The sequence below is a fragment of the Amblyomma mixtum genome, chromosome 1 (assembly GCF_055824585.1).
Source record: "Amblyomma mixtum isolate Tamu chromosome 1, ASM5582458v1, whole genome shotgun sequence".
Taxonomy (NCBI): domain Eukaryota; kingdom Metazoa; phylum Arthropoda; class Arachnida; order Ixodida; family Ixodidae; genus Amblyomma; species Amblyomma mixtum.
In genome coordinates, this window is record NC_143012.1 from 291102885 (window position 1) to 291247063 (window position 144179).

Genomic DNA, 144179 nt, shown 5'->3' on the forward strand with positions numbered 1-144179 from the left:
AAATGTTGTTCGCCCAAGCGACGACAACGGCTGCGCGAAAGCAAAGCGCATTCCGGATGCTGTTGCGGCGTGCGCTGGCGTGGCTGCGTAACGGCTTCACATTTACCGGAATAGAACGAGTTTGCACTTGACGTACCACTTGTAGCTAACGCTGTAATACATCGCATTTGGCACTTCAGTCGCCATGAACCTACCGTTCTTTTATTCACAGGCCCCTGGTCAAACACATTTTAAGACCTGAAAAAAATAAACGGCCGAAAACACTCTTTTCGTTCCTTCGCGCTGCAGCCGAGCTGTCTTGCTTCACTGTCTCTGAAAGGGAAATGAAAAGTTTTTATTACAATTGATGCAGAGCGATGACCTTGAACAAAGGAAACAGTGTGAGTTGAGAGAATTTCTCGCGCCAAACGAATTTCCAGCATATTTCTTGCTTTTACCGCCTTTTTTTACTTCCATACACCCAAACAGACGCTGCGTAGGTGATTGCTGCTGGCAAAAGCTATGAAATGAACTTGCGTTTAGGAATTTCGCAAATGACATGGTTCCACTGGCTAATCACCACAGGTCAGCATTGACGCTTATTCGATGATAATGTTAACGCGAGTCTTCAGTTGGCCGAGTTCCAACCACTAGTCGTGCCAGACGCTAGGTACACAATGGTGTACTTTGGTGTAGATTTTTGTCTACATAGCGCAGGCAATACTGTATATCGGTCGGAAAAGTAAATGGACCACCGCTCAGGGCAGCGGAGCGGCTGCGGGACCGCACCGCGGCGCTGTTATCTTGCGCTTCTCGCTTGCAGCCAGCGTGTCCCGAGTGACGATAAACTTCGCCCTCGCTTTCGCGCGGGGGCTTGTCACGCTTGATAAATATCTAGTGTTGCGTTCAGCTGCTCTGCTTTTGACAGTCTCAACGAAGGGGAGCGCGCATCGCCTATTTATCGAGCACTACGAGCTATGGCAGACCAACAGCCACAGTCCGTCAAAGGGCGGCAGTGTGAAGAAGAAAGTCGCGGTTTGGGTTTGGTTGTCCTTTTATATTGCTCTTATGTTAGATATTACCGCCTATATCTGCCTCCACTGGCGGCTATTTAGGAAACGCAGTCCAAGACGAGACCCGCCGCGGTGGCTAAGGGGTTAGGGCGCTCGTCTATGGATCCGCAGTACCCGGGTGTATCACTAATTACGACATAGGCGCCCATGGCGACTAGCTGTACGTCAGCCTCCGAGTCTTAGATTCTCGACAAAGATGTACGGATGCAGCGAGGAAGCTAGAGCAACGCACGTCCGAAGAGAACGTATCAGTTGTACTGCTTGTTGCACGGGTGCCGTTTCTGCCTGCAGGAGCGTAGGAGTTGGAGAAGCGAATGGGGAACACTCTACGTAAATGGTTGTGCCAGCCAGGCATACCACGCGACTTGCAGTCAGTGTTCTCGTTTAGATGCCGTTGCTTTTTATCAACTCTCGCCCTCTTTCGCGCACACCGCGCTTCAGCTTGATCTTGTGACCAATATGCGCAATAGCACGCATCGACTGACCGCGCAGCCCGACGAGGCGGGCTTGACCGACAGTTTAAAAACCGAAGTTTTTATTGCTTGTTTGTGGTTGACGTGTTGTCTTCACGCTGGCCGGAAGCGCGTGTTTTTCGACTGCGGGGCTGAATTTACGGCCCCTCTTTGCTCGCTCCAACCGATTTTTTCTGTTGCGGTCGTTCGCTGTACACGAGGCGCAAACGCAACTGCTTTAATACATAATTTGACGGTAGCACCAACCTCGTTCGTAATAAAGGAGCGTTCGTTTGCAGCCGTTATAAGCGGGCTAGACTGCGCTCATTAATGTAGTCTTATATGCCTACAGGCAGGCTTCACCTGCGCTGCTTTTAGACATTTCTGTTTTGTTTTGCTGCAAATGAACCTGTGCAGTAGAGTTTCAGTGTTTAGTGAGGTTGCTGCCGATTGCTGTTCTGAAGGGGTGAATTTAGGGCCGTTTGCAATGAAGCTAATTTTGCGATTAAATGGCTCGACCTGCAATATGCACGCGATTAGAATTTTCCCCTTAGGCAGTTTTGTTGTCTCATATAAGCATGGAAAGGAATAAGATTCAGAATAGGCTATGAAAAAAAGTAAAAAGTGATGATTAATCGTTTACTTATCTGGTGTATGAGGAGGGCATTTGGATTGCTTCGCCAGGATTGAAAAACTTGTTTCAACCGCAATGCCTGTCTGCAAGCTTTTTTCAATTTCATTCAAATTAGCTAAAAAATTTCTATTTGGCACCTTTTTTCTTTAGAGGAGCGGCACGCAGTTAACGAAAAAACATAATAATAAACATGGACATCGCTAAGGTACACACGCACCTTCGCTATAGCGCTAATATCTTGCCACAATATCAGCCATGCAATCAACATTGCGCTATCATTTACCGTTATTCTCACCACGCTTGGATTCGACGTCACGGTGCTGCTGTAGCGTTAGGTTTCATGGTCATCGTCCTCGGAATGCCCGTGTCGTCGCTTTTCATTGTCGTGTTCGCCGTTGTTTCGCTGGACTTCTCGGTGAGCATGCTCGTCATTGTCGTGCTCGCCATTGTCGTGCTCAATATTGTCGGGCTCGTCATTGTTGCGTTAGCCATCGTTTCTCTGGACTCGGTGGGCATGCTCGAACCCAACGTCGCGTTCTTCGTCTCGGTCACTCCCGTCGTCATCTCCGAGTTGCTTTCAGGCATGTCGCTGTGTGTCGTTTCCGCAATCTCAGTGGTCGTGGAAAGGGTTGTGCTTCTCCGAGTGCTTATGGTGGGGGGCTTAGTGGGCTTGCGGGTTGTCGTCGCCACGCTGACGCTAGGAGGCGTAGAACGAGGCATTGGTGGCGCAGGAGCCTTGCGGGCGGCGTCCGGATTATAATGCTGGCGCTGGTGGTGTACTGCAGGGAAGGTTGACGCGTGCGACCGTGCTAGTTTAATGCGGCAATCGTTACCATCGATCATCGTTACCAAATCCACTACCTAAGACCTACCCCCGCAGCCCTTGTCTCTCTAATCCCGTTTGCTCTTAAATCCCCGCAACGACCCTCTTTCCACAAGTTTCACATTTATAAAGCATCTTTCGGTGCGGTCGCAGTGGTTGATGGCCATGCAATTTCACCACTATTCATCGATTGCGCTACTAAAAGCTGGTGGCTGTGACGGCTAATGCCCCGATGAGAATGCAGTATTGTAAACAACGAGAGACCTAAGCCTGAAACGAACCAGCCATGCTGAAGCGTGCTACGTAAGGGGGTCAGCAGCGCTCGGTACTCGACTGCATCTATGGTTGGGCGGTTGCCGGCGTCCACCGTTGCACACTGCCAAAAACAACGAATGAATGAAGGCCAAGCGAGCATCTCTAAGGGTCTCTGGAGTTCCATCGCGAAAGTGGCGAAGTCGGACGTTCTTCGCCAGTACAGTTCATTGCATCGCTAGTGACGAGTTACGGGTACTATGCTAGAACAAGGAGGGGGGGGGGGGGGGGGGGGGCACTTATTCCAGCACAAATAGAGCTTGGCTTTTAAATAAAGAAGAAAACAGAGCCATGCTACCTCGGGGGAAATGGGGTTCGCTATCGCACGTTTCGCATTTAAACTTGGCGCTTTTTATTCATTAAAGCCACAAAGACATACGCTGTATTTCTGGGGCCTTACCCGTTCCGGCGAAGAAGAAGAGGATTGAGAGAGTGCACATGGCCAGGATGCCAACGATGCCGAGCGTGAAGTCGCGGCCAGTGATGAGCGGCGGATGGCCCCGTTTCCTGCGAGATTATAATAAGGAAATCGTTCAACACGTTTCTGAGCCGCATTGCTTCCAGCCAGAAGTGCGTTAATGATAAGGCGAAATGAATTATTAGGAATAGTAGGAAGAAGGATAAGCACGTGAAAGAAGATAGTGATTTGGCTGTCACTGGGAGAACGAGGTAAAGAGTGAAGAAGGAAGAGAAAACGAGTGAAGGAAACAGAGAACGAAAGAAAGAACTAAAAGAAATTGATGTTGCTCTTACGTGGTCCTCTTGGGAGGCACTGCCAAAAAAGTATTATGTTTAAATAAAATGCCAGAGCGATCAGCCACAAATGTACATCGACTTGCTTGGAATGTACAGCCCTGAGGATTATGAGAGAAAAACTTTTTGCGAAATATTTGCGAATTTTCTGGTTATATCTTCAGTAAATTTGGGATTTAAATTTGGATATCATAGGCCAAGAGAAAAACTAGGTGGGAAACAGAAAAACTACGCTTGCGACATGCAGTTATGGAGAAATCAGTATATGAATGCTGAAACTTGGTTCAGTCTTATATTGCTCGCGACTGTACAAATGCAATTCCAAAAGACAATAGCGAAGAAGTCTCCTGATCTACACTTACATTTATTTCTATTTGAAAGTTGTAGATGTCCGGCATGTAGCATCGATATTTATTAAGCAGTGCGACCAGTAAATGTGTTAAAACCCCGTTTTTCGTAACTGCTTATCACCGAGAAACAAACCTGAGGTCAAAGGCTTAAAAAGGAGCTCGAAAAAATGAAAAGTCGACCAGTAACTGCCCTTAGTAAATTTGAAACGCTATCCTTTCGTTGTACAGTTGCTTTCTAAGTCGATCAAAAATGAAATATTGAGAAATGGACGCCTCTTTTGCCTATGAAATGTCCCGAACATAAGACTGCCCTTTAGTTAGATTGCGATCTCAGTTAGAGTGCGCCATATTTATTTCATTTCAGAGAGCTCTTAGCCTTTTTTTCTGAGGCTCCTTGATAAGGCGGAGGCTCGAGCTGGCACTTTAAACGAAAACTAACACTCACTTGTTTCATCGTTAAGACACAAAGCAACGCTCGGGGGTAGAGGCAAAGCAAAAATGTTTTGAAAGGCTGGCAGTGCGTCCACCACAGTCAAACATTTCATCATTTTAATATTTTGGAACGACTATTAGGCCCGCTGAGAGTGTGTTAAGACACAACACGATACGCTGCAAAGATATTATTTTGCTCTAAAAAAACGTTTCCGGCATTGATTCATGCGGCTTATGGACATTACGCAAAACGTTCCGTGTGCTCATCCAAGCGGCGGAGTAGCTTACCATCCCCTTCGTCCTCTTCTTCTGACGCTGCCGAGAAAAAAAATGGTGTGCGTTAGGCGAGTAGACGAAACGCTGAGAAAACAGCCCCGTACAAACGCGCGCATTGTCACCGCACTTATTAAATGCACGCTTGAGTGGTGCGTCGGATTTCCTCCCGGCGAGAAGTATGTTCAAAGACCGGTTTCCATAGGCTTTACGAACAGCTTTCTTTCTTTCTTTCTTTCTTTCTTTCTTTCTTTCTTTCTTTCTTTCTTTCTTTCTTTCTTTCTTTCTTTCTTTCTTTCTTTCTTTCTTTCTTTCTTTCTTTCTTTCTTTCTTTCTTTCTTTCTTTCTTTCTTTCTTTCTTTCTTTCTTTCTTTCTTTCTTTCTTTCTTTCTTTCTTTCTTTCTTTCTTTCTTTCTTTCTTTCCTTCTTCCTTTCTTTCCTTCTTCCTTTCTTTCTTTCCTTCTTTCTTCCTTTCTTTCTTTCCTTCTTTCTTTCTTTCCTTCGTTCTTCCTTTCTTTCTTCCTTTCTTTCCTTCTTTCTTTCTTTCTTTCTTTCTTTCTTTCTTTACTTCCTTCTTTCTTTCTTTCTTTCCTACTTCCTTCCTTTCTTTATCTGTAGCTATTATAAACACATACAAGGATTCTTAGACAATCAATGGCTAGTCATTCATCCGGTATCGGATAAGACTTGCCAAACGAAAATTGCAATCAACAAAAAAAATATTAGAAAAGGCCACATGGGCAGGCTAGCAATGAGACTTCTGAAAAAAAGAAGAAAAAGTTGCTTAACTGCTTTAGTAGTGCGAGTTGAAAGGAGGACTGAAGGGGGGATACTACTGCAGGTCTTCACACAGCTAAAACCAAGTTGTCACACACCGCAGTGGTTGAAAGAAATTTTGTGTCGTGAAGTGTGGAGGTGGTGCGGACGAAGTTGAAATGAAGTCGGTCCAATAGCTGGTAATTACAGCGTGAGCTTTTTATATAAGCCTCGGCGGGATGGTGCCTCACTGAAGCCAGTAACAGAAGAGCTTGCACACCGCGCCACAACTTACCTTGTGTTTAACTGGGCTCTTTAGTATGGCTCTAGTTTGGAGCGGAATCTAAAGCTAGAGCTCAGCTAGGGCCTTATTAAAGCTAGACAGCCGGTGCTCAGTTTAGCCAAGCTTTTTTTTGTTACCAATAACAGCTATACTGTAATCGCGTAGCTTCAAAAACAGCCTAATTTTGCTTATCGCAAAGAGAGGCTCTGAGAAATTTTATCACACGAAGAGCATTTTCTGTTGCACTGTTGAACATACAACGTACAGAGGACAAATGGAGCCTTTGGTATCGGCCCGATACGCAAGCTATGACTTACGAAACATAAGGTTCAAAGACGGCGATCCAGTATGATGCTACATCGTTCGCACTGCACATGCAAACTGCACTCAAGGAGGTTCAGAGGAGATAAATGTGGCATGTCTCTCGCAGTAAGAATACAAGCACCTTCGTGGAGTATACCGCAATGGCACTGCTTTCGGAGGGTTGAGGAATATTGCTGATATTTACTCAAAAATCATTGCCAAAGCTTACCGCACTCTTTAGTGGCTTCTTGGATGAAGCAAAACGGTTACATATCCAAACAACTTACTCAAAGTTCTCAAGTATATCGCAGGACTTGCACACTAGAGCCCTCGATGGTCCCATTTTAAATGAGGAAAATCGTGCTAAGGTCTGTCGGAAGCTTAAGCATTGGGGCCGGACGCAGTCCCCGGGGAATTTCATGACAGCGAAAGGTGACAGAGATAGCTGATACACGCTTAAACTTCATTTAAACTTCCTGTTGGGCGAGTTGGTAGTTCATCTTGAAGTAGAAATGTTATAGCGCAAACAAAGACACGGACAAGAGAGACGAAACTTGCGCTTGTAGCGCTTGTGTGTGTGTTTCGTCTCTCTTGTCCGCGTCTTTGTTTGCGCTATAACATTTCTACTTCAACACGCTTAAAGTACCGAGGAAAAGGAAAATCGGCTTTGTCCTAATTTTTATGTTCTGCACATCGGGACTGTCGGGGCACAAATTTCTCCGGTATGTGGAAGACGCGAGCTGAAGCAAGCCAAGCGCTGATTAGTAGCTCAAGGAAGCAACTCGCTGTATTCGGAGGGCACCACTACCCGAGCCAGGGTTTACATTGTCAGTTCGTGGGCAAGTAAAAACTTCGATCGTTACACGAAGTAGGTACAAACGGATGGTATTAAAATGATTAGAACAGCGTGCTTACGCATGGTGCCTTGGTCTTGACCTTTTTTTTTTTTCACCTTGTGGTGACCTCTGGTGGGAATGCTCAGCCAGTGGACGAAAAAAAAGGAAAATGTTTTTTTTTTGTTTTGCCCGAAAGAAATTAACGTTGTTCACGTGCAATACTTCTCACTGCCCCAATATTCTTTCGTTTTAATTTTTGCTTTTTGAACGGTATTTTTTTCCATCGCTTGGCTTGAGCCGAGGATTCAGCAGAGTGGCTGTCACTTGGGACATGGTGCGAGGCTCAAGGCACAACGTTAGGCCGTAGGGTCTAAAGTCAGTGTATCAAATTCCTGCCTCGTGGTTTTGTAATTTGACGCAGGCGAAATGCTAAAAACAAGCGGCAGCTGTTCGATATAAGTTTATGTTTAACGTGCGCGCCTGGTTGTCTTAATCCGGAACTCTGACTGCGGCGTCCCTCATTGCCCACGTGCTATACATAGGGGGGCTAAGCCCTCCGTTACAGCTTCACTGCCATTTGCTTCGAGGACAATCTGATTGCATGAGTGAAGATTCTGAATTTCCTCTTATGCAACTTTTTCTTCTTTATGTAGGACAGCGGGGCACACGTGTCCCCCTTGGTTCAATTCAAGTGCCTGCGAATGAAAAACTGTGCACATACGTTCCATAGTTTTGTGTGCTGTACATTACTTAAATGTCGAATAAACCATTCAGTGCGTCTTTTTATTTCGCCAATAGGCCACCTTGGTGTTCTGCCTGTTTTTACAAGCGCGGGCGTGCAGTTCGGCGAGGCCCATCCTGGCGGCAAAAAATCAACAGTTGTTCTTAATTTCAGCCTTTCAGCCTTTTCCATCAGTAAACTGCCTCATAATACTTCTTGAAACCATTTGCAAGTTTAATGCAAGTTGTCTTATACGTCCAGAAGACTGAGGTACGGATACTTGCCACTCATGATGTTTTTTTACGAATACATTGGTACAGCTGTGTACCCTTCTTTTTTTCTACAAAAAGAGCAGTCCTAAAGGCTTGAGAGTGATGTTATTCAATTCCTAGAGTGCAATTTCACAATTTTTATATATGCGAGAAAGGCGTAGAGCTTTCGCATCGTAAAGTTTTGAAGCTATGCCACTGTTTGCCAAGAGGCCAGTGTAACGAGAGAGAGAGAGAGACAGAGAGAGGAAGAGAGAGAAATAGAGAGAAACCCTTCCCTGATAAACTAAGATAAGCTAAGATTTCAGCCGGTATGAAAAATTCTCTGATATTATCCTGTGCGTGGCGCAGGGTGAACCTTATGGCTGATGGATGGATGGAAAAAACTTTATTGTTAATAAATTGGTGTTCTTGACCCTTACGGGTCACTGGGCGCCGTGGTCGATCCTTGGTCCAGGATGCCGCACTTGACTGCTGCCATCGTGGCTCGGCGCACAAGGAATCGTTGCGCTTCCTCGTCCTCGCTGGCCAGCAAGTGCTCCCACTGCATCACACTCGGGTTTATTCTTGGCTCTAAGTCTGCCTTAGGGCAGGTCCATGTGACATGTTCTAGTGTAGGTTTACCCTGGCACCACGGACATTCGTCTGCATATTGTGTAGGGTAAATCCTGTGTAGTGAATATCTAAAAGTCGCGTATCCAAGATGGCACCATAAGCCCTCTTGTGGACCCATCGCGGCAGCCTTTTCAGAGTTTGAACTGTTTGTGTAAGTAATGATGCACTATAACACCTAGCTCTCGCAGAACGAGACCTGCAAACCTCGGTTTGCGGTCTATAATCTTACGCGTATTCGCCTGCGAAATATAAAGCAATCTACGTCTAGTGATTATAGAAACCTAAACCATACGCGGTTGCTGTTTTAACGTGACATCGTCAACGATCCCGTTCTGCAGAAAATTCGGCATCGGCGGCGGCGCGAGCGAAAAATGCCCGGATAAGCAGCCTATATCACCTAGCAGCCTAGGATAGCCTAGGGCTATCTAGGTCACGTGACCTTGTGCCGTCATCGCAGCCTGTCCACCGTATTGTGAGCAAACTGACCACCGTGGCAGGTGGTAGTCAAGTTAATGACTGGTCACGAGAGGTTGCCCGGCAAAAGGAACCTGAGCCGCACAAGCCCAACCGGCGGAAGCTCTGCCATTGCAAGGCTGTGGCGCATCGCTGAACCGCTGCACCTCTGCGCCAGAAGTGTTATGAAGCATCCGGGGGATCTATGAATGTAAAGTAGAGAATAAACCATTAAATCATTGAAATATCATGTCCTACCCTTAAGGCAGCTTTAGTGTCCCCTCTAATTTCTTTTGTGACACCTGTTACTTGCCAGTTGTGTCTGCGGGAACTGGCATGAATGACAGCAGCTGATGAATCCTGTGTCCCCGGCCTGTGACTTGGGGCTAATCGCGTCGTTACGCCTGGAACCGACGTTGAAGTGACGTTGCGAATAACTCGCTCGCTATTGTCATGACAGAAGAAAGCACATTTATTCGGGTGGAGTGCACTTTAGAGAGGAATTTGTCTGCGTGGTGCCGCCTTTGATGTCTTGGATGACCTTTCTTGCCGCGCGGATGAGCGGGAACCTGCTCGCCGTATCGTTGGTTCTGGACCAGTCGTCGTACTCCGCGTCGAACAACGCTAGGCCGAAGGGAACTCTGCCTTGGCTCATGTAGGACAGGCACATCTGCGAAAAGTAAACACGTGTATATGCAAATAATAAGAATGAGCAGTACAAACTGAAGCGGCAGTAGTCGCTCTATTTTGCAAAAAGCGTCCAGAAGCCCCGTATGGGAGTAGCCCGAAAGATTAAAGCCTCGTAAATATTAGAACACACCCCCAACCCCGCCTTTTCCCTTCTAGATTTCAGATCCTTTGCGTTCGCGCTTTTCAATAAGCATGCTTCTCGAAAAACGTAAAAATGCAAGATATTGAAAACCAACTATGCCAGTTTGAAACGCCATGTTTCTGTCTTCTGCCTAGAACACGGTAATCGTATCAGAGCTAATACTATTGCGTAGACAGTGCGGCGCTTTTGGGTTGCTAGATAAATAAAAGGCCGGTTTCAGTATAACTGTTATCAGGGGAGTGGGGAGGGGAAGTAGAGATTTTTTTAACATGATATTTTGAGGAGCGCGTGCTGATCAGTGCGTTATTATACGACCTACGAGCTCTGCACCTATACTTCGTCTCACAAGATGTTTGCAGCACTACGGAAGGTAGAGCTCTCTCGTCCAATCAGGGCTGCAGAAACGTAGAAAATAGTCCTTCGAATATTTGAGGAGTGTATGACTATTAATCAAAACAATAAGCATTGCAACTAAAAACATGATTTGGACAGGTATATTTAAATGGTAGGGAGTGTTTCAATCACTGGTGAAATTACCAGACAAAGCCCGTACGGACACAGCTCTGCGGAGGCCTGCTGCGAGGTAGTGATGCGTCGCCACTTTCCAACATGCCGTCGGTCGAGTCTGTTGTGTCTCCTGTGTGCTCTACACCGACAGTGCGCTGGTTCCCCAAGCAGGCGAAGCAGGTGGCTTTAAATGTTCTTGAAGCGCTTCGCGTCGAGTGCGGGGGCAGTTGGAGTACAAATGCGCTCATCAAGAGGACGGCAAAACTCACGCAGGTGAGCGAGCGAACGCTTTACAAGTGGACAACGGAGACGTTGAACGCTGGCCGAGTGTTGTTGAACGCGGGCCGTTTAACGTGCGTTGCCTCTCGCGCAGCACATGGGCTTGTTTTGCATTTCGCCACCATCGACACTCGGCTGCCTCGGCACGCTGGAGTAAATAAATTTATATGCACATGACACGATTACTGAAATTTACTGCGACGCGACAACAGAGGAACTGATGAGAACAGGTTGCGACAAAAAAAAAAAGTGGGGCTAGTCCCTTTGGAACGGGCGTCCGCCTGTCCAAAAACAAACAAAAAAAAGAATAAAAAGACATCAAGCGCCACCTGCTATAGGTAGAAAGAAGCCACCTGGACATCAGGTGGATCGAACCACAGGCGCGTAGGAACACACTAATGTAGTGCGCGCCATCCTGATTGGACGAGAGAGCTGTACCTTTCGTAGTGCTGCAAACAGCTTGTGAGACGGAGTATAATTAAAGAACAGTGACTGGCTTTCTTAAAGGAACAACATGTTGTAGAGATTTACAAACCAGTTTAGGAGTTTGCGTGAAGACAAATGCGGCCGGGAAGCAGTAAAACTAGGTCAAGAACTACTGCCAAAGACAGGGTGCCTTGTCTAAAGGCTTGATGGTCAAAGGTGAGGGTGGCGTTGAACATTCAATTGTTGCACCCAAAAATTAGGTAGACTAGGCACTAGCTCAGCATTCCAGAATTCTTAAGTGAGAAATACAATAATCGAAACGGTACGGCACATTACGCCAAGTGGTTTTCATGCACATACCTGCCTATTACCGCCTTTGCGTTCTGTAGGTTTTCAGTTGGCCCACATAGACTTTGAGCACCCAGTTAGGCTGGCTGCACGATATTCTGATAAACTACACCGTAAACTAGTTATTGCCCGCCATGCAACATAATGAGCACCCTTGCACCTAGCAAGCACGCGAAACGGAAGTAGTAGCTGCTGCCTGTGCTTACCTTCATGTAGATTGTGGCTGGAGAGTCAAACAGCAGGGCTAAACTTTTATCCGGGCTGTACGAGACCATCACCCAGCGCCTCTCGTCGAGGAAAGTGTTCCTTGGGCCGAAGGCTGGGTTTTCCTCGGTCTGCAAAATTTCCAGCGCAAATAGGAAACGCAAGATCAGATTGCATCAGACTTCTATACCAGAAACTGTTAATGGCACAAGAGCGAGATCTCGGTAGTGGCGATGCTTGCATCACGCGCAGCCGAGAGAGGAGGCGCGCACCTGTGATGGCCTTTGCACGGGCGATTTCATTCACCATTTTTGCGTCGGGCCGAGTCCAACAAGAATCAGACAGGACGAGCGCTCGTCCTGTCTGATTCTTATTCTATGTCCACGCCTTAAGCGCTAGTCTTACGTTTAAAATAAATTACAACCACCAGCTATTCCAGATAAGTTCGGGAGGCTGTGACCTCATGGCTTGTTGTACTCACGTAAGTGAAGTGCTGTAGCTCGTAGAGATATTCCTTGCTTTCGTACGGCTCACATTTGGCACCGACCATGTAAGCAGACCTGTTTTTGCCGCCACTCTTGGATCTGTACCACCGGCCTGCCAGGGACATCGATACCGTGGTCCTCGCATCCTCGAAAGTTTCTTGGTTTTCACTCATGTACAGCAGCGTATAGTTCTGGCATTAAATAAAACAAAAAGGGAAAAAAAAACGAAGGTACGGTCTCATACTACGTTAGCTTGCTTGAAAGCGATTCTGCTTATTTTTATTTTTAGCTGCCAACAGCGACCCCAGGTGAACACACCCGAGAAGGTCATACTGATTCATTAACAACTCTTAGTGGTATTGATGACCTTTCCTGCACACAAGACGAGAAACGTACAGGGTCGGTCAAAAGTTGCCAGGCCACAGGGTTTGCTTTTGAGCAGTGTAGTGAGGCAGTTCGACCCTCGAAGGTCGAAATATTTATAGAGGGTAGAAGAAGTATCATTCTAACCTCTGAGAAGCTTGATAGCTGTATCGGCATCCTAAGTGCGAGGGTATACGATGAAAAGCAGAACATGTGGCCTGGGAACTTTTGAGCAACCCTGTATGTACTAAGGAAGTGTGTGCAGGTTTCGATACCTGTCGTCTGAGCAGAAAGGATACGAGAAGAAATCAGCCGCGATCATAGCACAGCGATGCAGTACTCTGCACTGACTGCAAGTGCATAACGAGCAAAAATATGTTTTTCAGCTGTGCAATCAGCTCGGACAAACTAGTAGTCAGCTTATCTTTTCGCGCTACTGTTGCCACTTTAGGCTTCTCTGGCCTTCCAATACCGAGTAGCAAACACCGCAGAAATGCTGAACCATCTGAGGTTTTTATTTCCAACTGCCTCATTTCCGCTCACTTCTAATTACCGCTCATGGACAGAAAATGAACAGTGTGAATGACCACTAGCGTCGCCTTTCTCTTCCGGCTGAAGTATCGTACTTTCAGTAATCTCTGATGCTTGTCGTCTGTTCAAGCTATTTGTTGTGTCAACACTTTCACTAAAGGAAGCGGGAAATTTTCACTCCGTAGTTCTTCGTCTAATTCTTTCAGCTTTTTAGAGCCTTCTGCTACACTTCCAGCGTTCACTAACAATGCACCGGCTGGTCTCTCCGCCGGCTAGCACATCTGTTAGTGGGCTGCTCGTAGACTGGCCCGGACGCGTATCTCGAGACTATTGTCTGAAAGGGATCTTTCCTGAAATCATAAAATTGTAATATTTTTGTCTTGTGAGCATCTCGGGGGACGACATAAAAAGAAAAAAACGTTACGAAAAAGGTGCAATTTGCAAGGAAGAATAGGGCTGTCCAGAAAGTCGCTAAGGCGCGTGCTAAGTAAACAAACTCTCTGAACATACAGATATCGGGCTGTTATTATTATTACGCCCTTTTTGATTCCACCGCAGTCTGTCAACCCTTTCAATCCAATGAGTTTAAAATGGTCTACTTAAACAGGCCTTTACGTAACACCTGCAAATTTCTAATACGCGGAACATATACACGATATGGTTGAGTGGCCCGCGAATTCAATGTGTTCAAAAACATATTACAAATATGTATAAATAAATTAATAATGTGTATTAATGATGAATATATGTATTAATATCTATTAATAATATGCATAAAAGATATGTATAAATAATATTATAAAGTGGCAACAGTAGCGCGAAAAGATAAACTGACTACTAGTTTGTCCAAGCTGATTTCACAGCTGCAAAGAATATTTTTGCTCGTTATGCAGTAGTGCAGAGTACTGCATCGCTGTGCTATGATCGCGGCTGATTTCTTCTCGTTGTTCAAATTGTTCAAAATGCTTTCGATAACCTTTCAAACGATGCTTGTGCCAGAATGCTTGAACAGGTCTCAAAAAGGCGATCAAAAGCTCAAGTGCGCATGAAATATAAATGCCCTGTCTTGTCTCCTCCATGTACGAACATTTTTAATTGTGAAGAATATTTTTAACTGTACGGTTTTGCTCCCCGAAGTGACCCATCGGCTATGAGGGACACCGCAGGGGAGTGCTCTGGATTAATTTAGGACTCCTGGTGTACGTTAGCATGCGCTGACATCGAAGACCACATGAGCGCCTTTTGTGTTTCGTCTCAACCAGTATCCTCTGGCGCAGTAACCAATCACCCTAACCTGTGAGCCAGCCGCCGCGGTGGCTCAGTGGCTATGGTGCTCGGCTGCTGGCCCGAAAGACGCGGGTTCGATCCCGGCCGCGGCGGCTGAATTTCTTTGGAGGAGAAATTCGAGGCCCGTGTACTGTGCGATATCAGTGCACGTTAAAGAACCCCAGGTGGTCGAAATTTCCGGAGCCCTCCACTACGGCGTCTCTCATAGCCTTAGTCGCTTTGGGACGTTAGACCCCAATAAACCAAACCAAACCAAACCTGTGAGCCACCGCGGTGAGGCTGTAAAACATTCCGTTTTCAATAATATATAATTTGTTCCTTTCAAATACGTTCATAGAAGAGCCTTGCTCACAAGTTCCTTGTGCGACTTCGGCAGCCTTGGCCTTGACTGTGTGCAAAAATGGCAATGAAATATATTTTTATGATTGGTTGATGTCGTTAGAGAGCAGGACAATTAAGATATTACTTCGAATCGGAAATATTTCTACACAAGCGAAAAAAAAAATGCAACTGCAGACAAAGATGAAGAGACAACTGGCAACATGGTGGCAGCTGAGCTCATGACCTCCTCATGTCTCATGCGTTCAAGGGTACCCTGAGTGCTTCGGGGAAAGCTGAAAGCTGAGTATTTCGTAGTTAACGCACTTTCATCTTGTGGAACGATAACTGCAGAGTCTACTGAACTCGCACTGGGACCGCAGGGGTTGGCTAGTGGTTTGAGCATCCGCCTATCATGCGGGAGGTGCGAGGTTTGACGTCCAGTGCCGCTGGGTGCGCACCGGTGATACAATGGGCACAAAATTTCCTCTGGCCTGGTGCTAGGCTTATTTAGGATGAAATGCTTTAGAAATGATGTCTTTTACGCCACCTTGAGTAGACGAACATAGCTTGTGCCACGGCGCTCTTTGGCCACATATGTCCATTCGCCATAAACATTCATCATCATAATCATGAATTCGCACTGTCTTATATAGTTGTAATAACAATATCCCAAGGAACGCTATCATCAAGGGACACCGAGTGCGTGTCATGCTGCTCTCGCCCTCTTTATCCTCGGCCCATGCAAGCGACGGCGCGCCGGTGGGGATAGTGCCGCCAGAGTGCAGCTGGCATTGTCCCATTCCCAGCGGTCGGTAGCTGTTTGACCACGACTGTACATACAGAAATGTCGCGACCGATAGAACGAAGTGGCTTAGAACTGTGTACATTCGTGCTGCGCAAGGTCTGCAAAGACCTACAGCTTTGAGCACGCTATGGATTCAGCGAGGAGAGCGAAAACCTCGCAGGTAAACTGGGCACCATCGGTGAAGGGTGCGCTGAACTCGGAAACTGATACTGACCAGGCTCGGGTGGTACTTGGTGAGGGAGCCCTTCCAGTAGGTGGAGCCCTGTATCGTGCAGTCCGGGCGTGTGTCGTCTCGCCCACTGAAGTGAGTCCGAAGTATCACCACATCCACGGTGTCCTCACTGGAAGGAGGCAAATATATGACAAACAGTGCGCGTTTTGACTCATGTCAGACTGGTAGTATAAATCTTTTTTCACCTTGGTTCTGCTTAAAGGAGATCTGACCCCGTTTTTCTTAATTGGATAGGAAAAGAGCTGGCGGTTTCTGTAACGTAAGATGGACTTCACCTAAATGCTTACAAATTACTGCTATTTGTGCATACGAACAGTAGAAGCAAATAATCCACATGGAGACAAAAACTTTTATGTCCTTGCATTCAAGGTGATCGCTGAATGAGCTTGATGAGAGCGAAAGCGAAGAATTGCAGAAATTCTGTACGAGACATTAGTTTATGCTTCTTATCCGCGTGCGATCTTACATTCCAATAAAGAAAGCAAACTAACAAGGCTACAGCCGGTTACAATTCAAGAGCGAAACGACTTTCTCTCGTCAAGGGACCCCTCCCAGCCAATGGTGTCGGCCGATTCTCATCAGCCTGCTATTGTGACAAATCAGGGAGTGGTAGATGAGAGGGGATAGCTCCATCCCTCCGTGCTAGTCCCCTCCTTTCATCGTCGCGCTAGCAGGGTCAAGAGAATCGGCCTATGCCATTGGCTGCAAGGGGGTCCTTTGACGGGGAAAAGCCGCTTCGTTCTTGAGCAGCATTCAAGTATAGCGCCCATTGATACTGCTCCTCGACTAGCACATTCTTGACATGACGGCCAGGGCGGGTTCAAATTTTTTGGCTAAAATACACCCCAACACCTGAAGAAACTGCTAAGATAAAACTAAGCTATTTGTGCGGGTGGGAATAATAAAGTGAGCGTACACCACCCGTAGCTTCAACGCAGGGCAGATATATTTATTCAAGTTACTCACAGGCTCCTTTACATTGGAGCATTGTGTGAGTGGGCAGTACCTAGAAGTTAGAGAACAGCGCAAAAAAAAAACAACGACAGAAGAGAAACGTTCTACAATAGTTAGCAAGAGGCACTCAGTAGAATACAAATAAAGTAATACAATACACAATAACTACATAAGTTTCAAAATGTGGCAACATGAAAATGGAACACGATTTGACAGTGAGGCTAAAAAGTGCACAAGTTAGTTCACACTAAGCAGCAATAAAAGAGATTTTTCGCAAGAACACAGAGAACTGAGACACTAGGCGAGGAGACACTACTAAAAACGAGGACAACCAGATATTGCTTTCGACACATTGCACATATAGTAGATTTCTGCTCTCGCGATAAGCATCGAAAATCGAAGCGAGAATGAATCAAATTTTATTTATGTAGTTAGCTATGGAAGATGGACTACCCTTTAGTAGCGACAAGCCCCCACCATGCGGGGCCTGACTGCTATAGTGGGAAGATGGCCGCGGCAATGATCAGTGGGCGAATGACAAGAACGGTATGAGATAAAGAGATGAAAACAACCAGCTATTCGCACGTACAGTCTTTGCACGTACAGTCTTTGTCAAGAGTATACAGTCGAAGGCGTTTGCTTCTGAGCCTTGCAGCGCGGCTCCTCCTGCACACTCAGGGACCCTAATATCACGAAGTCGAGAGGAACTTGCGTCCTCAACCCTGCCAAGCTTAGGACTAAATTGTGCTTAAGAGCCCCGCTACTCGGCTTAGAAGCAAACGCCCTGGGCTGTATACTTTTGACAAAGACTGCGCATTTAAAGTAGCCTGGTGCATTTTACAGCGCCACTGCTTTATTTCGCGCCTAATTTTTGAACAGTTGCTTATCATAATACATCACCTCATTTCTACAGTGAAGGCTTCGTAAATGTTGTCGTAGCCCTTGAACAGCGTAATTCCAAGCACGACGTATGCTTTCAGTCCTCTCTTTTTCAGGATCAACCCTTGAAGGCGTTTGCATTCCTGGTAAAAAGAAACAATCAAGATATACCACCAAGCTCAACTAGAATTTTGTAAAGTTAAGTGTTGAAGCTGCACATGCTTGCCACACGTGCTAGACCTAACTAGCCGAAGGGAAGATAACTTGGAAGTATTAGATAACCTTGGTGTGGTATAGAAAGTGTTCTGCCTAGATTGCGATATTTCACTTCAGAAGTAGTCTGAAAACTTCAAGGGAGTACTGTGGGAAGGCAAAAAAAGCTGTGGCCAGGCTGGCATACTCGTTCCCTCCCCAGTCGGATGATCGTCAAAGCACTCGTCGAAACAGAGATTTACATTCGGCCTTCTGCTTGTACCATTCTAAGGAGCTAAGGAGTCATGACTAACTACTCATTAACCAGTCATCAACTAATTAGTCATGTCTAGTCAGTCATTGACCCAATCATGACTAGTTGGTGATGACTAGCCAATCAAAGTCACCCCATAGCCGCCTCGTGTGTGCCTATGGCCGTCGTATCGTTGGTGGCTTACTGCGCAGACGCTAAGGTGGCGCCACTGTCGCGCGCACTGCTCTCTCTCGCCAGACGCGTTGCAGCAGTCGGATGCGACGGATGCCTCCCAAGAGCTCTCCTGATTCTCCGGCGGAGCGTGACTGCTACAGTCAGCGCCAAAGTAGTTCAGTCAAATAAACACTCAAAGATTCACAAACATAATTCTTCATCTTTAATACACAGATGCATCAACAGTAACAGCTAAAGTTGCGTGGAAAGGTTTTCACCTCGCGCACTTTAGATCGTCAAAGCGCCCCTGAATTTTTTTTTCGTTACTGGTAGGCTGCTGATATTTTATCAGGCGCAGTTACGTCAGTTAGAAATTAGTTCCAAGGAAAATAAAGTAGAGTTCCTTAAAAAATATTGTGCGCCTCAGTCTAATCAGCCAGACAACAAACGAGACGAGAACTGAGCGGAGTGGCAATTCATCAGATTTACTGGTATGGTGCTGGGCAGAATATCCGCTGACGTACCGCAGCCCAGCCCTCTGATTATTTTATGCTCATAGCAAGAGTCGCTGCGTGAAAAGTAAGGAATCAGATCCGACTTGCTTTGAAAAGTATATGAAGTGAATGAATGCGGAGGGAAGTAAACAAACATGTGATTAAAAAAACAAAAGAAAATTGCCGACCAGACTGATTGCAGTTGTACATGTGCTAAGAAAAGAGCAAACAAAAAGAAAGGGGCTTCTGTATAGCCAGACATCTTGATTTAATTCTACAGAACTTAAAGCCGCATCACATTTTTAGACCTTGTCCAAGTATGCTATAAAGTTTGACGAAGATCAATATGTAACAAGGTCACCACTGTGAATTGAAATTTCCGCCTTGCTGTGCATTGAATGGTTTTCTTCGAGACATCATCGTCTAAGTTGCGAACAAGACTTATTATCTTCAGATAACCTTGAAGATGACCTTGCCTCGACGGCGTGTGGAGTAAACCGGGGAGCAGTAACGCACGTACCTTGAGAAAATCGAAGATACGTTGGGCTTGCTCCTCGTTCGTGTTCTCGTCAGGCACGAAATCGAGAACTCCGAGGTCGTACACGTGGTTGCTCCACAAGTACGGCAGGTAGTGTTTCTCAGCTGTGTTGGACGAGAACTCGGCCTTAGCGATTTCTGTCGCCCTAAACAGAAAAAAAGAACACAGAAAAAGGATAGTCTCTATTGATCAAACGGTAAGAGCTGGACCATCGCGTGACCACTTAGGCGAATAAAAACTGCTTGAAATAAACGTGAGACACAAAGAAAAATAGCACTGCAGCAAGGGCAGCTAAATATCTGATACTCACTACAGTCGGATACAATTCAAGAACGAAGCTGCAGAACGAAGCGGCAGGCCCTCCAGCCAGTGAAGTCGACCGGTTTTCATGACGCCGTAGCATAATCCGATTATGGCGTGGGTATTATTCCCCATTCATCTACCATCCCCTGTGATTTCACGCTATCAAGCCTGAAGGGATCAGCTAGGGGTGAGATGGGGAGAACGGGTCAAAGGGAAGAATCGGCCGACGCCATTGGCTGGAGCGGCTCCTTTGAGGGACATTTTCTGCTTCCTTCTTGAGTAGTATCTGACTATAGCAAGGCATAGCGCAGAGTTACTGGCGCAGTGCAACCCGCAGCGATGCCCAGCGTCAAGAAACACACTGCGAGCAAGACCGCTGTACAAGACCGCTGTCTCGGAGGCGCGACGACGCCAGCACTAAGCATGCTCCTACAACTGTTTTCTGAGATAGCTAATCCATCCTCTTGACCCCACAGCCTTTACACGCATTTCGCTAGTCGTGTCAAGCAGTAGCCCAGTTCCTGCCCTTTTGTTGACTGGACCACACTCCTCAAACCGACTGGACGGCGTTGACATGGGCGAATCAGATTTGTCAGACCGACTCGACCCGACCTCGTCGGGTTTGTGTAAGCGCCGAGTCGATGAAGTCCGTGGTTGATCATCTGACGCGCACTCACCCTGCGGTAACGCCGATGCCGAATCGAGTGAGCTGGTAGTCTTTGGCGTGTCGTAGGAAGCGCTGCAGGTGCACCAGGTTCTGGTCGTGCACGGTGGAGAGCGCGTAGCCGGGGTACTTGTAGAGCGAGTCGAACAGCGCGGCGTCGCACAGGCCGTCCTCGGGGAACGGCGCCGAGGCGAGGCTGCCGTTGCCGTAGACGCACACCAGTGGCCGAGGACCGAGCTCTGCGCGAACAGTGCACGGCGGGAGAGGTACGAACGTTGAAGTAGCGTAGCTCTCATCTGACTGACTCTACATTACCTGTGGCAACATTTGCTTACGCTCACTAAGCAAATGCTACAAAGGCAGTGCAAAGCTTACACGTGAATTGAAATTTAAGCGTAATTTTGAGTAACAGCACAAAGTAGATAGAACTTAAAGAAGAGAACGCGCCCTATTGTCACTGGTCCGAAAATATGCTGAGAAATATTCTATGCTACGCTGAAAGGTCACCAACTCGCTCAACTTGCAACCACTCTGCGCATGCGCGGCTCTTCTCCTCCAACTTCGCTTGTTAAGAACAAATTCGTCAGCTCCAGCCACCGCGGTGGCTGAATGATTATGGCTCTCGACTCCTGACCCGAAAGACGCGGGTTCGATCCCGGTCGCGGCGGCTGAATTTCGATGGAGGCGAAATTCTAGAGGCCCCTGTGCTGTGCGATGTCAGTGCGCGCTAAAGAACCCCAGGTGGTCGAAATTTCCGGAGCCCTTCACTACGGCGTGCCTTTCAGCCTGAGTCCCTAAACCAAACCGTCAGCTCCTGCTACGCATGCGCTGTTCATGTTAGCGACAGGCGCATGCGACAGATGGCGGCAGCTGTCAAATACGCACCTGCCACTTCGCAGGTGCAGTTGGCGCTTCGTGGAACCGGATCGGGCCTGCGTCTAACATGTGCTTTGGTTTACAACCAGTTTTCGCCCACTACCCAGAGGGCGCCTCATTTTACGAAAATCTAAGGTTGAATTTTATCTTACATCGTCCTTCTATAGCTGATAGTTCACATGTTTTAAGTAAATATATCGACAAACCAGCTACAGCTTTCTCTATTGTTTTCCAGCCTCATGTTCTTTTTTAAAGAAATTTTCGCAACCTCTCGTCTGTGGCCGACATTTTTTCCGCAGTCAAACAGGAGCTATGTTCAATGGCATTTGCCGCGGTTTCTAATGGTGGATAATAGGGGTCATACTACGCGTGGCCAGACCGAGACCGAGACCGGTGGCCACTGTGCGAGCTAGCACTTTACATGTCCTGCGCTATCGAATACTAAATGCCTAAAAGGAATGACGAGAGCTTAACTAAGCAGCTGCTCAAACCACATGCACAACTTGCAGGCGTTAGCAGGACCGCTTTGTTTTCTCTTTTCTCATCTTCATGCGCCCTTTACTGAATAAGCATAATACAACGAAAGGTTGCTAAGAAGTAAAAACGGCCTCGACAGGCTCTCGGTTACAACCGTTCAAGGTGGTGCTAATAAAGATCGTAGATTTTTATGTCGCAAGAGCTGCTGTGGCCAAAGAGCGCCAAGAACGATGAATTGCCACAATACTTTTTGTAGGCAGAACTGGAGCCAAGAGAACAAAAATCTGTTCGTTGAGTCGTATGAGTACAAGCACCAGTGCATTAAGAACCAAATTTGAAATGCTCAGAGTAGTTGCATGGGCTCCGCCTGTCGAAGTATTCATGCTATGTTCCAGTCGCATTCCATTTTTTTTAGTTTTAGCCTTTTCTCATCGGCTCGAACGATGCCAGGCACCCTCTATCGCCAGCCTCTGCTAGTCAACGCGTCGTACAAGTGTGGAAAGTAAAGAAAGGAAAGCATGGCTGTATCAACTGAATAACTACCGCTAAATAGGCGAGGTAGTAGGCGTACATTCCCCAGCACAGCGCAAAAACACACAACATGAGACTTAAAGACAGAAACGAACGAACCGCATCCAAACTAAGCTTAAAAAGAAATAAGTACCTGAACAGCTCTGATTTCTGCAATTTACTGACGTCTTGTGTCTATTTGCGCTGTGCTGGGAAATGCATTGCTATATATGCCAGCACAAGTTTAATAGCACAAGTATGTTAGGGCTGATGGCTCATTCAAATCGTTGGTAGCACCCACCGGGAGGTAGTTCCTTCGTTGACGGCGTCTTTTTAATTTTGTCGGGCGACTGAGTGACCCTCTCAGTTTTCTGAGTAGTAGTTGCCGGATGATTGCTGACGCTGCTGCTAACTCCCATAGTTGTAGTTGTCGACGGCTTGGTGACTTCTGGAGTCTTCTTCACTGTGGAAGCAGACGGCTTGGTGGAAGTGACTAACTTGGTGGTGGTGGTGGTGATAGTGGTTGCAGATGGTTCGGCAACACTGGAGAGTTCTTCTTCGGTGGTCACTGTCTCCGCGGTGGCGCTGGTAGGCTTCTTAGTTGTAAATTTCGAAGGCTTGGTTTTCGGGGGCGGCGTCTCGGTCTTTCTTGTTCGGAGGTTCTCGGCGGAACCGCGGGGGGTCGCGGGCTTGTGCTTTTTAGTAGCTTGCCTCCGCACGAAAATGTAATTCGTAGCCGCAACGGTCTCCGACGCCTCCTCCTGGAATTTTCTTTGGTCTGAAGGGCCTGAAATCGCGGTTATTAATTCAAAGCTGCAGTCAGGCGACACGAGCATTAAGCTACGCTATAACACTGAGTTACATTAAGCAATTAAACCAGCCCAAAAGACGCACACAGGAAAACTGAGAAGAAGAAGGAGTAGATAGAAAAGATAGAAGTAGTTATCAGTCAGTCAGAGGGAACTAGAGGAAAGATATATATAGAGAGAGGATAAACAATGCCTGATGCAGCCTTACCTCTGCCAGCGACGAAGAAGAGAACAAGCATGCCGATGATTAGAATAAATATTACTGCGGCCAACAGGCTGTGATTCCTAATTGCTTTGCCATCCTGCCGGGTCTCCGTCCTGCAAAGCGCATTTACACGAGCGTTGCACCAACTCTCACCCAGACTCGGGTTTTCTGCATGGTGTTTAACGCCAAACAGCCGAGGGGTATTGTTATCGTGAAATACTTACAATAACTCGCTCTTGTCTGGAGAGAAAAGAAAACGGCATGTGCTGAAAACTTGAAAAGTGTCCATAAGACCATAAGTGCCGTAAGACCGATCAAAAAACTGCTGGTGCCTCCCAGCCTTCGATGCAGGAACTTCGGACATGATAAAAAGAAAAAAAAATATTGAAGCTCAGCTTTGTCGACATTGAGAAGCTCAAATTCTCGCAGCAAATACATTTGCGTTAGGAAACATGCTGCTCAAACTTAACAATCCAGTGAATAACCCAGCTAACAAAGAAGCCTTTATCTTCGGTGTTGGTGGTGTTACTTCAAGTGCAGCATAAGCAAAATGAATACTTGGGCGCATTTATTAAAGAGGCCCTACGTGTCATAAGGAGCACGACTGTGTTTGCAGTCGATTATATAGTCTGCAGAGCCGAATTAAAAATGGGCAAAAATACATACGCACCTGAAAGCGCAGTGGTGAAAAGTGTCGATTCATCTAACGAGAAGTCAGAAAGAAGAAATCGCTGTTTTATTTCACCGAGGAAGAAAAAAAAAATTCTCTGCCTCTCCCGTAACCGAGAGTAGAGTAAGCATGAAATGTTTACGGGCCTAATGTCATCTCGGTGGACACCCGAACCGCACCGTACAGGAAGGGAGGAACGCCACCACCCGTTCAGCGCGATGCCTTGCCATTTGAACGCAAGGTTTTTTGAGGAAAGGAAATGGCGCAGTAATTCTCTGCCATCTCGGTGGACACCCGAACCGCGCCGTAATGGAAGGGAGGAACGCCACCACCCGTTCGGCGCGATGCCTTGCCCTTTGAACGCAGCGCTTCTCCCCCGGATCACGTATGACAACGAAGTGTAACGTGGCATTTATGTGCTTTTTGCACGCGTTATTAGAAATCGGAAATTATAATTCCGTGCATTATCAAACCCACAGCTCCACTGATATCTTGATAAACATTGAGAAGGCACTGGCAGCAGTTATTTTTTGTCTCGTTTGGAGACCAACCGGCGCTTGCATGCCGGTCGCGTAGGAGGGCTTAGAGAGAGAGTCGTTAAATCTCGTTGTCTCGTACGGTGCCCGGATGTTCTCGTTTCAGAGCCCGGATGACTGGAATTCAGTGCCCGGATGAGTGGATTTCAGTGCCCGGATAACTGGAATTCAGTGCCCGGATGACTGGAATTCAGTGCCCGGATGAGTGGATTTCAGTGCCCGGATAACTGGAATTCAGTGCCCGGATAACTGGAATTCAGTGCCCGGGTGAGTGGATCTCGGTCTCGGCGTGACGTCACCACACTGCCGACAACGGGAGCTAAAAGCATTTCATGCTTAAAAAAAAAAATCTCTGCCTCTCCCGTAACCGAGAGTAGAGTAAGCATGAAATGTTTACGGGCCTAATGTCATCTCGGTGGACACCCGAACCGCACCGTACAGGAAGGGAGGAACGCCACCACCCGTTCAGCGCGATGCCTTGCCATTTGGTTTTTTGAGGAAAGGAAATGGCGCAGTAATTCTCTGCCATCTCGGTGGACACCCGAACCGCACCGTAAAGCAAGGGAGGAACGCCACCACCCGTTCGGCGCGATGCCTTGCCCTTTGAACGCAGCGCTTCTCCCCCGGGCCCCTGTCCGCCTGCGCGGCTTTGCTTCGATGCGCGAAGCCCCTAAGAGATCACGTACGACAACGAAGTGTATCGTGGCATTTATGTGCTTTTTGCAGGTGTTATTAGAAATCGGAAATTATAATTCCGTGCATTATCAAACGCACAGCGCGACTGATATCTTGATAAACATTGAGAAGGCACTGGCAGCAGTTATTTTTTGTGACTCGTTTGGAGACCAACCGTTGCTTGCATGCCGGTCGCGTAGGAGGGCTTAGAGAGAGTCGTTAAATCTCGTTAAGTCTCGTACGGTGCCCGGATGTTCTCGTTTCAGAGCCCGGATGACTCGATTTCAGTGCCCGGATGACTCGATTTCAGTGCCCGGATGACTCGATTTCAGTGCCCGGATGACTCGATTTCAGTGCCCGGATGAGTGGATTTCAATGCCCGGATGAGTGGCTCTCGGTCTCGGCGTGACGTCACCACACTGCCGACAACGGGGGCTAAAAGCATTTCATGCTTAATACGCAATGCAAAGCTCTTCTGTAACACTCAATGTCTGGCACACGTCCCCTGCTCATTGACTTCGTCGCGCAGCTAGTAGACGTGCAACGTTACATGCCTACGTTCGACGCGACGCCGCTTGCAATGACATGCTGCTCACTCATCACGGTGTAGGCAGTTGTCTAACCGCTCCAGTAACTGCTCCAGAAACTGGGACGCACAGCTTGCCAATTTTAATAATATCACTGGAGCGTCGGCTAGACGATCGACCGGGACCGCAGTGACGAAAGAGACGAGAGTATGCGCATCCGCGATATTAAGAAGAAATTGCAGAGCTGTACGGCGCCGCGCATAAATGGAGCTTGACCATACGCCACGGTATGCCGATTCACGATGATGGGTGTGTGCGTTCGTTAGCTTGCCTCGGAGCGGACAACCACGACGCTGACCTCGAGATTCCTCGGTATGCCCACGAATGCCAAGACGCGTCGCTGCGCAATTACGAACTGCGCGTAACTATTCTTTCTCATTGCCCAGCATTTTTGCCAAGCGCTGACGAAGCAAACGAGAGAAAGACATCTCTCGCCCTCCTCAGAAGCGAAAAAGGGATGTCGAAAGCTATCCTACATCTCTTCCCCCGCACATATAGAAGCGTCCTCTGCAAAGCCAAGGCTGGTCTTCGGCAGTGGCCCTTAAGGCGTATTTACAAATCGTGTTCGGCTTAGCACGCGGCCTCTTATTAGACGGTTTGTGCTTGGAGCTAACCCGGCGTGTAATAGGCATTATAGAATGCCCGTGAAGAAGATTAGAGATAGCGTCATAATTTTTCTTTCTTTTTTTTTCAAAATTTAAGGCAATGAAAGGAGTCTGATAACTGCAAAAAAGAAAACGATAGAAGCATTCAACACCGAAAAGCTGGGGAACTAAGCAAGCCAGTTTCGCCGTCATACGCAGCTGCTTTGACGCTAAGGTGAGAACGGTTTCACATGCGTATTATACCCTGTCGTGTCGCTACCGCGAGTGGCGCTGCGATCGCGAGCTGTACTGGCCAGAATTTGTAAATAGGCGCCAAGGACCAGTAGGATAGCATGATTACAGAGCGCACACCAAAGAGAGCTGCCTTTCTCCTGCCAAGCCGGATAACATTCCCATTGGCGAACAAATGAACGTTTGCACATATCAGGTGCCTTTAGAATAGCGCGTACCGCTACCGCAACCACTTTGCGCGTAGCTCTAGCAACCAATGCGCATGCGCAGATCGCTCTGGGGGCGCCAGGTTCCCGTTAACAGAAAGCGCGACTTCAGCGTCCGGGCCAATCAGCGCGTGCGTAGTGGTGGGCAGCGGTACACGGTAGGCGGTAGCGGTAGCGATGAACGCTATGCTAAAAGTATCGATTGAGACGGCGACGCAGCTCACTATGTATATAGCTAGCTTCATTACTGTCTCTCGCAAAAGTATACCGCCACAGAAATAATGAAATGACGTATCGACACTGAACGTAGCAATTTTGCGCCATCGATCAGAATTCGTTTGCTAAATTTGCTTGCTGAATAAAACGTTCGGATGAATGTCAGAGCGCATTCAGGTAGGTGTGTGAGGAACATTGGTAAATCCCATCTATGAGCTTGTGCACGTCACACGCACCGTTCACTCTATCTATAGTGCCGATACTGATTTATTTGTTAAGCCCACTTGGAAGGGCGTCCTGTACATCACCGAAATCGACAAGATTTTCCGGAGGCTACTATAGAGTCTCCGCTGGACAATGTTATGACGATAAGCATAAAAAGGTGTGCTTGACATCTTAAAAATTTATATCAGCATGTGTTCTCTCCAAACATGTTGATTTTTGATAGATTTATTGTAAGGAATGTTAGATTTTACCGAAATTTACATTTTGTATTTGACGGCAGTCCTTCAATGCCCTCGCACGATATTGTCTCAGCTCGTGGGCCTTTGGAACGCATAACGACGAGCGAAAAAGCGGTCACATTCAATGCCAGTTCAGAATGTGCGTCTTCCTACTCTGAGGAGGAATGTTCGCAGCATTTTGGATTCCACGAGTTAAGAACTAATGGAGAAGCGTACAGTGACGATGTTTCCTGTACTGCTCGTTTACGACGTCTGAAAGGTGGAACGCGATAGTAAGTCTTGTGATTGATATCAAAGTCGATGCTCAAGTGTGACACACCATGAGTTAAAGTCTGCAAATGCATAGTAGACGCTACTAGTGTGCCAGTGCTTGATCTTTTTCATGTTTTCGTTCGCACAAGGTATCACAGGCACTTTTGGACAAGGTCGATGCTAATGAGTAATTGCAACCTTATTACAAGGCTCCGAGAAAGTTTTACCGATTAAATGAAGTATGAATCGACGGAAAATTGGATGAAAAGAAAACAGTCTCAACGTACCCATAACGGCCGTCTCTTTGGGATCTCTTCTTCTTCCTCGCTTTTGGCTCAGAAAAGAACGTCTAAATAGAAGGCGATGGCGCTTTCAAGAAGATGAAGTACTGAACACATGCCCTAACTTTTAATTTATTATTATTATTATTATTATTCTTTCTGTCTCTCTTTCAGTCAATACAAAATTGAACCATTCCATATGTTGCATTCAAATTTGCACATAATGCCGTCCTCCCATCTTCGATCTCCCTGCTAACAGGTCCCCTTTCGTTGCGTCGTCCAATCTGTCAGCCTATACCCTATTACTACTCCTTTTCCTCTAAAGCTCCTAATCATTCCAACAGTTCACCGCCTGTGTCTTGGCCACTACCCCGTAGTGGGTATGTGCCATTCTACTTGAGGCCAACCAACCAACCAAATGTTTCCACGCCGGCCGCTGAGGGTAATGTTCGCCGCCTGCTGCGGAACACAGGCTTCAAGAAGAGGATGAATTAAAGAAAGTTGGGCTAAAGGCTGTACAAGGGAGGGAGGCCTCTCAATGTGGCTAACGGACAGTGCTGAGAGCCGAAGTCTGCTCAGGTTCCTGGAATATAATAGCCTCCACGACCTACTGCAGCATGAAGGCAGCCTAACCTTGCGCCACGCGGCATGTCCTCGAAAACAAATATTGAAAAACGCCATAGAACATCGCTTCAGTCAGTGCCATATCCTTCGTGCTACGTTCTTGTATTATTTTGCTTTCTTCAAGGGCCACACTATCATATATAAAGCACTGCAATAAAATTAAGGATAAGTTAGTTGCTGAAACAGAAGTGAATAAAGCAACAGTCGACTGTGCAATGACAAAGATGACGGCCATCATCATCATCATGTACAGTACGGTGGCTAGAAGGCCAAATGACTCTAACTTGTTTTCTTTTTTTTCTGTTCGCTCTGCAACTCCCAACGCTTGAGCGATCAAATTACGTCAGGGATGCCAGATAGCGTAACAAATCATCATCATCATCATCATCATCATCACCACCACCACCACCACCACCATCATCATCATCATCATCATCATCATCGTCGGCCTGAATACGTCCACTGCACGGCAAAGAGCTCTCCCATATCTCTCTCATTAACCCTTTCCTGTGCCAGCTGCGGCCATCCTATTAGCTCAAACCTCTTTATCTTATCCACCCACCTAACTTTCCACGCACACATGCAGGTAAAGATAATCATTGGATAACGGAAGATGTTGAAAAATGACAGAAATTTGTGTTTTAATCGAGATGTTGCTCAAAGCAAAAGAAAAAATTGCCGATAACACCAAGCCAACTTTTCTCCGCATGACCTACGAGGATGAAGGGGCACTAGCTCTGACCCCATTTTTTTCTTTCGCTTTGTTGGCAAAATAGCGAGCGTCCCAGTCCACGCACGCTGCCTCCACCTGACTCTCGTCATTTATTGAAATGCCCCCGAGGGAATGCTCCCGTGTTGGCGCAGGCTAGCGGACCGCGAGCCAAAACGCACAATGCCGATGGCCGAGTTCAATAACCGGACGGCGCTACTGCTAGCGTTGCCGCAACGAAGAAGTTTAAAACTCCCCTTCCATGTGTCGTCAGGGAGTCCAAACACCGCCGCCCTCGGTTCATTAGCCACCGCTCTGCGCCTGGGCCCTGTGGCATAACCAGTAAGAAGAGTCGTGGAAAAGAAAAAGGAATGCGTAATAAAACCGAGCTCGCGTAAATGGGGAGCGCTCCAAGCGACCTCGAACCGCAGTGCGAGGCAGGGTCGAACCACGCGCCTGAGGCCCCCGGCCCACCGACCCACTTGCTGGGAGCTGCGGCGGCTCCTGAACCGCTGCCAAGTGGGTTCGCCTTGGCCGCGAGCGCCGCGTCTTAAAGGGAAAGGCGCGCGCCGCCGGCGACACCCAAAGCGAGCCGCGAAAAGCGGGACAGCTGCCGGCACCAGAAGACGCTGCACGTCGCTACCACTGCGCACGGCTTCCCCCCTTCTCTCCCTTCTACTCTTTCTCTTCTCTCCCTGAGAAAGCGGCTCATCGCCTCAGGACCGGCTGTGCGACGGCCACAGTGGACCGCCACCGTTGGTCCGTTGCTACTGCGTGCCGCAAACAGGCTTAATGTGATGGGAGGTGGAGGGAATCACCTGATCGTCAGCATAAATTAAGGACCTCCGATTATTACCTTTAGGGCGTGGTGCATCGGGGCTAATTGACCTTCCCGACGATGCAACGGAAACCGAGGGCCATAAGAGAGCTTTTACTGCAGGAGGCAGATTTAGGGTTGCTTGGAGGCGGAAAGAATCACTGGCCCGTCAACGGAGCGGTTCGGTCCAAGATCCTTGCCTCAAGCAGTTCACTCCAGAAGAGCCGACCACCAGGCCGGGGGAAATCTTGTGCCCATTAGAAAACCGGTTGGTACCTGGCGGCACTGGGGATCGAACCCAGCACATCCAGCATGCGAGGCGGATGTTCTACACCAGAGTCACCGCTTCGGTCCACGCGAGGTGGGGATGACGGGAGATTCAAGTAACGATGTGCTATAGCTTGAGAAGACAGAGCCATGAGAAGAGGACCCACAAGCGCCAAGCACCTGGTTCATATGTGCAACCAACTGGCGCAAGTATCATAGGTTGAAGGTTATCGGGACAAACGTTTGACTACGGTCCAAAGCAGGAAGTCAAGGCAGGGAGGTAATAAAAGCCATCCCATAGAACGAATAAAAGCACCCGCCCGACAAAGGGCTTCAGGCTCACTGCATAACTTCTACATTGTGAGGGAGGAGTGATAGGACAGTCGCAAGAAAATAAATTCAAAGGAATACGCAATAAAAACCACTAGAACAATAAGCACATGAAATGTGATGGCGCTGCTGCGGTTTCACTCTGAGTTTTAAAATTCTTATAAAATGTTCACAGTTTAAGAAAGTATAAGGAATAAATAAAAGCCGGGAAATATAACATCATGTTTCAGAGAAAAAAAATACAGTTGGAACACCGACAGTGCTGTCAAAATATCTTAAAACAACACAGAGCAGACAAGGGAAGGGAAAAGAGGGGCTCCTTATGACATACATGGCGGAAGGCAGCAGTCACCGAAACCTAGAAGCATAGGTTATTTTTTTTTGAAATTGTGGTCTTCATCAATGGGAGAGTAATAGAGCAATCATTTTTATTTATATGTAACTTATTAGAAAGCAGAACAAAAAAACAACCACATGCTGGCGGTGGGATCCAAACTCAAGATCCAGAACCACATAATGAAATGAACATGAACGTTTGAAGTGTTTTCGCATACGAGCATAAAAATGAGAAACACAAAACAAAAAGAAGATTTCGTGGGGGCATTACTTAAAATATCATAATAAAAACGAGAAACACAACTACAATATAATACCTCACGGGGCAGTGCGATTCTTTTTGGGACTGCTTGTAATATGCGTCTACATTGAACTGTGGCGGCCTTCAAAACTCGTTCTTCGCTTCGCAATTTTGTCACTTGCAAACGCGTCCTACTGCCTGCGAATATAATGATGAAAGTATGGAGGAAGCCCAACTCAATTCCAGCGCCGCAATAGTGGATTAAGTGCGCATCCGAGCTCCTTATTATCTCCTCAAGCTCTTCAGAGGCGGAAAGATCCTTCCTCTGAGACATTAACGTCTGGCACAGAAATAACCTCAAGGAACCTGACTAGGTCTCGGCAGTTGAAATTGGTGTTTTTGTTGGATGCGCATACAATGCTGTCTGATTATTCAAGAACCTCACGGGACTTGAATTCGAGACAAATGCCCATCCCGACCAGAGCAAGGCATGTCCACAGAGGCAAAACTGGTCACAGACGGACGTTGAGAAGACTACAAATGACGTTTCTTTATTCGTATCGATCCCTTCTTCACTATATCGGGCACAGAGGATCCGTAATCGTCTGTAGCCTGTAACCATCTGAGAACGTTAATAATGTGGATTGTTGAGCTAGTTGGCGCATTATCACTTAAATCCAGCAGCTGAGAAGAAACAGACACAATAAAGAAACACACAGCCCAGTTCACGTCTGTGCGTTTCTTCCTTGTGTATGTTTCTCTTCTGCTTCTTGTTTTAAGTGACCATCTGGGAACTTTCTGGCACCTGTCTTTGATCTGTTTCCTTACTGCAAGCGCTTTTACCTGCCCTGGCTTCTTTGAATGAACGCTCAGATAGCGGGTTTATTTAGCTGCTCAAAACACCAACACGACGGTAAGGACGCGGCCAAGTTCTATCTTTGTGTTCTCTTTATTGTGCATAGCGCCATTTCTGTAGGGGGTACAGACTCCGTCAAGCCGTATTCATTTGGCTTTTTGTCTGCACTCCCGTCATCTGTACATGTATAGATGAAAATAAACTTGAATTGAATTGAAATTGGTGATCAATGACGAGGCATTGCAGCGCAGCACATAAAAAATGACACTCAAAGACAATACAAACACGAAATAGCCGCCACAAAAAAGGATAGCATATAGGTGCAATCTCAATACCGTTGTAAAAAAAAAATGCCGAATAATGTTACAGAAAAATCAGTGTCGTTAATATGAACGCGCCAATCTGTGTCATTAAGTACTATGATGTTTCAGAAGACGTAGGGAGCAATCGTTATGTCACTGTTTCGCAAAGCTGCGCCATGAAATGAGCTGCTATTTGTATGTTTCTATAGACTTAAGTTTTTTTACATCCGTTCGCTCTATGCTCTGCCTGCACTACAGTTATAAAAGATTATTTCGTCGCACTGTTACTGCTTCAAAAGCCCATACAGTCAAATTAAAACATTCGTAGGGCTTACCTTATGATAAGAACCCCATGTACAACGGCAAACAATTCTATATGCTCTTCACAGTAAGTTTGCTAACGACAGCATAGTTAAAGTGTTGCAAGTTGTGGGTCATCCGAAATGTCGAGTTTGGACGAGAAATATTAGGCATTGGTAATGTCAAGGCAACCTTTGGGTGGATCAAGCTCTCAGAAACTAACTACATTCGTGCCAATTCTGACATGCCTCCTTCTCATCTATTGGAACTATCTGCCTAATAATAATGTGCAAGGAAATGAGGGAGTAACTGCTCAATAGCATCCACCCAAACGCAGCCATACGGCTACAAGGGCTAATTAGTAAGAATTAATTATTACCTTACTACAAGTCTGCTCGAGCTAGGGATATTCCCTTCAATGTCGAAAAAATACGCAGGGTATCCGTTTTAAGGAGCCAATAGCCGACTGGAATCGAACGTGCATGACTGTCACTAACCGCGGCATTGTCCCTGCCTCTAAGAGACCGCTGTGAAGGAACCCTCCAAATTATTTGCTCTTTATCAGATGGCTCCGTTCGTTGTCTCTGCAGAGACAGCGAAGTGGTGTCGAAAACGAGCCGTTTTTGTGAGATAATCGCCACTGAGCAATGCAGTGGGAAGAGTCACTTTAATTCTGGATATATTTTGTGCTCTATTTTGTAGCTTTATCATATACAAAAAAAAAACCAGAAAAAGCCTACTGCTGAGCTTCTAGCTTTAGGGGAGAAACTTGCGAATGATACAATAATAACCGGTCGATAAGAAACTGGAAGAGGAAATGACGGTAACATGTTTAAAGCACGCGTGACAAACTTGCTCGTTGCGATGCCCGAAAATCTAAGCTTAACCGCATCCATTCGAAGCTAGCCCACAAGAAAGACGCGACCACGATGCAGTCGGCTTCGACGAAAAAAAAAAAAAAGAAAAAATCAAAATGTGAAATATCAAGGCCTGCAGCGCTAACGCGCCGCGCCGCTCTGTTTAATTTTGTGCGGTGGCGCCCTCCGTTGGCGATCTCAGCAACTCGGCGGCGCTCGCGGTTCGTCGAGGGGAGAGGGTTCCCCGAGGAGGTCCGCGCGCGTGCCGGTGCGCACCGCGGGACGCCTGGGATTCGCAGCTTGCTGTTGGCCGTGCCTCCCACCGTGCGCCTGCGAAGAAGCGTGACTGCTGTCGCCGCACTGGATACGCACGCTGGCGAGGGAACCCCGCCGGGTACGTCGGTGTCACCGTCGCCGCTGCTCGCCTTCGTAGTTGTCGCCCGTGCCAGCGTCCAACGTGAGTTGCTCATGTTTCGACTCTTGTTGACGGTCGCTGGGCTGCAGGCGCGAACTCGCGCCGCACAGCGCGGCGAAACCAGCGCCGCTAGCGTTCTCTTGAAGCTGGTGATCACGTCGTCACTAATGTCCTGTGTGCCTGCTTCGTTTCATACTTTTATTTTCTGGGACATTATAGCAGTGATAAGCCTCCATTTTTTTTTTTGTGATTGGCAATATTTATTCTCACTAGCGTACGCCTCTGACGCATGAAACGTGAGGTTTGTTAGAGCATGTTATGAGACAAGGAAAGGCGCGGTAACTTCAATTCTCGGTGCGCGCATGTACCGCACCAGACATGAGTTTAACAGGCCCATCGGCTAATCTTTGTCTCATGGCCACAAGGCCAGTTGAATGGCTCCCTCATGAATCAAACGGCATTATATAAACGTAGAGTACTTAAAAAAAAAAATGGTTCATTTCTTCAGTCAAATGATACTTGTTATTCGATCAATTGTTTCCGAACCAGACTACCTAGTTACTTACATTGCTTTTGAGGTACATAACCTGCTAAAGCCATCATCCAATGCGTAGCCTCCGCGGTGGCTCAGTGCTTATGGCGCTCGGCTCCTGACCCAAAAGACACGGGTTCGATCACAGTCACGACGGTCGAGTTTCGATGGAGGCGAAATTCTAGAGGCGCGTGCACTGTGCGATGTTAGTGCACGTTAAAGAACCCCAGGTGGTCGAAATTTTCTGAGCCCTCCACTACGGCGTCCCTCATAGCCTTAGTCACTTTGGGACGTTAAACCACTGTAAACAAAACCGTCATGCAATACAGGAATAAATGCGAGCCTTCTTTTAGATTCAACCAGTTTTATAATATCATGTGTTATATTCAGAAGCCCTGTGTATTTCACAGACTCCAAAGCAAGCCTTTACAGATACATCTTCACTAAGAAGCAAGTGCAGCCTAGTGCTCGAACGTGTGGTGATTTTTTGTGAGTTCAGAACTGTCAGTTTTACCGATTTACGTGTTTGCTGGCTGCAGAGCGTAGTAACTTCGTTGATGATGGAGCAGCTTTCAAACTCTTTTTAAAGTTCATGCCACATGAAGATGGAGCATCAGTCGCTTAGTCGCAGCAGAAGATTACATTTGATGTTATCATTTTTCATTCTGGACAAAGCGTCGCTCGGTTCTATAAAAGATAGATAATCTTTGGTCATAGGTGATCTCCGTTGCGCTTACTTCACGCAGTACGTTCCAGTCATCGGAATGCGAGTTCAAACGCTCTCCTAGAGGATAGTGAAACGCGGCCGAAAATTGCTGCCGCTCAAACACGCCCAGAGTTGTTCTTCCTATTCCGAATGCCTATCTAGCAACAGGCCCAATCAGCGACAGAGTCCATCAAATGCGTGATCTCAGAGGTGCCTCAAAGAGAAGGGAACGCAGCGCCGAACCTGTCAAGTTAAGCTAGTTGCTGTCCTAGTAAGGCATGAAGTTCAGATTTGCTAGCATCGAGGGTGGTTTTCTTAGTAGCCGTTTGTGAGCGGTCGACAGGCTGCCGACAGCGGCGTGCTTGCAGCTATGGGCGCCGGATGGATTTCGAACTATTTGGCTTTTTTATCCCACCACAAGAGACGGCGTTTCGTGTCCTTAGCTTCAATATATCAGTCCACCGCTGGATGCCCCTGAATTCTGCTTGCAACGCTTATAGAGCGGCACCTAGCGGTCTTTTCATTCGCTAAGGACAAATTAACATTTTTGTGGTAAATTGTTGCGTAAGATTCTCAATTTTACCGGCTCGGTGACCTGAGCTCGCGGCCTCGTGAAGCAAAATCTCGCATACGTGCGCCGAGAGTTGCAGCTCGATCTCTCATTAATTTTATATTTCATTTGCAATGTTGTTCAGTCTATCGTCCCAGTCTGTTCCTGAATTTCTGAAATACGAGTGCTGCCTTTTGTCGCACTGCGTAGAAATTGTGCTTGTATTTAAATGGAGAGTTGATAGGATTATTAAACGCTAGTTCCAAGTTTTGAATGCTTGACGATAAAACGCTAACCGAAATACCTAAACGACGAAAAAAAAAAACGCAAACAGAGTTTGCCCTAACTGACCACTCAATATATGCTTTCACTGGCTCTGAAACCGTACTTATCGGACCTGTTCGCTGACTGACTTTCTTAGCGATCAAATATGTATCATCGTAGTTCACTTTCCCTTCTGAAATTACAAGTAGTGTCAGACGTTTATGGGTTGCTTGTTAATCGCCGCCACAGTAGTCTGGTGACTACAGGTGAAGGCTAAATTTCGCGGGAAAATTTTTTCTGTGGAAATTAAATTTGCTTGTTGTGTTTTTGTGTAGCGGTTAGCACTTTGAGGGCTGCTTTCAGGAGAGCGAGTTGAGAGCCCCGACGACCTTAGCCTGCATACCAGGCTCTTGCTTTCCTGCCAACAAAGATGCAAGCATGCAAATAAGAAAAGAAAGATGCGACAGCGTTTAGAGTCCCATGTTGCCGTCGCCTTTCCCAGTGCATAGTTTATTTACTGATTCAGAAAAAACAAACATATTCCACTCTCTTCCCAGTGAACTTTAGTGCCGCTTCTTGGCTATAAAAATTACTATGCTGGTGGCCTAATTTTCTTAGAAAATATTTACTCACACTGTGAGTAAAATGCCCCCTGGAAGTGACTGTCACAGCGTACCATGTTTGGGACGAGAATAAGAAAATACTCGCAGATCCAGGCGGAGATTTTTCAAGCAGTGTTGATTAGTCATTCGCACTCTCCAGTCGACGTCTAGTCGATTACAGTTTGATGCTGCGAACAATTTTTTTACATATTAATTTTCTTTCGCCTCTTATCAGCGACGCTCGGCAAGTCTGGCTGTAACGCTCAACTCGAGGTTCTACTGCAATGAGTACGGGGTTGGTTCAGGTAATGCGACTTAAAGAACTATAAAAAAAAAACTCATTTTAGCGTTACACTGGCAAAGCGCTGCTGGGAACTACTGCACGAATGCATTCCTGCGGATCGGTCACAGATGTCCATGTCGTTGTTGTTGTCGTGCCCTTGGTGTCTGGTAGGCACGGACGAGGGGATTATTTACACAAGGAAGAAATCAAAGCCTGATGTTACCGGGCAGCATGTGGGCAGAGGAAGAAAACAATTACGAAAGGAACAGTGATTCCGTTACAAGTAAATAGACAGAAACCAACGTAACCTGAGCTCTCAGATTGAATTGAAAAGGGTGGGTACAAGAGCGTAGATGCAAAAAAAAAAAAAAAAGAAAACCAGCACAGCAGACCAAGAAATGATCTCATGGAGAGGGGAGTGAACTATCGCGGCTATGATTTCTTTTTCTACAACTGCTTCTTTTTCTCGTTGCTTTTCTGATACCACTGTCACACCGACGCGTTAGAAGGCAATGAACGTCGAGAACCTTCGAGATTCTCAACCGCTATCGAACTTGTGCCGCTGCTGCATGGCAAACTCGATCGCCGTCGTGAGATTCCATTATCTCACACCAAGCTGTTGTGGCGCCACTATCACCGGTAACAATTTTTTAGGCATGCAAGCAATCAGCCTACATGTTTAAAATTAAAAGGTTAAAATGATAATGTTTATTCGTTACGATAATAGTAAAGACTCTTGAAATTAAAATCCTTTTTTTTAAAAGATCTGTATAGCATTCATTCATCTTTGATTAAGTTGGTTATTTTTGTATCGCTGGCAACAATGGTATCATGCTCTGTTGCAGTGTTTTTTTAGCTCGGCCTGTCTCTTTTTTTTTCCTGAAAAATTCCACATTTTACACTGATGATACCACTCTCACTGGATTCCCCAGCGCACCGCTACGGATCCTCCGTGTCCGAGAGTATACGAAGCCGCCACTGCAAAACCCTCGAGATATCGATAGAGTTCCGCGTTGCACTGCTCACTCGATAGGCTATTGACTCGATGGCCATCGGAGCCGCCCATGTAGCAGCACTCAATTGTCCTTTGAGTCGATAGGCTATCTGTCCGAGAGCGTTCGAAACAACCGTGTGACAGCCGTATTGTTCTTCCAAGCTCGCTTGATAACGTGGACAACGCTAGAATCTATATACGCGGCCACGTACGAGGCAGTGCACAGCTGTCCAATTTTTTGGTATTATTGCGGCAGCGTTGAGAAGACTGTCTTTCAGTGTCCCACGAAGGTCAGCAGTGCATAGAAATTCTCAGTATCACCTAGAGGAAAAATCAGCGCCATCTTCTTATAGGTGGCGCCAGTTTCTGAGAGCACTCCATTCACCACGGGAATGCCGGGAAAAACAGGGTTTCAGTACAATTTAATTCTTATTCGGAATCGCTAGGGGCGCTGCGGTGCTGTCCTCTGCGTCTGTGTGCAGATTAAATTGCTTCCGTAATGATGTTTTCACTCAATTTAACGCAACTTTTTAAAGCTTTTACAACATATCTGCAAGGTTTTCCTCGAGTAGAGTCTTATTGTTGCGGCCGAATCCTCGTTTCATGTCCAAAAGTAGTCAAAACAAGTACGAAACCTCGTGATGAATGAAGCATATTACAGCGTCAGCTTTCCCTGTAGATAAGAGAAACTCTATGGCACAAAGGAGAGGCAGTGGTGAAATGGACGAGATTACGCGCATGCGCACAGAGCGCTTGCCAGTTGTCTCGTCGTCAGCTAGGTTATTCTGCTGACGGGACAGTGACACAACCCCCGCGGCTTATGTGCGTGCAGCGTGTTGCGAGCCGTTATTTTACCAAAAATGAGAGCTTTACGCTGTACATTGCCATGTGTGAATTGCACGCTTTTAAAGGCGGCGCTTTTAGTCTTATTACACACTTGAGCTGTACAGTAGTAGCGTAAAAGAGAGCCCCCTCTATGTGCACTCTTGTTTGATGGGCTATCTGAAGCAATGGAGTACCGCTTATAGTCCACGCCCTTACGTTAGGCGACCGCAGCACGTTAAGGAACTTGAACGACGCTTCCTGTTGATTGAGCGGACGAACGACCCACTTTCTAGGCATTAGTGTATGAGTTAGTGTATGAGTTATATTGGCGCGGTGCATGCTTATTTTGCCTCGCGTCAAACGCAGTGCCGTGGAATAAACCGGTTATGAATGATCGCGCGTTGTTTGACTTTTGGAGTGGAAGGATCTTTGAACAACTTCCGGAGATGAGCACAAGACAAAGACACTCTCTGTCGGGAGGCCGTCTTACATCAAGCGATCCTCGTCCTGTAGAGCGGTCTATCCTTTACCGCCGAGCAAAAACTACTTGCTTGCGGAATTCACCTTAACGGCAGGAATTGTGTCATCAAAATTCCCTGCAGTGCAGCTCGTTAATCTAGGTGCTGGACGCGGCGTCTTTGCTAATGCGATTAACAATTTTTATTGTCAAATGATGTTGCATACATACTATATAGATGCACCTGAAGCGACACGAAGGGAAGTGCGTGGGTATTTTAAAACTGTGCAGCTGTAATTTGGGATTCAAGTCGTACATAGAGCCAACTCACGAACGGATCGCGTTCTGCCGTGTTCACGCTTTCAAATGGTCTATCCGCACAATATGTCCGTAGATTAAGGTTACACTTTTCAGTCGCTGTGAAGGGTGGCGAGTGCAGGCTGGTTTGTGAAATGTGTGATTAGGTTAGGTGTGGTTTGTGAAAATAAACTGAAAGGAAACGACGCTCGCACACTGACCTCAGTCTCTTTTCTTTTCCTGTGCGGCTTTTGGTTCGTCCGTGATGCCATTGTTCTCAACTACTGTGAAAGAAACAACAGATTTGTCTCGTTTTCTAAAGTCATCACGACGTAGACAAGCTTTGGGAGCTGCGGCTAAGCTGTGAGCTTAGGCGTTTGGGTTGGCCGTTCCACATCGGAGCGGGTAAACCTACTCTTAAGTTCTATAGGCTTGGCCATCGGCTGTAGGTCTTTCTTACAGTGCTATTGTAAGCAGTGAGTGGGTTTTCAGGCTGACTCATCCGCAGCTAGTAGTGTTTAACAGAAATTAAACCTCCGGGTAGCTGATATATAAACATCTCTGCTTGGATATTGCGGCTGTTTCTTTTCTAGGTCAAACATTTGGTGAGGTTTTTTTCTTTTAGGGAAAAGCTCGTCGGTTCCCGTTGACAAGTTCACGATAGCCAGGCCTACAAAAAGGGCATTTGACCTATGTGACACGCTTGATCGCACACATAGGAGGACATCCTGTCGGCACGGTTAGAGAGGGCAACGCTATGCAGTTTTGTTTGGACAAAAGAAGCACTCGCGTGCATACCGATTACACACACGCACACACGCATCAGATAGAAGCGCACGGGGACACACGAACACGATATTCACTAACAGAGATAGAGGCATAGGGGCGCCCAAAGGAGCACCCACAGAGGAAATATACGTTTAGGTTATGTTTTGTGATTTGTGCTGTGATCACCGCACAAGTACGAACATAATATGAACGTATGTTTCCTGTGTGGGTGCTCCTTCCGGCGTCCCTATGCATGTATCGCTGTTTGTGAATATTCTTGTGATCGTTTGTCTCCGTATGCTTCTGTTTGATGTATGTGTGTATTCGGCGTGCGCGTGCATGCATTTTTTGAACACACAAGACTGTTGTGCAGCTTTGGCTTTTCTAACCGTGCCGACAGGATGTACTCCTATACGTGCGGCTGAGACTGCAAACTTCTCACAGGAAAAGCATGCCACATAGATCAAATTCGCTTAAAAAAATTGGCACATATATACATGTTTGTTTTTTTTTAGTTTCCAGCAGTTCTAAAGGACGTTACCTAGTGTCAGGAGCTGCGTACCAATACCTACGTAAAAACAAAAATATCACTTTTACTTTTAATCGTAATTTCGACTGCTCATTTGGGAGCGCTCTTCTAGCCTACAACTTACTTTTTGTTTGAAGAAAACTTTTCACTACATCACTCATGCGATTCGAACTAACCATCAGCAAGCCATTTTGCTATTCACACCTAAAGGCCGCCGCCTTCCATGGTCACAGCAGCTGTTTTATATTGTCCCCGCGTTTGAAACTGCGCACGCCGTTACAGTGATGGACATGAGCAACCAGCTGTTGCTTTCGCCAGCCTAACTGACCGCAATTGTGTGCACAGGCGGTGAAGAGGCTTTGCGATCGGTGACCGGCGAAGCAGCTAGTATCGCACAAGCGAAGGTACAGTACCGCACTATTGAACTCGTACTCTAACTTCTTGTAACATTTTATCAACTGATACGTAGCCAGTGTGATGGGTGGAGAAGGAAAAAGAGGCGCTAACATTGATTGCACAGGTAGCAGCAGCCAGAAACACACCTGCCACAGCGAGGCGATGAGGTGTCGTTTGCTCTGCCGCGCTACCTCGTAGGGTACTGTCCGTCATCTTACCACCGCTATGAACGGTGCCGTTTCAAAAGTACGAGAATTTCTGCGGAATGTTAGACTCAAGTCAAAACAGTACGTGAAAACAAAACGAAATGCTGTCCGGGCCACAATAACAGTTAGCCGTTTTACACAATTTACACAGTAATCTAAAATCTTTCAGAAGAGTTGAAGAGAGTAATGAGCCGTACCTAACTGCACCAACCTTTTTCGACGCGAAACTTGGAGAGCGCATTACTTTGGATACATTATTATGGTGAAATTATGATATTCAATGGCATCTTAAGTTTTTTTTTAAATGATTGAATTTGCCGGAGTCCCTAGCTTCATTCCGTGTTTAATGTTTTTGTAGGCAAATTTTTTTGACCATTAATACTAAATGGTGATTTATGTCGGGCGTCTTCAGTGGTGGCTAGTGAACATTCTAAGAATTAAACACGTGGAGTGAGTGATCTCGACAGAAAGCGGGAAATAGTGGCTATAGCTGTGAGGAGCTTCCAGTTCTCTGAAGCACTCTTCATAAAGACATCCAACGGAAGAAATTTATTCGATCTTTCTTGCGTAACCCGCAAAAGAGGTGTGGAGGCTGAGGCCGAGGTTCTTGCAGTCAAGGTCTGGAAGAAAAGTCCTGCCTTCGCTATTTTATTAGCATGATTTTAACTGGCTGATTTTTAATTAATGAATCTATAAGTGGACTAAGGAAACACCATAAGGTAGGACTGACGATAAATTCCAATGGAACTCACAATATGCAAGCGTCAATATGCAGCCACCGCGGCCATGATTGAGCTTGCGATCGCAAGCTCAGTTGCAGACGGCATCGCGTAGACGAACGCAGCACTGGACAGAGGTATTTCATCCCTCGTTCCATACAAAACAGTCGACTGCATTACTCATTGCAGCAGGCGCGTCTTTACACACTGTTGGCAGTTCAGGAGGTGCATCAGTGAGAGGATCGTAAATTATGCTCGCAAGACGGAGGTGCTATAGCTTTTCTGGCGACGGCAACTCACATTTTGTACAACCCCTCTGCAGAGTGGCGCTCTCAAGCAGTTCCGGGAGGCGCATCATGTTTAACATCAGAGAGCGGTTAGTTTAATCATCGAAAGCTTATCAAAGGGTAATCAGCGAAAGCTGATTAAACTGCTGAACCCGCTAAAAGACACATTTGTTTTTGAAAATAGCCATTTATTATACGTGCTTCCATCTGTCGCCAAACTTAAAAAATGCTATCGACGAGCACTGCTCACCTTAAAGCCGACAGAGAGTGCCGGGAAACACATGACAAGCTGAACTACTAGTTTTTACGAGTTACGCCACCATATGCTAAGCTAGCAGAGATCGCAAATTGCCCGTGACTTCAATGTATCCTGTTTTCGAATTCCCGGTGCCGTTACCCGCACAGCCTTCTAAGGTTACGCAACAGGTATCTCTGTCGGGATCACCTCGCCAGAGCTGCTCTCAGCTTTCCAGAATTTGGGCTGCGGTAAACAATAGAGAAAGCGAGCAGGGCTGTGGTGTGGTCTTCCGTCTTTCGCAACGGTCGCGCCTCAGACATGGGGTTGGTCGGAGCACGGGGGAGAGGTGAGCGAACAAAGGACGCAAAGGAGGGAGGAGGAGAGGTAGGCCGGGGAGGAGGAAAAAGAAGGCTCGCGCGAAGGAGCGCATCAACAACTCGTGGCGCCGCGGGAACGTGTCCAAGAAGTCTCAGCTCCTCATTTATCAGCTGTGTTTTGCAGCAGCAAGACCGCATTCTTTGTCCCTTCTTTTCTTTCATCCCTCCTCCACCGACAAAACAACGATCCGCTGTCGCCGCTGATGCTGGTAGAGGTTCGCTACTTCTGCCTCTGACGAGCACAGTATCTAGTGTGCGTTTCTGGCTGAGGTGAGGTGCGGGGTGAGAGGGATTCAAACTGGCAGCGCTGTCAGCGCTTGCGATTCTTGCTCTCTGGAGCTTCGAAGTTTCTTTACCCTTGTTTCAACTATACATAAGAGCCCAGCCATGTCGTAGGGTAACAAATGTGCACCGTACATATTAGCCTTTTCGTGGCAGCGGACGTATGAGATTAATCGCTGCACGTCGGTTTAAACTAGTTGCGTACGTGCAGCTCTGCGAAATATAGTTAGATGCCGAATATTATTTAAATCACTGAAATTAGTAATTACGATTTGTGTGCCCTGGGGGCCCTTTTAGGGACCATGAAATGATATTTGCTGAGGTTAGGAAAAGCGCGGGAGTGATCGGTATCCCATCAGGTGTCACCGCACCGCAAAAATTCTAAAGCCATCTTCATCGACAACGAAGATATCGACAATAAAAAATAATGCTCCTCCTTGCCCTCTCAAATCACGCACGCCGACACGCCAGAAAAAAAAAAAAAAGAAAACAGGTCGGGACTGCGCGCGCTGCGCGCCCCCATCTAGTCCCGTCCCGCGCACGTCACATTTGCACGTCCAATGAAAAGGCTCGCACACACTGCTCACTGTCGTCATTGGGGTAGGGGCGGCTAAGAACGCGTGGTGAGGTGTCGCCGTAATCGGTGAGGAGCTACTGTGAGCAGCGATTAAAAAAAAAGATCTTCGTAAATTATAGGGTCAACGCAGAGAGAGGGAGAGAGAGGGAGAGAGAGAATAGACATTTATTTGTAAAAAAAAAAGAGATCGGAGAACCTTATGGAGATGGATGATGTGGTGAGGTGGAGTCCTCAGTCCAGGACTGCAGTGGCTTCCGCCGACGCTTTGGCGATGGTGACTGGCATCTCCTCTACCATCACCACCACCTCTGTACCTCTACCACACCTTCCTCCTCTTCGGATCTGTTGCACTAAAATATGATCATCAAAATGATTTCAGGGTCCCTTTGATGTAATAAACTGAATTGAACTAAACCTTCACGTTCTTGCTCTTATCGGTTCAAACGTCCGTCGAATCTCAGAGGCTCACTTAGTAAAGGCTGCTCTCCCAACGCAGAATATGTTGAGAAGATGGAAGAACTGTAATAGAAAAAGCGCTGTTCGCCGGCTTGAGGTTTACATAATTTCCTGTCCTCCAAATTTTTACATTGCCACTATCGATGAATTAGACGCCGAATGTTGGGTCTATTCAGAGCTTCTCGTAATGCACATGTGCAGGAGCTGCCGTAACTTAAACAGCTGCAGGTTGCCGCGTTTTTCAGTTGAGCCGCAGCTGGGCAAGTAAGAGTAGGTGGTGAATAAAACGGAACATCGGCAATGGTAGAGTGATCTCTGAGCTTTCGTATGTCTCGTTAGCAGTCTCGAGGAATTCGCGACTGGTACTGTCCGAGACTAGCGCAGACACAGCTTACCTCGGTTATTGAAAGTTGCTGAGATGACTGGACAGGGCGTGGGCTCATGTGTTGAGCTTGCTGCAGCTTAAAAGCAACCGAGCTCAGCTCTTTCTTGAAGTGAACTTTTTATAGTCTGCTTTTCAGACTTGAGAAGATAACCTGAACGGGGTTAGCCGCAATTATTTAATGAAGCTGTTTCATTTACGGCATACGTTTGGTCTCTAGCATGTAACGGTCTCTAGCATGTAGCATGTAACGGTTCTAGCTTCTATTCTCGGCAAATTAAGGCGAACATTGTCCGGAAATCGTGAAAACCTGGTGCAGAACATGATGGTGAGCATAAAGCCGGGCTAACCCGAAATATGCCGATACTTTCCGTCCGATTAGTATCGAGCAGAAAATAACTGCAGCCTCGAGTGCGATTCGAAGTAGCGGTGGTGCGAACAGAGCATGGGCCACTCGGCCATCGCCAGAGCTTCTCCTGCTGCGCGTTCGAACTAGTGAAGGGAAGGCTCGGGAAAAAAAAAACAACCGTGAATTTAAAAAAAAAAGTGGAAAACAGGAAGAAGAAATCGGACGTGGTCCAGAGGGCTCATAAATGATGTACTGAACAGTCAAAACTCTGATACATGGCTGCAGAAAAAAAAAAAAAATTGAAAGCTAGCTTCATTCAGCATGATGTCTCTGTTCGAAAATATGTTCGCGGTTGAGTTACATCAACAGCGCGAAACCAGGCCGGCGCAGGAAAGGGCACACAGCAACAGGAGCGCTGGCTTCAAACTGTTTACTTCTTTCTGAGGCATGACTTATGTATACAAAACATACGCAAGTCTGCACATAAATCCTACCTCAGCACGAAGCAAGCAGTTTCATATTGCTGTGTGCCATTTCTTGTGCCGCCCTCGTTTCCCGCTGTTTATGTGGTATGATCAACCAACTCGTCCAACAAGCTTCAGTTTTTGGGTTAACCCATTGCATAATGCTTACCTGCCAGTTGTTAAAGAAGGTCTAAACGATAAATGTTGCACTGTTCTGCTCTGCATGAGAATGCGGCCGCTTGTGGTGAACATTCTAAAGGTGTATTTTTAATGAGCTGCTATTTCTTCGCTGCTCACATATTTATGCCTACAAAAAATTTGCGTCCTCAAAAAAAAAAAAAACTTGTAGTGCTTTCCGGTCTCGACAGCATTCCAGCAATTCTTATTTCTCATTCCTGAAAAAAAAAGTAATAGATACGAAGTCCCAAGCGTGATTTTGATACAGAAACAAAACATGGTTACATATGAATACCCTCCTGCTTTGCAACTTGTGCAGACACCAGGGGAGAGTTCTTTATATCTTTTTCAAGATTTTTTTCTAGTGTTAACCATGTCGTCCTGTCATACTCAACTGCCGAGAGCCGGTGCAATCCATGGCCGCTCGAGTGCGATCCTGAAGCTCGACAGCTTCAATCCAGTATCGGTTCTTAGCAACAAAGCTGTCCCAGATGCAAATCGTTTCTGCCAGTGCATCAGGCATCTTCTGGCACTCTGGGGAAATCTTGTCAACACACGTTTCTAAAACGACCACTGATCGGCTTGTCTGTGAGCTTCCTTCTTTTCTTTGCTACAGTCAGCTTTCGGCTCCGTACTTCCGGATCTCACAACTTCACTATAGAGTGGCTTTTCTAGATACTGTAACCAGACAATTGAAACACTGTCGTGCAGCGACCGAACAAATGCTCCTCCTGCGAACACTGCAAACACCTTTCAATGCTGCTCCGCATGTGCCTCTTTTGACTCACCGTGGTTGTGAGTGCAGATAAAAGCGTACACCCTCTAACACACTCCAGAAAGTGGCAGTCTTTGGGGCATCAAAACACCCAGAAATATTGGCTATATGTGAACAAGAAGCAATAAAAAAAACTGGCTCCCTATTTACCTGGTTAGTTGCGGTAAATACTACTTAGAGGGGCTGGCACGTTTGCCCTTGTTTAGCTTTGTTTATCTCTGTTTATCGTTCTTTAACGTTTTATAAGCTTGAAAATTCGAGTTGCACCCAAATTTTCTTGCAGTTGTTCCTCGGCCCTCCACTGGCGATAAGCCACCTGAGCTGCTCGTCGCGATTAGAATCGTCGTTACCTCTGTTCAGTGGTCTCTGAAACCACTTGTACTAGCATTCATACGGCACGTTCCTCCGATGACTTAATCGGTTTGGTTTGGTTTATGGGGTTTAACGTCCCAAAGCGACTAAGGCTATGAGAGACGCCGTAGTGGAGGGCTCCGGAAATTTCGACCAGCTGGGGTTCTTTAACGTGCACTGACATCGCACAGTACACGGGCCTCTAGAATTTATCCTCCAAAGAAATTCCAGCCGCCGCGGCCGGGATCGAACCCGCGTCTTTCGGGTCAGCAGCCGAGCACCATAATCACTGAGCCACCGCGGCGGCGATGACTTAATTATTCGACTCTTCTTCTCTCTCTCTTCGCGTTTCCCACTCTGCAACTATTTCTGCATTCCGTTTAGCTGTCTTCGCCTCTCTACTTCGGCTTGCCGCCTCGCTGAATCCACTGGATCAGTTCACTTACGTTGGCACTCTCTTCTTTTCGTGCTTGTGTCTGTACTCTCGACGACGAGATAGTCTGTACGTTTTTGTTTTAACCGTAACTAGTATTAGTTTTGACTTATAGAAATGAAAGCCTGTGGCCTTCTTGAAGTGCCCAAGGATGGTCAGAACTAGTTATTGAAAGGATCCTTGCACAAAAGTGTTACTACCGAATGTATTCACGTCGGATGCGATTTACCCTGAACATAAAGATTAGTGTATCAAGCGCACCGTACACACTCAGTGAAAGACATGCGAACGAGTGCAGATGGAATCTGGGTGGTACCAGGCAAGTAGGTAATCAAGCGCCAGCGATATCTCCATGTGCCCCGGCGGAGAATGAGTTTGAGATGACGGTTGTACCTCCGTGCTTGCAGCAACGGCGACGAATATATTTAAGTATAAATCAATGTTCAACTCTTTGAGTGCATCCTCGTGCACACTTTTTTTGCCAAGCCCCTTGTTTATACCTCTGTTGTGGTGTATACTATAATATACGCGCTTGGTTTTTGAACGCATCGCTATTAGACTAGTTTATAGCTGCGCAATCATTCCTTTTATGCATGACAGATATCTACAAAATAGCGCTCAATTTAGTCTGCGCGCTATAGATGGAAATGCATTTAAACGGGACGCTTCCGTAAAATGTCTTTAAATGCAGATTTAAATGCTCAAAAAAGTGACAAATGTGGTTGACGGGTTTGACTGATTTATTGCGCTAATTCAGGAGGCTGATGTCCTTTATTTCTTTCCAGTGTCAAGCCTACTATGATATATGTCGACGAGACAGACCCAGACGAAGGTGAGCTGGCATGTCTTGACAAAAGCCTTTTGTTGCAGCTTCGACTCAGATGAGAACACCAATAGCTACCGAAATCGATTTGATAGCGTTCATACATTTCGCTTCCGAATTTATTCGCTAAAGGCGGTTGCAAGAAATTTTACCTTGATAAGCACTCCGAAGTTTTCCTCGTTTACCCTGAATTAGCAGATACATCTTTCACAGATTGTAATGCCCTTAGTGACCGCACATTGCTGAGCCGTGACGCAAATGAAATGGCATGTATGTGCTGCTCAGAATTGGTAGGGCTCTTTATAGCGATCCGCCATTTGTGTTGAAAACAAGTACTCCATCAACGGTTACTCACAAACTCGACATTTCACTTCCACAATCAGGCACCCTCAGCTCTGTTCTTACAGCATGTGTTTTTCTCCCTCTATAGTTTCGAAAACTTTAAAAAGTATTTTTCAATCCTCATCCTGCAGCACCAAGAGCTGCTAATTTTGCCTGTAACTTTGTTGAAGCGTGTTCAAATCGTGTGCAAGTACATTGCTTTGTATTGAAAAGTGACGAAGCGATCTGGATGGTTCAAGATTTGTCTTGACATCAGGCAGCGAAAATGTTTACCTTTATATTACAAGCATTTCGATTTGTATCGAAGCGCTTCCTTTCTGAGTTACTTTCAGATTGCGTAAATGCTTTAGGGTTGGGAGTGTAAGCACTCACATTTTCGTTAATGGCTGGGAGGATTGAACATATTTAATGGTAGTTCTATATTTGCGCCTCACCATTCGGATATACAGACCAACCTTGTCAATCCTTCGTTATGTACATTATTTTGTTATAAACCATTCTCTTATTACGATTCTCACTGAAAGCTCGGTTAACACGGGCTATAAAGAAGTTACGGGTACAACGAAGTAATCGCCGAGACCCTTCGACTTCGTTATAACGAGGTTCAGCTGTATATAGATTGCGAATCATGGAGGCACCGGGCAACCACTGCTGTGTGTGTTATGTGCTCGGGAAAATGAGAACGTACGTAAACAGTAAAAAGAGAACCTAAATTTTGGAGGAATTTTTTTCTTCGGTGTTACTAGTCTTGATATCTAGAAGGGCATAAAAAGGTATTGAATTGACGCACTTTCCGATCTTGCAGCCGGCACAGAATGAAACAGCCAGAAATGTTCGTTAGATTCATGTAGCCAAGACAACGCTGTTACTGTGCTCACAACAGCAGGAGTGATACCTTCTTTATAACATTTACTACATTGAGTGATACCTTCTTTATAACATTTACTACATTATACCAATTGTTACCTGCAAGTAGTTCTCTAGATTTTACAGAAGCTAAGTGAAAGCTTCTTTTTGTTGTTTAAACTTAACTCAAATGTTAAACTCCTTAGCGACAAACGCCTAATATAAAAGCGGACTGAAACATTGATAACCGCGTGTCCAATATTTTCTTTTTGCCTTCTTGCCGAAAGGACTTCCCAAGGTAAGCTTAAATATTTTTTTATGCTGTTATGCGAGTCAACGTGATGTTTCTTTACTTATCTACTAAAGATCTCAAAATTTTTCGCTTTTAAACGAGAAGAAGCTTGCTGCTCGGCTTAAAGAACAAATTTTCTGGAGCTTAAGTTTTTTCGAAAAAATGAGTTTTCGTTCTTCTCTGTGCTCTTTTAAATCTAGTGGCCTTAGCTAACTCCTTGTGCCTGTCACATTAGCACTACCCTTATATTTTCTGACAGAAGAGCTACAGATAATTTTTCGCAGAAAATGAGTCGGAAAGACAAATTATCTTTTGTTCGTCCTTCTTTCTCACACTTTCCCAGCACTAAATAGAGTTCTGTGTGTTTGCTTTTCCCAAACAAAATAGGTCGGTCAAGCTGTTCACGTAGTTTTCTGTAGAAGTCTTCACCAGCGAAATAAAACCATGCAATTCTCTGAAAAAGCTGTTCGTAGTTGCAAACCTTATACAGCGAAGTGGACACTTGAACTCAAATCTGGTTTAGCTTTGGCACTCACCTTATGCTGAGCTGTCCAGGGAAAATCTGTTTCATAGTCAGCCTAAAGTTTATTTCCTCGTGGAACATTTAATCAAGAAAATTACCCCAGAGTAAGAAATTTATTGACAGTCAACCCTTTTCAGTTGAGCAGGCAGGCTTGACCTCCCAACGAATGAGAGCATGGCTTCTTTTGTTTACCTTGCAGAGCCCGAGCCCCCCTTCGAGCCTAGGCAGGTGAAATTAAAGAAGAACCAGGATGTCAAGTCAGAGTACACGCTTAGGGATGAACTGGGAAGGTAAGTTTTTGCGCTGAGGCTAGACATTTTCTTGAAAGAGAATGCTGCATCTCATTTTAAAGCGACATGCATATTCAGCTTGTCTGAGTTTTGCGGGTGTGGAAGGCTTCGAATTGGCATTCAGAATTGGGAAGTTACTTGCAAATTAGCAAATTATTAGTAACAAACTGGTTACATTGTTATCTTCTTTGATTTACTGTGTCAATCTAGCTTCTTTGTATGCGTTTCCTTCCACGAAATCTTTAACGTTGCCGTTATCTTGTCGTCTGGTTTTGTCGCGCAGGATAACGTCTTCTGTAAAACGTTGTGTGCAAGGATCACATGTCTGTGCCATCAAAGACCGCTGCCTTTTGCCCGTCTTCTGTCACGACTGTTAGGCTTTAGAACGTTATTGTTGTCCCCTGGTGCAGCGGCACGCAACCACTGTAGGGGATTGGCCAGGGTGCGTTGCACATTCAAATTAGTAGAGACACATTGACGTAATTAAGGCAGAAATTTTGTGTTAAAGGAAGTAATTTTGAAATTTATAACTAAGAAAGTAACCCGCCTAACGCAGTGATGTAATCATGAAGATAATCGCACACTGGTAATTGGGGAGATCCCCTGACGCTCGCCCCGAACGAGAGAAGAACCGGAATAGAAAGACGAAGCCCTCATCGAGCGAGGGCAATCTCTAAATGTCCCGGCACAGTTTCATAGTACTTGCTAATACATTCGGCTTTGGAAAATGGCGTGGCTATTGTAGCAGTTTGGGATATTCAGCACCGAACTCTACAAGCCTGCATCTAACTTCAGAGGGCATTTAAAGCATTCATTATAGAATCGTGTTCTTTAAGTTCCATGAACTACGCATTGCCAACATGAGGCTTTAAATAGATAGTGCCAGAAAACAGGTGAGGCATTTATACTGAAATTGCTTTCACCGTTCCTCAGTACTGAGAGAACGAAGGAAGACTATACTTTTGGCGACATAAAACAAAATGAACTAGGAAAACCTTAGTTCGTTAACCAAAGTTTCGACAGACTACTTGTCTCCGTCTAAGTAATACGTTGCTGCTGCTTGTGAGACCGAATGAAGAATGAAGAATAAAGTACACGGTCCTCACTATAACTGCCACGCGTAGAGAGAAGGAAGTTGAAACAAAAAGATGTGGAAGGAAAGACGCTGGTCACTGCAACCGAGTCTGCCGAAGCGAGCGGGCAACGCGTTCAGGCGCTAAATGGGGCCTTCAACTCCGAGGAGAAAGACCGGTAAGGGAGGAGGGGGCCTGGAATGGAGAGGGTGTTAAGGTGACGAGCAGGAACTTAATAAAGCTATGTCCAGGCAAGAGGGGCGGCGTCAGGTGGCATGGTATAGAAAGCTTGCAACCATAGAGTTTCTTACTATTACCTAGAGGGAAAGCTGGCGGCGCTGCACTTCAGCCACCATGGACGCCCAAAGCATCATGGGGCGGTGAGCTACTTGTTGCGAGACAGTCGTAGTTTTTGTGGAGCATTGAGTGGCACTACTAAGACGTTTTATTCCGAAAACGCTGTTCGTTTGGGCGCAGACGACTTTCGCACGAACACAGTGTTCAAAACCCATAGTAGTGAAAACGCGATGACACACGACGCCAATAAAAGGTTTCACTTTTCCGGAATGCCATTAAAAAACCTCTTATAGTATTTAAGCAACAACATCTTTTTTGAAAACATATTTACTTTTAAAAGTGCGCCCATTAATTACGAAATATTAGTTTTTATTGTGTTCATTACTTGGCCAATAGGTGAGCGAGTCGTCTCTTATTTTGGGCAAACTTTGCACTTAAAGGCTTTTCTGCTCGTTTGTTGGAATCATTAGACAAGATATTGAATGTTAGGACGTTTGTAATTATCAAACAGCTTTATTTTTCTATTATTTTTTGGCCAAAAGTTGCAGTTACGCAACAAGTAGCTCACCGCCCCATGATGCATTGAGCGCCCATGTTGGCTGAAGTGGTCTCGAGGGGTCGCCATGCAAACTCCCATAGACGGGCTGCCAGCTTTCCCTCTAGGTAATAGTAAGAAACTCTATGCTTGCAACAGACTACACTGGCAGCAACTGGGAAAAGGAAGTTATCACGAACATCAAAAAGAAAGTCTGCGAAAACCGAGACTGCTAACTGGATGAAAAAAATGATAACCAAAGAATAATTGCGTGAATACAGAGCTGGTAAGCACGAAATCCGGAAGGAAACGCTCTATGATAGTTCAAGAGACTGTGTTCTTCTATTTGAGGTGAGATCAGGTTTTCCTAGAACCATACCATATAGAAGCAAGTATGAGCAGGGAGATAATATTTGTGCCGCATGCGGGGGCTGTGTTTAAAACAATAAACACGTCCCGGAAGTCTGTAAAGCAATACATCCAGGTATCAAAGAGGGCATGGCGAGCCTTCCAGTAGCTTTGAGTTCTCGGGATAGGGAAACAAAAGTACATCAGCATTATAGCCGAGCCAAAGAACATTAGAGTACTGATGGCGTTAAAGCAGAACGAAAAAATTGCACGAACTTTAACAGAAGTCAAAATAGTAATCATTCTTTAGAATGCCGGCAATTTAATGTCCACTATTTTCAGAGCTCGGGTTCATAGCGTAGCCTCACCCTTGTATAATTTGCTGCAAAGCAGGAATACAGAAAGAAGAAGCGTACCAATTTCCAGCTTCTGCCTTGATTATGGGCATCGGAGTTAAGGGTACCTAGCAGGTCTTTGTTATTGTGGACGAGGATCGGCTATATGACATTTATGATGTCCATTGGGGAGGCCAATGCACTCATTTCGCCCGGCTCTTCAGGTGAACCTCCAGTGGTAATTAGTGTCTTTGCGTGCGTGCTTGTTTCCGTCGCATGCAATCAAGTTCTGAGTGAGGCGCCGCTAACCATTTCAGACGCTATGCACGCAAATGTGTGCCACAAAGTCTACCCACATCGGAAACTCTCAGCTCTTTTTTTTTTTCAGCGACTGCTACAACTACCAGTTATACCTTTGTTAGCACTCCTTTTAAAATAACTGAGGACTAGTTTGTATGCAATCCAGCAGACGCAGCGAATTAAATTTCTGAAAACAGTAAACTTGGCTGGAAGTGCTTTAAGAGAGTCAAGGCATATTCTGCCTAATGCAATGATTTCACCATGCACAGCTTCGTGAAAATTATGACACCAAGATTTTTCCAGTGTTGAGTGACTTATGACCAATCCTGCTGGCGTTTCGATGTTAGCATTTCCAACTATGCTGACGCGTCGTCCACGTTACATGAATGTATCTTTTCTACATTCTAATGGCGCATGGTAGCCTTAGCCGCTTATGCGGCGTTAAACCCAACGCAACTCTACATTCTAAAATTATTTTGCGTGTTGCGTAAATTAGCTGGTGGTGTATCGCGTTGCAAAAAAAAAAGACAGTAATATTGGCTCTCTTGGGGCTTGAATTCACAATTTAGGAGGTAATATTTATTTATGTATTAGAAATAGCTAGCGGCGTCTGAAAAAGTAAATTCGTTGTTTGCGAGGAAGTTGCGTGTCAGCAAGTACGGCGCATTCGTGAGCTCCTAGCGATGGTTCCGAGTGCGCAGTGTGACTCAAAGGGTGCTTCGGATGCCGCTTTGCGCTGCAGGGGCAAGTTCGGCACAGTGTACCGGTGCGAGGAGAAGAAGACGGGCCGGGTGTTCGCGGCCAAGTTCATCCTGACCCAGAGGGCCGAGGACCGCGCCGATGTCGAGCGCGAGGTGGAGATCATGCGCTCGCTGCAGCACCCGCGCCTGCTGCAGTTGTACGACGCCTTCGACGACTCCAAGAAGCAAATGATCCTCATACTGGAGATGTAAGTAGCAGGGAACAGCTGCGGGATTGAACATCACCTTCTTTCTCTCAGAAGGCCGCCATTGCGAATCACTCTTTTTTTTTTATTCGACGAGTGTGCCATTCGGGTACAAGGTAAGAAATAGGAACTGCCGTGCAGGACACAGTTATGGGAAGAAATATAATCCGCGTTCACGAAGAAACCCGCAAAGAAAGGCTGCATAGCGTTCATGTATTGTGCACTTCTTGCAGTCAGGTGGCGTTTCCATCGTGGGCCCACGTCATTGAGGAACCATATGAGAACTGAAGCCTTTGCTGGGCACGTCCGCATCTTGCGTCGCGGACGTACGTTAATTTGTGTGTCAGTGGAAACTGCTTACCGTGGCATCGACGACAGGCAGACATCAGAGCCGTCCCTCCTCGAAATCGGCGCACAGATACCTTCTCCTCTTGCCGATCAAGATTTCCGTAAAGTTTGAGTGCGCGCGGACGAATCGTTGCGCGCACTATTGCTCGCATTATTGTTCGGTTAAATAGCTCTTTCCAAGAAAATATGGCCGTGTTCCCGCCATGAGAACGTAGAGTTCTTAGGAGTGGAGTTCTGTTCATACTCAGAGATCCTTTTCTTAGCTATCCAGTGGCCGGCTTATTGTGTGTTGGTGAACTCCGTCACACAGAGAAGGACTCGGAACATAAGGCGTACGTGGCTTTGAAGGGCGAAATCATTCTGTCGCCAAAAATCAATGCCAGTAGCCGCATGATATTTAAGAAAAGAGGTCTATGTAAAAAAGGGGCGCGAAAGGTGCGTGAGCGTTTGCGCAGAGATTTAACGAGTAGCGCTGTGTAAGGTGAGAAGCGCGGAGTAGTTCGGAAATGTTCATGAACAGGAAAAGTAGGAGAGCGATTGTGTTACATATTGCCGAACGAAACAAAATGAATAAAGCCGCAGCGGGAGCACCGAGACTCAACCGGAGCTTGAGTCAAGGGATACGGTGTTTCAAAAGAGGAAAGCCAGCCAAGCAAAGGGACTCGTTCAGGATCCGTGATTGCGAGAAAAACAGCGCTAATGAGGACTAGGAAAGGTCTAGCAAAAAGAAATTCGAGTGACTTCCTTTATTTATCAACTTATACTTGCTCAGAGTACGTTTTATTTCTTTCTCCGTGACTTAAAAAAAAAAAAAACCTACGCACAGTGTTATTTTGTTTAATTTGTGTGTGTGTTTGTTGTCACCGTTAGCAGGACTAAAAATACAGGAATCTCTGACATCCGTGCTGGCTGCTCCCCAACCTTTTTGTGCAGTGCAGCCAATGAAACAGCTCCAAATTTTTCGCCCCGCAAAGCATCGCTGAGGGAGAAGACAGTGACGTCAAATTGGCTCGATTCAACTACTAGTTGCTCAACTGTAGCTCTCCTCGCATCAGCCACATTAGGTGCCAGTTCGGGCGTTCAATTACTTAAGATATTCTCTCCTTTTTTTCAAGGCAGCATAAAAAAATGTCCTCGAAGCAACGAAACTAAGGCTGTGCATTTCTGCACAAGTCCCCAAGAAAATAGCTCTGGAACGTATGCTCTGTAGCAACCTTTAGCGTATGCAAGGAACCATGTAGAAACCCTGCAATCCAGGAAACATACAGGCACCAAAGGTATGGAATGGGCTGACCCCGCCCGTTCCCTGCAGGTGAGCGAAGCTCTGTGCTATCTCAACACGTACTTGCTGCGATGGCGCTGCTGGGCGAAACAGTTCTCTTCCTCTAATCATTGTGTTCTTTTCCCTGTTTCCTTTCTCCCCACTTTTCCTCTCTTCTTCTGCGAGAAGTTACTGCAGTTACTGCGCCTTTCTTCCCTAAACACAAATTTTCAATTTTTCTCCCACGTTTCCTGATAAGGAGCAACGATTTTCGCTGGACAGCTGCGACGCCGATAGGAAGCTTTTCCCTTTCATTACTACAACACACATAAGAATGTGGACAGGACACTTGACCTGGTACGCTAGGAACCACTGAGAAGATATGCAAGGAGGCTCATTCCACGGGAGAAGAAAGGCAGCCGAGGAACGCGCTGGAAGCGCACAAAAACGCTGTTTGGAGGACGAACAGAAAGCAGCACAAACAGAAAGAGGGAGAGACAGGGCGACCGAAGGGGAGGTCTCCGGCATGCGGGTAGGCTGCACGAAACTTGGCCTTGCTCTCTTGGGGCGAGACAAAGCTTTCTTCCCCTCCGCCGGCACCACCGGCACCTCCACAACCACCACCAAGCGAGCGCGTACCACAGCCGGCTCTCCTCGGTCGGGGGCCCGAGAAGCATGTTGGCTGCGAAGCGCCGCGGGCCGGCGTGTATTTAAAGCCGGCTCTAACCTTCAAGGGCCGGCCGCTGGGGCGGATGCGGAGGGAAGCCCGGCGGCCTTTTGTTCGGCGCGACCCAGTGCCCGGGAGCGATGCCAAGGGGACCGGAATAGCCGCGGCCCCTGTCAGCCGCCAGACTCCGGCCTGCGGTGACAGCAGCGCTCTCGAGAACGAGGGGGCAGGAGAAGGGGGTACGTGAGGGCCCGCGGCTTCGCATGCCCGCCGTTATGTTGACCGACTCCTCGGCTCTGCGGGAGCAGGCTGGCTCTCGCTCCATTCACGCGGCCCAACTCTGCTGCAGATCGTGCGCACGTGTCCCTGCCTCCTTTGCTTGGAGCCTGGGCTGCGGCGGAGCAGCAAAAAGCGACAGTTACACCGTTATCGTCATGCGCAGAGTTTTCAGCCACTCACGCCTCGCGAGATTTGTCGTGTATTATTCTTTTTTAGTCCTCCGCTGACCCGCGGCCACGGTAGCGGCTGTTGTTGCTCCAGCCAAGAGGTCCGTCTGGTTCGTTTTTCTCTGTGGCAAATCGTGTCACAGCCGCTGTGGTTCTGACCCATCCAGCAACGCGTAGAGAGAAGAAAAAGAAAGACAGTGGGATAGGGAGACAGGTTGCACGTTTGAAACAGACCGCAGCTGCGTGTGCTATAATTTGCGCTCGAGAGGATTGGGCCGTGCCACTGTTTAACTTAAGTGTTGGTGGCTGCAGAACGAGCGGACCGCCGGCGAGACCCTTGCGGGCGCCATTTCGCCTAGGCTTTTACGTAACCGTTTTGTTTGTTGAAGGCTCGTCTCTTGTTGTCTACCTCAGCGCCTGGTGAGACCCAGAGACAGAGAGGGAGGGTGGTCCCTGGGCATCTGGTGGGCCTCCTCCTTGTGGGCGGTGGAAGCGTGGGCGCACCGAGGCGGTCGCCTCTCGAGTCCTGGCGGGCGAAAATATAGTCGGCGCGGCAGGTCACTTTCTCTCCGCGTAGGAAGTAGAGTAAATAAAGGAAGCAGGCCTAGAGAGATAGTCCCTGCACGGCTTGGAATATTTTGGCTCGTTCTCGGTGCTGCCTGACGTCATTTGCGTCAGGGCGGGCTGACGTCTTGCAGACTTATGACTGAAGTCTCCCAAAAAGGATGTCTCACGTTTCACTTCCGACGTTAGGCCCAAAAGGTTTCTGTTGTGGAACCTTACGTGTTTTGTTTTGGGCCGTGTATGGTTGTAGCCCCTGACGAACGAAAGTAAGGAGTCAGCAAAAGTTTTGCTCGCAAGAGGTGGCGCTGAGGTTGCCCTGAGCCATGTTCTTCGGGCCTCCTACTCCCTGCGAGGAAAAAGAAATGAGGAGAGAAAGAAGAATGTAAGGAAGAGCGCGGCGTTGACAGAGTAAAGGTGCAAATAAAACAGGCACGTGATCAGTGGGACCGTTCACATTTACTGCGTTGAGTTCAGGCCTGAAACGTTGCTTAGCCTAGCATGTCTTTTGAGCGCAACTGGAATGAAGCTAACGACCACGATACTTTAAACTGCAGACAAGACGTGATAGTGGTTGTGAGTTAGCGGAACTGTTCCGATTTACGCGTAGAAAACAAACACGCATCCGAAGAATGAACTCCCGGCCAACGCAAGCAGCGCGTGTTGCAGAGTCGCGGTCGGTTCCTGCGTGCTTCCGCGCTTGCCTCACCTTGAAGACAACGTCAGTGGTGGCAAATTGAAGGCTGCGTCTTTATCCCCTAGCATAGTGCGTCCGCAGCCAACCAGGAAGTTTTTAAAGCGGAAGCTTCAATTTAGTGTGTCCCTGGATTTAGCCCGACCTTGCGAGGGAACGCGTCAGCTAACAACCGCGAAGCTTGAGTCGTTTGCTTCGGCACGACCCAATGATGACATCGGGTGGTGCTATAAGTACCTACCGCGAGTTAACAGAATGCGAGGCTATACATAGGAGCTGTAAAAAGAGACCTCTGACGTATTTGTTTTACATATTTCTTTCTTTCTTCCTTTTTCTTCGTTTTATTTTTTTCCAGGATCGAAGGCGGCGAGCTTTTTGAGAGGGTGATTGATGACGACTTTGTGCTCACGGAAAAAGCCTGCGCCATTTTTGTGCGGCAAATATGCGAGGGTGTTGACTACATGCACTCCAAAAACATCCTCCACCTGGATATGAAGGTGAGCCTCTGAGGGTTTTTCATGTGCTCTCTGTCTTTACCGAATCCTCTCTCGTAATGTGAGACGAGCGGTGAATCGGTGCTTCTTAATTTTTTGTGGCCACAAACAGCTTTTATTGAATTGTATTCCTTTTAGTTTTAATGAACTGTGCCCAACTGAATTACTGCTCCTATTCTACACGAGTTGTCTGACGCCATCAGGTGAGCAATGGCAGCTTAGTAACTAATGTCGACGCTTTTAGGCCTGTTTACACTACGATACCAAGCAAGATATGCTGTGCGCTACGTATGCATCTGTGTAATTTATGCCAACTGCTTCCGAGCTATAGACGGGACGGTATATTAGATAATTTTAAATATTATGAACCAGTGGAAAGAAAGAGGTGTAACAACACAGGCGCACTCACTGACATGCGCCAGTGTTCTCGGACATACAGACGAATTCTGTGAAGATTGGGCAGTGGCCAGATACTGCAGAAACGCTGCAGTTTAACTGCGTGGCTTGTGTTCTTGTTGCAATTCCAGAGTGTTTTCACATTTTAATGCAAAGTGCAAGAAATACCCATATTGTGCATCGTAATCAGAGTGCTCTATACGACGTGCACTTTGAAACATCTCACACCACGTTGTTTACTTTGACATCTGCTGCCATCTAACGAGGAATGGCAGTGGTTCATGAAGAGGAGGGCACGTAGCTGCAGTGCGAACGCGAGAGCTGACAAATAAGATCAGTTTTATTGTCGGTGACTTCGACCACGTGCATTATAAACGAGAAATAGGCCGTGTACGGCTTCATATATTAGGTGTCATTTGCTTATGGAATGTCTTACGTTTTGAGAGACGCGCTAGCAAGTAGTACGACGATAGGCACACTTCTGTCGCACACCGTTGCTCGCCTTTCTTCAACACGGTTTTCTTCATCAGTAGGCGAACTTCGGTGCCTTGGGTTTCTTAGAGGCGCTGTTCGCGCCTGTCTTGCTCGGTTCGATTGGCAAGCAGCCAAGTAGGCAATAACCAAGGTTCGAGGCGAGCCCGGTTAGCTCTTGCGTGCGACAAACACGGTGAACGTTGTTCTCTACTCCTAAATGTAACTTATATCATTTCGCTCGCTTTACTGTGAAGACAGCACTGAAGTAAAAAAAAAGAAAGGCTGACATTTCATCTACTAAGTTGGCACATCTTTCACTGCGCAACTCCACAGCGAGATTCATGCTTATCAAATTTCTTCTCTTGCGGAGTGTCGAGCTTCTACGTGCCAAATAAAACATTGAACACTTTTGAATGCTCCTCTGGAGTGAATGCGTTGCGCCAGTCGCTTCGAGAGAAATCGCTTGCACTCCCGTAGTGCGAGACCCGCTCTAGGACAAGTCGTGGCGTGCTACCTGCGCTTTTGCCAACATTCCTTCCGTGGGGGGGGGGGCACAAAAAATGCAAAACAGTAAGCGCGTTTTTCAGCAGCAAAGCAAGCTCTGACGCCTTCACGACACCTCTAGTTTTGAAAACATGCCAGAGAGACTCCATGGGCTTCTGCAGTACAGCCCGGGTGTGGGCTACTCTATCGTAACCTAATTACGGTGCACGAGAGTAGAAAGTTGGGCTAGTTGGTTAAGTTCATTCTTGAAATCAGCGCAAAGAACGGGAAAATAAAGAAATAAAGGAAGGAGGAAAGAAAACGGAAGGAAAGAAAAGATTGAAAGCAAGAAAGAAGGAAAAAAAGAAAGGAAGGAAGGAAGACAGAAAACGATAGGAAAGGAAGGAAGGAAGGAAGGAAGGAAGGAGCGAAGGAAATAAGGAAGGAAGAAGGACGGAAGAAAGGAAGAAAGAATAAAAGAAAGAAAGAAGGAAAGAAAGTAAGAAAGAAAGAAGGAAAGAAAGTAAGAAAGAAATGAAGAAAGACGGAAAGAGAGAAAGAAAGAAAGAAAGAAAGAGAGAGAGAAGGAAAGAAAGAACGGGACGGGCTTCGTGTTGTCTGTCCCGTCGTTCGTACAGTTTTATAGAATACGCTGCACAAGAATACGATGCACCGTCGGGCCAAGGCTTATCAGAGATTTGAACGTCCGTAGTGATATCTAGTGAAGGCACTTTGAATCAAAGCTTTTCTTGAACTGTTGTTGTGATCTCCGCGCCTGTTAACAGCTGAAAATAGACGAAAGTTATTTGATTGGGCTTTAATCAGTGATAAAGGTTTTTAGCCGTCATGTCAGCGTGGCATGGTTGCACACGGGAGGTGGAAAAGTTTATGCCGGGAATTAGATTCAAAGAGATCTCCAGGTAGTCTTGACTAAATCTGTGGTGCCTAAGTATTTCGCATCATGAGTATAACGCTCTCAGCAAAACATGTTTTCGGAGCAGTATGAAATGGTGTGAATATTTGTGTGACCTGTTGTTCTTTAGCTTGGTCTTCCGGTGTACACAAATGTCCTTAACTTTTAAAAATGTTTAACGTTGTCTCGTATGCAGTAATAGCGCCAAACACGCTTGCAGCGTCTTCGCAGCTCTTGTCGACGTAGAAGTTTGGAAAGGAGTGCAGTGCGCAGAAATAGGTAGCTCGTATGGCTTCCAAAACCGCCAGTGCTTTTAGCGGCAAAAATTGCACTTCACCTCTGGTGGCACATCTTACATGTTAGCAGGCTTGTTCCTAGGTTCAGAAGGTTAAATGTAGATTAAAAGAAGGAAAAGAAGTTGTCTCTTGGAACAATTCAATTACTTTTGTCTGATATGTCCGATGGCCATTTTAAATATTAAATTCTTTTAGCTCCCATTTTCGGTGAACGAACGAAAACATCATCTGGAAACAGCGGCTAACTAGAAGCTGAGGGCGAACGAGAAGCCGAACATGAGAGTGAACACAAACCAAACTTATCCAACAGGCTCCTAAACTTTCCGCCGGCATAGTATTTAAGAAACAAAGAAACAAAAAAAACTCTACCGTAGTACCGCCCCTAGTTTGATTCGAACTGACTGCTAGAAATTACTAAATACTTTATTGTCACCGTGTTTGTCCTTCCTGGTTGTTTTCAACTTGTCGATTTGGGTGTTCAAGTTAAAACTGTGCAGACGAGTACGCGTATCACAACGATATTACGTTGTCAAGCCTTGCTAAACTCTTCAATCTTTTGGCGGGAGGCAGTATGAACCAGTCATATTCGTCGACAATGCAGCGGCTTCTCACGTAACCTTGTGCGCTGACTAATGGCGCGGGCGCTTAATCGCCGAACTTTGTTTCTTGCCGTCGCGCAGTAGCAGCAGCAGCAGCAGCAGCAGCATCAACAGCCAGCGGTCATTAATCATCTCCAGCGGCTACTGACAACCCCCCGTTCTGGCGGCGTCCGTGCACCGCTGCCTTCCGAGCAGCGTTTCCAAAAATAAGGCGCCGAGAGTTGAGACAGAAAATAAAGGCTGATCAAGAAGAAAAAAAAAAACAAAGGAAGGAGTTAGGACTTTTATTGCAGTACTGCGGGGTGGTGGGCGGGCTTGCACCACAGCTCGCGGGCGAGGCGAACACGTGCCGGCGTTGAAAAATGGACGGGGATTATTCGTGAGTCACGTCGCAGTAATGGCACTCCAGACAAGGGTATCTTCGCGGCGAAATGGAGATAGGAACTGAACAGAGAGAAGAACAGAAAGCAGTAAAAAAATAGGAATTCTGGCTTTACGACGTCCGCGGACTGCTGGTTTGGTTCGTTACCAATTTTAGCTTAACATGTACTACCTGCTGGTCTTACCGCGGGTGGTGAGATCCGCCGTGTTTATTTGGTTAAGATTACTCTATTGTAAAATTACTTTATTAAAGTCATATTGAAGACAATGCATTCATTCAATAGCGCAATTAGGGGAAGAGGGGGTACGATTGACGTGTGTAAACCAGGAAATTATGTAAAAGTGCGAGTGAGGTCGAGTAGCGGCAAGCGATTTAATTCTAGAGGCGCGTGTACTGTGCGATATGTCAGTGCACTTTAAAGAACTCCAGGTGGTCGAAATTTCCGGAGCCCTCCACTACGGCGTCTCTCATAACCTTAGTCGATTTGGGACGTTAAACCCCATAAACCAAACCAAACCGATTTACTGGAAAGCTGTAGCGATAAAAGTGGTTTAGTTGCGGTCCTTCTGATTCGCAAGCTGTGAAGAAACTTAGCTCTTAGTTATTAGCTGTTTGTTATTGTGTGCGATTTTTTTTATTGGTGTGGCTGATAACAAGTAGAAAAAAAAACAGGAGTAAAAATATGAGACGAAGCCTCGAGAAATAATAGACCGATTCGTGTCATTTTTTTTTCTGGACAAAGTTAACCGATTGAGGGTTTTGAAAGACAACTTTTTTTACAACACGCCAGAAGCCCTGCACACGCGAGTACAATAGCCAATAGCACTGATGCTTTCATGGATTCGGAAACAAGGAAATTATGTTCACACGGCTGTGACAGCGGCTTGTGGTGAATGGGATGCACGAAGTGAGGGCACCTTTTGCAGCGTAGAAAATAGAACTAGGCCGAATGGCACAATAGCAAGCACGTCATTTAAATCTGTGAGACACTGGGCGCACCGCAGAACTGTTTGGCCGTCCATGTGTGCCGACACAGCATATTTTCGCCATCCTTAATGACTTGCTCGATTCCTTAGTCGGTGACAGTGCTCTGTCAAAAACATGAGGAACCGGTCCTGACCGTATTCTGCCTAGACATTCGACACGCAGCTCGTAACCAAGTGGAGTTTTGATGAAATGCGGCACCCTGGAGCGAGTAGAACTTTCATTGTGTCGCTTCACCGTTAAATGTAACGCATCTGCCGAGCTGCTCATTTCCTGTTCACCGAGCGGAACACGTTGCATACGTGTCCAGTTATTGTCCTCGTCTATCGGGCAAAAGGGAGACTTTTGGTCCTCGTCCGACCGGGGCGCAGCAGCTTGAGTGCACGTACAGCAGCACAGCACGGACGGCCTTTCCTGTCTTCTCGTCTTCGCAGCCCGAGAACGTGCTGTGCACCACCCGGACAGGCAACCGCATCAAGCTGATCGACTTCGGCCTGGCGCGCTTCTATGAGCCGGACAAGAAACTGCAGGTGCTGTTCGGAACGCCTGAGTTCGTGGCGCCCGAGGTGGTCAACTTTGACAAGGTCAGCTACCAGACGGATATGTGGAGCGTCGGCGTCATCTGCTACGTCTTGTGAGTGTACAAACACCTGTATCTTAAACACGCGCACACACACTAACGAGGCAGCTGGTACACAGGGCGAAGCTAACAGCTAAGGCTATAGGAGCCTTGGACTAGGTCTTCTCCTTGTTTGGGGGGTGTAAAGCTTTAAACCGAATAAAGTTTACCACCACCACCATGACACGAATGCCGCTCAAGAGACGGTAGTGGCCTGGGCCACGGAGGTGGCTAGAACTCAGTTTCTTTTTGAAGAGGTGTGGAACGCTGTTTGTAGATCTTCTTTTGACCAAAAGTTGTTCTCGAAGATCAGAATTATCATTGACTAGCCCGAAGGCAAGGCGTGAGGAAGGTGCCAATATAATAATTTTATCATAATGCCTCTGTAAATAGAATATATATATATATATATATATATATATATATATATATATATATATATATATATATATATATATATATATATATATATATATATATATATATATATAAACAAAAACGAATCCACATTTTTGCGGGTTCGATCCCGGCCGCGGCGGCTGAATTTCTCTGGAGGAGAAATTCGAGGCCCGTGTACTGTGCGATATGTCAGTGCACTTTAAGGAACCCCAGGTCGAAATTTCCGGAGCCCTCCACTACGGCGTCTCTCATAGCCTTAGTCGCTTTGGGACGTTAAACCACAGCAACCAACCAACCGAATCCACATTTTCTCGCAAGGTCGGTAACTTGTCCAGATACATATTACGCAGATTTGTACGCAAATATAGTAACTATGCAATGCTCAGGAACTGCCATTTATTTGAGCCTTCTACGCAATGATTTTGGCAGCGACTGCAAAGGAAAAAGTTGTGGTCATCTCATGAAAACACTGCGTTTGCATAAATTAATGGAAATAATAAAATCTTCCTTCACGTCAAGGCTTTTTTTGTCTTCGTCTTCTCATCAAATGGCTTGTAGACTTCATTTATAAATTATAAATTTTTGATTACTTATTTAGTTACTTAACTACTTCGTCTCTGTTCTCTTCATCTTTGTCCGCAAATTTCTCGAAAGCTGTGCCACGACCTATCAGTCTGAAAATGTACAACGTTCAGATGAATATAGTTCCTGTCGCAAGATTTTCTCTGATTTGCCAAACAGTGATGGGTGTTAGAGGATGTGAAATGGCAGCACATAAAAAACACTGAACATTTAGCCATAAGTGTCGCTATGGTGGTGAGAAGAAACCGAGTCTGTTGCACTTGATGTATAAGCTTTTATATTTGGATTGTAAATAAGGCATACATTTGAGCTAGTTGGTGAATACTTGGGCACATTGCAGCAGTGAACAACACAACGATAGAGCACTATAACAAAAAGGCAGGGAATATACAGTACTTTAATACACAATGGCTACAAGGTCATCGTTGCCTTTCTGTTGCACCACAGGCTTTCTGGGCTTTCACCCTTCATGGGAAACAGCGAACTTGAAACAATGGCGAACGTGACAAGAGCTGAGTATGATTTCGACGATGAAAGCTTTGACGCGATCTCGGAAGAAGCAAAGGATTTTATCGCAAAGCTGCTGCTAAAAGACAAAGAGTAAGTACCTGCTGCTAATATTTGTATTTTAAAAGAGAAATTAGTACTGTTTGTAAAAATAGAGGGAGCGAATGAATGCCATCTGAAAAGGTGGAAACAACTCTTGTAGGCAATAGTAAACAAAGACGCGCAACTGACGGGGCGCGAAACACCAGCACCAGCGACGCACTCTTCTTACTCTAGGATCAAAAACACAGTCCGAGTGTTCTTATCAGAAGCGAGACTAGCAATAAGTGACAGGCGGATTTATTTATGCTGGAAACGCTGAGTATTAGGCATGAACGCGGAGCTGATCGCAAACCCGAGCTTAAGCTCCCAGTATATAGATATCATAAGCAAAAGGAACAAAAATAGCAACTTTACATCCTCCTTTGTGGACCATGTTGTCTAGTCCAGCGTTTAAAGGCTGTATCAAAAGCAAACGTTTGACATCGATGGCTCACAGTTTTTGACGAGAACTTCGATGCTGTCTGGCCTGCACAAAGAACAAACCAGATCTTTCGAACAAACGTGGCTGCAGCCACTACACCCGTCTTTGTCTGCTTTGTCTGTTGGCACTAAAATTTCTAAGAGTTTAATAGCAGTTGCGTCAAATATATTCTGCGCGAAAGAAGTCAACCGATGCAGGTTCATTTTCCCGCAGTTAGACCCTTCATTTCCAGAGACAGCTCCAGCTACGACTTCGAAGTTTATCCCAGACTGACGACTTGCAGAAAAAGTACTGCTCCTGTGCGCAAGTCACTAATTAACCAAAACTGTGAGAGGCACAAACCTACAGCAGACACGGGACGCCTGCGCACTCTCTTATATTCAGTTATTTCAGGGACAAATGACTGTACAGTGCTTAAGTCAATTTGCGTTACATTATAGAAATTACACTACAAATAGGTTCGGCTTATCTAAATGATGGTAGAAAAATAAGGCTGTTCGATGCTCCGCACCTTTGCTCAGTTGTTGGAATGCAGAAATAATTTCAAATGTTTACTTCGCAAGCTGATAGTTGCTGCTGATTTTCTTATTGTAGGCCGAGTCCAGAACTTCAGTGTTATGTTTTTTTGCATGTTCCTTGTCCTGAATTCGCCTGGTTGTGTACTTTGAAAGAATTATGTAAACGGATGCTGACAGCGTGTCCTGAAACTGGCCTTATGATTCTCGGTTGAATCGTAACAGTCTATGAGTACAAGTAAATGAGAAGTTTTTAAAGACACTTAAGTATATTGGGAAAGGTCCAAAGTTAAACGTGCCAAGGCTACAAAAACCTTAACACGGAGTACTTAGTGTGAGTCAGTGAGTAACGATGCACAGCCAGAAATACGAGAGGGTTATCACAAGAAGATACGCGAAATGAACCTGGCTTACACATTTCAAAATGAAGATTTAAAGCGCTGCAGTGTTATTTATTTATTTATTATTTATAAATACTGCGGTCTTGAACAACAAGACCATCGCAGGTGGGTACATAATTTGTGTAACACCAAAGGACAAAAAGACAAGGGAAATACAGCAGACAAGGCGTCACTAGCAGCGAAATTGCTACATTACACTGTATCGTTTCACAACATTAGAATACATACACTAAAGTCATCGAGCCAATCATATCACAGGTTAAAATTGAGTAAATCAGAACAAATTACGGAGGAAACGAACACTCAAAAGTTCGTCACTTGTTGCAGCAGCGCCTGAATGCATTAAATGCACATGAATGCATGCACATGAATGCATTAAAACAAGTGCATTAGTGACTCCATCATGAAATACTGGCTGCGAATGATTCTTTTATGGAACGTGGCCCAAAAGTTGTGCAGCGGTGCAACAAATAATGGTCATGACTGTAATTTTTATTGCTTTATTTGTTAATCTTCTTTATGGCTTTGTAACCCAGCCGTCCAAAACGTTACTAGTAATCCAGGTCGCACAATTTAATTCAAGCAGACAAACTGTTCGAACAATTTTTGTGCATTTTTCTGTAAATTTTCGCAGCTATGGGTTGTTGTCTACTTTTATCCAACTTTTTTGTAGTTTTATTCGATAATATGTAATGTGTTCACTTTTTAACATTGGACTTCGTGTCCACTTCTGTGCTGAGTTCTTGGACCCTGTCTACTATCAGACCAACGACTATCAATCAAACATTACTTATTCAGATTCCGTTCTTTTTGTTCTTTTTCCCCCTTCCTTCTCTTCGCAGTGACCGTATGACAGCCGCCCAGTGCATGAATCATCCGTGGCTTCGGGTAGGTGTTACAACTCCTACGCCTATAAAGGATATTGAGGCGCCAGAATTTCAGGTTGGTCACTTGCCGCAGTGCCTCGGCACCGCGGCAGCCGCCCCCAAATGCACGACCACCTGGCCCACCACACCCCGTGGTTCAGTGTTCGTTGTCGGCCGCCTTCCCCCGTCCAGACCTGCGGCCCGCCCCGCACCCTCGTCGTCCAGACCCGTCGTCTCTGCTCCGAGTGATCCCTCCCGAACCGCGTTTGAAACGAACGATTCCAAAAAAAAAAGAAGACCATTTGGAACTGCGTGCTAAAGATTAAAATTGTGGTGTAGATCTATTAAGAAAATTTATATTTGAGCAGTTGTGCAGGGTAACAAATCATGACTTTCTGTTGCTAAAGCCTGGTTATTGCGTTATGAACAGAAAAAAAAGGAATAATATCAAAGTTCGCTACAAATGCGGTGAAGGGAGTAGGAATGTTTTAGTCGTTCACTCCTTTGTCACCGTTTTACTGTGTTATAATTCTGAATCCCTGCTGTGCTGATTTCTGTGTGTCCGTTAAGTACTTAGAATAATGGTTTTCCACCGCGCTACTACTACGTTTAGAAGTTTCTTCGGAAATGCGGTGATGTAAGTAATGCTATAAGACAGCGAATATATTTTCAGTTACTTCTGCAGGGAAAGTATATTTTCATGTCGCCGTATTTTCTAACCCAGAACCTCGGTTCACTGGACATATTAACACATTCGTGTACACTGACATCACCTTTCGTAACAAACGTAGTTTTAGTAAAACTAGTGCACTCTTCATAGCAACAATGCCCTTGGCTATTGATCTTTAATGTAGTTTGCTAACGTAGAAAAAAAACATTACAGGCATGTACTATGAAGGAAAAAGTCTCCAGAACCTCAATTGCAATTTTGGCTCATAGGTATCATACTTTTCGACGATCACTTCTTTTGAATGCCACACATTAGTGCACGTGAGCCTAACATTCAGCTGCAGAAGTACGGTCTCTAGCCAGTGGCTAATTATTGAGCTGTCGACTTTGTCCGACCCACACGCACCCTTGAGACTTTTGTCCCTGATAGTACATTTTCTTCTACTAACCAGCAAGCAGCTTGCTGCATTTCGAAAGGCATCTAAGCTTGGACAAAAAGTGTCTGGCGTGACAGGAACCAGGCGTTAAAAGCCTATTCGCAGCGTTATGTAAAATTACTTTTTATGTTTTAGTTTTTTTGGTGATACTGCTAATACTGGTACGGCTAGGTCTAAAGATATAGATAAGACTGAAGATAAGGCCACTAAAGATATTTATAAAAGTGGTTATGAAGGCGTGTGGCGCATGTATTGAAACTATACTTGCGCGGATTCTGCTACTGCAGTAGTGATGCGCAGAAAGGACTTTTGTCGCGGCTCTTAGTGGTACTGTTGACACGCACAAAGTTACGCCATGTTTAAAACAACAGCCGTTGAAAAAGGAGGCCCAGGACTAACGTAAAGCGAGCGGACTCGGAACTGTTCTGACATGATTCTTGTTCAAGAATACGGCGAACAAGAAAAGTTAACATAGCTCTGACATTGTATTTGCTCGAGAATACAAAGAACGAGCAAAAGGAGTTAGCATGGCTTCGACATGGTTACTAGTGTGAAAACCACGAATTGCAAGCTATATCTCTGGTTTTTCGCGTTAGTTACTGTGTCAGCTTTTGAACGAGCTCCGCCTAGCCAGAATCTCTTGTCTGGTTGCGGACTTAGAATCCTGGATGTTCTGTTCATTCGAAGTGTGTTTCTGCAAAAATAGTGCACCAGCTAACCCGAAGGGAAATTCTGTTGAAGTTCCTCTGCTTTTAATTCCCTTAGGAAAGCCTTCCTTTGGCGTCGCGCTATCGTGATTACAAGGTAGCTGAGAAGAAATTCAGTGACCCAGACCAGCAAAAAACTGCGTCCGTCTATTCATTTATACATGCTCCAATTGAGGTCTTCTATCAGCGCCAATGCGACTCCAGGGCTGACGTTAATTTTGGATTCCCATCTTTCATCAGCTCTACCTGTTATGGCCGGCCAGCGGGTCTGGTCACGGAGAGCTCAACTTTCGGCTGCGGCGGCCTCATTTCAATCAGCGCGAAACGCAAACAATCCATGTACTGGGATTTTGGTGGACGTTGAAGAACTCTAACTGGCGCATGTTAAGCAGGTGAAACGAGTCAAATACGCGAGAATGGATTGTACACACAAGGCGCGACTCTTCTTATTCCTTTCTATCCTATTTTTATGCGAAGGGTCATGTTTCTTCTCACCTTTTGATAGATGTTGCTTACAAGCATTTCAAGATCACTAACCAGCGCTCTCAACCCTCGGTTTGGTCGACACTACGGCACACTTCGCTGTTGCCGGCCTCATAGCCCAAATGCGAAATAGGCGATGTCAAATGGCGTATTTGTTTTTTCGCTAGATCTTTTTAACAATGTATCAGATGTATTATAGAGCACGATGTAGCAACTGTGCGCCTACGTGGGGGTGTCTAAGCCAATCGCGAAGAACTGGAAGCACGCGCCTACCACCCGTTAGTCTTCAACCTCTTAGCTGTTTGCGACTACGCGATGGCAGCACTCTTGCACGCCCGTGGATGCAGGCGCAGCCGCCTACAAGGCGTCCGAACGGTCTTAAATCTTTGGCTTCGGCAGTGTCTCCAGTGCTGTCTTTGAGAGCGTGGAAAATAGCTGTCAGCAAAGCGGAATCTTTTCGCCATAACGCTTTGTTCAACACCACGCTTTTTTTTCTTTGCTGTGCCATATTCTAATTTGGCTCCTTACGTACTCTCGAGTGCAGTATGCGCGAGAACAAAACATGAAGATTCAGTTATTGATTACTCTATAATTATGTGGACAAGCACAGTTTCTTCTGTTTTCTAACTAGCTTTACTCTTCCTGTACAATATCCACAAGTTATTTTCGACGTTATTGGAGAAATATAAGTGGCGGTTCCCTTTATTATTGCACATGGCTGGTAGGTCGAGCGCTTTCGCAGCTCTTAACCAGACTCGTTTACGCTCACAATAATGTAAACATATGCTCGCTCGGCGACGCTAAATGCTTGGTTAATTTCAGTAGGAGTACACTTTACTCTCTCATCCTCGCATAAGAATGGGGCTGCACTGCGAAGCTTGGTTCATGTTGCATAGAACTCGTAAAACACACACGGAGTAGAAGCTTCGCTTTGCCTATGCAACAGCTTGCCGCATATCTCAAGTTGTAAAGCACAGCTTTCTTGCTGTCTTGCCAGAAGCCGTAAGTGTTCAGCGGTAATCGAAAGTCTTTAAGGAATGGCATTTCCTAGGTAAGCTGTAGTATGGCGTGAAACTCTTATGGAGCAGACGATGGCTACTACAGGAGCGTTGCGTTCCCCGTACTTCTCTGCTGCCAGCTCTTAATGTATTTTATTTTTCCCGCAACAGAAGGACAAGAAGAGAGACGACACACAGCTGGACAAGAAGAAGCTGAAGCGCTTCGTCATCAAAAGGCGGTGGCAGGTACGAACTAGTCCCCTACTCATTAGTGCTTCATTTGCTGCAACGGTTCTCTTAGTAAATATGTGCAAAACCTAAAATCCAGTACTTGCAGCATCTGCTGCTGTTACATGATGAATGCTCCTATGTTATGAGCCTATGCTGCTATGTTATGTGAGGGCAACACCACTCGTATTCTCTTGAGAGGGCAAATTAGGATGCTAGTTGGAAGAGCCCCATGTCCACCGGATTAACGTCGTTTGAGCAAATTTGGCAACGAGAGAACAAGCAGGTGTAAACTGGCTCCTTTCGGGGGAAAAAATAATCCTTGATTTACTTCGATTTTGCTTAGTCTGATTACTCACGTAATATCAGCATCACAGCCTTGAAGAAACGCGCAGGTCTCAATGATTTATGTCTCCGCCGCAAAGTTGAACGACTATCACTTTTTCATAAACTGTATCATCATACATCACTTCATAACGACTTTTTTTCTTCACCTCCTTCAATTTTTGACCGCCGTGATCATCACTTTAAAGTTAAGCGTTCCACGTGCAGAACATTAAACTATGCACATTCATTCTTACCACGCACAATATCTGACTGGAACACTCTGCCTTCACATATCGCAACCACCACTGATCCCGACAAATATTTTACTCTTATATCTTCAATAACTACTGCTTAACTCTTTGCGTACATTGTCATTTTATTTGTTCATGGCTTCCTTTTTTTGCAGGGTATGTTATTAAAATGATTCTTGCATTAGAGTTATGTGTGTATAATTTTAATACTGTAGTAATTTTCGCTCTTTGCCGCACTGCCATACTTTTGAATCTTTTGCTTATTTATATCATGCTCAATGTTTTATTTGTGGTTTTGTTTTATTTTGATCAATTGCCTGTACCCTCCCCCCTCCTTTGTAATTCCCTCTCGAGGGCCTTGAGGGGTATTTTGTATAAATAAATAAATAAATAAATAAATAAATAAATAAATAAATAAATAAATAAATAAATAAATAAATAAATAAATAAATAAATAAATAAATAAATAAATAAATAAATAAATAAATAAATAAATAAATAAATAAATAAATAAATAAATAAATAAATAAATAAATAAATAAATAAATAAATATGCTGTAGTGAAAGTATAAGCTTCACGTTCTAGGAAACCTGTGTGAAAGAAGTTCGAAATTCTTTCTGAGGCAGGAAAATCAAAAACCTGTCGCTGAGGCTCTGCCCATAGGGTGGTTTTCGGCGAAGTTGAAGCCTGACTAAAGTGCTTGTATTTATTGTTTTACTTCAGCAATTTATGATCATTTAATGTCTTTGAAAAACTTGACCTCTGCCTCCCGATGGCTGCTTTCGTGCACCGCGGTAGCATCAGCGATCGCACGCAGTATACATAATCGGCAAGCGTGAGGTTGTTTCATTTTTTTTTTTAAAGTTTGAAGAATTTGCGCGAGCTGTACGACACACAGCAATAACACGAGACGAGCGCAACCATTTTGCTGGCTTTATCCTTGAACCTCTGTTGAAAGAAGCTTGCCAGTCGAATGCAGGAAGATATTTCTTCTTTCATATAAAGACACCGCTTGTTAAGCCTGTGATCGCACGAAGAAATCAGCCCCTGAATGAACTAAGCCAAGTTGAGCAGTACAGTACTTCTTAAAGCACAAAAGTAAAGGAGTTCGGAGGTGGCGCTAGGAACACGCATGCTTGGTGGTCTACAAGCTCAGAATGACCGTCGCTGTCTGCGGCACTCTGTTCAAGGATGACTGGACACTTTTAAAATGACGCGCTTTTTCAGGAGTTTTCAGTGGTGAATGTCGACGAAGTAGTCGCACTTGATCACGATCCTTCAGGGTGGGACGACCTTGTCGTGTCTAGCGAACAAGTGACTAATACCTCTTCTTGCGTGACAGCAAAAAAAACCAGCCACGCACGCAACGTTTCAGCGTGATAAACGTAGAGCACCGTTTAAACGTGCGGCAATCATTCCTACGACGTGTTGATGCCATATTTTGCTGGGCTGTTCTTTTTGCAGAAAATGGTGAACGCATTTTTGGCTCTCAGACGCATGGGAGCCACCATCTCCCCATCTACGCCTTGAATGCTGAAAAGTAAGTTCCGCGCTTATGTCACAAAGCATTTTGTTTGCATACGCAAGGTTTAGTGCGGCAACATTTGTCGAACCTTGTGTCAGTTCCTGAGCGAACACAAAAAAATAGAGCTTCTGTCTGTCTGCCAGCTTGATTTCATACAGCTAACAATGTCCGCGCGATGTTTCTTTTTTTTTTTTCAGTCCTCGAATACGTTTTTATTCCCCGCTGTTTCAATTACCTTCGTGTTACAAACAACAACGAACGCAGCGTATTACACCATGCTGAGGCAACTTAGTGCCGTCGAAGTATCCCTTTTGAAACGTAGGATTATATTGAACCTCTTGAAAGATGGTTCAATGCGGGTTCGTAAAAACAATAGATCGACGCATCATTCGTGATGGTTATAGACACTGAAAGGTAAGAAAACACTTAAATGCTGAGAGTCATTATAGGTACCTTCTTATAAACCTTATATTTCAAAATTCGGTGCCCCCGGCTCATTCTGCAAAAGAAAAAGAATCTTGCGTTTTTTAGGGAGAGTGGGCTGCAATACGACTCGAATTCGATTCGAGGAATTCATTGCAAAACGACAATAAAGCGAGAACATTGCTGCGTGATTTCTTTTGGCGCAATTTTTCATCATTCTGACCCTTTTACCAGTGCATGGGATTGCAAATACCAGGGGAAATTGAAGAAATTGAAGTACACAATGCTTGTTATCTTTTCATTTGCAGAACCTCTGATCTTCCAAGACCCACCATGTGTTCCCCTTGTCTCTCATCCCAACTGATCTTCGACGAGAGGAGACTAACGTCATGTTCCATCGAACCATACCTGTTTTTAACCACGTTATCTCACTTTTCTGGTAATGACACAGGATATCACACACGTGCCTATCTATCTCACTGTTCTTAAGCAATTGCACATTACTTCGGAAACTGCGTGATAACACGCAATGTAAAAAACACGCGTTAGGAGAAGCAGCACTGGGTTCTACTACAAAAAGCAGAACAATATAACAAAAGAGAAAACGTGCTACCCAGCACCTTTTCACACGAGAGACAAAAGTAGGCCCTGGAACTTGCAGCTTCACTGGTACAGCGGGGTCGGGTATCTTGTATCAACTTGTTCAAATTTACCATGATTTAATGATGGCAAAAAAAAAACACGACCACAATTTGCCGTTGTATCTTTAACAAACACTCTTATGTCAAATACCCATATTTTAAGAGAGATCTGCGCCCTGTGGGACGTGCTGTTCAGGTAGGGTCATTCGTAGCAATATGTGCAATGCGAGCCAAAGGGCCTTCGGCAGCGAAGGTTTTTCAGACTAAAAAAAAAAAAAAACTTCATATTTGTTTACACATCACTTGTTTTCCCTGCCATCATATATCTCTATAGGCACCCAATTTAGCGCACAAAGCAAGACCCTGTTTTAGAAGTATGTTTTAGAAATAAAGAAATAAACCTTACCTCTGATTTATCCCCAATCAACTTCGAACACCGAGGCCCCAGCTCCCTCAGCCGTGCCGCGACGATGAAGTGTCCTGCTTTATATTCCCCTTTCTACGTGGGAACCTCTTGGCAACGACGTCCCGTGCAAAATGGTTGTCTCCCATTCCTTTATCTCTGTACAGTGTTTGGCGTGGACTGTTTTTGTATAAAGGTGTTCGTAAAATGTTAAAAAAGACGTTGCGCTTTCTGCTGAAATGTTTAATAAAGTTACCTGTTTCTTACCAACCGCTTCAAAAAATGAGTCCTATGTTATCTGCTTATCGGCAAACATGGAGCGCCGCAGAAAAATAAAAGCCATTGAATTAGTCCTGATATCCGGATCGAGCATATTTTTGTCATTTCCCTCAAGAACCCATTTATGCAGTACAGAGCACGACGAAGTAGTAGGGTGCTTGCTATTCAGGGCAAATTAAAACTCTCGGTGCTAGTTATACGAGGTTATCAGGATGCTTAAGCAATGGCCACATCATGCGCTAAAGATTTTTTTTGTAGCACGTGTGTGCGTTTAAAAAGAGGGAAAAGAAATGAAAATCTTTGCGTTGGAACGTGTTGCCACTCAGAGTTGATGTGAAGACGAAAAAGAACAGATTGCTGCCTTCATTTGCATCGCGAAGCCTACCGTCTCTAGCGGAGCTCCGTCGGTCTGGGTAAGCAGAAAGAGAATTTTCTAGTGTTGGACGCTCTCCTCCCCGGATTATTCTTGTTTTGATCAAGATATTCGGCTTCGCGAAGCTGTGCAATGCGGCCCAATTCGACTGGTATCGCTTCCACAATACGTCAGAATTCCGTTCCTTCCGTCTCTTCAGACGCGAGATTAAACTCTTGAGTGTCTGTACGTGTTCAGCAGTGCGTATTTGACGGCGAGTATGAATTTAAGGACGTATTAAGGAGGGCAACTCATCTTTTGTAATTCTTTCTTACAGAGCGAGAAATATTCGATAGGAAAACCATACTGACCTTAATTTTTTCGGAAAACATTTGTATTTCGGCTTACGAAACCTCACTTAGCCCTTCTGGTATAGTAAAGTGGTCAGAGGAGCGTTAAGCTTTGCCCCAGTAATACCCACGCAATGATTATCACATACTTCAGATTTCCACTTAGCTCACTTAAAATTACGTCTGTCATTTTGAAAGGAAAAAAAGAAGGTTCATCGCGTCCTCCACGTATAATTTTATTTGTAGCTGTTTGCCAGCAACACGAAAAATAGATTGCTTGTAGAATACAGAGGACAAGGTACTTTGGAGAACTTGCCCAGCCACAGCGGATTCCAACGGAACCGATGCAAAGCCTCCCTGTGTGTCTTTTTTGTGCTTTTGAACAGAGTTGTTCTAATGCCAGTTAGCTTGATATTTTAATGCAGTTTCACATAGCTGTCCGGCAGGTGCGTAGCGAGGAGAAAGGAGGGCGACAAAGATGACGAACTTTTAACCGCATCACCGTAGCTTAACAGGCCGACTCCACCGGACACTACATGTTATTCCTACTTTTCAAAGTGTTCCCTCACCGCCCTTGCTCGCGGCGGCTGGAACGTTCAGCTCCCAGTTGGCGTCTCGCCGTATGTACTATGTTGATTCCTTATGTCTGAGCATTATGCGCTGATTTAGCACAATACCGTAGGGTTATTAGCATTGTACGCCTTTCGTGATGTTAAGGGACGGCCCTGACTGTTCCAGAAGCTAAAGGCGTTATTAATGTAGTGCGGAAGTACAGCTGCCAATGCTTGCCTGCGTTCCAAACTCTATAAGCGGCCCGAGATCTCGCGAAAATCAGCATGCAAACTTCACTAGTCACTAAGAGATGCGGGCTTACAAGTTCGGTGTAAATTACACCCCTTAGTGGTGTTCTTGCAGGCTACAGGAAATTTACTGCCTTCGTAGACCAGTAAGTTTTCATCCATAGTTAGAAGGAACATTTATTTAAAATTAAATGGTGTTTAATACTCGGTCACATGTTCTGTCGACGCCACTGATATGCTTTGATCCACTCACGGTGTGCATTGTTCATTTTGTACAGCGATGGATACCAGCACACGAGCCACCGCTAAGGACTGTGTTGAGAGGAGACTAGGTAAGTTATGGCTCGTTTAACGAGAAAAAGTAAAGACGAAATTGTTAATGAGATGCAAGATGGTTCAAAGCAAGCAGGCGCTCACAAGAAAACATCATGAGCCTGCACCGCCACTACAAACTTTTCGTTGACATGACTTATCAGGACGGATTCGACCAGATTTATATTTACGCTCGTTGCCAAGAGATGCCATTTTTAGCAATAAATACTAGTTTAAACTCATCAGCGAGATTCCCTACCGCGTCGCGATACCTTCCGTACTGCAGTTCATATGTTTTACTGCTGGGTTCCCTACTTTTGCGCAATTCCTTCACTGTGGTATTTGACTTATGAACCTTATTTATTCTGACGACTGACACCTTGTGTAATATCGAAGAATGGGGCATTTGAGGAACAAACAAACTAATCAATCCAGCAAACAAAACAAACTTTGGTATTACACAGGAAGACATTCTTTCGCAATTAATGAGAGCAAGCTGAAGGATTTGTTCTGAGAACTCTGCTTTACGGCAGCAGTGAACGATGTCCTGAGGTAGCTGATGTTTGATTTAATATCAGTCGCGAATATGTCTCAAGAAATTAGAAAAATGCAGACAACAGGGTTCGGAATTGGGCGAGTCGGTTCGAATTCACACTGCTGTGGCACCACAAGGACAAGGACGTATATGGAGGGACGACAACACAAGTGCTCACTAACAACTCACAAAATTAATTAGAAGCACAGAATATAGAAAAAAACCAACGTTACATGCGTTGTCCAGAAGAAGGTTACAAAAGCGCCAGGCAATTACACGTGTTACAGTACCACGAATCTACCTGTTATCTTGAGTTTTATGGTCTTTCAAGATAATCAACCTGAGCGTGAAGTAGCAGCAATGATGGCAAACACGCATTCATCACCTGACTTGCTTATACAGAAGGCCTCCATAATCTCCCGGGAAGTCTTATCTTTATGTTTCCAGACAACGAGCGTTTCTTTGAACAGTGGGACACACGGGCTAAGCGAAAGGTTGTTCCATGCTGAAAGGAAGGGGGCCTTTCATTCGCATCTCTAAGAGAATTTCTGTGTGTGTGTGTGTGTGTGTGTGTGTGTGTGTGTGTGTGTGTGTGTGTGTGTGTGTGTGTGTGTGTGTGTGTGTGTGTGTGTGTGTGTGTGTGTGTGTGTGTGTGTGTGTGTGTGTGTGTGTGTGTGTGTGTGTGTGTGTGTGTGTGTGTGTGTGTGTGTGTGTGTGTGTGTGTGTGTGTGTGTGTGTGTGTGTGTGTGTGTGTGTGTGTGTGTGTGTGTGTGTGTGTGTGTGTGTGTGTGTGTGTGTGTGTGTGTGTGTGTGTGTGTGTGTGTGTGTGTGTGTGTGTGTGTGTGTGTGTGTGTGTGTGTGTGTGTGTGTGTGTGTGTGTGTGTGTGTGTGTGTGTGTGTGTGTGTGTGTGTGTGTGTGTGTGTGTGTGTGTGTGTGTGTGTGTGTGTGTGTGTGTGTGTGTGTGTGTGTGTGTGTGTGTGTGTGTGTGTGTGTGTGTGTGTGTGTGTGTGTGTGTGTGTGTGTGTGTGTGTGTGTGTGTGTGTGTGTGTGTGTGTGTGTGTGTGTGTGTGTGTGTGTGTGTGTGTGTGTGTGTGTGTGTGTGTGTGTGTGTGTGTGTGTGTGTGTGTGTGTGTGTGTGTGTGTGTGTGTGTGTGTGTGTGTGTGTGTGTGTGTGTGTGTGTGTGTGTGTGTGTGTGTGTGTGTGTGTGTGTGTGTGTGTGTGTGTGTGTGTGTGTGTGTGTGTGTGTGTGTGTGTGTGTGTGTGTGTGTGTGTGTGTGTGTGTGTGTGTGTGTGTGTGTGTGTGTGTGTGTGTGTGTGTGTGTGTGTGTGTGTGTGTGTGTGTGTGTGTGTGTGTGTGTGTGTGTGTGTGTGTGTGTGTGTGTGTGTGTGTGTGTGTGTGTGTGTGTGTGTGTGTGTGTGTGTGTGTGTGTGTGTGTGTGTGTGTGTGTGTGTGTGTGTGTGTGTGTGTGTGTGTGTGTGTGTGTGTGTGTGTGTGTGTGTGTGTGTGTGTGTGTGTGTGTGTGTGTGTGTGTGTGTGTGTGTGTGTGTGTGTGTGTGTGTGTGTGTGTGTGTGTGTGTGTGTGTGTGTGTGTGTGTGTGTGTGTGTGTGTGTGTGTGTGTGTGTGTGACAACCTTACATCTGGTTCCTTGAAATATTAACGTTGCGTCTGTCAGCTAATATACTGTGTCGCGGCAGATCGGTTATACGCCGTTTTCTTTTCACCCTTATAACAGCAGGAGTGCAAAAATTCACAGGCTGTCTCTTCATCTTCGTCGAGAGTAGATGTAAGCATGATGCAGTGCAGGAAAAGCATAGCGTATTCTAAGACGGCTCTTAGATACTGATAGCCGCATTACAGTCTTTGGCTCAGTGGTTATGGTGCTCGGCTGCTGACCCAAAAGACGCGGGTTCGATCCCGGCCGCGGCGGCTAGAATTCCTTTGGAGGAGAAATTCTAGAGGGCCGTGTACTGTGCGATGTCAGTGCACGTTAAAGAACCCCAGGAGGTCGAAATTTCCGGAACCCTTCACTACGGCGTCCCTCATAGCCTAAGTCGCTTTGGGACGTTAAACCCCATAAACCAAACCAAACCAACCACATCAGCCGCTTTTCATTCCCAAGGTTTCCTTCAAGAGTGACAGCGCACTCGGCTTTGTTCGCCGCTTTTTATGTGTGGCGACCTCCCCGACCAGACCTTGTTAGTAGCCGTGCTGACGGATCGCGCCACGGGGCCTGTATCGCCGGCGCGTGCATTACGTAACGACGGCATGGAGATAGAAAGGAATTAGGGAATGGCCTTTTCGTCAGATTTTTTGAAGCCGGACGTGACACCTCCCTCCAAAGTTGGCCGCCGTCACAGCACCTTTGCGCTTGCGCCGCATACAGTGAATCACACGACGCTGTTGCACTGAAGGTTACTTTTAGCTGCGCCATCGGCCAAAGACTCCCATTGACCTTTGCGAAAACTCGTGACTTCCGGTACCGCATTTCTTTTAATGCAAATCAGATAGCGAGCGCCTTTCCTTAGATTTCCTCCCTCCGTGTAACGACGGCAACTCACGCGGTGCTCTCTCCTCTTTGATCAAGTGGAACCAGGACTGCGCCTGCGCCTCTCAGGCTGCAGGGCTGATCTTGGGCTCCTACGCGCCACGCGCTGGCTTTTACCCACATGGGACCATGAAGACGCTGTTTTTGACGAATGCGCTAATCCGGCGGCTCCTTAGCATATAGGAACCAGCGGCGGGTAAACTGAAAGTTTCGCCAGTGTTCGTTAATGTCCGGCTCCATGTTCTCCTCCGTTCTGGAGCTAAGGTGACCCGCGACGTTCCGACAACGGGAGCTGAAAGCATTTAATGATTAAAGCAGCGAGCTAACAGAGGAGAGACAGTAACATCACTGATAAGTCTGATAAGTGTGGGTGCAGTGTGGCAGTATAAAGGAACATTTAGGAAGCCATAGTTGCAGGACGATTGGTGGAACAATCTGATGAAAAAAAAAAACGAAAAAAGGGACGGGAATAGAGAGAGGCGCTCCTGGGCTGTCCCTGCCTGCCTCTGTGCTGCCTCTTTTTGTGGTTCTTGTCCTCCATAAGGAACATCCTTGTGATGTCATGTATGTCTACTTGCTTCAACTTTCACAAAGTGTTAAAAGTATGTGTAGCAAAGGTAACCCGCTCCTAGTCGCTGCGTTTTTTTATATACGCGTTCATTAGTTGTATGAGGCAGTAAGACACCATTGATCTCAACTATTTCTTCAGTGCGTTAGTATTTAAGATTTAGGCTGCTCGTAGATGACGCCCAACTTAGGTGTGCTGCGTTTTTAGCGCATAAACAACCAAGACTGCCATGCACGTTTTATGCAGAGGACCTCGATCCTGTAGTCAGGTTTGTTTACGTTTCTTGTGCGGCCAAGGTTTTCACACAAAACTCCGCGCAGAATTAAACAACGGTGCCGCCTTCGCTGGCACTTAAGCTTGTTTGCAGGGGAGAGGCTACGCGAGCGCTTGCGTGTGAAGTGGAGAGAGAGAACATGAACTGTAGTTAAAAAACTGTAGTTTTCTTGGAGTATGCCTGGAGGAATTCTGAGTCCACGACCTCTCTGGCCTCCCCTTCCAGCCTAGCCCTTTCGATGAGCTTAAGTGCTGGTCTGAGGCGCCTGGGGCCATAAGGACGTTCTCCCAAGAGGCGGATGTCGGGGAGCGGGGCAGATCTGGAGGTAGTGGTCAGTAGTGGGGGTTTCCAAAATTTTGATGCAAAAGAACGGGTGGACAGTGGAATTGAAGAGATTGGCGAATTGGGGAAAACGAACTGCTTGTGCCGATAGTTGTCTCCAATGAGTGGTTTTGAATCTGTTGGATTAGGGATGAGGGGGAGAATTCTTGTTGGCGATGAGGGAGAGGCTGGGCAGGAAATAGAAGGGCACGGTCCTTTGTGCCCGTGTTTTGGGGAGTGCGTTGTTCGTTCTTTGGGCTAGGGGTGTGGAGGGGTGCAGAGAGGGGGAAGTTGGAGAGAGGGTGCGGGGTCGCTAGAGCTGAGAAGCCCACTCCCCATCGCACGGTGACAAAGAACCGTCTCCTTCCCATTCCTGCCTAGCGCTTGCTGTATGCCATAAAAAGTTGTCGGCGAATATAGTAGGCAATAACTGCGTCGTACTGCAAAGAGTTAGAGTGGAGGAAGGGAGGCCAAGGCACCGGGCTCTTTGGTCGCGGAAAAGCGCATTGGAGCCCTCATTTCCGATGATGTTCTCATGCCCAGGACCCTGGGCGCTGTGAACTGACTATACTGATTCGTAGTTGAAGAAAAATTCGTTTTGCTCCGGAGTTTGAACCCGGAACCACCCCCTGTTAGAGGCAGTCGCTCTGCCAGCTACCCACGAAGGCTAGCAGATGGTAGGACGAGAGCATATTGATGGACAACTCAATGTTGGTCCAAGTTCCAGAGAGCCGCAGGTGAATTTTGAATCGTTCAAGTCTCTTCCCTCTACAAGATGCGCACCGTGAGGCCACAGTGAGGCGAACCTCCAGACACGCCCTACTATTCCAGTGCTAGAGTGCCTCTACATTGAGAAGATATAACATCAGTCTTCTTAACTACGACGTATACTGTGTATTTTCTCTTTCTGCCACGTCTGTGAATGGCCTAGTGGAGTCACGAGACGCATCACATGACCGCGTTCATTTTTAGTTTCGTAAGCGTATGAAGTTGGGCCAGTTGGTTTTCCATTGACCTGAATTTGGCGCAAAAACGAGACAAGCTTTCTTGTTGCCTGTTCTTCATTCCTGTTTCCCGTTCTTGCGGAAAAGTCCCTTCATTTCTAGGTCCCTTCGGAAATAAACTCTTTGAAGTGGGATGAACAGTAAAATTCACTTGAAACGAGGGTTGTCAAAATTTTTGCGCATGCGCAAATCACGGTCGCTTCCAATTCTGACTACATAAGTCATTGCATGAATGATTACCCTTTGAATGCAATCAAGTTTTGCATCAAAAACTGCTTATGATCTAGGCACAAAAGAAACCTGTTTTTATTTTTCTCTGCTTGAGCTGACAATTTCTTGCCCTTTAAGATGTGCCCTTACGCAATGATTTGAAAGAAGGTCTCAAATGGGAGCTGGCTGGAAAGAAACGAGGCCGCTGCCTTTTCAATATACGCTTGTCGAGAGGAACCTTGCGCAGCTCTGGTTGTCAGCGCCACAGTGCGCTGCGCACCACGGGACCATTTCTTTGCCTTTCGTAGACGCTGCCGGTCTCAGCGTGACACCCATGCTCGGCACCCGGAACGACGCGTCGTGCCCGACTCCCACGCTGCGCGGTAGCCCCGGCCGGGAGAGCCCCGAGTTCGCCGAGCATGGCATCGACACGGCTCGCAATACTCTGCTGCGTTTCCTGTACCTGACCTGCTTCCTGCAGGGAGTGTCCTGCGGCATCCTGGAGCCGTTCTGCCAGAACGCGGTAATATAGCGCTATGCCGACCTCGTTGTGCTCCGCATCGCTACTCTCGCTACATTGGAGTGGCCAGTAACGAAGCAGAGTATATAATGAATAAAGTACAGTTCTAATTTAAACGCACCGAAATTCACTAATACAGCTGAACGGGTCCTCACTTCCAACTGTTTTTAATCATGCGCGGTGCCGCATGCATTTATTCAAAGAGCTTCCACAATTAGTTGTGAAAGATGTATCTGTGTTTACCAAGATCGCAATATAAGTAAGCGTTCCATAAGACTAACTTAAAAAAATTCGTCCAGCCAGATATTCGCGATCGATAGGGGACGCGTCGTTCACTGCTCATTATGGAAACCATTCTTATGCATGCGCACAGATATCGCGTAACGAAAGTACTTACTCTACGCTTTATTCGAAAGGCAGTTGAAAGTGAGCATGCACTGTGTTTTTTAAAGCATGAAATGCTTTTAGCTTCCACTAACGGCAACAGACAAACAGCGTCCGGAAACTGTAGGGAACCTGAGGCTGAAAATAACGGGGATCTTGTTCAAAAATGTTCGATATTTTCTGTCATAGTGATAGCTAGCAGAAAAAAATTGGCAGTGGCTTAGCTCTGGTTAAGCCTGGATATACAAGCGAAAAGCTGCAGTTATGCTTTGTTTGACGTCATGGCGGTCGCAGTTCGCGCACAATGCACTGTGAGCACCTCGATAACGGTGTAGGCAAGCGTGTTATATAGCTCTCCTTCCGCATGCGTAGTAACTGTGGTAAACACGCGGCTGCAAGTAGCGTCATACGAGCAAGCCGACCGCGCCGATGCACACTCGGTAAACACGCGCAGAGCGCGCAAACGACTGCGAAGGTCGACCGGCGGAGCCATGCTCGGCGGCGGCTCCACCAACCACCTGCGCCTCTCCAGTGACGTCACGCGGCGAACTCGCGCTTGCGCAGCTGTGGCTAAAATTGATTACGGCGCACGCCAGACCCGGTGTTGACTAGCCTAGTGAAGCTTTTCGCTTCAAAAAGAAGGTACCACACTTTAGCCCCGAGTGGGCTTCCAAGCAAAGCTGGCGTGAACGTATCAGTTTCGCATTCTGATATCATAAACCACTCGGCCACCACCGAACGCAGCCTGTCCCGCTCTGTGTTCAAAATGGCAGCCTTTAATTATACAAGTCCACGTCATCTTCCTCATCTTCTAACCGTTTGTTTTGCACTTCTGGATTATCGGTTCCAGTAGTGCTGCCTTCTTGAGCATGCAATTGAGCCGGATGAGTCAAGAGATAGAGTCTCTACTATGTCGCCTAGGGTAGCTTTATGCAGCCGCATATGAAACTGAGAAGGCGGTCATGGCGGCCAAACAAATCGCTATGATAGATGAAGAGCAGGCGAGAGCTAAGGTGCATCAAACAGCAAAAGCAGCGAGGCACGCTGAGCGCGCTTCCAGTCTTGACAACCATGTAGAAGCGGCTGGACGCAGCGGGACATAAAACGCCATAAGCGCCGAAGAAAGCTGAGCATACCTGAGCATACTGTCTAGCTAAGTGTCTCACAACGGACGCTCTCTAAGCCGTGAAAGCAGTGTGATAGTGACCATGTGCTCGGCCTAGCTCGTCGAACAGGAGAGGGCATAGACGCACTTTCAGTAGCCATAGACCCCGACTTACACCGATGTGAAGCTGGCGCCATCTATGAGCTGTCTGAGAATGCGCTACACCTCTTCTCCAGTGCGTTTCATGTTCACATCTGCCCCAAAAAGCAAGATAGGCTAGAAATTGTTTCTTTGGCATCCCCTGCTATTTGAACGCCTTTTCCCGCTGCCAGTGTCCAAAGAAGTAGCTTAATAAGCATTGTCGTTTCCTAACCCTAAACAATAAAATGCTGGACATACTGCGTCACTTAGAGATCACTGCTTGGCTACCAGTGTAGAGTTGATGCGTCGCACGTCCTTGTAAACTTGTTGTTCTGCGAAAGCAGGAAAGTGTCGAAAGGTTGAGTGAATATGCTTGCTTTCTTGTGCAGCTGGAACCTTGGAAAGTCTTCGGAGCGCTGGCGTCCAACGGTTTGCACGGCTGTTACGTTCTCGGTACTCTGCTCGTGACGCCATGGACCGCGAAATTGGTAACCATCAGGCAGAATGTCTCTCACTTTAACTACAACGCCACCTGATAACGAAAGGACACTTAACCCTTTGTTGCATGCTGTCCACTGTAGTGGACAAATTGCTGCGATTTTTAGAGCAAGTTCAGAGCACGCCAGGTGCTCCTGTGCATGCTGGTCACTACAGTGGACAAAAAATGTACGTTTTCGATGCGCTAGATGGCGCTACCATACTGCGGCTGCCTCGAAATTTTGCTACGAAGATGGCTGCCCCCTGGTCGAGCAGGTAAGTGACGTTTGTCTTCACTTTTTGGCTTACCATTCGCACATTTCCCTAATTTGCGATGTATAATTATGCGGAAACAAGAAAAGAGATACTGTTAGTTACGCGCCATTGATATTACGACTGAGTAAAACATAGGTCGGTTTTCCGAACAACTTCTTTCAAATGTCCACTGTGGTGGACACCATGCATGGCGGGAAAACGACATGCCCATGTGAGGCTTTTCGTAAGGGTTTACTGCTGCTGCTCAGATTTGAGTGCATTATTTATTATGTTCTATATAGCTTTTAACGCAGCTTTACTTTGTTCTCATTAGGAGGATTCCGGCTTCAAAAAAGAAACTAATCAATGCGGAAATGATAAACTATTGGATGTCCCGTTGCCACGGGACCGGGTGAATGCGCTACTTGGAGAAGACTTGCCTTCTGGTTGTGACGATGATCGCCTTGACAGTGAAGATGATGGTCAGAACGAAGTAGAAGTGGACAGATGGAGTGATATAACCGATAGCAGTGCGAGTGAGGAGAAAGACGTTCACACTGACAGCGATGCTGAAGGCGAGGGCGCACCAAAACAGTGTCGCATAAGAGAGATATTCCTCATTGCACCAAAGTGCACAACGAGCTGAAGCTTAAGGCTGCAGCTGCTGAAGGCAAAACTCCACTGAAAATGTTCAAGCTCATGTATGGTGAGGATCTCATTGAGCTGCTAACATTTAAATCTAACAGGCACAGAATATCTAATCGTCCAAAAATGAAGGTGATAACAAAGAATTAAATGGAGTTTTTTTTGGGCATATGCATGTACATATCAATAGTCGACATCTCCTTTAGGCGTTCGTACTGGTCCTCAAACACTAGGCAGGACATGGTTGCTGACGCAATGACGGTGAACAGATGGCAGGAAATATTATCTGTTCTTCATCTCAACGATGCTGCTTTAGAACAGAAGAGTTCTGAGGAAGGCTTCGATCGCCTCCAGAAAGTTCGTCCAATGATCGACCAACTGAATGCTTCATTCAAGAATTTGGCTGAACCAGAGTCTTGCCAGGCAATACATGAGCAGATCATCCCCTTCAAAGGAAGGCACTCGCTAAAGGTGTACATGGCAAACAAGCCAAAAAAATGGGATACAAAGTCTGGGTAAGGGCTGGTCAGTCCGGGTATGTTCACGAAATAGAGTTTCACGGAGATAACCTGAAGTCCAACCCGGCTGCGAGGCGGAAGACAACATACCTCTGCGGGAAGTGCAAAGTGTTCTTGTGCATTGATGGCAAAAGTGACTGTTTTTTTATTGCACAATGAAGAGTAAAGAGCCCTTTTGTTATTGGAAGAACTTTGCCTGGCAGAAAAGGCAGACATAAACATTTTTACTTTCCCCTACGGGAGCTGGTATTCACGTTGTCCACTGTAGTGGACATTCTGTATCTTCCAAAATAAACATTTGAAAGAGATGAAAAAATTTTTCCCGTTTTTTCTGATGCAGAAAGACACGAAACAAGTAAAAAATCACAGTTCGCGCACGTAATTATTCCGCATGCAACAAAGGGTTAAAACAGTTTATCGCTCCTGCGCACTTCCAAGAGCAGCAAAGCAGTGGCCAGAGTATATTTGCAGACAGTGGTCAGCGGCGAGGATACGAAGTGAGTCCACTTTTTATGGAAACTGTCGAAACTGATAGGTTCCAAAAGCTGCGTGCATGAAGTTGCAACATTATTGGCATTTGAAGCTCATTAAAAAGTAACCTGTAGGGAGAAGTTGGTGAGCGCCCACTAGATGATTTACAAGCAGCCAATTGTTGGAAACAATTTTTGCAACATTTTTTTTTTTCAACTACATAAGTGCCCGTGAAGTTTTGAATTGCAATGCGACACGGCTGTGCGTCGGTGCCAAAAAATTGCTTGAGATGGCACATTTGAATAACTTGAATTTGTCCTATCTCATACCTTACTTCTGCTACTTGGCCGCTCTCTGCATACAGTCGTCATCCTTTGACCCCGAGATAGCAGGTTACCATACACAACAAGGCAGTTACGTTGCCTGCGACTTCTGCAGGAAACGGCTAAGGTCGTGCTTTAATTTATGAGAGCATCCTCTCGAACGGTTGGTGAACGTCCCAGGCGAGCTAACACCACAGCATGACACTCTCCTTTGCTCGGCATCAATGGGACACCTCTCCATTACCCAATTTCAACCCCATACTGCTAAGAGCATGACGAGCTTTGTTGGGACATCTTTTGTGTTCTGCTGGTGGATTGCCGCGAGCACCGAAATTTTTTTCCAGATGCTGAAGGACATCAAGATGCGAAAGTTATTCAGCTGGGGGCTCTTTTGTGAGGGGGTCTGCTGTTTCACTTACGAGTAAGTTATTGTGCTAATCTGGTGTAAACCTCTAAAACGTTACACTTTTCGACGGAACTGGAAAAAGAATAGGGGAAATGTTTCAGGCTGTGACGAAACCATTGGGGATGACATTCATTAAGAAGAAAATACGCGCGCATGATTTGTGGCGACGTACGGTGCAATCGCTCAGCTCATGGTATAATTATAGCGTGTCGCCACCTCGCAATGTTGACGTGGCGCTCACAAAACTGCTGCATTTTCGCAGTGGTGGCTACCACGACATATCGACCAACTTAAATATTCTGATGATGATTCTGATGGGGGTCTTCAATCCACTTGCCATTGGCTTTAAGAGTGTGTAGAAAGCATTTGGAGAGGCTTGTAGCAATACATTTAGTGCCTCTTTTTAAGAAATCGACCCTACTGGCCGCGCTCGCTCAGTGGCTGCGCTCTTTTAGCGCTTTCCGTGATTTCGCTGCTTTCGACCCCTGCCTTGCTGAGCCCATTTTGATGCAAGCGAAACGTAAAAACAAGTGTATAGAAAAAATTTTTGCGTGTGCACGTGAAAGAATCCAAAGTGCCGAAATTCTGAGCTCTTCCATTAAATCGTTTCTCGTAGCTACTTTCGGGACTTTGGCGCATAAGCAGAAATAATTATTGGGATAATTAACTTATTTGAAAGTAACGTGACCTTATTACAGAAGGAGCTGCTTGCTGTTTCTACACTCATATCTACGTGACGGTACAGTAAGCTACAGTAAGCATAAAGATTGAGCCTTTGTGGCATATTAGCAGGCGTGTGAATCTCGGGACTAGGGACAATTTCCTTCAGCCTGACGTAATGCACTAGTAACTTTTTTAATCGGTAAATTAGCTGAATTCTTGCTACGAGAGTACCAGGGGATTAAATTTCGATGCTCTTAGAATAGAGAACATTCGCTTTCAAGCGTCTATGATTCGCTCAAAATAGAAATGAATAAATCTGCTGCGCAATAAAATTGCAGCCAAGAAGCAGCTTGTCATACAGCTGATGACGTTTGCAGGATCCTGAAGCCCTTCAACCACTCTCTGCTGACTGAATTTATAAGAGTGGTTCAAGGATTTGGTGCGTCTCTGGCGGTTCCCGCATACTTCTTCGTTGTGTGCGTGCAATTCCCGAGTGAGATTTCTACGTTAATTGTGAGTAAAAGACTTGTACGCTTTTATCTGTTTTAAGGCGAAAGCCTTTAATGTCTCATCGTTCTAAGCAGCAGTTGTCGTCAGAAATGTCACGCTTTTCAGTTGGTCGAAACGGTCGTGACGTCTGAGTGCGCCAATTTCAAACGGGGCCAATTGTACTTTGGCTAGTAACCATGCAACCAATTGAAGGGATCATATAGTGATGCTCCAAGTAAGTGGGACTGAGCTTAGTTAATTGCTTACTTACCAAATTAGCCTAATTAACTTTTCTAGTCGGACCATATAAATAAATAAAACCGAGTAGGAAATTCGTTGAGCTCGGGATTCGAACCCCGGTCTTCGGAGTGCGATACGAACATGCTATCCCCTACGCCATGCCAGCTTTTTTTTCTTTATTGCCGGGATTTTGCAAAGAAAATTGGACAAAACAAACAATCAACAAAACACAATAAACGCTATGTACATACGACTCGTGGTCAGCCAGCATGAATCTGGCTTCGTCTAATTAAAATTCAGGCAGTGTACAGAGCGGCTCTAGTTTTGAGAGCCACTCCGGAGGGTCCGCAGCGGCCTTCTGAATGGCCAGAAACATGTCCATATTTTCGCGAAAGTAAATCCTGGCAGGTCTTGCGTCTCGGTCACAATGGTAGCCTGCCATTCTGGAGCGTCATATAAAGTGGAGGCCTGTCAGCATTATTAAGTCGAAAGGCACCCCATCCTCATTTTCAACAGATAAGTACCGAATGCCGTACGGGTCTAGCGGAAATTCTTTCTTTAAGGTTCGCTGCAACACATCCCAAAAATATACCCCTTCCCAACAGTGTAAACGAACATGGTCTATTGTTTCCGGCTTCCTGCAAATCAAACAGTGAGATCTCCAGGGTAAAAAGAATTCCTTTCCCTCTAAAAATTTTTTAACCGGTAAGATTCCGGTGTGCAGCTTAAAAAAGAAGGTTTTTGTTCCTGGCGGCACCTGCATTTTTTTCACTCTCTTTAAAACATCTTTGCCTGGGCCTCCACAGTACAAGGCCCTGTACAAGGGCACGGGGAAAACTATATCGCACAAAGCACGGTACAGTTTCTTCCGTTTCACAGTGGACAGGAAGCGATTAGAAAACCGCGCGGAAAGAAACCATACACTGGCAACGATTTCCCGGTAAAAACCGCTGACCCTACTGTAAACCTCAGCAGTTCCGACTACGTACTCGGGCAGCAGGCGCCGCAGCCTAACTTGGCATACGGTGCGCAAAAATGGGTCTCTTGTGTCCCGAAAAAACAAGAAACGATTCACCAGCTGCCGAAGAAACAAATGGCCCAGTCCCAGCCCACCTTCCTGTACCCGTCTGAACAGGTTGGTCCGGCTGCAGCGCTCCCAGTCAGACGACCAGATGAAGACGGCGAAAATTCTGTGCAGCTTTTGAATGCTTAACCGTGAACAGTGCAACACCTGCATGACGTACCAGAGCCTGCTGATGAAGAACAGGTTGCAAACAGTGGCTCTGGCAAAAATTGACAAGGTCGCTCGGTGGTTTGGAATGAACAAAGGCGCGTCTAGTGAATACGGTGTCTTCGCTCACTGTCATCCTCCTCCCTTCCCTTCCGGCGAGGTTTAGGTGTCCACCGAGATATGAGAGACAGATGCATTTCCTTACCTCAAAAACCAATTTACCGTCGAGACAGGCGTAGAGCCGAATGGGCGATGGTGTTCTATGGACTCCCTGGCAGCGTTGCAAGACGCTGTCGCGTTCCACTCTTAGAGGCGAAGCTTAACATCTTAACCACACATCAGTGACCGCACTTTAGGTCAAAAAAGTGCACCCCCCCCCCCCCCCCCCCCCGTCCTGAATTTTGACCGGTGTCCACCGAGATATCTGAGACAGTTACTGCGTAATTTCCTTTCCTCAAATACAATTTTCATTTTCTTCATTGCGGGCCATCTCTTTCTTCTTTCACTCCCACCTTCCTCCCTTCCCTTACGGCGCGATTCAGGTGTCCACCGAGATGACAGAGAATTACTGCGCCATTTCCTTTCCTCAAAAAGCGTTGCGTTCAAACGGCAAGGAATCGCGCCGTACGGGTGGTGGCGTTCCGTGGACTCCCTGGCAGCGCTGCAACGCGCTGTCGCGTTCCACTCCTAAAGGCGAAGCTTAAGCGTCATTAATTATCAGTTAATTAGTATTCAGGCATTAATCAATAATTAACCATTAATTAGTGATTTGTCATCCCTTAGTAACTAGCACTGAATTACATGTGACGCCACCAGTGCCACAGAAGCAGTCAAAGTGGTGCGGAAAACGCTTTCGCCTCTACGCACTTTAGACATTCAAAGTGCCCCCTGAATTTTTTGTCGACAACAATGCGCATCGCAGGAAATCAGCACTGATATAACATGTTCTGATGCACAGGAACGACACGGACACAGAAAGAGACTTCATGGACGAACGCTCCGTGTCAATCTGTGTCCACGTCGTTACTACGCTTCAGAACATGAGATACCTGCATGAACTAGCCCTATCTGCCACCCTTCCGATGTACTATAAGCTGGTATGCGACTACACTTCCAGGTTAATACATCAAGCGTTCTTATGAGATATATGCTTTGTGGCGCAAAGATTCTGCCCGATGGCAGGGGTAGTTTTTTGCATTCCACTGAGGATTGCTCGCGCGGATTTGGAAGTTAAGGTTTTTTCCTGTCATCCTGAGGTTAACTCCGAAGTAATTAATTTTTCCTGCGCATGCAATCAACTTAAACATAGTAGCTATTTGTACGATAAAAAAAAAAAGCATCCACAGCTTTGATAAAAACTACTGAGGTCACAAGGGCTAATTTTCAGCCCAGTAGCGAGACTCTTATGGCACCTCTGAAGGTTTGAATCTCGGCGAGGCGAGAAGAACCCCCGCATTATGATTAAAGATATTTTGTCTTCCAAGCCGCCAAGGGTTCTCCCTTAAATGGCTCAGAAGCAGGACATGAGGACTTGAGTACTCATTGACAGGGTTCATTTTCTTATGTGTTTGAGCACATTGGCGCTAATTCATATAGGCTCAAGATATGCAAGGTTTCACTGGAGTGAATTTATTTTGTCAACGTGCTGATATAAAATACTTGTTGCACTGCGCAAACGATTATAAGCCTCAAACTGAACGCGTACAGTGGTCAGGCGGCGGACATAAATGGTTGTGCATTCTGTATATATCAGGATACATTTGTTAACCATGCCGGAACAGCTCGTTGTGACCGCTGTCCAGCAAAGGTTCGAAGCCATTTTGCTAGAATAAGTGTTCTGAAAGTGTTTGCGCGAAATGTTTCCGGCTTATTTATCGCTCGTTTGGGAAACATGCCGTAATCCTTTCGTGTTCGCTCATCTACAGCCAAAATTCGGTGCCTTGTACAGCCTCGGAATGGTGCTGTGGTCTTACAGCGGTGGATTCCTCTTTGGTGTAAGTGTTCACCAGAGTTTTTTTTTGCATTTTGGCTCTCTTTTTGAAGCGAACATGTCTCCGTGACCTGCAGCCCCCGGTACCCCCCGGCCCTCTTTCTTTCTCACCCATCACCACATGAGAGTGCCTATTCCTCTGTCCCTCCCTACTCCGAAAACGTTCCCATTGTTCAGCAGGAGGATGTCGTAATTCTAGACTACGACATATGACGGCGGTGACTCGGACGCCAACTCTGTCAGGGAAAGACCGTGTACAGCGTTAGATATGAGAAATTGTTGAGGTTCTTTGAAGAAAGAGTGGGTTAGCAGCCAGTTTGTTTGAAGCTCGCTAATGAAAAATTTCTTTACATCTCAAACCCAGACTAATCTTGACTGGTTTTATCCCATACCTCTTCCCCAGTTGGTTAGCTTACTCAGCTTCTCCAATAGTTTAAGGGGAAGGAGTAATTTATCAGGAGTAATTTTCTGTAAATCAGTTCAGGGCACACACTCAGGGCAAAGGTGGAACCACTGGACACAGTCTGCAAGAGCCTCCGTCATGCAGCTCTGTTCCTGACGGAGTGAAATTTTTGTCGAAGATGAGAGCACTACAGCCCGCACATGTCTATGAAAAAATGACAATTTCTGCCGTTCATTGCGTCGCCTAAATTAACTATGACGCGAAGATTTAAAACGTAATCAATATTTCAAGAGCGCAACTATTACTGTGCGCCGTCGATGGAAAGTTCACGTCTTCAAATAACAAAACACGCCTATTTTCGAAGTGCGTGTTCTACCTAACGATGCGAAGACTGAGACTAAATGAGCCACTATTAAACATAAGAAATATAGATAACAATAGCGACCTATTTTAAATTCCAGCCGACGACAAGCACTCTTCTGAAAACATTGGCTAGCGCATATAGGCTCCCCCTCAACCCTTGTTCACTTGGTGTTGTGTTTGCAAGGGTAGAAATATACGAACAAAAACTGCTTAAAATGTGATTTTAAATTATTCTGCAGACATATTTAGCGACAAGCAGCAGAAAGCCACATCGGCTTTATCTTTTACTTTCGTGCATGGTTGCATTGTGCGTAAAGAACAGTTAAATGAAACCCTCAGGTCAGTAGACTGATTAACGCTGAAGCGATCTTTTAAGGACCGAACCATCTTAACTGTAAAACATGAAATAAATCTAGAGCTGAACAAACTGTGAGATATATCTCTTATATTACTGCTTCGTGTAACCTAGTTCTAGCCTACGCAACAGCCTAGCAAGAAACAGTTATCATCTGTGTTTTTTTGTTTTTGGGAAACTAACGTTTATGTGAAAAATCATTCGGTGCGCCATGCCGTAGACGCAGCTTAGCTTAAAATTTACAGATCTGCACCTCGTCGTGTACGTTAGCTAAGAGCGTGTCTTGTTTTGCAGAGAACCCTACAAGCATCGTCTCAGAGCTAATTTTTCTGCGCTCTGTGCTTACGGTTGACGCTAACTTACACCTGTTGCTTTCTGCACCCACTAGAAGCGTGGAAAACGAGTAGTAAAGTCATGAAGCTCGCCATAGGTTATTTAGTTTTTTTCTGGAAATTTTGGGTTGTTTTCTTTTCTTTCAGTACGCTCTGGGAACTGACCTCTCATGTGGGTTTTTTTTGCACTCTTGGAGAAAGAAAAACGCTTTACCGGGTACTGCACTTGTTTGCTGAGAGCATTTACTTCTACCCTCGGCTTCTCTCGCTGCCAGGCCCACGCCCTGATGTTTCCCTTCTTCTGCGTGGGATGCCTGCTGATGCTGTGCTCGTTCTGGGCGCCGTTCATCCTGCCCCAATACAGTGAGCACGAAACAAGCACTTGTTGCTTTCCTGTCGTAGACTTTTACTTTGCATCATGCGCGCGTGATTTTCTTGGAAACTGGCCACTTATTACAGAACTGAGCGAAGAAAATCCACTGTTCTGACTCTCAGTTTTCCATTCGTCTATATAACCTCTCAGTAACATTTGATACGAGACACTTCCCATTTTCTATTGCTCAGACAGGACTCATGGGTCTGTGCCACTGCGAAGGCGGGAGCGAGATGGCTGCAAGGAATTATGCACATTATAGGAGGCCATGCTTGGTCCACGTGCGTTTTGCCGATGTCTTAATGCCCATGATAACGCGTCGTGAATGCTGTCGTTAGGCCTCTTCTCGACCGCCGCTGTACCGACTAAACTATCCAGGTCGGCTTGCTGATAGTGGGGCGAGGGATAATATGGTTCAGCAGCTGGAAGCAGGAATGGTGTGGCTCCGACTGTAGTTACCGAGCACTATTTTTCAGGTTGACTTATTCAAAACTTACCTTGCCCGTTCCAATTTGTAACTGATCATTAATTGATTATTCCATTTAAGTTAGCTTTTAAATCAATCTATTCTGAATAATATGTATTTAATAGAAGGAACCTCCTTGTCACAGCTTAGACTTGGATTTCCATTATACTGCTAGGGCACTGCACCGACCTTCGCTGCGGAAGTACAGACTTGAAGCAAGTGGCGTGTCTTTGATAAACACGCGGTTCGCGCGCACATTGCCCCGAGACCATCTCGCGCGCGTGGCAGTAGGCATCAACATTGCGCGTAATTAGCGCTGCAAATAGCCAGTCCACACTGGCGGACAGCGTTCTCTCCCGATGGGAAAACTTAGCCGACTCCGATCTGTTCGCGGGCCGACTGCGGGGCTTTGGCGCTGGGCTCAAAGAAATCTCCGTGCCAGCCAAGAGATACCGCACGCAAGTCCGTTTTTCCTCGTGAAACTGCGAGCGGCTCTCGCATTTGGTTTGCTACCGCCACCTGCCGCTCTGTCTGGCCCGGAAGGCGGCATGGGACTGATTGGCTGCTGCGCCATTGTTGCCATAGTCAAGGCGGCGTGTAGCTCGAGCATGCTGCTGAGTGGGGCCCATAACAAAGCTGCCCGCGAAAACACGGCCAGTTCTTCTCGATGACCCCCCCCCCCCCCCCCCCCCATCTCTCCTCTGTCTGTAGAAATCTATGTGTGTAGCCGCGTTCCGTCTAATTAAGCTGCATGCCTCTCACTGCACCTGTCTGGCGCAGTTGGGAGCCAGGACAAAAAATGTGTAAAAGACCCGAACTGCTAGAGTACATGAACGAGAACAAAAGCATTTAGGCTATCACAGATGGATTGCTTGCTTTAGCAGCCAAACGTTCGATATCCGTGGTTACCACAACAAACTTCGTTATATACGAGGTGGTACATTTATGTTCGTTTTGGAGAAAAAAAAAACAGCGCTGAAAGGAGGGACAAAGAAAGAAGAAGACAACAGGACCGGCGCTGTTTACTATCAACTGAAAGTTTATTAGAAACAACGCGCAATATATACTCCATCGACAACCAAGAGCGCATGGCAACACCAAAAGCTATAGTGATACATCAATCACCTGGATCAAGATATTTTAGTTCACAGTCATGAACTGTTACAGAGAGGGTGCTCACGCACGAGACACTGTTTTTGTTGATATGGAACGCTTCACTGATTTCCCTTGTTAGTTTATCTTTGTGCTTGTACAGGATCCTAGTTTCATTAAAAATGGGGTACATGATTTTTCAGAAGAATCAGGTTGGTTATTCCGGGGACAGTTCCTGTAATGCAAGACTAAGTTTGACGACGGAGCCCCTTTCAAAGAAGTATTGTGGTCACTTAGGCGGGTGTCCAAGCACCTTCCTGTTTGACCTACATTGGTCTTCCCGCACGTGAACTGCACTTCGTACACAACCCCTTCAGCACAAGGGAGAAACCTCAGGTCATGCTCAATCTGGCAACCTTTTTTTGTTTTTCTTCGTTTCTTTTCCTCTTCCCTGGCCCTTCTATCTACAATGGCGCACAATTTGAGCACCCCCTCTGTAACAGTTCATGGCTGTGAACTAAAATATCTTAATACAGGTGATTGATGCATCACTATAGCTTTTGGTGTTGCCATGCGCTCTTGGTTGTCGATGGAGTATATATTGCGTGTTGTTTCTAATAAACTTTCAGTTGATAGTAAACAGCGCCGGTCCTGTTGTCTTCTTCTTTCTTTATTCCTCGTCTCAGCGCTGTTTTTTTTTTCTCCAAAAGTATGTACCAACTAGTACCAACTCTCCGTTTTATTTATGTTCATTATATTCGAGGTTAGCACACTAAGTTCGATACATCTGAAGTCCAGACCATGGTCCAGACATGAGCGTTTGTTATATCCGAGGTGGCATAGTTATGTTCGTTATATTCCAGGAAAGCACAGGAAATTTTGTTCTATGCGAGGTGGCATACTGAGGTTCGTTATATCCGAGGTAGTATACTAAGTTCATTTGTAGCCCAGTGGGTAGGTTTCCTTCTGCCCACCGTGGCAGGGGCGCCACCTTCCACTGGCTCCTCACATACGGCTGTCGCCATTTTCGTTTGTCGGTGCCGCATCCAAAGCAAGTGTCTCGTAATAAAGAAAAGATTCAGCCTGCACTTGGGTTTGCGATTTTCTCTGAGTAACTCTGGATCCCAGGTCCGGTACCTAGACAAGTCGGCTATTTATGCCCAATTATATTTTCACCATGCCTCTCGAGGTAAGTATATTTTATGGAAAGTTGTTTGCGTTCACATCCTGCAGATACATGAAACGAAATTCTGGCTTAGCAAGACATTCTAGAACGTAAAGAAGTCCACTTTCAAGACACGTAGCGTCTGTGCACGGGGCTGTGGAATCAAGTGGAAGTGTGCACATGTTGGCAGAATCTGTGATTACCGGAATGTTCAACAGGCATGATAAAAAAAAAATGGTTCTATGCTCACGTGTGCATAGTTTACAATGTTAGAAATATAGAATTAAGCAAACTTTGCAGTCAGTAATACTTGCCTATACCGCGGACTTCGTGCATAGAAAATGCAGGATGCATAGCAGCTTTCGTGAATGACATGAATGACATGAATGCAAGATTTTACCTGGCAGGACTGCAGGCTTGAAAGGGCAATACCATTCTTGACGAAATTGGAATTTCCAGAACTGAAGTTGGGATAACGGAAGCGGCTCATCCGCACGTCCTGTCTCTTGTTTCTATTACTGTGTCAAGTTTGCGCCAACAAAAAATTGCCATGTCAGCGATACATTTTACGGAGTGTGAGACTATGCGACAAATGCTGTTGCAGCAAAATGTAGGTAGAATGGGTTGACTGATCGACGAGCTCCTGGAAATTATCAAGTCCACTTTCTCCGAAGACCGAGAAGTGCACTTTAACCTTTTGAACGCCGCGCTTAGAAACAACATCTAAAACCCCGGAATCCCAAATGGCAATTAGCATATGTTTTCTAAAATGATCGTGAAAAAACAACAACAAAAAAAAACGTTGACAACTTGCAAACAGTCAGCAAGTTATATTCTATGTTCCATTTTTAGAACGTTGGCCTTTTCCACGTACAGAATGCTAATGTAGTCTGGAATAGTTTTGATGACGTATGTAATGCTAATTTCTTCATCTTAGTTTCTGAATATAACCTTGCAGCTGCCTGCAATCTTATTCCAAATTATACTCAGCAAATTATAATGAAAACCATTCTGCTTGAATAATGTTTTCTTTTACCATGCGTGCTCTATCACATTCAGCACTTCAGAAGCTTTTTGTAGGCTGGAAGCCATTTCTTGAGCAACGAGACTTACAACACAGCTATTATACGCACTCCCCACGATATCCTACGCGTGGTTCCTTTCCTTGATCACGCGTGCACTCTTTGCATGTGACTCGCGCTGTCTTCGTAGCGTGCTAGGAAGGAAAGGGGGGTGGGCGGAGATTTAATAAAGTTTAATAAGGAGCGCTGTTTCCCTCCTTGTCCCTACTCTGTTCATATAATGATGATCATCAAGTAATGGTGAGCTGGTCATCATGGAATGGGGATGAAATAGCCATTCCGTAGTGTAGATGGTGGGAATGGAGTTGAGAGTATACGAATTGCCATAAACAGTGACTGAAAGGTCCATATACGAATCTGTGCAGTAATCTACGCAGTCCCATTTTTCTATTAGGCAAGATGGGTGCCACTTGGTGCCGTATCTTAATATTGTCGGATTGCGGACTGGGGAATACGTTCATTTTAGGTCGTCGGAGCGGAAAGCCAGGTCAGAGAAAATATGTGAAATCGGAAAAATAATATGATTTCTTCTCCTCAAATCTAAACGATTTTCTGCCACAATTGCTATTCTAGAAGAGCCGAAAATTCGAGAAAACCGATAGATTTTTTTTTTTTCAGGACAGAAACTGGGTGGATTTAGAGCCGGTATTGGGAGCTTCCTTGCTGACGAGAGCGTTCTTATGGACTTGGCAATAATGGCGAATTCTTTCCTGCTGTTCGTCACCAACCGTCTGTCTCTGGCTGATGTCTTGCACAAGGTATTTAGACACCTATATTTTTGTTTTTTTCTTGACCACGTTTTCGAAACATATTTTTGTTACAATGTAGAAGCATACGCTTCGGTGTATTAATAAATTGCGCTCATTTTTATTAGTGTACGGCCTGTGGACACACCACATATCTATTACTATTGGCGAAGTGCATACAACTTTGCGAAGTACAGCCTCTCGAAAAGGTATCTTTTTATTTTTTTTATCACGGTACCCACATCGCCCGTATACATTATTGTAGGGGGACACGTGGTCAATTTTTTATTTGACAGCACCTTTTGATACTTTGAGCACGTAGAACGAGCACTTTTGTTCTGTAACAAAATTATGTCCTCTGACTCTCCTCTGCAGCTTGCCGCACTTAGATTTGTACAGTTGTGGCTATAATGCTGTTAAATGCAATATTTTGTTAAAGTATTCAAAAGACATTCTTCCTGCACACCAACCCAGATGAACGGGCTGTTAAACCCGGGATTACGGAACAAGCTTCGTTACTGGCATCTTTAATGTGGCGTAAACGTGTTTGCATCCCGTACGTGGCGCTTTTTTCCAGTTAATATCTATCATACTGTATTCTGAACCGAAACAGTCGATTCGGGGAAACTAAAAGACAAGCGAAAAATTCGAGAGCCGCTTAACCTTCGCCTTAAGGACACGACGCTATAGCGTTAATGGGTGCCTTCAGCGGTATGGGGTCCTCTTTGCCTGTCAGTACGCATACACGAATACTGCTCCTTTTTTCGCCTTCAAATAACGCTTAATTAACCTACCTTTCAGAGCACAACGCGATAGCACTAGAGATTCCTGCCGCTCAACTACTCCTTCTCTGTCGATTAGGTTCGGCTCACAGGCGCATATGTGCTGGATTGGCCATTCTCTACTTTGCATTCGCAGATCCCGGGGAATGCTCACACCACTCTTGGCGCAGTGGCCCTGTGGTGAGGCAGTTAAAGGGAAACTGCATAGGTTTTTAGAAATCAACGAGCTTAAGAGGGTCGAATTTGTGAAACTTGCAGGTAAAGCATGCGAAGTCTTTTTGGGCTAGCACTTAAAATAGTGAAGTAATCGCCGATTAAAATCCGGACGCCCTTCTAGCTTCTCCTCAGCGCCAAATGCCAAGTGGGGGGCGCATGATGACGTCATCGAAGGTATCGGTACATTTCAAACGCACAAACGCCTGCTTTGAAGGAAAAAAACCAACGTCACTGAAGGCGAACCCTGCCGAAACTTGTCTGGCAGCGTCTAAAGCGTCGGGGCATAGTTTGGAGGACGACAGCGGTAATTTGACATCATACCTTCCTTGACGTCACGCTAAGTTTCTCTGCATTCCTACGCTGTATTGAGGAGAAGCGCAAAATTCAATCGTCGAATACGTCATTATTTTAAATGCTAGTGCAAAAACACTTGACATGCTTTACCTGCAGCCTACATAGATATGAATCCTTGAATATCGCCAAATTCTCAAAAAAGTGCTGCAGCTGTCCTTTAAGCGATGTGCCACTGCCCCGGCAGGTGGCCGTTTCAAACTTGTGGGGCTTGTAAGACCAAGGTTACCCTTTGCGAGGAACCTCTCGTGACCAATCATTTAATTGCCACCTGCGGTGGTGGGTACTTTGCTCACAATCCGGTGGGCAGGTTGTGAGGACGTCACAAGGTCACATGGCCCAGGTGGCAGGTGCACCACCTGCTTTTCAGTTCACAATGTTCACAACGACCACTCCGGGCGACGCGGGATTATGTGCGGAATGAGAGCCTTAACGCTATCGCGTGAATATAAAGATATAAAGTGCTGTGTTATAATGTGGGAGGTTGCAGCCGCCCTCATTGCGCCACCTGAACAATTTACACCTGAGTGCTGACGCTAATGAAACGGAACTAAATAGCACATATTTCACGCTTCTAATGTTGCAATCACCCAAATAACTTTCAAAGAATTTTTGCGCCGTCTTCTAAATATGCCCACCTCGTTGCAGTTCGGGGATGCCAACATCGACGTGTACACGGTGACAGTGTTCTCTAGTCCAGTGTACCTCCTAGCCGGCTGTCTGTGGACGCGCGCAAGGATGATCAAGGCGAGTGCCTCGATGCAGTTGCCAAAGCGAAGTGTTGGACTGCTCGTGACGAAAGTTTCAAGTTAAACCTTCTCCTTTCTACTTCCCTCCTCACTCTTTTCATCCCTTGCCCCCCCCCCCCCAAGAAAAAAAAATGAAATTTAGTTTATTTCTTTCGAAAGCCGGGAAACTGCAACACACTGGTATCATTAGATGTCGTCATTAAAAAAGACTTGGTACTGCCCATCAGTCGACGCAGCCTCTGAAGTATCGCGTGAGCGACCCCCACAGGCTGAACCTCTTCGCGATATGTGCAGTACAAAATGAGGGAAGGAATTCTGCGAGGCAGCTATCACTGAAAGGCGGTCATTCCTGCCCAGCTTCGGCGCACACATTGGGTAATAGAAGCATCAGCAACAGCAGATGCACATGCGGGTCACTAGCAAAAGGAAATCTTTCACGTTGCACTAGTCTCGGACTCGAAACGATTAGTCTTCAAAGCTCATTCAGACTCGACGTAAAATGCCATCGCAACTGCTGAAAACGAGGGCGCAAGTTTGGTACCAGGCCATAACGGCCACAGTTCATATAAAGAGGAATTCAAGAGTGTTCCATCGCAAGATATCTGGATGCGTTAAAGTACTGAAGAAAATTGAAATTAAGCACGAAACACTCCACAGCTTCAAGTTATTACAAGTTATTGCTCAATGAAACGTCACAAGCTTGTTTTTTTTTTGACGCCGTGGATCGTCACTGACCAATGGAATCAACGAAAACTTGATGGATTCTTTTCGACACCACAGGATTCTTCATCTTCATTTGCTTTCTGCAGATTCTGCTGGGTTTATTTACATCTGACTTTCTTTGGGTGGTTTACGTTTACTACTAATTTGTTTTCAAGTCTAAGTTACAAAACGAGAGGTAGGACATGTCTGCTCATTGAAAAAACGCAGAAAATTGATTCGCTTATTTGTAACGAACCCGCGGGATCCACGGTGATAGCAGCGAGTAAAAAATCATTTGTTAAACCGAGCTTCTGCTTATTCATCAATTTTTGATTTTGAAAGCTGCAGATTACACCGCATTCCATTGGAGTGTTTCGAAAAAAGAGAGAAAAACTTACGGATAGGACGATAGCACCTGTACACAACCTGATATGTAGGTAGGGGTTCTGAAAAAGGTTTTACGTTACTTATCTATTGAGACTGATGCTCCGCCGTTTTTGGCTGTCTACATTGATGCTGACGCTGATTCGCACGGCATTTTCTAATGCGCAGTTTACCATCCGCCTCATGTCGCTGCTCGGCACAGCTGCCTCCTTAGCCGGTCTCGGTATTGCGGCATCCTTAGACAAACTTCCCGACCAACCGTGAGTATGGTCTGCCGGCACAAATACCTGTTACCAAAGCACCTGTTACTAAACAAGTGGGCGAATCTCAAGCCCTAATATGCATTATTTATAGAACACCCTTCTTTCCTTTCGTCTCTACTTCTTCCATCAGCATAATTCTCAAATATTCTTTACTGTGTGCATTGGTTCATATTTATTACTTTATTAAAAAACAACATTAGGCAAAAAGGAGATGTATTTTATACGGATGGTAATGAATCAACGTCAGTATTGGGTCTGTAAGACAGTGGCAAGTTCTCTGTGTTTTGGTTGTGAGCAACGTATTTGTCCTTTAGTTCTTGAGTGCAACGTGGACATTTGCAGTAACATAGGCTGCTTTTACAGCGACAGTTGTTATGAACAGATACACAGCGAAAGAGGTATACACAGCTTATTTCTGAGGAATTTGAAATTGTTGTTCAGGAGCGTTTGCCAGCTTCAACTTTAAACTTATACGTTGACAATAAGATCAGGTATAAACGCTTCTGGCTCATCTTTCCTCTAAGGGTGTGGGAGTCTGTACACGTAGAGGATCCATAAATACGAGGGGGATACAAACTTCTGAAACACGTCGGCGTTAGACAGCGAAAGCTGTTATAGCTTTAGTTCACGCATATAGCCCTAGGCGCTGCATTCAACCGTGGAATCTACAGCGTCAGTCGTGCGATCTTAATTACTTAGTGAAATAATGTAATTCGTGTTTTTAACCTTGCTAAATATGAGTTAATTTATATTCAGTTCAATTAATTTGCCACCTGCCAACCGTGACACATGCCACAATGGGCAGCTGGCGACGTAGGGAGGGGGAAATTTCCCTCAGCGCGTTTTTAGGAAAGAGGTAGAGAGAAAGAGAGAGAGAGAGAGAGAGAGAGTGGGAGGCGATGGGTGGCCTACTGGCTTGGGTTTTTATGGCGAGAGCGGTGGAATGTGCAAAGTGGCTGCCACGAGGAGAACCCAGAGGCTGGCCACCGTGCAAGAAGGAAGCTACGACGAGGTTAGAGGTATGCGCGACGTGAGGGCGGCTTCACGGCAGGATGCAGGGCTATATTGCTAAACTAAAACTACAACAGTTTTCTCTGATTCATGCGCTAAGCCGGCAAGTATGGCTGTACAAATTTTTTCGTTGTTCGAACGCAAACCAACCGACGGCTCGTGGGCCGGTAGCAGGCATCTTCAGGAAGTTGGGGGCTCTAAGTGTAGCCAGAGTTTCTTTTCCCTGTTCAGGCTGCGTACAGTTCGCCAAGCGTCTCAAGTATGGCAGCTATTACCTTTTGAAGAACTGTCAAGTCTATTCTGGACATTCACGTAAGGGTGGCCGTCAGCCATAGAGGCCCAAGGACTGAGGTTGCTCTAGTTGAAAGGGGTGCTAATTTGTTAATTAAAAATAAAAAGATTTTTTTCTGACTCGCCTTTACCTGTTCCTTCCTAACAGAGAGATAATAACCGAGCGAATCGCGTCCGTGGGACAAAATATATGTGGAAACTAGAACCCACAGCAATTAGACTGGAAAAAAAAAAGATTTGTTGCGAAATTGTGCCTCTTTTTGTTTTCTTGCCCTGTCCAATGCTTCTGTTGTGTACGCAGGAAGCAATGCACGTTCGCGATCGTCACAAGCCAGGTTTTCGTCATCTGCGGATGCGCCCTGTCCTTCGTGTCATCCTTTCTGCATTGTTATTTACACAACACGTAAGTGTGGCCTCAGAAGAATGTTGGACGACGCTTAACTTACAATTAAGAGCCCAATGCGATGGTATTAAAAATAGCTGCCACGCATGTACTCCGTCTCTCTCGTCTAGATTCAGCCTACACGCATATAAACGCGGAATAGGTCATTCTGTACTTTACTGTTTTTTTTTTGGCCAAAGTGTTTACGTGTAATTGAATGTAGTTCAATTACTTTCATCTATAGCAGGCACGCTGGGCAGGTTGCTTTCAGCAAAGGAGGGAGGTTGGCATCTATCCCGGTGGGCAGGTTGTGATGACGTCACAGGTCACATGACCTCTCTCGAGTTTTCTTAACTTAAATGCCACCTGCCATGGTGGGCACGCTGTGAAGGCGTCATAAGGCTACGTGACCTATCTCGAACAATCACCACGGCCCATCGGGCCATGGTGCCATGGCTCATCGTGCAGTTACGGGGACTATGTTTGACCGGCGCCGTGTGTTTGTAAAAAGCTCCAGCTGTTTCATCGTGTGAGAGAAAAGCAACCTTTTTCACCGTATCAAAGCTAGCACGTAGTGCTAAATGGTCGCCTCTATTTATTGTCCCGTTCTCACAAACATAAGACACGACAGGAGCATCATGTAAAGTTTCAGCAGACTCATCTTAATGTACTCAGGAATGAGCCCCGTTAGGAAAGGTTCCGAGCAGGTTATTAAATATCTAAAAGACCGGCAGAGCAACAGTTTTTTAGCCTTTTCTGGGGACGTAAAAGGCTTGTATTATTCGATCTCACATGACCATGTAGTAGTTCGGTTTCGTGCCACCGCGGTGGCTCAGCGGTTATGATGCTCGGCTGTTGACCCGAAAGACGCTGGTTCGATCCCGGCCGCGGCGGTCGAATTTCGATGGAGGCGAAATTCTAGAGGCCCGTTTACTGTGCGATTTCAGTGCACGTTAAAGAACCCCAGGCGGTTCAATTTTTCGGAGCCCTTCACTACGGCGTTTCTCATAGCCAGAGTCGCTTTGGGACGTTAAAGAAAGAGAATTTTCTTTGGTTCATGTGTCACACCAATCTTGAGCGATATATACGTTGCTGCTCGAGATTGAAATCTGCGGGATCGATGCGCTGAGTTTAGAATGACCCGTGTGTTTCGATTTTCAGACTATTATCTGATAATCCTGAAACGACCCGTTGGTTAATCTATGAAACATTCACTTACTGCCTTCAACCGTTTAAGTAACTCATGAGCGCTCGGCTAATGACCACATTAGATTCTTTGACTTGGCCATGTACTTCGGCTTTGAGTACACGTGCTGGGCCTATGAGCCAAGGAGTAACAATCCAGTCTCTCCTTGTGTTTCGGCACACTCGAAGTTGGTAATGAGAGCCAACACAAACTCTTGCTTCATGAATGCTGTTTAAAACTCATGTGAACACCGGCAGGGAGACGTTTTTAAGAGATCAGCGCGTCCCCTTGAGGAAGCCGGTTATCCTGCACGTCTTCTAATTTCTGTAGCGCAAAGCATGCTTAAAAAGTGAAGGATGAACCTAGTGCAAGTGGCTGCCGAAGGAAGGTTTCGGAGATAACTGCATGCTGTATCACACAACCTGAAGAAGATAAGAAATAGAGCATGAATTAATTGCGTCTTTTCTGCCCCATAGAACTTGCAGCAGTTGTGTAGAAGAGTAAACTGTGACAGCACTAGAGAACCCGACTGCATGACGAGATACCATTCACGTTTTGTTAACTGTGAAAAAAAAAAAAAATGTGGATTCGGTCTCTTTGGAATGTGGCAATATGTACATCGGCCTAATCGGGAGGTGTCTGAATAAAAGACTACAAAAACACCCAAGAAATCTTAAGATGTAAGCACAGGGTAATTAAGCAAACACGGTAGCCAATGAAAGGGCTTCGATGAACGATTTTTCTGCTTAGATGGCGGGAAACCACAACAAGGATCATAACAGAAGCTCATGTTATTTAGAAATTTTGTGATGTGCCAGCAATGCTTCTGTACGCCTCATAAAAAAAGAGCTGCTGCTTCTGAACGACAATGTCAATGTTAACGCTTGCAGGGATGGATGAGAAGGGTGAAATAATCGTTCCATCGTTCCATCGTTCCACGGATGCGTGGTTGTTTTCTTTCCAAGTGTCATCACGAACCTGGTGCCTATATGAGCCAGAAAAAGCTAGCTCGAGACAATAGGCGCAGTTGTTCAGCGCCTGTGTTTGCGTCCTTTTCTTGTCGCGTCTAGGTTGGTACTGCGCTGTAGTCCTCAATATGCCCAACCAATTAGCCAGCTATTACGTATCAATGTCATGTTACGTAAAACATCTAAAAAGAACGAGTAAAACCTCTGTCAGCTATGTGGCGTAAAACTCTCCCTGGACCGCAGCGGTGGACTAGTGGTCTGAGCATCCGCATCGCATGCGCGAGGTGCGAGGTTCGATCCCCAATGCCGCCGGGTACCCACCGGTGATACAATGGGTAGAAGCTTTCCCCTCATCTGTACCTCGTCTTATTTAGGGTGCAGTGTTTGGGTAATGGGTCTTTGACCCCGTCTTGAAAGACAAAAATACCTTGTGCTATGGCTCCCTTTGACCATAGATGCCCTTGCGTCATAAACATGCATCATCATCATGAAAACTCTCCCTGGAAGTTGACATCACTTCAAGAGGGTGTTTTCACAAGTGTTGCGAGTCATCAAAAGTTATAAGATCAATGTATGATATTTTTTCTTGAAATTCGTTGCAGGAACGAAATAAGGGGAAGGTACTCCCACATTGTGCTCTCGGGTGTGACCTGCACTGCCATTTCCTTGGGGTGAGGACCTTTTCAATTTGTTTCCAGATTATATTCGCCACCTACTTTCTTACCAAAGCTAAGCAATGAATGCTTCTTCCTAAAGAACGTAACAAGATAGGGAGATTGCCATGACAGGATCAGTTGGTAACGACGCGTAAATTATAAGAAATACAGAGTTGTTTTCTACCAAATATTGTTTGCTTTGATCTATAAGGTCTTTTTTACCCTCCTCCTATCACTTGAAAACATGTGACTGAAAGCAAAACTGCGAGGGAACGAGAACATGAAAGGTGACATTACTGAAACAATCTAAACTGTTTCAGGAATATTCTGGGCATATTGTTCGACAGCTTCGTCATGGAGAAGCTCGAGTATATACAGGCCGTTTCATTAATGCTGCGGTCTCAAGTTCTCGTCGTAAGTCGCACTTTCGTAGACTTTTAGCTTGCGGCTGGCTGGGCGCACAAGTTCATCTGGAACCGTTAAATCTCTTTCAGCTCGTTATTTTCTGCTCCACGGCCGTCTACTGCTCTATGCATCCTCGCGACGTGGCGAGAATGGGATACGTCAACCCCGACGGCACACTGCGCCTATGAATGGAAATACGAAGAGCGCAGCTTTGATATCAGTAAAGACGGTGTCCGGGTAGTTGGAATTTAGGCCGGCATTCTTCGGGAAAGTTAAAATTGGTGCCAGAAAGGCAGGTCCTCATAGATACAAGTAAACCGCTTTCCCGTCACGGCTACGCGATGGCTGAAATGATTACCTTTGCGAGGACCCTGTTAAAAAATTCAGCGTTTGTCTAGCAAGGCGTGTGGCAGGTTATGTCTGCTGATCACTGACTTAAAAGGGGAATTAAGTCGTTTTCATAGGATTAAGGTTTGAATGTGCATTTAATTTTTCATGTTTCAAATGGTTGGCGTATTTATAGCATCTTCCCGCCTTTTGACATTGTGTGTTGAATAGGTTAACGATCAAAATCAGGTGACACTGAGCAACGCGTCTTTGGTCGCCAGTTGAATTTTTGTTCTGCACCTCGTTCTTACTACTGCGACGAAAGGTAGCGTCTTCGGAAATTTCTGCTGCCCTTGTTCCTGGCTATTGCGCTACAGGCGGTTATTAAATCCTTAAGTGATGATGACTGAATGCAGCATGCCTCTCGCGCACAACTGCGATGCTTAACATACGCCTTCTCATCTGGCGTGCAGCGTAGAAGAAGAAGAAGAAAAATTTTTGTCGCGGCAGCGTCCAGACAGGCTTCATTGTAACGAATTCCCGGAGGGTGTATATGCAAGCGATGCTAAAGTTCTTGACGACAAGAATTTGCTGCCCATAAGTTCTTTATTTTATTTTGGACATTATCATTCAGCCTTTTGAGTGATGATTTCAACATGTCAGTGAACGTGAAGTTTTGTACAATACATGCAGTGGGCCGCAGATTGTTTTCTAAGCTGTCGGAAGTCTTCGCGGGAGCGGGTATTTCACATTTTATTATTTTAATTAAAATGCTAGGCCCACTACATCATGGAGATTAAAAAATGAGTTCACTGTCGAAGTTCGCGTCTCATTTCGGCCTAAGCCTCTGTAATTGAAGCATACTTCAGTGCCATGGCGCTGAAGTTGACGAGATCTGTGTGCGTAACACGTGGGGGGCTTTAAAAAGCTATTGTCCACATGACGCTACTTATATTTGGACAAATGTTCAGTATTCAGTGTTCAGTAATAATATTTGGTGCCTTTATGAACGAAGGTACAGCAAATATAAATGTGGAGTTTTGGAAAAAAAATGCAGTTGTCATTAATGTCGTTATGATTATATTGTCTATGTACAGCAGTAAGCTGCAAAACCGCTTTTGCATATGCATGATGGTACAGAAGAGGTGCTCCTTAATGAGGGCAAATTGCAGCGGTGCGATGAAATGGCTTGCTTCATTAACGCCAGACACGGTCCATTGCAATGTAGAGGAGCAGGAACTATGCGCTTCTCATTCACAATCAAGAAGAAAACACTCGAAACCACAGTGTCAACTGCATTTTGTAAAAGCCCAAAGTAAAACGGAGCACTGCTGACCTGCTCATCTTTGAACAAGCCGTCCCCGGTCACCTGTGTACTCTCAGAAGGTCCGACGACTCAGTATTGCCGTGGGGCGAAAATGGCCTAGCGCCCCGGCGCAGTGTATCGCGCGCCGCGTACAGCGGTAATGAGATGGCTGGCTCGCTGGACAGTATGATTACTTACGGCGGTCGGGGCTCTATAACGGGAGACACTGGGAGAATGTTAATGCCGCCCACCTACGGCGAACTTTGGCAGTAGCACCGCTCGAGGCGATGCGAACTTGGAGAAATCATCATGACGATGATAATGCGTGCCGGCACAGTCGAGCCCACCGCGCATTTGAGAAGGACAGTGTAGGGTAAAAAACAAAACAAAACAAAAAAGACAGCATGCGTAGCGCCGGAAAGAGCGGTTTGATTTAAACTCTCAATGCCACTTTCATTGCTCTCTTGAGCGAACGAGATGGCTTGCAGCGGTAGGGACTCTCTTGACTGCGGTTTTGTCTCAAAGTGTATTCTTGTGTGCTTGCACTCGACATTAGGGCACATGAACAAAGTGCGCGTTCTCGATGCTGCTTGTAGCAAAGTCGAACAATTCACCATTAATTTTGAGACATCTGTTTGAGTGCAATTACTTAAGAATGCGAATTAGGATCCCTTCTTCACTGCCCGCACCTTTTTGACCGGTTGTCTCTCGGCCACTTGGATGTTGCCCGCCTTGTAAGACCTAAGTTTTGGTAATATACCGTTGACTGCAGGATGATATGATGGATAATGTTTAAACAACGTGTGTCCCACATTTGTGTAAAACTGCTCGCATGTGTTAACGCACGCTTAACGTGGTTGAGGACATCACTCTAAAACTGCATCGACATTCCAGCGACAGACTGCAGAAGATGCTCCGTGTTGATTCGGGTGAAAAAATTCTCTAAGCAATCAATGTACCTGCGCTTTCGCGTTGAAGTAATATCTGTGAATTCCGAGTGCAACTTGGCTACAGGCATATCTTCTCGTGAAAAAGACTGATATATAGACGTCGCAGCACTGTCACTCTATCTATCTAGGCATTGTTTCTATGCAGTCAAATACTCCGTTTACATAGCGGGCATCTAGTGCATCTAGTTGCTAGTGCGCTGCCTTTTCCTAGAATGTCGCACCAACTCACCCATCAGCCTACGCTGTTTCAACGGGCACATCGCTTTTCGGAAAGCTTCCCATTTTATCCTCGCCTCCCTCAACGAAATCTCGGCATAACTGCTTAGGTTCTTTCGCGGCTTACATAACTGCAGACGCATAGCCTATCGAGGAACCCGGAAACTATCGACTTTCGGGCCATGCCCTCCTTGTTTCGGCCTGGTTGAGGGGGAAGGAGGAGGACGGAGGGGAAGGCATTGTCGAGACAGGGCCTGCTATGTGACTCCGCCGCGTCGTGCCACGCAACCTCTTGCGAAGCAGAGTCAGGGGAAGCCCCCAGCTGCGTTCTTTTCCCGGCGGTTGTGTGGGGCATTTGTCATTATGAGGCCTGCCACGCCGCGCTTGCGGGGAAAGCGGGCCAACACGGCGCTGCTAATGGAAGATGTGTGTACGCACCCGAGACAAAGACCGCAGCGAGCGCAGCCGGAGACTTCGGATAAACCACCGCCGAACAGAGCCTCCGCACGTATCGGTTCTGTCCTGCTTCCCCCAATCCCTCCAGCCCCGCTTGCTCTTTCACATGTCCCTCCTGTTCACTTTATGTGGAGAGCGGTAGCGGAGGGAAAGGATAGTCAGAGGCACTGTCTTGGTAGAGGGTGTGGTGGTGAGGGGGAGGGGTTCAGGGCAGCCAAGTCTATGTGATAGTATGGACGGGAGGCACAAGCTGGGAGGTGTCTTGGCCGTGATCGATGGCCCGGATTGCGAGCCTTGGATAGACGACGCAGCCCTGGGTGCAGCTCGCCCGCTGCACAGCGTACGGCTACTGCAGCCAACGTGCTCTGTGGCACTTCCGGGATTACGCTGGGTCTTTTTCGGAGCAGCGCCAAGTAACGGCCGATATGCGCCTGCGAGCTCCGGTGCGCACGTTAAGCGTTGGTTAGACCAGAGCGAATGGTTTAGCGCTGTTTCTCTGGGATAAAGAGCTGTTTATATTAGGATGTGTTTCTTCATTTGTTGTTCGCTGCTTCGGCGTGTGGCGCGGTGATTATGGCTTCAGGATCGAATTGTGTTATTTTTGCCGCCTTATTAATGATGTGATTGATTGTCCACATGAACGCTGACTGTCGGATGGAAAGCCTGAAGAAATTTTTAGGGCGGCAGGGTTTCTACTGCACGTGATATTCAGTCCGTCGTGAGAAGCCTGTTCGAAGAAGTTATGAAAATATCCATTTTTTGAAGACCGTTTGATATTTACCTGTGTTCAATGAATAGCTAAAGAATGCATTGAACCAACACAAACTTGTGATCAGAACACGCGAGGAATAAGTGTGAAGAATCGGGGCAATGAACTTTTAACACGAACGAGATTTGAATGCGCCTAAAATAAAGAATGCTGCCGTTAATGTTGGCGCGAAGACTTACTTTGAAGTATGTCGGCAACAAAGAAGCGGAAGCGATCATGAGAAACAAGTAACCTAAGATGTCGTCATTTTTTTCCTATTAAACACTATATATAGGCACAAAAAGTTTGAGCCGATTACTCTGAGAGTACGAGAGCGAAGAACGCTAGCTCATTCGCGACGTGAATAACCCAACAATGAGGTCACGCATTACTGCCACTATTGAGGAACAAATACAGTGGAGTATACTATGAAGTTTCATAGATTCGCGTCTGAGGGGAAGTATAGTTTGCATGACGGTTTGCATTAAAGCCTGCGGGTCGAATTCGGTCGCCTAAGCTGGCCTTCGCTAGAGGGCGGAGTCCATCCGCCTAGCTTGCCGTAAGCGCGGGGATCCATCTCCAATGCCGTCGGGTACCCCCGAGCGATACAATGGTGCCAAGCTTTCTCCTGTCGTTGTGCTCGGTTTATGTGGGGTGAAATGCTTGGAAAGTGGGTCTGTGACCCATTATTGCGTAGACAAAGAACCCCTTGTGTCATGCCGCTCTTTGGATAAAGCTGCTCTAGAGCCATTGCAATTAATAATCATCATCATCTCAAGGTGGAGCCTAGGGTAGAGTAACCATAAAATGGTCGTGCCCAAGCCGGTCATTGTGTGTATGTGCGATATGGTAGTTTATCTGTTTTCTGCGGATTGGAGCGTGCGGACGCATGGGCAACGACGACGACGACACCGCCACCGCGAAACGGGGGAACAGGGCAGTACAGCTAACGCTGTAAATGTTTCGTCACCCTCAAACAACTGCAAAGCACACCAGGCTTTGCAGTTGTTTCTCAAATGCATGTTGACAGCGGTTTGCTTTTCGCCATCTTCTGCTGCTCACTTTGAAGACATCATGGCACCTTCCTCCTCCAAGGCCGATTTTCCTTCACAGTGCCAGCTTTGTGCACTTATTCCTAAAACTCTAAACACACTTGCCATGATAAAGTTTTTCTCTCTCTCTCCTAAAACTGTTACCAGGCCTATGTTTCTGTTTGCTGGTGTAATCACTATGTCGTTTTTGGAAGTTAACTGGTTTATAGTAGCTTGTTCTGCCGAAAAAAATATTTTTCGCTTTCTAGTTCGTGTTGTTTTTTCTGAGATTCCGTTTCACACAGATTTAATAAACAAGTCCAGTTCAAGGCTTTGTTCAGCGCCCGGTGACCAAGTGCAATTAGCTCGGATAGAGAGGACGAGAGAGAGAATTAGGACTTGATGCTTCACTTTCATGAACGTGTGTTGACCACATGTTAAGAGGCTGTGGGTAAATTAGGATTCGAGTTTTCTGGTGTATTTCTTAATACACATTCTTCATGGAAATGCTTTTAAATCTGGAGGAAGTTCATATTGGTAAAAGCTGTTGTTAGTTGAGCAATATGTGAGACCGAGCTCCTGAATCTGTTTATCCCTTATTCAGGATTTCGAAATATCAACTACACTGCTGTTATCATCCTGCGGTGTTACCAGCATAATGAAAGGGTAGTTGTTCAGACGTCCTGATGTCTCTGTTTCAAGCGGAAACTTACCTCGAATGTTCATCGTATTGCTTATAGTGAAGATTGCACTCTTTCCTTTCCACAACAGTGCGTTTCGTTGGTCTGCTTTTAGCGCTATCTTAACGCGTCAGCGTTAAGGGCTCCGTGTCGCAAAAAAGCCGGCGTCGTCGTCGACGTCGTTTTCCGTGAACAAGAAATCTAGGAAAATTTCCTAGGGAAGCAACATAGGTGGCAGGTGGGCCGCTAGGTCACGTGACCTTGTCACCTCATCTCAAACTGCAATTAAATTATTATTAATTGCGAAGGTTTACACGGGATGAGCCATCTAGATCTCACAAGCCCCACCGGTGGCACACCTGCCATCGCAGGGCAGTGGCGCATCATTTAACCGCTACACCACTGCGCCTGGAGTGGTAGGGGTACTCCCAGGAATCTATTAGTGTAACGTAGAGAATGTCAAATTCCATATATATGGGCGTGGACCGATTAATGCTAACGCGTTATAACCATAAGGCGACTCCAGTTACTTATTGAACTGGTCCTTCAGGAAATTTAGCTGCTCTTAGCAATGCTCTTTTAACATTGCTATGAAGGGTAGGGACACATCACCTGCAACATACTTGAGTAAAACACGTTTTTGGGCAAGTTGGTAACATTCTTGATTCATATTGCAGCGAAGAAGCACACACACACAGAGAAGGAACACGCAAAAAAACACGGACGAACGCTGCACTCACACTCAGTTGTGAGTGCAGCGTTCGTCTTGTGTTTTTTTGCGTGTTCCCTCTCTGTGTGTGTGTGCTTCTTCGCTGCAATATGGATCAAAAAATTAGGAGTCACTTTGGTGACTAAAGTGATGCAAGGCGAAAGCCTTAGTACAGCATTCTGCCACGAATGTGGTTGTGAATTTTGATTCCAGTGCTGCCAGCGAATGACGCGTCCATTGGCTGTCTGCGTGTGTTACTGATGTGTGGTTAACATGTTAAGCGTCGCCTGTAAGAGTGGAACGCGACAGCGTCTTGCAACGCTGCCAGGGAGTCCACAGAACGCCATCGCCAATTCGGCTGTACGCCTTGCTGGACGGTAAATTTATTTTTTGAGGAAAGGAAAGGTATCTCTCTCGCATATCTGGGTGGACACCTGCACCTCGCCGTAAAGGAAAGGGGGAAGATGGGAGTGAACGAAGACGCCGTATTAGCTAGACGCGCCTTTGTTCATTCCAAACCATTCAGCTGGCATTACGGAGTGGCTAGCGTGCTCGTATCGCACTCCGGAGACCCTGGTTCGATTTCCCAACTCGACCAATTTCGTTCTCGGTTTTATTGATTTATGCGGTCTAACTAGAAAGGTTAATTAGGCCATTTCATATTTATATTATTGTATTTCTATCCATCGTGTTCTGTCATTCACCTGTCAATTGTTGGAACTGTCTAGGATGTTCGACACAACGTATATGAAACGAGCAACGTCGAACTGAGTGGGGAAGTGCGTGGTGGTGGAGCGAACGCGGCTTCGTACTTATGTGTTTTTTTTTCAGCAGCGTCTCCTTCCGCGGACGCTGTTGTCGCTGCGGCGCGCGTCTTTCTTTTCTTTTCCTCTTTCTTCTGACCTCTTCATTCTCCTCTATCTTAATTAGGCTAATTGATTAATTAAGCAATTAACTAAACTCAGTCCAACTTAGTTGGAGCATCACTGTACGATCCCTTTGATTGGTTGCATGGTTACTAGCCAAAGTACAATTGGCCCCATTTGAAATTCGCGCACTGTGACGTCACGAGCATTTCGACCAATTGAAAAGCGTGACATTTTCTGTCGACAACTCCTGCTTACAACGATGAGGCATTAAAGGCTTCCGCCTTAAAAATCACCTGCAACGTTTTTTTTCTATTCAGTGAGTACTTCGGGCTGAAGCACTTCGAGGGAGCACCTAACGTTAACTTCAAGCCCAGTGGGTACTGTGCTCTGAGTTTGGTTTGTAAATCTGTAAATGGAATCTGTAATCGCTTTTTTTTTCGTACCTTGTTCTCTGGCAACCAAAAGAGCTCGCCTTTATAGTTGAGGCTGGTGATTGCTATTAGTTTTTAATCAGCTGTTTTTGTTTCCTGCGGACCTCCTGGGTGTGACATGCTTAGGGGTCTTCTGCTTAGGGATAGCTAGCGTAGGCGGTGAGGTCCACGTCCGTGTCTCTCTGACACTTAGCATGTTTTCTTAAGTGCCATGCCTGTGTAAAGAAAGTGCGCTGTGATTTGGCGGCTGTTGTCTGTAGCGTGTCTACGTGCTGTTATGCTGGTGCAGTATCCACGACCCCTGTCTGTGTGCAAGTGTTGGTTCTGGGTGTTGTTACTTGTGCGACTGCTGTGTTTATCCGTGCTGGTCTTAGTGGCAGGAAGGATGGTCGCTGACTGTTGCGTCCTCTTAAATGTGTTTATTATTCCGTACCTGATGTCTGCCATTACAAGGAGGCCTCTAAAATTAGGGCGCAGATCACTCCTTGTCGGATTTGTCACAGGGTCACGTTGGATCTGAGTCTGGTGGATGATACCGACGTCTTTTTAGAGCGAAAGCTCTATTACTACATGTTTCCCTAAGGTCAATCTTGATGAGCGTTTGACCTTGAGGTCCCGGAGAGAAAGCAAACCACGTGACTCGCCAAGCAGGGCTCCACCCGTACGCGCTCACTGGCTCCACCGCTGTGATACCATGTGATTAGGAGAGGGCAGGCTGGGAGAGGCGCAGCTGCGCTTCGCCATTGCGACACCACGTGACTTGGAGAGAGTGTAACAGTCACTACGTCGGCGGTTTTCTCCTTCAGTTTCGCCATGAATGGTGCGCGCGTCGGACCGAGTGTGCCAACTCTTCGGCGTCACCATCAAGCCACGTCAGATCATCCAGTCTATATAGCTCGCCTGGAAGGTGTACTGCAGAGGACACGAGCTAAACGAGCCACTGAAACAGAGGAGCTAGACTAGCGAAGCAGCTGAACAGAGCTTTCGCTATGCATAACTAGGTTTAGAAGAGTTGAACCTTACCAAGATTTTATAGTATTTCACGTCCATCAAGAAGTTCTCAACTTTAAACGCATCCTATGCGTGACCTGCAGGCCAAAGCCATTGTGGCATTTGCATGTGGTGCTTGCAGGATAACGCAGGAAGCACAGTTGTCAGAGTCTGTTTCTTGTTCGCTCTGTTGCTGTGGACGTTGTGTATCGATTTTCATAACCTTAGTGGTCTGTTCTCAAGCGCTGTGTTTTAGGCCGTTTGTTCCGCAGTCAGTGATGAAACGCGCTAAGTTCGGTGGTGCTGAGGCTATCATTTTTTAAATGTCATGAGTTTTGGCACCGCTTTGACACTTAATATATGGTGCACGTTTTCGAGAAGAAAAATGAAAATGTGTGCACTTTTACTGTCTGCCACCTAAAAGAGTTAAGTGCGCCAATAAAAGAAGAGGTTTCTTACCTTTTTCCGTAATCGTCAGCAGATGGTGATCCACGGTACACAAAGGGCAAGAAGACGGGTTGGGATAATGGAAAACGTTCAGAATAACACAATAATAGTTGATTTCTTTCCCCCGCCGCAGTGGCTCAGTGGTTATGGCGCTCGGCTTTCGATCCCCACAACGGCGGCCGAATTTCGATGGAGGCGAAAGTCTAGAGGCCCGCGTACTGTGCGATGTCAGTGCACGTTAAAGAACCCCAGGTGGTCGAAATTTCCGGAGCCCTTCACTACGGCGTCCCTCATAGCCTGAGTCACTTTGGGACGTTAAACCCCGGTAACTCATTTACAATTTTTGAGCTTCACTGACTTGCGTGGAATTCGTTCACACCAAGGAGCTGCTAGACAGGCCCAGACATGTCTTATGCTTTTGATGTTGTTCCGTCAGAAGAACGGCATTTTACGGCACCTACCAGGCCCGCTAGTCGAAATAAAATTTGACTCACAAGACTAGATATAATACAGTTTGCGATTGGATGCATGTTCGCAGCATCAAGCGGAAAATTATAGACTGCCCACGGCAAAAAACAACAAAAAATTGAAATTACATAATTGAACGCAGTCTTGGAAGAAACATTTCGTCTTTCTGTCATTATAGTGTCCTGCACACCTCAGCCTGGCTTACGTGCGCTGCGTTGACAAACATAAAAACATAGGCATTCTGCTTAAGCCAGATTAAAGTGATAGAAAAGATGCCTGGTGTGATCGAAAATTGATCCTTATGACACTTTTGCCAGGACCTGTCTAACCCTTTGCTTGGAGTGTGCCTTTAGTTTTTCTAACTAGATTGGCTGCAACCTTCCCTGGTGTCGCGTGCGCTATTGAGTCCTTATTCTCTCGAGTGATAGGGCAGGGACAATCCATGCGGCGCCTCTTTCCCAGGGAAATACAGTGTCGCTTCAGTTACTTAAGACGTCACGTCACGAATCTTGCTGCGCGCCTTGTGTCTTCACAAAGCCTGAAGTGATGCAAACAGCACATACATTCTAAATGCTTAAGCAAGTTATCTAAGAAGTCCCAGTGGAAGTTCAGTTTTTTGGTGTCTTTCGAAGCACATCTTGACAGTTAAAATCCTCGAACGGCGACGGCGGATGGCTGAAATGTCAACAGGTCGGGCGGGTGGCTGTCGTGCTCCAGATATCTCGGCCGGAAGCCCCCAGCGCTGCTCTCTCAGAAAACAATCTGGGCCGCGCCTGCGCTAATCTTTTCCACATACACGTGGGAGGAGACTGCGGATTTTCACGCGCCTCCTGAAAGAGCAGCGACCGAGGAGTGCACTGTAAACGGTGACACGGAGCGGGAGCACCATGATGTCTCACATTACCTCCAGCGCTTACAGTTTCCATCCCAGGAAACTTCGCACTTTAACCTGCTTGAGTTGCCAGTTTTTTTTTCAGTATTAAAACAAGACCCTGCCGTACTCTACAAAGAAGAAGCAGATGGTTAGGTCCGTCAGTAGTGCAGGTGTTAATGTTACAACACTGCTTTTGGTCAAATGTATAGTGGAATCCCCTAAGGTGGAGTAGATTTGTAATAAGTGAGTAATTACGCATTGACATCCACCCGAGCGCAGCCGTACGGCTACATAGAAAAGCTGTCCAGCTTTCTCAGAAACTTCATAGGTAAAGAAAAATTCCTCTTGGTCCGGGGTTCGAACTCGGCCGCTTCTCCGTAGCAGTCGCTCTACCAGTTGAGCTAACCGGGACGGCAAGCTTATGGTAGGGCGAGAGCGAATTGATAACTCGAAGTGGGAACTGGGTTGGTCGAATATTTAGGGGAATCCCCCAAGGTGGAGTAGATGGAGTAGATTTGTTATTGTAATAATAACTTTCCTATGTAGCCGTATGACTGCGCTCGGGTGGGTGTCAATGAGTAATTACTCCCTTATTATAACACTGCTTTTGTGCATAAAATTTTCCACGAGTAGTAAAACCTGTGCGCTTAGATTTTCTAGGTGATTCAATACAATTCTGTAGGTCTCCATAGGGCGGCAAGGTTGACACGAAGTGAGGCTACTTAGTTTTTACTACTGTGCACGCGATTCTACAGAGCTAGATATTAGCTGCTAGTGCAGCAGAGTAGTGGAGAGTTGCGTTGCACATGTGAACGCACAGGTTCAGGAACATTATTACTCCTAACACGTTTTCTGAATGATTCCGTCCTTCGTGTACTGATCTAGTGCTGGCTTATGCGTATAAAAAAATAGAGGGAAAGTTTACTTCATTCGAATTGGAGCGAAATCCGGATTTGGGCTACGTAGAAGACGATGGTGAGCAGGCAGTGCCGCGGGGCGGAGAAGATGGAAGTTTTTGTAGACGGCGCTCTCTAATGCACAGCGCGAGGATGTGGTGCAGTTTAGCACGAGGCGTATTGGCTGCGGCGATATTTAGAGGTCTCGCTGAGATCTGTTTGCGCAGCCGCGGGTTCGACTCCCAGTCATAGATGCTGATCGAATTTCTTTTTCTCTTTTTCATGGTTTGACTTCTATCTCAGCTGAAGGTCAAAACTAGGCGCCCGGCGATCGAAGCACGACGTCCCGAAGTGAAGCTTTCGCTTCAATAAGACGGGAGCATAAAATACACATAATGCATTAAGGAAGCCTCTTACTTGGACAGTCCAATATAGCGGCAGAAATTGTACTAACGTGAACGGGTTTCATCATGGTAATAAAATTCGTAAAGCAAAACACAAGTCCTTTACGTAATGGGGTGCCGTGGTGCTGATTAATCTATTTCAACATCATTGTCATCACGACCATCATGGTCGAAGTTGCTTCCATTGTAGCCCAAGCGCCTGTTTTATTGATCTTCGATCAGCCTCAGATTAGCCCTACACTGTTAGCAAAAAACACCCAAAAGGGAGTAAATGGCTTGTCCTCTAACGCACACCCAAAAGGAGGTTTTTTTACTCCATATGTATGGTGTTTTTATTTACTCCCTTATATAAGGGAGTTATTTTGGAGTATAAAGGGAGCTATTTTGGAGTGAAAAGGGAGCTATTTTGGAGTGAAAAGGGAGTAAATTTTTTACTACCCACAGAGATGGAGCCCGCAAATGGCGTCATGTTTATTTATCCTCATTCAGGCTTATTCTTACAGCAGTGACAGCGGCTGAAATGGGCAGTAGCTCTGCGGGCCGCCGGCAACCTTACTTGGGAAACTGCGCTGCCCTAATGTGACCCCGCGTCACGCATTCTTTCCGCCGTCTGCTAGCCCAGCGGCGGCGTACGCGGCAGGAGTCATCTGCCTGCTTGTCGTCTCCTTTTGCTGTACGAGCTCGTTTCGTTGGCCATGTTCGTAGATAAAGGGATGTAACATTATAATCAGTAGTTCAAAACTGAAAAGGAGACGCTGGGTAGTTTTCAAGGTCATGCACCACACTATATTTGACCCAAAACCAGAGCAGAAAAGATGAAAATACACCTGATAGTAATCTGCAATGGCACTGTTTCCTTTCATATTTACTTCATTAAGGCTTGGATATTAAACACGGCTGAGGAAAAATGTGGCCTCACGAGCTCAATCCAGAGCTCAGCGTTGACACTATGTTCTATCACAGTTCCATGTTCATGCAACACATAATCTGCTGCAATACATTGCGAGAACCACACTGAAAAAAGCCTGCGAGAACTAGGCCTAAGCGGGGCTGTAACGGGGTGGCGACACAAACAAAGGAAAGTAAGGTATTGTTAGAGCACTGGAGGCTTCACAGGAGCAATTCAATTATGTAACGTACTGTAGCGGAAAACGGCGACAAGTCGATATCTTGTACCGCGGCAGGCGTCCGTGAAGGAGCAGAAGTGAGCAGAGATCCAGCGACGATGGTAACCAAGCGGTCGTCACTCACCGCCAATATTCGACAACTGAGCAGTAGCAGACGTGACGCTAGGCGGCGGGGCGGATTGCACAAAATGGTGTTTTTTTTACTACATTTCGGCACCGGTGGAGTATTTGGCACAATAACTCCCTTTCTAGACTGGAGTAAATGCTGGTAAATCCTCATTTTTACTCCATTATTCCCTCATGGGAGTAAAATGGAGGACAGTCCACCTTTTTACTCCCCACTCATGGAGTAAATGTTTTCACAAATGGAGTAAAAAGGGCGGCCACCACCATTTTTACTCCCTTTTGGATACATTTTTGTTTACAGTGTACCATGCGCCCCTGGAGCCCATTCTATATTAGCAGACTTCCTGATCATATATTCCTGCCTGTGTGCCACCGGTCTTTGCGTTTTCCTTTCTTGGTACCTACAACTGCTACTTAAACCTTCCACCAGTTGCCTGTGCTGCTCATTACCCGTCATGACAACTCAATTCTCTTCTTTTAAATTGGGCTACGATATTAGCAACTGGCGTTTGTTCTCCAGTCTATGTTTCGCATTTTTTTCGCCCCCCCCCTCCTCCAGAGCCTCACTGACGCCATTTCTGTCAAAGCACTCGTTCTTTTTCTTTTTTGAACTTCAGCGTTAGCTACCTTCAAGTTTCCAACAGCATTACTGAATGATGTCAGTAATTATCGCATATCAGTTTTTCATTTTCACTGATTCTACTTTCTTTGCTGCTAATTTCGGAAGCTTTTGTTACCTAATATGAAGAATTATTCTTTCCAAAGGTTGTTGATAGTTGTGTGAGTTTCCAGTTCGCTCCGTAGTGATCGTCTATATAGCGCACACAATGTCACAGTACTCGATATGCGCGAAGCTCGACAGACAACGTAACCTACTGATGGACTTTTTGCTTTATAAAAAAAAGCTGCGTGATGCGTGGTGGCTTGCACTACTAAAACACCGTCTAAACGTAGCGACATGCGAAGATAAATAGTGCATTGTCCATTAGGCAACGCATGAGGTTGTGTGGTAAGTTCAACAACATGTGTTTACATCTCCAATGAGGTTCACACACACTAGTGCTTCGCATGGTATAGCAGACATACAAAGAAGTCACAGGTCACAAGGACGTTCGAACCCATGCTTATTAAAACCCCTCTACTGCAGTGGGCGTAGTAAGGCTGATGATAATGATGATCGCAGCGACGACTATCTTAATTTCCTAAGCTGCTGGTCGATTACGGTGGCAGTATGAGTTCCAGTGGTCCTAGGTAAAAATTATACATACTCTTAGCGCAACCAGGACAGGAACACAAAGAGCGAAAGACAAACACGAGCGCTACGTGTTTGTAGCGCTCGTGCTTATTTTTCTTTATTTGTGGTCTTGTCCTGGTTGTGCTAAAAATGTGTAAAATTTATCAAAAATCCAACTAACCCAACATCTAACTCTTTTATAGCAGAAAACTCTGTGGCGGATGACTCTCACTCATATGAGCGGCCGTCCTCTCCCTGGGCTAATTTACCTCACCGCGATAGAAACTCGTAGTGCTGACACTGGCCATGCAACTATCCCGACGCAGTCCAGTATTCTAAATGGGATGCGACAAAATAAAAGAAAAATGTTTTTGATCGGGATAAGGCCAGCCACCCGAACCGAGCGAGACGCTGTACTTTTTAATCTACTGCATCTGGTAATCGCATTTCGCGTCTGCTGGACTGGTTTCTTTACTGGTGTGGTGCAGTGCATGCGAGCTGCGCGCACACAAGTTCAGTCTTGATGGGCAGAAGATGGCGCTTTTGATTTGGAGAGAGAGTCCCAAAAATTCGCACTTATAAGCGGGGATCCTGACTGTCTAGCGATTTAGTTGCTGGCCATTAAGACTTGAAATTATGGTAAGTAAATAGGAGCCTCACCAGATAAGCGGCTGGAGATGGCAGATGACACGTAAGCCTGGCTGTCAGAAATTAAATGAAGCCAGCATAATCAAGAAAGAGCAAAGACTATACATAATAAGCCCAGTAAAGAAATACACAAAAGCGAATTTTACTACAAGGAAATAGCAGCCTGGCGAGCTGGCAAAAAAATTGGCGGGGGCTTAGCTTTAGTTAAGCCTGGTAGGTTGCGAAAGCAGGTGTTTTATACTGCATATGCAGCGCCTCTAGTGGGAAGAGCGCGGCGCGCCGTGCCAAGCGGCCGCCGTTACCCGACAAGCCGAGTTGGTAGCCCGTCTCTCGCTCCTGGTATGACGCCACGCTGTGACGTCACTAGGCACGGTATGACGTCAGGGGTTATTGTAAAGGTCAAACGTGCCAATTGGCCCCCGCTACGCGAAAGGTCGTTCTTGGGAGTAGTATTGCTTTCGCAATAATAAGTCTGGGCGTAAACCAAGGAACAGCAGCAGCGGCCTCAAACAAGGGGGAAAATCAGCATAAAACGCGGGGAGGGGTGAGTGGAGAGGGAAAGATAGCCGTGCATCAATTACCTTCGTGCTCTATCTTCACGGGCCCACCCTGTACTCGCGAGGGAGGCGACGACCAGCGAAGCTGCACAACAGCCCATGTAGTGAAGCAGCGCTACGGCACAGAGCCAAAGGGGAGAAAGGGACGAACACTCCCCTTCTCCCCTTTGGCTCTGTGCCGTAGCGCTGCTTCACTAGATATGTCAGACCAACTCGCCCACCAAGAGGTAAGCGTCCCCGTGGCTCGAGGGGTCTTCCCTGCTAAGACTTTCACGGAGGCGTCATCGCTCGATTCAGGGATCCCAGAGGGAGATAGATCCTGCCGGTCTTCTCCGTGCAGTGCATGTGGGCATTGCGGGACTTGGGGACCAGTAGCAGGGAACTCCGGAAATGGCTGCATTTATCTCGTCCTCGGCGGCCCCGGTTGTCCTCGTTTCTGAGAATAGGGGCAGACCATTCTTCAGATGTGAGCCCGCTTCCTGCCATAGCCGACTCCCGCGCTGTTTTTTTTTTCCTTGGCAGCGTACTCTAGCGCGGCGTTGCGACGGCCTGCCTCCCTGTTACAACTCCGACTCCAACGCCGCGGTCACAGCAGCCGCTCCGGCTGAGAGATCGTCCGAATCGAAGCCTCCCAACGGCATGACAAAAGAGGCTCCCACGGGCTCGCTTTATACGCTTACGCTGAGCCCAGAGTGGTCTACCTTCGCCCCTTCTGCCTTTACAGAGTGAAAAATGCATTTTAAGGACGCTCTAGCCAGTTGGACGACAAAAAAAAAAGCAAATAAAGCGTCCGTAAACTCCGCGACGAGCAGCTCTCTTTCCTCGCTGCTACCACTAGGCGATGTTCGCATTTATTTTCTACTTTTGTCCGATGGGTTTTGTGTTCTCCATTACGTGATTTTGCTGGCTTCCGCACGCGTGTGCGCTGGAGGTGATGGGTGGCGCTCTCATTCTTAATATCGCTTTGTTGTCTTAAAGGTCCCTTGGGATGTGCTTGCATTCATGGGAGGTTGCTGGTGACTGTAGGTTGTGTACAGTACATCGGAGCTAGGCTGCCTCAAGAACAGACTTCCGGGGGGTTTGGGAGCATGCAGACCCATATTAAACAGGATACACTTTGTTTACTCAGTTCTAGAATTCCTTTCGCCTAAAGAAAAAGCCAGCAGCGGCAGCAGCAGCACGTGTTTTTCCAAGAACAAAGCAAAAAAAGGCATCAACCATGGTTGGATGCAGGACAGAGAGGAAAAAAGGTGGGAAACGGGGAGAAAAATATGCATGAAAAGCATCGGACAAGGATAGATCAGAGGAAGGAGAACGAGAGAAAGAAAGTGGCGGTCGTCGTGTAAACACTAGCCTGATGTATTGGTTCTGCCCGCTTCTATGTTTTTGGCCATCTTGCTTCGAGCAAGGCAAGCGGCCAGTTCGAAGGCTTTTATCCCGTCAGTGTCAAGGGGGGAAATCTCGTTGAAATCGTTTCTCTCCGAACTTGCTCGCAGAACTGCGCCCCCCCCCCCCCCCCCTTCACTGCTGAGGCAAAGAGACTCGCCTTCCCGTGGAACATGAGATGCGGCGCCGCCGCTGCCGTCTCTCGGGATGCACAACCTCGAAGCGAGATATCAGAGGATTTGGTACTCGGCTTGTGTGTGAATAGAAAGCCACTTATGAACGGAAAAGTTGAAAAAAAAAGAACGTGTGTGCTTTCATCTTTCACGAGGAGGATATCTTGATTTCGCATATGTTACGGAGCTGATATTCAATGAAGTGTTTATTATGGCCAGCGAATTTTAGTTTAATTTAATTCTGGGGTTTAACTTTCCAAAGTGACGCATGGGCTATGAGTGATGCCGTAGTGGAGGACTCCGGATTAACTTAGACCGCCTGGGGTTCTTTAACATGCGCTGACATCGCAGAACACAAGGGCATTTTATTTTTTCATTTCCCCAACTGGAGTGTGCTGCTGTTGTTCAGTCGTTACGTCATTTTGACTCTTCGTGACCTTATGTATCACAGCATACCGGGCATTCCACTCCTCCTCTGTCTGCTCAATGTTCACACAATTACACCTTCATTGCATTGGGGATGCCATTTAACTTTTTATCCTCTGTTTTCCCCTTCTCCTTTCGCTCTTAATCTTTCCCAGCATCAGGGCTTTTCCAGCGACTCCTCTCATCGCATTATTCGACCAAAATAATTCGTTTTTAACCCTAGGATTTCGCCTTTTAATGCGCAGTCAGGCTTGATTACCACTAATACTTGCTGATTTGGCCTTATTCCAGCCGAAGGAACTCTTAAGTCTTTTCCGGCGTTACAGTTCAAAAGTATCAGTTCTTCGGCACCTCAGCCTTCTTTATGGTCCAGCTCTCACAGCAATGCATTACCATCGGGAAAACCATTCCTTAAATTATAGGTTTCTTTGTTGACAAACTGATGTCCCCGCTTTTAAATACACTGTCAGCTTCCCTATCAAAGAGCAAGCGTCTTTTAAATTAATGGCTAGAGTTACCGTCTGCAATAATCTTGGAGCCGAAGAAAGTAAAATCTGTCACTTCCGTTTTTTCCCCCTTGTACTTACAAGAACGTGATGAGGCCCAATGCCATGATCTTAGTCTTTTCAACGTTGAGCACCAATCCAGGTTTCGCACTCTACTCTTTCACTCTATTTAAGAGTATTTTGAGTTGCTCTTCACCTTCTGCCAATAGAGGGGTATTATCTGCTTATCTGAGGTTTATTTTTCTTCCAGCAGTCTTCCCTCCAGCTTGGAGCTCATCCATCCCGACATTTCTCATATTATACTCCCGATAACACTCATTCTTGTCATACTTTTTCTAGTTGGGAACCGATCGTTTGTTCCATGTCGAGTTCTAACTATTACCTCTTGCTAGTCATTCAGGTTCCCCAGTAGGCAGACAAAGTGGCCTGCTACTCCCCATTTCTTTACGAGTTTGCCACACTTTGTAGTGATCTGCGCAATCAAAAGGTTTAGCGTAGCCAATGAACCAGAAGTAAATGTTTTTCTGAAACTCTCTTGCTATCTCCACGATCTAGCGAAGGATGGCAACCTGATCTCTAGTTCCTCCGCCCTTGCGAAACCCAGCCTGCACTTCTGGTAGCTCTCGGTTCACATACTGCTGAAACCTAGCTCGCAGGAGTTTTCCCCGATATCCTCGCCGTTGAGTACTGTCGCGATATAAATTTTGCGGGACGTGAACAGCATGGCAAAACTGCATGGTGCGCCACCTAACAATGCACTCCATTTTCTCATCCCTAGCAGGCAAACCTGCACCATCACCTATTTCATGGAGTCACAAATAACAAATGTTCACAAGTCGCTGCAGGCTCTTTGAATACACCGACTGACCATCGGATTACCCCGAGTTGAGACTGCTCCTGTCTGGGATAATGTACTTGAGGAACAAAACATTTCGCGGGGGTGTAATTATCATTGTGCGACATAGTGCTAGTATTAGGCTGTCTTTTTAATTCTGATTGGTTCTCTTCAATTTCTTGTCTCCTCTTGATATTTTCTTATATACTTTAGCATGTATTTCTTTGCTCATTAAAGATTTTGTGCTCCACTTCACTCAGAAAAAGGAGTCATTCGTAGTCATCATATTTTTACTGAGTCATGCTTATTCATTTATATTGTTGCTTAGTCGTTCTTAATCAATTTCAGTTTTGCAGAGTTATTCGTAGTTATTTTTTGGGGGTTCTTTCAATGGCAGTCACCTTCCAGCCACTCCCTCCTTTCCCTTTGAAGTGGCGAGAGGCATTTCCCTCCCTCCACTTTGCCACCTGCTACCGTACTAGGCGTCACTTCCACGTGCCAACCGGGGTACGCGGTGGCAAGTGTGGACAACACTACGCCGCGCAGCGCCGGGCATGTTTTCTTCACGGCGGGGCGTCTAATGCTGAGAAATTCAAAACTAAAACACAGGCGGCGGGCTGTTGCTCCTGCCGCCGGGCTGTACCCAGGTTTGGAGCGTAAGCCGAATGACAATCAATGTCACGAAAACGAGACACCCCCGACTGGCGTCCCCCTCGTGAATTTGCACGTAGGCGGGGATAAACATATAAACCGCAGTTATAAATCATTTAGTGGTGGTGGCTGTTGAGATGAGCGCGCCGTATGAAGACAACGCCGTGAGCAGCGCCCATAAACGTTGCGCAGACAAATGACTGCCGAGCATTTCGGCGTTGGCACACTGACTGGCGACCCGGCATCAATCATGAGTGTCTGCTGGGACAGCGGTTCTGACAGCGCCCAGGGAGTGGGGGACGAGAGGTTGGAGGAGTTGGAAAAGGGTGCACAGAGCTTCGGCGGAACGGGAGAGGGCTCACTGTGCCTGCAGGCTCTGTTATTTTTTGGGCGAAGATTGGACAGGCGGAAACTAGGCTTTATTGAAGCCTCGTATTTTGCTCAATGTGTCCCTAAGAAAAAAGTACCAGAGAGGCGCTGAATGGTATTCGTGCAAACAGGTCGATGTCAACGGGTAATTTGCTTTGCTTTTCCGGGATTTTTTAGGGTAACGGAGCGTGAAATAACGCTTTGCAGGCAGTAGTGACGCGTTTTTGAGTAATCTATGAATGTTGGGTGTTGTATATCGAAAAAACTAAGGGTTATTCATCGAACATATTCCTTCACAAGTTCCTTTTCTTCTGCTTGCCAACCCGCGGCCAAGAAAACGAAGACAAAGTTGATTTATTCCTCTGAGGGGGAGCATATTTTAAGAAAGAGTTGTAACACTTACCTTCCGTGTATCAGCTCATGTGCGACGCGTTTAAGGAAAGCCCGCCACCAATTTTTAGAAATAGGCTTTCTGAGTTATGAATACGGCTTCAGCGGCAGAATGTTATTAGGGTCGGCGAACGCCAGAAAACAGGTGAATAAAGGTATTTAGTTAGCTGGTTAACTAATTTCTGTTAATCTATAGCCGTTTGTTAGTAATAGCCTTATCAGTTTTTAGAATTTAGAAAACGTGATTATCTTTGGCGCTGTGACCAGAGAAAACTTGGCAATTTTGACACGTATGTACACTGGAGCGGTTGTTTTGCCTGCACGCTTTTCGAGATCGCATGCATTTTAGTACGATATAGCCAAATTGTTCTGTCAGTGTTCCGTGGGTAATCGTGTTTTAAAAATTATGAAAGCTTATAAGACTATTACTAATGACAGGCGACAATAAGTAATTGCAGTCAGTTGCCTATGGTTGTAAGAAAAGTTAATTATCAGAAATTAGTTAACCGGCTAAACAGTTAACCTTATTCATCTGTTTTCTGATTTCCGGTGACGCCTGATTTAGTCTGCCGCAGAAGCCGTCTTCAAACCTCGAATAGCCTATTTTTAGAAATTAGTGCTGGGCTTCCTTGAAATAACAGGTATATGTACCGAGTGTTTTACCAAAGATGTTTTGCAGTTTTCAAGAATATACTTTTTGAATTAGAAAAGTGCTTTTTCGGCATAGCATTGGCAGTGGTGTAGTGCCCCAGAATACAGTTAAGGCACGCTTACAGCAGGTTGGTTAATTGATACTAGTTAACCTTTTACCGCTTAATCTTAGTCTCCTTATTTACTGAGTATGCAATATTCATACCAGTTTTTAAAATTTTGGAAACGCAGTTACTCTCGGCGCTGTGGCCCAGCCGGTTGTGGCTATTTCGGCGAGTTACTTGCAAGAGAGAGTGCTTTACCTTGAAGCTTTCCGAAAGCGCAAGCAAGTATTTTGGCGCTCTATAGCCAAAATTTGTTGCTCCACAGTGCCGAGGATAATTGCATTTTTTTTAAATTATAGAACCTGATATGGATATTACTTACGGTGTGCTACATGCTTTATATGAATGGGCGGCTAACAGTAATTGTTAAAAATTAATTACTCACTCTCAGTTAACCAGCCTACTAGTTAGCACATCTTAACTGTATTTTGATGCGCTACACTGCTTACGATTCTATGCCGTAAAAAGCGCTCTGATAGCTCAAAAATCCTGTTTTGAAAAATTTCAGAAACTTAACTGAAACACCCCGTATATACAAATTCACTTCCTTTGTTGTACAGGAGCGTGTCGACAGATTCGTTCCACAAAACTGCTCTCATGAATGACAGGAACCTCTCGAGCAACCCTTTCTTCGACATGTGGGTGTCCTGGTCTCCAGTGTCCAGACTAAACCATTCTTAAGGCATCTTGGTGCATGACTACGTAGAGAATTGTAGTTACTAAAAAAATAACACGTATCATTACGAATAACGCACAAGTGTGTGCAGCCCTTGCAGCAACCCTGGACGAGAGTGAGGTACCGCTTTATTCGTGGCAATATTGTCGATTGCTCCTCGCCCACTATCACCTTCCCTTGTCTGGCCCTTTCGATTCGTCCCGGGCGATCTGAATGTATGGTGCAATAGCGCGCCAGTTTGCACAACTGCTGTCGTATATATTGGTCGGCCACCGCCAAACATTTCGCACACCTCAAAGAAAAGGCTATCATTGAGGGCACGTGAAACAAAATAGAGCATAAGGCTGAGGACAAAGCGGACGAAGACGTAGCCCAGCGCTCGGCCTGTAGTTTGGGGACACCCTCCGGCAGCAACGCTGATTTCTGATGGTGTCAACACCAGACTCTGCCGCCCCTTCCTGTCTTCCCCAGGGAACTTCCGTTCTTGTTAGCCTGACCAACCTCGCTCTCTCAGCGCCGTGTTTCTCGTGCGTTTCTCGGCACCATCGGGTAGCCTCGAAGTCGCGCAGAGCCCTCCGTTTCTGCCATGAAGACGGCGCGCTCCCTCACTTCAGAAACGCCCCTGCGGGAGTCTGTGCTCGGCCAAAGAGAATGATCCTTCTGTGCAACTCTTGCGACACTCGTCCTGAGGCGTTTCCTCCTATTAACGTCTACCTCTCCTGGACTTGTCTGGCCAGAACTTTTGGGCGACTTTCCAAGATAAAGTCTGAATGCCTAATGCAGACGTTCGAGAATGGAGGTTGTCTGGGTCACCAATTCATACGGCAAACATTAACTAGTAGGCAAACAGATCTTGCACAAGGAAACTCGGAAAGGAAGTTTATAAATCACCTAAAATAATTAGACTGGATAGCGATGTCTTGGAAGTTACTATGTATAGTGAGATGGGCCTGCATCTGAAGCCAACGTATAGGCTCGTAAGGTTGAAAGGAAGCTTAATTTACGCACTTTATTTTAGTTTTTATACGTCCTAGGTTACACTTCTGGAAACCGCCATGCCCGTGTTCTAAAAGGTTTCATTCGTAAGGGCTGGCAAAAATGTAAACAGACAGAAAATGCAATATTTTGACAAGCACAGGCTCTAATTTTACTTGATAGGGTTAGAATCATCTGTTTTACATCCGTAAATTTGCTAAAGTTTGCTAAGAAGCTGCAGGCGTTATAGGAACCTCTGCCACGTATCTTCGTTTTCTATGCAAGATCAACCTTATCTCATCAAATAAAGGTTGGTTTGTTTATTGGGGTTTAACGTCCCAAAGCTACTCAGGCTATGAGGGACGCCGTAGTGAAGGGCTCCGGAAAATTCGACCACCTGGGGTTCTTTAACGTGCACTGACATCGCACAGTACACGGGCCTCTAGAATTTCCCCTTCGTCGAAATGCGACCGCCACGGCCAGGATCAAACCCGCATCTTTCGAGTCAGCAGCCGAGCACTATAACCACTGAGTTACCACGGCGGGGTAAATTAAGGTTGAAAAGCTGTTAGCCATAATTACAGCCGGTTGAAAGGGGCCATTAGTGGATCTCTAACATGGGCCTCACTAGGAAAGAAGTACACGGCCTAAGCCATTCTCCAGTGAACGTGAGCGAACTCTCCCAGAGGTGCTTTGCAGTTCTTGATAGGCTAGCTGAAGCATACTTCGTGGGCGGGAACAACTCAAGGTGATAACAGACGACAGAAAGTGGTGGACAGAATACTGAACAGGTATAACGGGCTCAAAGTGCTTAACCGAGACCAGTTATTTGATTTTATTTCTAACTGAGTAGCAAACGGCTTGTTAAATTTAATACATTCGATAGCACAGCTTTATTCACCATCTCTGAAGATATGGCGGGTGAGTCTGTATGACGCTGTTACTACACTGATCTAAAGAAAATAAAGCTGGTGGTAGGGCGAGGAAAAAAAAAAACCCAGAACGGGATGTAGAATCAATACACCCAGTACTATTTCAAGGTTGCTAGTTTACTCCCATTTTATAAAGCAGCGATTCCCTAGCACGTGGTCTGTATAATAGGTAAAGGCTGCTCTGCATCACACAGGCACTTTGTGCTTACGAGCGCACATCACACGGCTCCTCTGATCTGCATCGTTCCTAATCGCTGGTATAAAAAGCGGGCAGAGTGCTGTATGCTTTCAAATGCTTGAATGAGCGAAAAAAATATGCTGCAGTGCAGCAGTAAGGCTTTCTTGTTTGCGTACACATGATGCAGCAAAAACATGGTACACCGCCACGTTCGGGCGCTGGAAAGTATGTCAACTGATGCTCATTTGGGTGCACATTTTATGATCAGTTCTTTTTTGCGGCACATACGATTTTTCGGAGCCTGCTTATTCGTTAGGTGTGTGCAAAGCCGCCTGTTACAGCAAACTGCTCCTTGGAGCACACAATAACGCAGAGAGGTCGCCTTTTAAACGGCTTTAAACGAACCGGCTTTTAAAAGGATCATTGTGTGCCCATTCTTTGTTTCCACTAAAAGGAGTCCTAAGTGTCTTGCTATTCAAAAACAGCACAGTTTTCCCGCAAAAGCTTCTACTCCAATTGCGGCAGGAAGTAAAGGACAGCTCCTAACTTTGCCTCTTTTCCCCCCTTCCCTTCCGTCGCCTCCTCAAACGCTCTTTTATCTCCCGATGTTCCATAGACAGTTGTGCGAGTGCGGAGTTCTACCTAAATGGACCTCTGTAATGAGCGGGGCGTTATTCGAATCCCATTGCACGCCAAATTCTTTGCTCCCTTCTATCTGGGCATCCCATGGGACGCTCCCTCGACAGCGGCACGGAGCGCGGCTGGGAGTCGCCGAGACACGCGTCGCGTATCGCTCATTTGCATCTTTAGGAGAAGCGCTGGCGAGCGACCCAAGCTAGCTGGTTCCACCGACTGGCGAGCGAGGCCCACAGCGCCGGCGCGCAGAGCACCGATTAAATTCGGTCTTCTCTCAGGCATCTCCACCCCCTTCCCCCCTTGTCCCTTCTTGTGAAGGTTCTGCCAAAGCTTATCCTTAATTGAAGCGCAGCTTTATGGAGGTTGGTTCAGCTTGAAAATGCCGGGAAATGCACCTTTCACTTTAGAGACCTTCCTCTGAATTACGTGGAGTCTGATTTAGTAGCCCGCGCATTTCACTTACAAAAGAATGGCATAATCGTAGCGCCTTTGGGTCCACTCGGAAACGGTTAGTTATTTTTACAGCCTCCACTATTCTTACTTCACATAACTGTTGCTTGGGCTTGCTTGGCTGCTCTTGCTTAAGTACATTGCAGAGCTGAAGTAACGAAGAAAATCTTTTTTTTTTTTTTTTTGGGGGGGGGGGGGGGGTGTCTCTACCTGCCACGTATTCTAAGCGCTGTTTACAATTTCAGTTTAGGGGTGCTTAATTTGAGCGGAAAAACATACATACGCCCGGAAAAATTTTTAACCGTGCAATTTAATAAAATGTATAGCATACATTGGCAAAATTCTGGGTTCAGTAGCACTAGGCCTTATAGGAGGGAATTTGTACCGACATTTGTGCAATCTCTGGACCCGTGTCCCTTGCTTTGTTCTGCATCGGCCGTTGTGTCAGTAAAGCCGAAGCTTGAATGCACAGCCCTGATTCTTTGCTTGCAGGGCGCCTGTGTCGCACACAACCTGACGTCAAGACGCCAGTGTAATGGAAAATGCATGTTGGGATGCGGTGGGTGGTGCAGCTTCTTAACACGGTAGCCTTAGAGGCCCCGTTGTCCAGAAAACCTGGAGTCGGCGTTGTCGGCGTCTACGTTGTGAGCGAAAAATCACGAGCATGACTCTGACGTGTGGTGTCCAGAGAGGAACCTAGGAGGCAGGTAGGCCACCTAGGTCACGTGACCTTGAGGCGTCATCCCAACCTGCCCACATGGTAGTGAGCCAATTGCCCACCGTGGCAGGTGGCAGTTAAATTAATGATTGGTCGCTCCGGAAGGGCAACCTGGGTCGCACAAGCCCCACCGGTGGCAGCACTTGCCGTCACTGCGCAGGGCAGTGGCTCATCGCTTAACCACTGCACCACTGCGCCAATAGGGGTATGGCGAGCCCCAATGATCTGCAAATGTAAACTAGACACTGACCTTATGCATGTATGGCAATTAACCCACTGTGCCATCGCGTCATATCCGTAAGGTGGAGCTTAAGAGCCCATTCCAATTTTCCCTCGTTTGTCTTGCCATCTTGAGTGCTCCTTTTTGCGCTACCCAAACCTCGGATTTCTATCTCTCGGTCTCCCTTTAGGTTACCGCAGCAGCACGCTGTCAACACACCAGGTTGTAAAAAGTTGTTTTCTGGAGAATATTTTTCAAGCATGCAAAAGCGTGTACATCTTCGAATGAACTCAGGCTATGGAAAATGAAGGTAGATACACAAGGCCCTTCTTAAAACTCACAACAGCCAGTAGTGAATCGAGTGAATTGCACTGATGCTGTTTAGAAACTATTTTAAATCAAGGAGTATGCTTAGAGTAATAAAGCTTTAGAGATATAGTAACCTCCATATGATTTCGGGCATTTATGAATCTTTTGCAAATGATCCCGTGGTGTGAATGGTATGCGGGATTAAAAAAAAAAAATTGGTTCCGGCATAGCGCACTTTTTAGTAGATTTAAGGTGCCGACGGGTAACTTAGAAGCAGGTTAAGTGCGGCGAAACTCAGTTTTTAACCTTATATGCAGCAGCCGAGCACTTTTGATTAATTGGTAGTTGCAAAAAGTCAATATTAGCGTCCAAATGAGTACACTGCTATTTTATGTATTAATGTTGTTTTCTCCCTATTATTCTTGTGTCAAAAAGCAGTTGCTAGATTGGCCATCTACAGATGATACAATCAAGTTTTTGCACGCAGGTATGCGGTGATACCTGTGCGGGGATGCGGTGACCGCAGCTGGCAACGCACAGGGTGCCAAGTAGAGTACAAGTCGTATTATCGGCAACGAAGCAAATGGGAACAAGCCGACTGAATGACGAACAGCAAAAGGAGAAGCTCTTAGTTGGCGGAAGTCCAATACTAGCTGAGATTAATTTTACTTTAAAGGCGTGAGAATTCCTTGAGAACTGTTAATTAACCTCGCTTGTATTTCATCTCCAACTGCTAATCTGTTCGTATTTTTGTGCTGGCATTTCAATTTTCTTGCCCTCGTTTCATTACTTGTTGATTGTACAGCCCATAATAACCGGGCCATGCTCTCGAATTATTCGCTCCACAGAGGCTGCAGTCTTCAGCGAAACAAGAATAAATGGCCCAAATTCCTCAACTAAAGAGTGCACCCTCTCTTCTGCCAGCAATGCGCTACTGCAGTGCGCTCATATCTAACTGCAAACCTTTATTGCTTACGGCACTGTATTGTTCGCATTAATACGGTTCATTGCACGCAATTAGCTCTGTCATGTACTCGAATTTAATTGATGAACCTCCCTGCTTCTGTGACAAGCTCACACACATAAAAAGACGGACTTTCTTTACGAGCGCACGGGTCCTCAACTTTATTCTTTTGTTGAAGCCCAGAGTAGGCAAGACTTGCGGGAGCAGTGCCCTGCGGTCGATGCCACCGGGCGAAATTGCCTTCCCTTGGAAGAGTTACTCAGTTAAATCGCTTTGAGCGAGATCACAAAGGAATAAGAGTATGGAACGGGAGAGCAGGGCGAGCAGAAAGAGACCGCAGAAATGAAGACTGCCATGGAAGGACGAAAGAAATGGGAGAGGCCTATATACCACGGGCTCGGAAATGATTAGAGGCGCAGCAGTTGACCACGGCGGAGGATAAAGCGGTAGGTTCGCCGAAGCGCGTGAGAATGCCCGGAAGACGAATGGAGCTGTCTGGCGGAAGCTTTATAAATGCAACGGACGGTTTATCTAGTAATCTCTACACTTCCCTTTTTCACCGTTCTTCCTCGAAGTTCTTGGATAAGCAGCATTTTAGCGGCGTCTCCCTTTTACTCTACTTCTTTTTTCATATGTAGGCCCCTCGTGAATGTTCTTTCCTCGCCAGTCATTCACCCTCTTGCTTTTCATTTTGCTCCCCATAAAACGAATAGAAGACAGAAAGAAATGCGAGAATAAGAAAGAAAAGTGCTGAAAGCTCTAGGGTAGACAGCAGGCTGCGTATACTCTCAAGTCATTCTAGCCTGGCGGAGTCACTGGCCTCTTCCGCTTCTTGTAGCCATGAAAAAGCGGGAGACCAGTTCAGGCGCAGTTCTGATGAAGTACACGTAGTCTATATTTGTTTACATTGCAAGCCGTTCAGTCACGCATCTTTCTTTTTGTATTTTTTCCTCTGCATGGTGAGGCTGTCTGTTCCTGATGTGCGCTATTTCTATACAAAGGGCACAATACTCAGTTTCATTTACCGCGTGTGAGAGGTTTCGTGTGTAGGCTGACGCTATCTCATAAATTAAAACAGTTTTGTATCTTCCCCGTGAGTAGCTTTTATGAATACGTTCTGGAGAAAATTATTGCGAGTTTGCAGAGTTCTATGGTGAAAAATGGTAGCTGTGCACAAAAATACACGAAAGAGAAATTCAGGCTCACAGACCTATAACTGATGCTCATTGTCTGTTATAAAAACGTTAGATTTGCCGTCTCTTATAGACGCCCTTATACCTTCAACACACTAGCATGTTTAATGTCATTCCAATAAAGTGGCGTTAGCATCGAATGTCAGTAACTGGCTGCTATACAAGAACATTTAATGTTCTTGTAGAGCAGTTATGTTCTTGTTCCAAGGAGGTTCGTCAAAGAAGATTAAACTTTTCAAAGTTATTTAGTTGTGAAGAAACTGGAGGAGACACTTAAGCTCTGCCTTAAGGGTGTGACGTGATAGCATTAAAAAATTAATGTCATTATTTGCGGAATTGCTCAATTTCTAGTCTTCAGTCACAGATCCCTGGAAGCTCTCATACCCCTCCTGGCGCAGTGGTGCAGCGGTTAGGCGTTGCGCCACTGCCCTGCGATGGCAGGTGCGGCTCCCGGATGAGCTTGTGAGACCCAGGTAAGTTCTTCTCGAGCGATCTCTCACGACCAATCATTCATTTAACTGCCACCTGCCACAGTGGTCAGTTTGCTTAGAAATTCGTTGTGATGACGCCGCATGGTCACGCGACCTAAGTGGCCCACCTAGCTTACGGAACAGCCGGTTGTTCCGGCTGTGAGGCTTCAAACGGTCGCCAGCACCGACGCCATACAATTTTTTGCGACTTAATGCTCTGGCTTAAAAAGAATGCTTAGCAACTGTTGTGTGAGATGTGACCGCGCCTACTGTAACGCGACCACCGATATAGCGCCCGTACCAAGCTCACCTTCGTCACATGAATGGTAATAATCCCTTTGAATGCGAATGCTCTTTATGGCTCATCGGCAACGAAATCTGGTGGTGTCGGTGTTGTCTAGCCGCAGTGGTCGGAAAACCTTCAGTGACGTCCCCATGATCTCGCATGACCTCAACAGTAGACCATAAGATATTAGATCAGCGGTGAAGCATGTACATTAGATAATATAGGCCTTCATGACAAATATGGCCTTTAAGTCGAAGGGCTTCGCGGTGAATGTCTTTAAGCCGAATACCTTTAGGGTGAAGGCTTTTATATAGGGCGTTTAGGTAGGGTAAATGCCTTTGGATCAATGGCCTTTAGGGTGAGAGCCTTTTCGAATGATTTTTTCTTTGGGGCAACGAAAATGAAGGACAAAAAGACAAAAGATGCCATACAAATATTTAATGAATCTCGCAACTACGTACGTCTTTTGAATGCACGTACATAATTTAAAGTTGCCTGCGTAAGCTCTTGAAAGTGTCCAGGCTTCGGCTAACATCGGGCTAATGATGCAGGTCTACCTAGCTCTTGGGGTAGCATTTCCCACATTCCGGGGAGCTCTTTCTTTTGCCGCCAAATGGCGATGTATGAATAACATCATGAGAGGTTTGACTACAACATATGGAGGAGACAAAGATGGCGTCTATGCCAGAGAAAGTTCCCTGTATAGAATCACTCTTAATCATGTTGCTCGAACGAAAGAAACCATATATTCGGTTCAATTCTGCATCGCCCTAGACGCAGTTCAGAGGCTGCTATCGATTTTGTACAAGAGGATTTTCATTCCTCTGAGAGTCTTTAGGAAAACGTTCTCTAGTGGTCTCAGGCTCCCCTCTCGACCCTGACGCTTACTTAAGTGTCGCAAATTCAATCTACCCGGTCCTCCCTCTACTGTGGACGCTAAATAAATACTTTGTGCTTTTCACACTATGCCATAGTCAAGAAACAGGAGCAGTTTCAGTAATGTTATGTATTCTATCTTCAGCGAAAATTATGCAGCTTTAGTGCCCGTAATTACGGTCGACATGTTATCAAATGTGTAATAGACTATGGGCCTCGCTCGATCTACTAACTGCCAGAAGCGACAAGGGAACACACAATCAGAAGCAGTCAGAAATTGGCTGTTCTCTCGGGAGGTATTAGCGTAGCGCGTATACTTCAGCGACAGCAGAGAGTACCCACAAGGCGCCGAGGGGAGCGGTAATAAGCTGACACAAACCACTTAGAGCCGCTAATCGAGACAGGAGTCGTATAAATGTTCTCGCCACCTGGCATGTGGCTGCCGTAGTAGCATTTATTATCTCGCAAAGAGGAGCAGAACTAATGAAAAAGAGAGCTACAGTAAATTGGGGGAACAAAATAAAGAAGTAAGAAGGAGGAGAAGAAAAATGTTGAGAAAGTGCACCGCCTTAACGACCAAACAACTGCGCCCCGGAGTCTGCCGTAGCAGCGAGCCGACACAGCTGGCTCCACGAACAGTTTGGTCTGAGAAAGGCCGCGTGCTGCGGGTCCCGAAATAAATATACGCTTGATTACGAGAACTATGCTACCATCCCATCAGCAGGCCTATTACTCTCACCGCAGATAGGGCCTCTGTGGTAGTTGGGACGCGTTAAAGCATTTTGTTCTTATAAGTAGTTTGTCCTACTTTATTTTGTTTTTGATCTTCATATTCTTTACGTGTGTCTGCAATTGAGTTGTACTGATTCATTGCCTGCGCTTGATTTGGAGAGCCGGGGAATGCAAGAAGGAACTGGTGATTCCGAACAAAAGAAAAAAAATTCTCTCTGGCATCTGCTGTGGTTGCTGCTTTGTTAGTTGTCCATGATTTTTTGAAAATCTTTTACGGTGCTCTTGAGCATGCCAGCGTTAAGAAGAGCGAAGTAATATATGAGAATATTATTCGGGAACAAGTGCGCTCTTATATTAAACGATGGCAGATTGGTCTATTTGAAGCAGAAAATCGCTAATAATATATCGGTGTGTTCTCAGCCACACTGATTAATAGTGAACTAAGTTAAAAACGAAATGTGGCTCCTTTTTTTCGCGCACTGGTACTTTGCATCTTGAATAATAAGTGTGACCAATAGACGTTGCAGTTCTGAGAGTAATAAACTTTTCGTATTACTAATAATTGCTTGTAACCTGTGAAGCATCTACACTGGCGAATTTACTAATACTTGAAATAATTAGCCTATTTATTGCAGATTTTGTCCTATAATTATGCTTATTCAGCTCTTTGCGAAGTAAAGTGCTAGGATGAAATAAAAAGGTGCCCTGTTCGAAATACTTGGAGGTGATTATTATCATGGGAATTGATAACTTATTATAATTGTTAGCTAGATTTGAAGGCAGAAAAAAGTTGAACAAAAAGCTGCCCTAAAGCAGCTGCTAACGCATGAGGAAGAGTCATCCACACGTGACACTGTAGATAAAACAAGGTGCGTATTCGGGAAAATGAATATTCGTTTAAATGCATCGTGGTCGCATAGATCATTTTCGCGTTTCACTTCACCAAGAAGGTTCTGCTTGTTTTCTGTAAAGCGTGCATCACTGCTAGCCAAGCCTACGTGCGGCAAAGCTGCTTTTAAAGCGCAAGTTCATGAAGTGCATTGATGTAATTAAGCTCTGTTTAAAACTTACCTCTCTAGGCGCTGCGATATTGGCATTGGGCTGTATCAGCAGTGTTTCAATTGTCGATTTCAAGTAAGCAGCTTATTGCGCAAGCGCGCCCGATCCCAGAATCAACATGCTCTCGATAAAGTTGGAAACATTGAAAAGGATCAAATAAGGGGTAAATTTGTTTTGAGCTCTTTTTCTATCTTTTACATCTCTTGTGTAAGACATTACGTAAGTAGATGCGAGAGAATGGACTTATATTTTTTTATTAAGCACATGTGCAATAGGAAAGACACTAGAAAAGGCGAAAGATCGGTGCAGCACACTCATGTGAAAGCAAGCGGCAGCCAACAAACTGAAATACTGATTGCGTTATGTGCGTGATAGCGGCACATTTACAGTGGGCCACAAAATATTATGGGTTCGAGATTAGTTATTTGTACGCCAGGCTGTTTCACTGAGTTGTCGCTAAGGTTGAAAGAACTACTGAGTAGAACAAGTAGTGGAATCTCAACACGCCGCAGCCCATCTTCAATATAAGTGAACTGTCCATAGGTACCGGGAATGGAAATCGCGACCTCGCGATCTTACGGTGCGACTGGCATGAAACACTGGTTATTCAGGTGATTGAAAAAATGGTCGTTTAAAGGCAATAATTGAGAAATTAGTGCAATTATCATAGATTGAATAGTTATCTTTGATACCTGCGGCAGCAAGAAATAGGTATATCCAAGTTTTTAGGACGAGGGTTCGCATTGGCCAGATGACCGCAAATACACATTGTTAATAGCATTCTGAAGGTTGCAGAATTCTGTAGCTCAGGAAACAAGCCTGTAAAAAAAGGTATAAGAACCTGAAGTGGAAAGGAGAGGTATTATTAACTCCAACCTTTACACTGCTTAGAGTTAATACGAAGCTGATGAAGCATATGAAACGGTGACCTAATATTAAGCAATGACTAGAGAAAACAAACAGAATTGAACAGAAATCTGTTTAACGGTGGCCCTAAGAACCGATTAAAGCGTTTTTTAAAACAAAAAGCAAATTGAGTACGGAGTGGCCTGTCAAGAATTAGCCAATATTAAGTGCCGAGAAATGCACGGGAACCTTTTGTGCTTACAAGTTGAAAGCGCAATGTTCGAAAACGGATAGAAAATGGATAGAATGGACATAAAATGGATAGAATCGTTGCGCTCTAGACAACTGTGCGATTGAGCCAACGAGCTGAGGCAGCCAACTGGAATGAAGGTGTGCTTTCTGGCTGCCAGCAACGATCTGTGACAGCCAATTTATTTTGTTTGCCAGGGGCTGCTGAATTTCCCTGATTCTTCTTTCTTCTTTTTAATAGTAAGCACGTTGGTACCGCTACGATAATATACGGTGGTGAACGCCTGGAAGCCAACAGCAAAAATGAACGCTAGCTCAGACTGAGGCACCGCATGTAAGGCGCCGACGTCATCGACCTTACTCCGGAAATTCATATGTGTGAAAATTTTCTGGTAAATATATCTCGGCTCTTTGGTTATGAATGCTCTCGTCCATTAGATTTTGTTTACAAGCTGATGACATTCTTAATGAAATTAGGATTATGAAGCAGTCTTTACTGAAGTATCATATAACCGGTGGTATTTTACGAAGTGACAAAGAAATAGCAAGGTAAGAGGAGAGAACAGTCCAGGAGGGCACAGGGGCGCTATAAAAGACACGGACATAGAAGTAGACTGGGACGAGCGCTTAACGAGCGTAGACAGGGAAAAGCGCTCGTCCCTGTCTACTTCTATGTCCGTGTCTTTTATTGCGCCCCTGTGTCCTCCTGAAAAGTTATGAACCAACACGCCCAAATACAAGTACTTCTGAGATAAGAGTCCGCAGCAGCGTAGAATTGTGCTGGACAGTGACAGTTAGAGATATATGTTAAGGTAGGATAACCAAGGCTCGACAAGGTTATGGTAAAAGGGATGCTTTTATAAGAAGTGAACTGAACTCGAATGATGATGACTATCATAATAAAAATTCGTATTGATATGGCATTCACTAAAAGGTGCTCTGGAATATGGCTTTCAGAGTACGCTACCAATGACAACTACGATAATATTCGGTGCCCGTTCTCACGCTCTCGCAGTTGGAGAGGGATGGTTTTAAAACAAAGCATGCTGAAATGGCGCGCTTTCGTTTCAGCAGGTATATGAATGATTGCAGTATGCACGCCGTGCATATCAGAGTAGACCTCTGCGCGGCTCTTTAGGCGGCACAAGAAAGGCAAAGTTCGGCGCTGTGAATGGGGGGTAGGCATCAGTCTGGACGTTTACTAGGAGGGTCTGTCTTCACATCCACCGCTGCGGAGAGCTTAACGGCAGTCGAGAAAATAGAGCCGGCAGTTTCTGTGCGGAGGGCGGCGGGTAGAGGCAGTTGTCTGGCGGTCACAAAACTGCGGCAAAAATATCGCGGTGTCCAGGACACCACTTGCACGGCCCTGAAGAAAGAACTTACTAACGAGGATGTTTTTTGAATACCAAAAAAGAATTTTTGCCCAACCACGAAGACACACTCTGCGCGTTCAATAAGCCGCAAAGCTGACTGCTTGATAACGCAAACCTGCTATTCTTCCTTTCTTTTCTTCATTAAACCGCTAGGCCCCATGAAAGCAGAGAACCAGTGTCTAACCACTGATCAGTTGGCGTGCTCTGTTTTTTTCCTCAAGTGAATCGTTGGTGGAAGAACTGCCACCTAGCGCGCCTATCTGACCGGAGGGTGACCGGAGGGTGACCGGTTCATTCCCAACTTCATCTCGAGAACCCAGGCAAACAAAGTAGTACGATATTTGCTCATGAATTGGGCACTTTTTCTTCGAGGTTAATTCGAGCCCACGCGCCAACTCCCGTACTGTGTGGGCCTGCTTTGGACAGCATCCCAGCAGTTTGGGCTTTCTGACTTCATACGGCCATTTTTTAGGGGACCGAACGAGGGGAAGAGTGGGGTCGGGGGAAAGTTTTGTGGACCTTCGGAGAAAATGAAGCCGAGGAATGGCAGGCGAGAAGCGGAAGGGGCTGAAGGGGGCGGCGGAGAGGAAGTAATCGTAGGCCTGGCTATCGCCGCCATCTGCGCGGCTTGGCCGAAGAGCGATGCATTGCGGTCGAGGTTGGAGCCATTATCGGCCGGGCCGGACTGGATAAATGAAGCTGCAATCTGCTGTGTTTTACTGCTCTGGATCACTTTCGCACCGCGCTAAAAAATTGACCGATGATTATGGTACTCCCTAGCGTAAGATATGAGCGCAACTTGATTTGGTATATATTGAGGCAGGAAACTTGGACGACGCTTAAACTATCCTTGTGTTGAAGAGAAAGTCGTTTTGTCGCACAAGGCCTCTCACTATCGCACTGAGTGATCAAGGCTTCTGTTGTGTAGAGCGGCGCGCTGCAACCCTTGTCTGGTTGTGGCGTCCTCTTCCGCGTTTGCTGCTACCTGCGAGAAAACGTTGCAACGTGCTTGTCGCATTGGCTCACGGTAGAAGCTGAGGATGACGCATTTTCATCTGTAGCGGACAACGACACGCTTGGTCTGCACATTCAGTGTCTCGTGTGCCCGTTCCCAAGGTAAACGGTGTGGATTTTTCCAAAAAGGCCCCCGAAGACCTCCACGTACAAGGTGGTTATTGGTTTGACTGCCGATTCGTGGCTGACTCAAGTTTCGCCGAGCATTTTTTAGGTATATCTTACTCTTATTCGAAAATAATCACCCACGCACCTGTGCGACAATTAAGGGCCCACAATCTTTGTGCCAGGAACAGCATTACTTGGGCAAGGCAGTATGTCATTTTCGGAAACCATTCGACGTGTGCCGCCTGAAGCGAAGTGGTCGCGGGTGTCTGGCCTAACTGGCTCTAAGGTATTTTTTTCTAAGTGTCATATCTTCTCTTCAATGTCAATGCATCCGGCAACGTTGGTATGCGTAAATAAATTTTTTTATAAACGCAGGTGTTTTTTTTTCGGTGACAAATTATTGCCGTTTCACTCTTTTGTCAACAGGTATGCTAACTCGTTTTACAACGTCCACGAGCAATTGCTGTTAGTTGCTCAAATATGCTTATAGTACCTGTTTAATTGACTCGCCTTACATGCTTAGCGTCAAGTCTACTTGTGGATGTGAATGTATCGGTAACCTTGGCATGTGTACATATGTAAATAAATTTTTCTTAACAGCTTCACGGCTATCTGTAAACGCATTTAGAAACTCGTGCTTCAGCCGGCGTCAACTGAGCTGATAACTCTCGCCTGGCCCCGCCGTACCCTCCTGCACTTTCCAGCAAACGTTTTCGTCTTTCTCTCCTACAGTGCCACCCCTCCTCCTCCTCCTCCTCCTCCTCCTCCTCCTCCTCCTCCTCCTTTCGATAACGCTCTGTTTTCATCCTTAGCCGTGGTCTTCGCTTTGCTAAACCTCTGCCGGTTACGCTGGCAGCGACGGTAACCCGCAAGCCAGGAACGGGAACCTGAGAGCTGCGCTTTAAAAATTCGTGCGTCTTAATCTTTCTTTGAGTTCGGGCTGGCTTTCGAAACGTTTATACGTAAGCGAAATGCAGATTTTATGCGTCCGGTGCGTCTCTTGATATCCGTTCATGCACGCCTGAGCGATCCAGCAGTCTATGGGCAGCGCTGAGCAGTGACTCTCGAGAGGCTCGAGCTTTTTAATCGCAGTATGGAGGCGTGCTGTAGAGAGGAGATGAAGCCTCCTTGCTTTAGGAGGGTGGGTCTAAAATTCTTCCCGAGACAATGTGAATTTCAGTTCTCTCATTACGGCGAAAATGAAAAACAAAATCTGCGCAAATAAAATGGTCTGAAGTTGTTTACATAAGGTCCCAAAAGTGTCAGCTTGAGCGTCGTGTTGAGGTTTTTCACTCACATTATTCTTATTCCCACCTCTTATCTCTCAACTGTATATCAGGACTGCCATCTTCGAAGGAAGCCTAAACAGATGATGATGATGATGGTGACGGATCTTAATGACGCAAGGGGCAAGGGCATCGTGGGCGACCAGCGTCATGAAACAACGTATTTCTTTTTTTGCGCGTGAACGCCGGATGGGGCCAAATTTCCATTTTCAAGAATTTCACTCAAAGCAGTCAAGCACCGGGCCGAGGGTAAGCTTGTAGCCTTTGTATTGCCGATGGGTACCCGGCGGCACTGGGGATCGAGCCCTGCACCTTCCGCACGTAAATCGGATGCTCGAATTACTAGTCTACCGCTGCGGTATAACCCTTAAGTAACATTCGTTTGGGCAATTTCTAGCGCTTCCCTGAAAAAATCAGGAATTTCATCAGTGAGAGCACGCTGGCAGAAACTTCTCGAACCTCGTATAGCAGATAAATGCTGAAAGCGGTGTTATTGTTCATTCACCAGTGCTCACGACGCTCTTCTCTAACGATATTTCTAAAGGGCCGCCTCCTTACTTGCTGTTATTTACTTTTGGAACTTTTGCTTTCTCTCATTCCTCTCAATCTTTTTTTTTGTTGTTGTTTAGCTTCCTACATGCGAATACGATGAAATTTTATTACGTCCTAGTCGCACTTTGCTGCAAACTGCACGCAGCGTTTTTTTCTTGTTTCTACAGTTCTTTCCTCCACGGTAGG

General features: G+C 46.0%; 2 protein-coding genes across 4 annotated transcripts; both read left to right on the forward strand.

The window, feature by feature from the left end:
* The first annotated feature begins 33874 nt into the window (after positions 1–33874).
* On the forward strand, positions 33875–75062 carry LOC149372030 (myosin light chain kinase, smooth muscle-like). Of its 2 annotated transcripts, none has more exons than XM_089566392.1 (11): positions 33875–34084; positions 48104–48150; positions 50344–50434; positions 54065–54271; positions 58601–58742; positions 63701–63900; positions 65314–65466; positions 67655–67754; positions 71144–71218; positions 73244–73319; positions 74036–75062. In XM_089566392.1, the coding sequence occupies exons 2-10, from the start codon at positions 48117–48119 to the stop codon at positions 73307–73309; spliced, it is 1068 nt and encodes a 355-aa protein (XP_089422518.1). In that variant the 5' UTR covers positions 33875–34084; positions 48104–48116; the 3' UTR covers positions 73310–73319; positions 74036–75062. The 2 variants fall into 2 exon arrangements, with proteins under 2 accessions (XP_089422518.1, XP_089422519.1); XM_089566393.1 differs by having other exon boundaries at positions 33878–34084; positions 67655–67700; positions 74036–75061.
* Positions 75063–76234: 1172 nt separating this feature from the next.
* On the forward strand, positions 76235–108094 carry LOC149372031 (uncharacterized). 2 transcript variants are annotated; one of them, XM_089585627.1, is made up of 15 exons: positions 76235–76372; positions 76831–76884; positions 82634–82848; positions 84865–84963; positions 87509–87585; positions 88611–88746; positions 92119–92187; positions 93912–93999; positions 98433–98572; positions 100558–100656; positions 101913–102004; positions 103611–103712; positions 106448–106516; positions 106822–106915; positions 106996–108094. In XM_089585627.1, exons 2-15 carry the CDS (start codon positions 76833–76835, stop codon positions 107092–107094), a joined length of 1431 nt encoding a protein of 476 aa, XP_089441753.1. In that variant the 5' UTR covers positions 76235–76372; positions 76831–76832; the 3' UTR covers positions 107095–108094. The 2 variants fall into 2 exon arrangements, with proteins under 2 accessions (XP_089441753.1, XP_089441758.1); XM_089585632.1 differs by lacking the exon at positions 84865–84963.
* The last annotated feature ends 36085 nt before the right edge of the window (positions 108095–144179 follow it).

Bases quoted from the DNA above. Each gene is read 5' to 3' on its own strand.
- LOC149372030 (XM_089566392.1), top strand. From the start codon at position 48,117: ATGATATATGTCGACGAGACAGACCCAGACGAAG. The intron at 50,435-54,064 runs GTAAGTTTTTGC...TTTGCGCTGCAG, and splicing joins CTTAGGGATGAACTGGGAAG to GGGCAAGTTCGGCACAGTGT. The intron at 71,219-73,243 runs GTACGAACTAGT...TTCTTTTTGCAG, and splicing joins TCATCAAAAGGCGGTGGCAG to AAAATGGTGAACGCATTTTT.
- LOC149372031 (XM_089585627.1), top strand. From the start codon at position 76,833: ATGGATACCAGCACACGAGCCACCGCTAAGGACTGTGTTGAGAGGAGA. The intron at 88,747-92,118 runs GTGAGTAAAAGA...GCTCATCTACAG, and splicing joins GTGAGATTTCTACGTTAATT to CCAAAATTCGGTGCCTTGTA. The intron at 106,916-106,995 runs GTAAGTCGCACT...AATCTCTTTCAG, and splicing joins TGCGGTCTCAAGTTCTCGTC to CTCGTTATTTTCTGCTCCAC.